General features: G+C 34.4%; 1 protein-coding gene across 1 annotated transcript; it reads left to right on the top strand.

Moving 5' to 3' along the window:
• Positions 1–45,939: 45,939 nt before the first annotated feature.
• LOC149076084 (uncharacterized) lies at positions 45,940–143,870 on the top strand. The gene is made up of 43 exons (XM_089243614.1): positions 45,940–45,957; positions 48,419–48,509; positions 50,749–50,788; positions 51,480–51,600; positions 53,759–53,861; positions 57,952–58,103; positions 61,476–61,534; positions 61,669–61,751; positions 62,399–62,493; positions 66,952–67,069; positions 67,864–68,005; positions 69,493–69,574; positions 73,488–73,521; positions 74,933–74,998; positions 77,755–77,817; positions 78,656–78,712; positions 78,819–78,899; positions 81,006–81,155; positions 81,483–81,563; positions 85,574–85,683; positions 86,017–86,143; positions 88,992–89,204; positions 90,816–90,908; positions 91,137–91,189; positions 91,650–91,912; positions 92,750–92,793; positions 105,984–106,105; positions 106,657–106,731; positions 110,478–110,633; positions 112,210–112,921; positions 114,162–114,386; positions 118,888–119,027; positions 119,601–119,669; positions 120,098–120,182; positions 120,293–120,396; positions 122,387–122,492; positions 126,261–126,494; positions 127,572–128,189; positions 132,569–132,685; positions 134,103–134,167; positions 135,491–135,629; positions 141,340–141,570; positions 143,619–143,870. The coding sequence occupies exons 2-43, from the start codon at positions 48,426–48,428 to the stop codon at positions 143,706–143,708; spliced, it is 5,802 nt and encodes a 1,933-aa protein (XP_089099740.1). The 5' UTR covers positions 45,940–45,957; positions 48,419–48,425; the 3' UTR covers positions 143,709–143,870.
• The last annotated feature ends 309 nt before the right edge of the window (positions 143,871–144,179 follow it).

The raw sequence follows: 144,179 nt of genomic DNA, 5'->3' as shown, positions 1-144,179 counted from the left end.
TTGTAGAGATATAGTCTGGAGAAACCATAATTTTATTTACTGAATTATCATTTGGTTATCATGTACTTTTATCCTCATTTAAATATTTATTGATTTAATATCGGCGCACGTGTATTATATGAATATGCGTTTGTATTTTTATATTGACTTCCAAAATTCAGCTGGGCTGAATTGGTTAAGCTTAAAGCTAACTTTCAATGATGTCTTAACGCAACTGATCATACGAAGCTCTCCCCTCCCTCCTTCCATCAAATTGTTCAAAAATTTTATTGATATGCATATACGTACAATATTCACAAAACCAGAACAATGAAAAAATATACAATATATACATCGAAAAATACGAAATTCCACATGCATTTCAGCACAATAAGAGTGCCGTCTTCAAAGGCATATATTTGTAAATATACTGTAACCACTATCCAAGGTTATGGGGATCCCACTTACGTTGAATAATCTAACCTCAACTCCCGATTACTCAACGGAAAAAGACGTCAGCTCAAATCAAATGTCGTGGTTAGAATGAAGGTGAGCGTTCGCGTATGTCTAATGCAACGTCCTGGTTGGTTGCTTGCGAAATGGATCTACATGATTATTCGAATCGCTTACACACAGGCATTAAGCTTCATTCTGAAAACGACGTTTGACTTGAACAGACGTGTTTTTCCGCTGAGCAACCGGGATTTAAGATTAGGTATCTAACCCTACTGTGGGATCCCCGGTAAGCGTGGATACTGGTTATAATATGTTTATCCTCTTAAGGCGGCATCCATAGGGTGTCGGAATGCATTTGGAATTTCTTACTTTTTCTGTGTATATGCCTGTTTTCGTAGTCCTAGTTTTGCGATTACATCATGCATTATTTACTCTCCTATGTACAATATTGTCGGTATATTTATTAGGCTCAAATTACCACAAGAACCACGTCAGTTGGTTCTATGCAGATGAAATGATTTTGCTCACTTTCCGTCTGTTGAAAACAATGAAGCAGGCAGTCTTCACTATTTGGGTAACAAAAGAGTCTTGTACTAAAATTTGATTTTTTTTCTTCTAGAAATTCAATTGATGGGAAAAAAGTTTTGTGCAGTATTTGAAAAGAATGCAGTTGCCTCAACCTTCGCCGAGTGGCATATTAACTTTGTCTTCAGCAATTACGAGATATCTCGCTTAACCTGATGCTTTGTATTTTGGCAATGTCGAGATGTCTCGCCTCTTTAAATGAGTTTATCTCGACAATAACGAGATCAGAGACTATTGTGTTTGTTTCTCAATTGAAAATGCTTTCCATTCTCTTCCCCCCACTTCAAAGCTGTCAGATCAACTGCCAGTGAGCTGAGCCAGCTCTTCATATTAAGAAAAGATTACATTAAGAGTCGATGTTTGAAATCTACCTTTTTTCCTTTCCTTTTGAATATCGTAGGAATATGCGTACAGTATAAATATCAGAAAAAATAAAGGATTTTTTTTTTCTTCTTACGAGTTTGTTTCTCTCCCTTGATTTCTTACTCTCGGATTTTGGGGGAATAGCACTATCACCTCACAAAATCGAAAAAAGTCTTCTTTTTTTACTTTTACTTTACTTCTACTTTCCCCCCAAAAATGTGTACATTCATGTGTATAAGGGTCATGGCATAAGGAAGGCGTTATAGCATCTCCTCTATACTCGTACCTAGTGCGTGGTTTCGTCTCAACTATCTAAATCTTATAGTGCAGACCTCGATCCTCTCGACAATCTATTTATCTATTGATTTCTAGCGCATATTCATGAATTTTGAAATATTAAAAAATGCTTCAATTTGAATAATTACTATAAATTTTCATAAATTTTATTGCACTCTTCGTATCAATAAAGAAATATAGGTATTTGAATCTTCAAATAAGTATATAATAATCAGAACTATCCATACTTAAGTTTGAAAAATATATTATCAGAAGCACACACACACACACACAAATGCATTTTTTAATTTGTATTTAAATGACCAACATTTATATTTTTAGTCATTTTTGTTTAATTTAAAAATATTAATTCATATCATTTCAATATAAAAAACAAATTCCATTCATAAGTTGAATATTTCTTTAAATTTATTTTTTTGAGAGAGAAAAAAATATCCCAATTTGAATTTCAAATTCATTCAGTCAAAGTACGAGGATTCAAATTTTACTTAAAAAGGGCTCAAAAGTTTTTTCATATTTTTAAATTTCGTATAATCATATGATGTTTAAATAAGAAAGACATATTTTTAAGATTTATTGCTAGGCGACTACACAATGAATAAATATATTTTTATTTATCGTATTTACCTATAAGCGTTGTGGGGTTTGAAAATATTTAACGCATTTTTGCATTGATAATTTCAAAAAGGACTGATATATATTTCTGAAAGATAAACAAATTTGCTAAAGGATTCTGCGTTAATTAATTAAATATACGAGATGTCCGAAGATAAATTTCTTTAAACATATATTTATTCATTCATATGCTTTTCAAATAAAAACAATCAGGAAAACAAAAATCAGCATAATTAATGAACTGAATTAATGAATTAATATTAAACACACATTGAATATAATTGGAAATAGAAAAACGTATATGTATTCGATTTGTTTTTAAATTAAGATCTTCAATGTAATATTTCTCAATCAATGAAATTATTTAAATAACAAAAATATTTTGTTTATAATATATGTATCTTATATCAAGATGTGTCTCATCTAAAATTATAGAGAAATGATTCTAAATAGACTGATCTCTATTCACATTCTGCCATGCAGTGGAAGCAGTGATATCTATTTGAATAAATTTGTTCGGAACTCCCTGATGTCGAGCGGCTTTTCAATGACTTGCCACTGAATGGATCTAAACATTTGGTTACGCCATCGATTGAAATTTCGAATGACGAGGTTAAATATATTGAGCTAAAGCTTTTCCCACATATACACACACGCGCGCGAACCCCCTACAGCAATTGAAACCTCCGAGGCAAATTCCTCGCATTCCCCCTCCTAAATATTAAATCTTCTCTATCCGCTAAGTGCTAATGCAGCTCATAATTTTAAACTCTAATCAAACTAATGGAATAATTTTCTCCAAACAATAGGTAGTGATTTATTATTACATGAACCTAGCTTTTTTTACCCTTGCTTCTTGAAGAGTTTTTTTTAATCGATAAAACAGTGAATAAATTGGGAGTGGTTCATTTTCAAAATTAAGCTACAGAACAAATAGTTCTTTTGTCTTCTTTATGTATCAAATGACTTTAATTTATTAATCATTCGATTTTAAAAAAATTTTATTCAAAAGCCACGAAATAAAAAAAAAGATCATTTGTCTACAATTCTAAGAGGTATGGATTTTTCATACATTTAATGTATTCATTTTCACGTAATTATCATTAGGATTCAGTAAATTAATTTCGTTTCTTATTTCTGCTTTATTTTTTTAGCTAACGCATTATATCATTTATATTTTCATTAATTACACTAGTCCACACGATTTCCCAGACATTGAAAAATTTAGGTGTTCTTAATTAATTTTTAGGCGATGATTCCAGATCGGACCTTAAAGCGCCAAAGTGGCGTGGTGGTTAGATGCTCGTCTACCACCTTTAAGGTTGCCGCCACTCTCCCAGGTTCAAACCAGGGAGCGGACATAGACAAGGTATTTTCCTAACGAGCTTGAGGTGACCACCAATAGATGGCTCCTTCATTTCCAACCCAACTCATTAATGACAGTAAATTGCAATGTAGTGATATGGCCAGAAGTGGAAAGTGGTGAAATAGTATAACAGATCTGACCTTAAAAAATTTCCATCACATCTAGTGGTTTGTTTTTATTATTTTTTTTTTTTTTTTTTTTTTGGTATTTAATTTTGAATAACTTTCAACATTTACCTATTTAGGCTATACATGTGATGTGAAATGTTACTAGAAATCATATTTCTATTTTTTGTCATCTGAAACGCCGGGGGTTGGCCTGATTTTATCTTTAATTGCAACCGGATTTGCAGTTTTTTTTAATTGACAGTTTTTAACGCTTGCTTCATGTTTATGTACAGGGTGATTATAAAAAAACTATCCCGACATATGGGCCCCTAATTATGGGTCAGATCAAAAAACTAAAAACACTTTTCCATATCAGTTTTTCACAAGGAATCACGGTCCCTTATCGACCGCTCACAATTATTGAGCGGTCGATAAATACCACCCTGTATAACGATGAATGAACATGATAAAATATCTATCGTAATAAATAAATCATAATTTGTTTAAAGAATATGCCAATTATCTCTATTTTCAAGATGTGTAAGTTTTTCATAGTGTATGTGCATTTATGACCATCATGCATACAGAAAAAACTATGTGATGGAGATTTTTTACAATCATATGTGAATTCAACACCACAAAATTAGCACGGAAAACCAGTTGCGTTTCCAAATGCAGTACTTTGATTAGAGTTTTGAGAGTTTTGAGAGTTTAGAGTTTTTGAGAGTTTTGTTCCAGTCCCAAATGGTATAAGGAAAGAATCTGTATTTAAATTAGTCAAGTAGAAGCAAAAATAGGTTGTATGCTATGTTGATGGTCGAGTCTATCGAAGATATAGGATGGTTTGGTTAGAATGCCAGATGTATCAAAGTTAAGATTACCATGAAGAATCTTATATAACAGAGTTAATAAAAAATAAGTTGAAGTAAGTCAGAAATAAGTCGAAGAGAAGAGAATTGGGTGGAGGTCAAGTTCGTTTTTAATTTCGGACACGGAAACAAAAGGTGGCCAACAGTCGTGAATGAAACGGGTAAATTTATTTTGGATAGATTCGAGTTTGTCTACATTACTGGAGGTGTAGGGGTCCCATATTTCAGCTGCGTAGGAAAGTACGAGAGAAATATATGTTTAGTAGCAGACTAGTCTGACATCCCGAGTGGAATGCTCAATGTTGCGGCTGAGGAAGAAAAGTTCCTCTATACATTTCTGGAAGGCACAATCAACACGTTAGTTTCAACGCAGGTCAGCGGACCCCAAGGTATTTAAATCGAGGAACTTGGTATACAGTGTTGGGTATAACGTTTCGGACACAAAAGAGATTGAAGAATGGTTCAGGTCCAATCACGTTCCATCCGTCTACAAAAAATATTTTCTGTACCAAAAAAATCCCCTTTCGTGAGAATAACTTTTCGCAAACCACATTCAATGTACCGATTCCTTCATTTTTTATGATTTTTCAAATTACTCACGGATTTATGGGACAACATGTATAATCCACAGATTAAACACGAGGAAAATACGGTAGTCTGCTGTTCAGTCACTTGACAACAAATTGCACTACGAATAAACAGAAAACCAGCAAGACACGGAAAAGACTCGAAAATCAAACCGTTAATACTGTAACAAGTCTTCTTCGAATCGCAAATCGTGTTTTCCGCCAAATTAATTATACCTAAGTCACACAGTTACCTTTCGTTCAGAAATGCGTATTTAAAATTCATTCATGTATAGCGTTCGACCACTCTTTATGCTGTAGGGCTTATACATACGACTGGCTGCTAGACTACGTTGTTGTGTTGATACATATTATACACGTTTATTTCGCCCTCTCTCTTCTATGCTATGTGTGCTCTTATGTGTGCACGACACTCTGCCCTCACACAATCTTCCACGCAAATCCTGGTGATCATAAGATTGACGTGACCTGTTCCCAACTACTCTATTGGCTAAGAGTAATTTATTCAGTACGAGGCCGTTAAATGCAAATTTAAAACGCCATTCGTAGTCGAATTCTGGAGGGAAGTGATTTGTTACTTGAATGGGATGTTTCGTGCTCCACGGCAGTCGGAGATGTATCCAGCAGACTAACCTTTGCTCTCTTTTGTCTATCTCTCCTTCTTTCTTTTGTTTCTTCTACTCTTTCCCTAGTCTTGCCTTTTATCGTATTCATAGAATGATCATCATTTCTCTGGAACTGTTCCGATGATTGCCAGCAGATTATTATGAATTTATTTCTTATTTGTACGTGTCTATTTGACTTGTATAAAATTTCTGTATAAAGCTTTATTTTCTGTAATAAAATAAAACATTTTTTGGCTGAACCCTTTAAGTTGCACATCAGAAATCACTAAACCCTCTGTAAAATGGTATATTTCTTTTAATTAAGCAGGTTTTATTCCGATTTTCAGCATGTGCAAACTAAGTGGTATAGAGAAAAGTGGTTCCATCGAGAAATAAATTTTACAAAATATATGGGCCTATCAGTGCTGAAATTAAAGGTGTCTAAGTAGGCGAGATATCTCGTCAATGCCCCTTAAAGATATAAATGCATTTTTAAATTTTGAATAACCTGTGTATAATTATTTTTTTCTTTTTTGTAAAATTTTGATAGAATCTCATCTTCATGTATAGGGTGGGCAAAAAGTTCATAAAAACCGGAAAACTAACCGAAATAAAAAACGGTTTGCATCGCTGGGCCACGAGAAGTTTTTTAAGATAGGAAAAAAAAATAACTCAAACAGCCGATAGGTAGCGATGACGTACAAGACTCAAAGAAAAGATACGCAAATAACGAACGGAATGCCTCCAAATCGTTATTACAGCGGTATGCGTTCCACATGACCACCACCACAACGGATAACACATTGTAAGTGAGTCACAAATCCAACAACATTAGAGTGCAGCAGGTCCACATACACGGTTTACAACGGTGAACTGATTGTGGATTAGGAGCGCAAGTTCTTATAAGCGTCTCATTTGCATATTTCCACCGAATTCTCTCATACCAGCGCCACCTATCGGCTGTTTTTTCCTGTATTAAAAAATTCCCGTAACCTAGCCATGCTAACCCTGCAAACCGTTTTTTATTTCGTTATTTTTCCGGTTTTTATTAATTTTTAAAGTTTCTACGGACTTTTTTCCCACCCTGTATATTCGATATTTCTAACCCTTTCACTACCGCATTATGAAGAAATGAAATTGTTGTCGTGTGAAATCTTTGGAGGGTCATTCAGTACTCAGTGAATTAACTAACCTGCTACTTTGAATAATGCATAATAAGGAATATTCACACACTTACTTTCACTTAATTATTTCCAATGATTTGCTTTCGTGGTGCACCCTTTATCGACAGAAATTTCAACTAAATATTTCTTCTGTACAAAAAAACAATCCCTCTTCGTGATAATAACGTTTTCGCAAACCATATTCAAATATACCAATTCCTTAATATTTTATAAACTTTTTAATTATTTACAAATTTACAGGACACCCTGTATAGAAAAGTTTAAATTTGTGAAGTTAAAATCAAGAACGTAACATGAGTATTTGGACTTATCTTTCTCAAAAATTTTTTATTCAAATTTAATATAAAATTTTATTACTCTTCCGAAAATATATTTGTCAGATAGCTTGAATGGCATTCAAAAATTCAGAGAATTTGTCTAAAAAGATAAAGGTGTAGCTCATCATCTTGCTATCCCTCGTTTCAAATTTAATTTTTCGTATTAACCTGACAATTTCCTACGTGCACTGTAGAATGAAGCGTTTAAATACGTCGCTAATTTCCTCCAAACCATAACCGGACATTCATTTCAGATTTCTATTTCTTGAAAATCAAAGAGCTGATCTGACAAAATATTAAGCATTATACGTATTTCTCAGGTTAAAGCACAAACAAGATAAAAATGCAAGTTGAATAAAAGATATGAAAATAAGAAAATCTGCCGTTTGGGAAAATAGATTTTCCTCTCCATCTTTTTTGAACTATTTTCTTCTCCCTTTTTTCTTTGATAAGATGCGAACCTAATCCAATTCAAAAATATTTTCTCGTAATAAACAGATATGAGCCGGAAATCAAGAAAAGGAAATTTGAAAAAAATAAAACTAGGTTTTCTTCCAAAAAAGAAGTGATATTCGTAGTTCAATATACATTTTTTTCCCCTTTCCTCCTTCCTGGTAGGGTAAAAGATAAAGTGTTTGCGGATGAGAGTGCGGCGTAAATTTCAATTTATTCCTCCAAGACTGAATTTGCAGTTTTTGTGGTTAGTCATGGAATAGAAAAGAGCGAGAGAAAAAAAAATGAAGAGAATCGCAAGCACAAAGGTATTATAATATGATATCGCTTTACTGCACCGCCGTTCCCTATTTTCCAGCCGGATTAGCATTTTAGAGTTTTCGGCAATAACCTCTCGTCATTCGAAAAATCCATCAATATATTTTTGTCGCAAGGGAATTTATTCGAAGATAAAAAAAGCTATGTTTATGGGTGTAATAAAAAAAATGTATCATGTTACGATTCATAATAACATGCATGTTTTATCATTACAATTTTGCATGAAACCTCCGATAATGGGGTATTCGTTGAGACATTTATATGTAATAATTATGTTACGGTTGGGTTGAGACAAATGACATGCGATTTTATTAAGTATGCAATGTCTCTTTGAATAAGTAAATTTACTAAATTTACATCCACAAAAGGCTGATTGCACTTACATTGCGGGAGGAAAGAAAAAAAAAGATTACATTCGAGCAAATGTAACCGATACTCTTATTGGTTGTTTTTTAAGTTTTATAAAATATCTTTTATCAAACTTTTATATTATAATCCCGACCTTAAGACAGAAAAATTACTATACTTAAAACACGCATTTCAAGATCCAAATAACAAACGTTTTTATGTGCAAGTTTGATCTATATATTCAACTATTATATAAGTAACTATTTACACGCACATTCCCGCATGTACCGATTCGTTGGGGGTTCCGCGGGGGGGGGGGTGTGTAGCAGTAGTAGGTAGGGCCTCCAAAAAATGGCTCGGGATCCATGATGTTCTTGGCATCAGCCACCTCGTTGGGCAATTTGCCTGTTGTGGCGTTGTATTTGTATTTGTATAAGTATCTATATATTCAACTATTATATAAGTAACTATATAAGTATCTATATAAGTAACTATTATGCAAAACTTAGGTTGATATGTCACTGCGTATTTTGGCTTCATCTGTTGAACTCAACTAGATTCAGCAATTACATGTATCAACACAATTATATCAGTTGAGTTAACATTTCAATTTTGCAAATTTTTGTTATCCAAGGAAAGAAATTTAGTGATGTCCCGATTAATCCCCTCACCAAAATAGTGCCGTTTCGTCCTCAGGTGAAAACTACCAGTTCAGCTTCATCAACTCCAACCCCCCCCCCCCCTTCGTATGATATCTAAGTCGGTTAAATAGCATTGACGACATATCTCGCCTTTTTCAAAGCTTCTCGTTATAGCATTGGCAAGCCAATACGATTTCTCAATGTAACACTTTTCCCCATATCCCCTCAGTTTATACTTGCTGGAAATCGGAGTAAAGACATGTATGACATTTTGGAGGGTTATAGTGATTTCTGCTATGTCGCTATAGTTGTAGAGGTATAGCTTTAGTTTAAAACATGCTCAAAATGTGTTTAGGAATCACTCTGTATCAGTTTTGAGAGTGAAAATACAGTTTGTCATAAAATTAAAAAAAAATCTAAATTTTTATATGGTCCACCCCCGGTCTTCCAACTTCTAAATAGAAATACATTGCGCTGTCTCTTCCGAGGCCGACAAAAAAAGTTCCATGTTTCCAAGTGCAATATTTGCAGAGATATTTTAATAGGAAAAATTGGGAAATAGGAAATTGGGAAAGAACAGGAAAAATTGGGACAGAACAGCATATAAACGACAGAAAGAAGCGTATCCCTTAGTTTATGCTACTCTCTCTCTCAATTTTTCACCGATTTTTTTGATTCAAGTCTTAGCGTAGAATTCCACTCTATTTCCACTTAGAAACGTTGAACTTTTCATGTTGGCTTCAAGAGAGACCGGGAAAAACTTTCTAATTTGGTTTTGTGTGTTCGTATAAAAAGTTTTCACTCTTAAAACTGATATAGAGTGATTCCTAAACACATTTTGGGCGTTTTTTAAAATTAGAACCATACCTCTACTACGAACGGTTGATGAGAGAAAGGGTGGACACCCTGTATATATCTATGATAATGTTAGAATCAAATCAAGTGATTCCAGCGAAATCAGATCAAGAAATACTATTAACAAAAGGATTAAATGACAAAAAATTCTTATTCTCCTGCGGTTTCAACAACGCTCTTTTGCACTTATCAATAATACAATAAATACTAAACAATTGTAAAACAACTATTCATTTCATACAACCCTCTTGATCTTGACTTTATATGATGCCTTTTTATGACATCATACCTGAATCATATAATAAATAATGAAGTGAATTCATATTCTCTGAAGGACACAAAAAAACAGGTATTTTCACGATATAAAAATTATTTCTTCATTATTAGAAGAATGAACTCATTTGGAATAGCAAAATAAAATCATAAAGTATACGCAATAATTGAATTAATGAACATTGTTCATTAATTCAATACTTTTGTGTATTGAATAAATACTTACAATTTACTGGGAATAAATATACAGTCAAACCTCGTTAGTCCCAATTGTCCTCGAGCAGGAATTGACACAGCTATGACTTACTCCGTTTAACGAGTCACTCCGCTTACTAAGTCATATTTTTGCTTCCCCAAGAGTGGCTCATTAACGAGGTTTGACTGTATATCATCATTGGTTACTACGATATAGTAAATAATGTTCAATTTTGTAACAAAAAATTTTATAACTAAGAAGATACACTATGTCTCACTCATTACTTGCGGATTGAAGTTAATTAATTTCAGAAAAGCTTAGTTGGGAAAAACATTTTGAAAATTTAAAATATCTTTTGGTTTAATGATGTTATTTATACTTTATGTATTATTAAATGACTGTTACCGATGAAGAAAACACATTTTTACAAGTCCGAGTATAAATATTCCAATGTTGGAAAATTATAACGTATTTTCTTTTAGAAAGAACTCTCGCACTCTGTGTAAAAGCCTTCGATTTGCTTATAAATTAATTAAATTTATTCACCGAGAGAAAATGTAGTTTTGATGTGATTAGAAAAGTTAACATTCAAAGACATTTTTCTTCTTTTTTTTTCAAATCACTTAACATCGTTGGAAATTGCTTTCAACCGATTTTAAACTATCGTATTTTAAAAAGTAAATTTTTTCCAAAATGAATCTTTCACCTTCTTTACTGCACTTGAAGTTAAAATTTGATAAAAATTTTCCAACACCATAGAAAAATTTTTATCACAGTTTCTTAAGAGAATTAGATGGAGAAAAAAAGACAACGAAATTTTAGTTGGTCTTTTAACATTCATCGTCATTTTAATTGCCTTTAAATAATGTCACCGGTAATTAACATGCATATTAACTCACCCGTAATTAAGGAAGTCGTCTTGTCCTTGTGAAGCTTGTCTTTGTGCTTCCCTAAAAATTATATTTTTTTTTTCTTTTTTATCCTTCGAATTTCATCAACCCCGAAAAGGCTTGACATTCTCATCAAGTTTACAGAAAATTCACAATTTCTGCTGCATTTGAATTAATCTCGGAACAAGAAAAAACTTTTTTAAAAAATTAATGTGTTATTGAACGGGAGCGTGTGCCTCTCAATGCTTTAGTCTAATAGATGATTACGTACTCGTATGTTTATGCATAAATTTGTCTTAAACATATGCATTAAATTGTGATCTTTGAACATCTTAATCTCCTCTTGGGCCTTTTTTCGTTACAAGAGTTTTTGGATGAAATGTTACTCATCACTCATTAAACTTTTTCATAATGGACGTTTCTCCTCGTATAAACGGGGAAAGAAACGTTTATTTTACATTTGTATTTTATTTAGTTTTGCTCCATCTAATTTTGAAATGAATAAGAAACAATGTTATTAATTTTTATAAAAACCGTTGTACGTGTCATCATTCAAGCATTGACATGATTTGATGCGGTTTTTTCATGTTTAGTCAGTCAATGCCAAAATTTAGAAAAATAATTATTACTCAAACAAGGATTTATAGCGATATTTTACAACAGATACAAAATCGTTTTCATGTATTTGGGAATCCAAATGAATATGAACTGGAACATACGGTATAGCTTAAGTAATTCTGAAATGTGTGCATTTTATTTTCAAATATTAGGTAATTTTACTTTTTTAATTCCTTGGATCGCATTTTGAATAATGTATCTACACTGCTTTGCAAAAAAAAAGGTTACATACACTAATACTTTATTGGATTTCTTTAGAACCAATTGATCGTGCTATTACTTTAATGAGGTCATACAATGTTTAAACACCTATTTCTAGCCTGAATTTGTATTATTATTTCACAAAAATCCTCGATGGATCAGAGGAGAAACGAATCGCTTTGTCCACGCTAGCAAATTTTTTCTGCGCTTATGACGCATTGCGCAATTGGTTCCACGAAGGTACCAAAAAAGGAGTGTGGACTCATCCTCCTCCATCTTTGAACAAAAAACTGGTTTTGCCGCTCCAAGTGACCTCTAATCATTCAAAAAAAAAGCAGGATCAGAAACATCGATTGGCTATAGCAATAATACTGACGTCACACTTGCACTCAAAGATGGTGAATGGCTCAGAATCGGTATTCAGTGAACCCCACGATCCACTGGCAGCAAATATTACTTGAATTTCTAGGCGTCTTCGTAGAAATTTTCGGGAAAAAAGAGAAAGAGAGAGAGATTTTCATTTTATATCAGCATAATGTGTGTAAAACGTGTTTTATTCCCATTTTTCCTATTTTTTTCCACCTTTTCTCCGAATTTTTATTCAAATATCTCGGTGATTATTAAACGTAGAAACGTGGAATTTTTGTTGGCCTCAGGAGAAACAGAGCAATAACTTTCTCATTGACTTTTTGAGCACAGGGTGCGCATATAAAAAGTTTTTTTTTTAATTTCAATAACTATATAACCATTTGCTATATGAATGCCGTATCTGAGTTCTACACGTTATTTGGATACGTTTTCCAATTGGAAGTATGCCTCTAGGAGCAACGGTTCACCAGTAAAATGTGGTATGTGCTGGTAGCTATGTGCACTCTGTATATATACAGGCATGCATATTAGACCTATACATAATCACACATGCGAAATCATTTAACAAAATGTTTATAAAATGAAAACAGTATCACAATATACATATCACAAGATGATTTCAAGAAACATAATAAATGTAATTAGTACAGTATATGCAAATGTATGTGCAAGAATTACTTACATACTTTCAAGATTTTATCCGGAATATCCACAAGTAATCGAATGAAAAAAGAAGTTTAAAAATATGCATTATTACAGAATTATTGCTATATATCCCCCATGAAAAATTGACAAAAGTATACAAAACGAAAAGAAAAATGTAATCCCCAAAGGCTTGAGTAGATAAATCAACAAATCAAAAATATTGACAGAAAATCAGGAATTAATAAGAACATGAACATCCAATAATAGGATGCATGTATCTTCATTTTAGCGAAATCAAAACGTAGTTCCTTACATTCAACGTTCTTGAGATTATATTATAAAATTCATAGATAAAAAAATAAATGAATCTGTAGCCATCTCAATATTCGCAATCTGTACATTGCAAGTATTGAATTTCAAAAAGAATTTCTCTGACTGGCATATTCATAAATCATGAAAAAAATGATGAGAGTACAGCATTTCTAAACACTCAAACTTTTCTGTTTTTTCTCTTTTTTTCTTTTTTTTACATCGTGACGAATATTCAGGAAATTATTCAAAATACATAGGGAGGGACATATGTATGAATGAACCACTCTAAACGTATGTAATTTGCATCTTTGCTTTTTAAATGTAGGAGAAATTTATAATTTCCGACTCGTATAATTACTTTTCTCTTGTTCTCTTGAATAATGCAAAAAAAGTTATGAAAAAACAAGTGAAATTTCTTGAACGTTGTGTATGAACAGAGGAGAAAAAAAAATTCAGTGTTTAATCTGTTGCATGGAATGAGCAATTGCAGAAAGAATTTTAAATGCCTTTTTGCTCAAAAACGGGCATTTTATTATTTTTTTTTTATTGCTTCAGATAGTAATGATGAATAAAAAATTATTCAAAGGCGAGAAAGTTATTAATGCATTTTTTTTTATCCTTTCCAATCCTCACTTTTCGCTTTCCACAAGCTTATCACGATTTTATTCTCTTTTGTTTGTTTCTTTTTTTTCTGATTCTCTTATTTCCATTTTCCTGTGTTATTCCGATTATACATATAAAGCTAATAAAGGCATCGAATACAATATTTTTTTTGTCGTAAAAATATTGTTAAAAAATGAGAGTATAATGACTTCAAATGAATTTTGAATAAATGAAAAAATTAATATTTCATCTCATATTTATATCTTTTAAAAAACCATTTAAAAATGTATGAGATGCTCAGACAAATCTTCATGCAGTGTTTTTCTAGTTTAAATAAGAAATTATTGATATGCTGTTATCTATCTATATAATGTATATACTAGGATACTTTTCTAAATTTTTATATTACAATCTTATTGCTTTTGATGTTTCTTTTAGAGCAAACTAATTTCGATAACAATCTTCATATTTATTCAAAGCCAATCGATTTCGCAAGAAGTGTTAGACCATTTCTGTATCATAATTTTCGTTGTCTTCGGAATATTCATTTTTTATACCTTGACATTAAGACAAAATACCAGTTTTTGTTTCCGCCTACAAGCAGTTACTTGCGTTTTTAAAAATTCAGTTTTAGAGGCTGTAGTACCTACGGTTATTTTTTTTAAACAAGCAATCACCAAGAACTTGACCATCAAAATTATCATATTACATTCAAATAAAGAATAATAAAATTCCATTCAACTTTCCGGAATTCGATCTGCATATTCAACAAGTATTTTCTAACTGATATTAAATTTACTCTGAAATAAATGTGGCGGGTACAATGATGGGACATTTCAGTTACATTGGAACACAGATATATATTCTTGTTTTCTTTCACACTGCGGCTATTATTTTGATCAATATTGTATTATATGAGAAACTACAAGCTCCAATTCAATGTTTGAATTTGATGTCGTGTATAAGTTTTATCACGCATCAATCGGATTTCTATGTATGAATCGGATAGATTCGGGGTAGCGGGTAAGGATAGATCACAGAATGTAGTTGGAAATGGTGAATTTTTTCACTGGATGGATGTCAAAAGCTCAATAGCTCAAGGAATTGTCTCGAGTTCCATGCGTTTTTAGATTTCATCGACAAACTTGCGTGCGTGCGTGCGCCGGGAACGCTAGTAATAGGTTTTTACTCCAGACCAACCTGCATCATAGGTATATGAATAGGACATGAGTTTAAGCGTTTTAGCATTGACAAGTGTCATTTGTGATTTCACAGAAAGTTTTTCCAGACATGGAATAGTTTTCTATTTGTTGTTCAAAATTCAAATGTAATTGACGCTTTAAAAAATATGTAGGCCTATATAATGTTTATGGATGAAAAAATAGAGAGGCTGTACATACTTTGACCGCTGGCAACCATATTTTATGGGCAGTGAATTTTTTTTTTCATAGAAGTTCTTTAGTTCAGTGTTAATATTTCTTCAATTTCGGGCTAATGTATTTAGTTTACAGTTGACATCCGTATTTATACTATGAGTACCATTTCACTTTTTATTTCTTATAAGACTACACTCTCCATTAGACTTTTTTTTAAATATTTCATGTGAGGTCAATTTTTAGAAACTTTATCTAAATCGCACATAAGAAAAGTCATTAAAACGGATGTAAGTTAATGTCAGGATAAGTATGAGTTTAATGTGTTTTTTAAGATTTCCTGTATGTTTTCACTTTTTTCTTATAAGCATTTCGAATACGTAATTGGGGATTAGTTTAAAAAACTAAATAATTTGTATTTATTTGCTATACTAAACGATCAAATTTGACATTACGTTGTCATTTTTCTTTCTGTTGTATCAAGGTAGAATAAACTAACTTCACTTTCTTCTATTCAATTCAAAACGAAAATGTGATCTCTTCACATAAGCTCAATTTGTCTGAAGAAAAAAGTAGCAGATTTAAATAAATTCATGTATGTATCTTGGTCATGTTCTTGGCAACCTTGTCATCGCAAAAAAAAAAGCATACACGAATAGATAAAAATAAAGACATACATACATTCGCATAATATAACAAGACGAAAAAAATCGTAAAGGAAAAGAAACGAAATAAATATCTCAGCACTTTTCCATAATATATTTTTCTCTCGCCATTTGCAGCTTGAGGGCGAGAGCAAAATATAATCCAATTCAAAAATAGTTCTCGTAGTAATCAGATGTGCAACATAGAAAAAATGAAACGAAAAATTGACAAAAAAAATGCGGAAACGAAAAGGAAGGAGGAACCGGAAAACATAATTTTTATAAACCGAACACCTTTGGTTTCTCGCAGATGCGAGATAAAAATCTTTGTGGATAAAACTGTAGAATAAAATCAATTTATTCTCAAAAAGAAAGAAGGAAGGAGAAAATTTTGAAGTGTTGTAGCAAAGTGCATCGTAAACGGGGTATGGAATAAGGAAAAGAAAAACTATGAGAGAAACCGGAGAACCCTTGGCATGAAACATGGTCTAGCAGGGTAGTGAATTATTTTACTCTTATTTCTCATTCCTCACGTTTTTTTTACACCACCAATAAAAATACCGAGTTTTCGAACTTTATTGTTAAGCTTCCGCTGAAAAAAAAATGTAAAAAAAATTACTGATTCTGTTTCTGTAAAAAAAATAGAATTTTTTGTTTTTGCTCTGGATGCCACCTTCCAGCTCCATAAATAGTGTTTTCAAATTCGGGGGAAAAATTCCGGATAGGGTATCATGGTGATCTTTTCTACTCCATCTTTTGCTCCAACAAAAAGACATTAAATCAAATTGAATAGAATTGAAAAATCATCGAAAATGAAGTTTAAAATACACGGACAGGGGATTAACATTACATGAACCTTGAAGTAATGCTGGATGTCATTCCAATTTTCAATCTGGTTTTTTTTCCTATTTTTTCTTTTATAACTCTGAACATTCTCGAAGTCTTTTCTGGATTACGATCTCTTAAAAATAGCATATTTATGGATATATTTACGAAGTCACTCTCCGAGTGATAGTAGAACAACTAAACGAGGGATTCTCTTTCCAAACAATATTCATAATGTTCGCATTATATTTCTTTGAAAGATGTCATTTATGGTTGATGTGGTCAATTGCAGAATTAATAAAGCTTTGGAATGTCAGAAAATAGTGTTGTTCTTCTTTTTATTTTACAAATTATTTAAATTTGAATAAAAAAAATTTTTATTTTATTTCATTACTTTAGCAGAATAATTACTTCATAGCACATATTTCTTTTATATTTTTATAAGATAAATAAATCGTATTTTTATTTGATAAAACTGCGTTATTAAATTCACCACATTCAGTGATTGTTTATAAATGAAAGAAATTAAAACAAATACATTAAAATATATATTAGTGAATATTCAAATAAGTTAAATGATCTATCTATTTTAATTTTTAGTTATGGATGTACCAGTATATTTTTAATTCAATCATTACCTTCATATATTTTGCGCTATACATTTTACAGCGTGGAATTTTTAGGATTAAAATCTAGAAGCTTTATACGAACCTATAAAGTAGGAAATTGTATTTACTTCGCACTTATATTTATTGTTATGTATATTTTCTTTCTTTCAGTTATAAGATCAAGTCACTTTTGTAATTATATTGGGTTAAGAACCAATAGTTAATCATAATTGAATAATCATATTATACAGTACACTGTATAGTATAATATATAGTATATTACAGTACACTGTATAGTATAATATATAGTATATTACAGTACACTGTATAGTATAATATATATAGTATATTACAGTACACTGTATAGTATAATATATAGTATATTACAGTACACTGTAATACAAAATTTCTTCTTCTTTAATTTCCTTCACGCAAATTGAAGTTCTTCAGTGCCAAAACAATATCATCAACTCCTTGTATCCAATGGTTTGAAAATTTATCTTAAATATAATTAAAAAACATTTTTGGGAACAAAAATTTATTTTCATTGAGGGTAAATATTATTTTTATGCAAAGTTCGGGGGAAAAAAATTGATTTCACTTGTTTCTTTCATTAATTCATCAATGTATGTAGCTTGTGAGGTTTTGAAATGAATTTCATACATATTCGAAAAAAAAAAATTCTTTTTGAGCCACTTGAAAAATTTATTACTTTCTTAAAAAGGGGAAAAAATGCAAAATACTTACTGCCCCTTGAAAATTCCTGTTGAAAAGAAAATTCGAAGTGATGGATTATATCGTAATCATTAGTATGAATGAGAAGGGAAATCTAAATTGGGTTGTTTTGGGAATGGTTCGTATTTCTGTCCCAAAATGAAAATTAAAGCTACCAAAAAAAATACTCAATTTTCAATTTCTCGCAATATTTTCAATTGCAAATCTTCAACGGTCTTTTCAAAACTTATGTATGACATTTCTAGGTATCGGTATCCGTGTCATAGTATAAAGATCTTGGTGCAACATCGCGATAGACATTAAATAATGAATGTTCATATAACCCTTTCAGACCCAAGCAGTTTTTGGAAGTTTCAAGATATTTTTATATTTTTGATACTCAAAAAAATACATTCAAAACATGAATGTCATCAAATCTTCATTTTTCCCCATTTTTTCAAATTTTCAATTTTTTTTATTTGCGAAGAAATAATTCATTTCATTGAAATTTTTTCAGCCAAAATGATATAGGATATATCATCTTCACATACAATTTTTTCCAGAATTCTATTGATAAATTGTATGTAATAAATCACATTTTTTCAAGAGGCGTCTTGTCCTGTGGAATCCATCTCAAAAACTTCCTGAAAGTTCAGCTTTAAATGATGCCTTCTGGTGAAAGCCCCCCAAAGTTCATATTCACCATATTTCTAACTCAAAACTTACACATTCCTTCCAATCATGGTTTAATGCCGGAAGGTCAAAAAAAACATTCTACAGTGAGAAAAAGCAACCCACACATTTGTATCACCAGGGTCTGAAAGGGTATATCTACATCGGAAAATACAAATACAAAGCCACAACAGGCAAAGTATGGATAGCTCCTCGAATTACCCAAACATGTTTATCGTATTTCATTTTAAACGTGTAAATTGTGTTACAATTTACTACCTCCGGGGGTAAGCTGTTTCATTTATTAACAACCCCTATTTATTAACAACACTTAAAAAGTTTATAAACGTGAGAAGTTTTTGTGATTCATTGGATTGATTTTAAATTACAATTCTAAACCATATCAGTTGATACGAACCAAATTCGAAAGCTTATAAAGTGTACCAACCTGTCCCAACTTAATAAATGAAATTCGATCACAATGCAGTTGATATTTGTGTGTCTACACACACAAACCATTTTCTTTTTTTTTAGATAAACCCTTTTAATATAAAAGATGCATCATCTGTATAACTACATTTACCGCCGAAATTTTGCAAACTATCGTAAGTTTTTACTGATATGAACTGAAATTCATTGCATAATCATTCTTTTATTTGAAATGCCCACCGTGTATACAGAATACCAAATTTTATTCTACAGATGCATTTCTGAAACGGAATTGAAATGCTTGTAAAAAAAAATGTTTATCAAACATATTGTTGAGTATAATTTAATTTCAGAATTATACTAAATTACTTCCCTTTTAAAAAATTTTTAAAATATCGAATTTAATTCAACAGTATATAAATGCATTTAATATAGTTTTCAGATTAATCTGAACTCCAAGTTCCTTAGATAAGATTTCCCCGTAGGGAAAAAACGTTATGTGAAAGAAAGGTTAATTTTAAAAAAACGCGTAGATAGTATTGCATTCCCTGTTTATCTACAACACTCTAATCAAAAATTGAATTATTTTTCTAATTTTCATCTACATGAATGCCGCTTTTGAAAATATCTATATAAAGAATCTAACGAATTCGATTCACAAATTTCTTTGCTCAAATGTTCGATGTATGTATCTAGACATGAACGTAGGTTCAAAAGATAATAATCGAATGACTATCTATGAATTAGTCGATTCGATAGAAGTAATAGAAGAACTCTTCTTCCCTGTAATCGAAATAACCTTTCAATTTCTATATATGTATTCGAGACAAGAAACACTCGAGACGTAATACGAAAATGCATTTTCCATTAAGTTTTGTTAAGCCAATAAAATGAAATATTCAAGATAAAGAGAAAAAGGACGGAATGGCTTTCCCTCAAATTTACAATTTTACCGATGTTAGAGGTTTAATGATAAAGCTTCGGTTCACTAGTTTTCTCAAGCACGGACTATGTTTATCACTTCCATAATACATCAGGACGCTTCGTTTTGTGACGCTTCTCCCTTTGTCTATTTTTCTCTCATTAAAATTTGAAACCGGGAACTCAAAAGTAAATTTCAGAAACAAAAATTCTTGAAATCACACAATATTACTCAGAATTTGAGTGCTTCCATGAGAGTAAGAAATTATCATTTATCATGGGATTGAAAGGGATTAGAACAGCAAATAATCTAAGAAGAAATTCATTTACTCGTGTCATCATTTTCAGAATTCAAAAAAGGCTTCAATAACTCCTTCCCCCTCTCTCTCTCTCTTTTCGTGAGTTTTACTTATATATACAATGTACATATAAACGCTGTATGTAATATTTTCTTCATATGCTATAAATGCGTATTCGTGCAAAGAAACACTGCGTACTTGATAAAACTCTATATCATTATTTAAATGCGGATTTAAAATGTCGTTATTCTCTCTGTACATCATATTTTAAATTACCATCCATGCATTACTTTGAAAATCTAAGAACTCGTGTACGTAATAAAAGTATGATAAGTCCTTGATTGCTGAACAAAAAAAATAAATACTCGAATAGGGATTTATATGTTATGGGAGTAATAATACAAGCATAGATATAATATAAGTTAATCTTATGTCTATGTAATGCAGGGTGGACGAGAAGTCGTGGACACACTTTAAAAATTAATATCAAATCAACCAACTGACATAAAAAAAAGGCAGAGTTTGCACTAGGATACTATCATAGCCTAGAGTTTTTCTGATAGATTTTTAACAAAAAAAAGTTCAAATTTCACTCCCTGGTGGAGCCATAAAACAAAAAACTCAACATCTATCTATCTTCTATATATATAAAATTGATTTTCTGTCTGTCTGTCTGTCTGTCTGTCTGTGTGTGTGTGTGTGTGTGTGTGTGTGTGTGTTCTCTATACAAATCTACAATTTTAGATCGATCGTCACCAAATTTTGCATATATACCAAATGGGAACCGACTTGAACGATAGGCTGCTTTAAAATTTTGTCAGAGTAGGGCGAATGCCCCAAATGGGCTACAAACCTTAGGGCAACAATGGTTTTTGGGCCTCAGCAATCACTTTCCGAACATTTACTTTGGTTACCGTGGTTCCCTAGCAATGCGTTTAAGATGTGTATATGCCTTTACAATGCTTTGTCATTTCTTCAACGCTGTCAGTATATGTATAATATATTTATGCCTTTATAATGGTTTGCCACATTTTCAATACTCTCAGTAATGAGGTTTTTTGAATGATGTCATAATCATCATCAGCATCGCTTTGAGGGTCAGGAAAAGGGTGAGCCTCATAGAAATCAGTGTTAAAATTGCCGATTTTAATGTGGAAAAGCGGAAATTTGTTGGTGTTTTCTGTCACATCAATAATTTAAAAAATTGTATAGAATTCTCGATTTTTGAAATATTGAGTTCGCTTTAGAGATAGATATACGATGCCCAGGAGATTAAATATGAAGTACTTAGCCGGACCTACTTTTGAGTGGGCCATTCATGCAATAACATTGATTTCAACTTTTTATTTATATCTCCTCAAGCATGAAAATTAATATCTATATATTGTTTTTTAATATTCAACTTCATAAATTCACATATAGTTTAGGTTGTTTTAAAATTAATTTTTGGGCCCGTAAAAAGTAAATCGAAAAAATTCCACAGCTTTAATTAAGCATTTTTTGAAGCAGAAACAGGCAGAGATGGATAACTTGAAGTTCAAAGGGAGGAATCGAAATACCCGCACCCTTTAAAAAAAGAAAAGAAAAAAAAAAAAATATATATATATATATATATATATATTTTTACGTTTCTTTAAATCTAGATTTGTTTCTTTCATGAGTCGCACCGGAAGTCACCATACTGGTGAACTTAGACACGGTTTGCATGTCCCTCAAAGAAAGAGGGAGGTATCACGTGATCCAAAAAAGCCTCTTTGAACAAAACCCGGGCAACGCCGGGTATATTATAGCTAGTAACACATAAAATTCAACACAAACAGTGCATAATTAATATTTATGACAATTCACGTTACATAAATCTATCACATTTCAATATGACTGCCCTTTTCAGCTCGGGCTACATTTACGGGTGAAAGGGTATTTCATGATGAAACATGGTGTTTTATGTAACGCAAATTATCACAAATGTTAGTTATGCACTGCTTGTGTTGCACTTTACGTGTTATGTCATTAGTTTTATAGCGTCACCCATGAGTGAAATTTGAACTTTTTTAATTTATCAAAAAACTCTAGGCCATGATAAGTAGTATTTAAGTGTAAACCGTGCCTTTTCATGTCAATTGGTTGATTTGTTATTAATTTTTAAAATGTGTCCAGGGCTACTCGTTCACCCTGCATATCTACGAAAATTTTAACATTAGGGGCTGGCTTCATGTTCATAATCAGTGTTATTATTATTCAATGTCCGATCGTGATTATCAAGCGCTCTTTCAATAAAAAGGTAGTGGCACAAAGTCTCTTTCTTTTGCAAAGCGTGAACTTTTAAATTCCTACGAAAACCGCAAGTGAACTCATATGAAGACCAATCATTAACGATACGATTCCATCTTTTTCGTCCGTGAAAACATGAATCTCTTAATCTCCAATAAACCTACAGAATAATTATCGATACAATCATTACTTCACGCTGTCATTAAAAATTAGCTTAGTCAACCCATTAAAAATTGTTTTCACTCTGCGACCAAATTTCTATTCTGAGTTTTAAGTAATCCTTTCTCCAAGTTCTAATAACAGTGTAAAGAGATATTTATGGTCGTTGCCATTCTCTACACCATCTCGCCTTTAATTTAATATTCGCCATTATAACATAATCTCCTTGGAACACAACTAATCCAGGATTTCAATGTAGTCACCTTCTTCTTCTTCTTTGGTGTGACAGAAAACAGGAAGCGTTGATATCTACCAAAATGTTCCTCTTTTCTTGGCCTCGTTTATTGGATTACGACTAATGTATATTGCAGCACGGCGAGGCCGTTTCAAGCAAACACAAATTCGCATTGAAAATTCCCTTATCGATTGAAATATATTAAATGACGAGGTTAAATGTAATGAGAGGAGAACTATGCACTTTTCTTACCTTTTGCTGGCCCAGAGCCAGGTGGGGAGAATCGAGGTGAGAGAGGACTGGCAATATTATCAATTCCACCGGCAAAACCTCTTGCCACCAGCTAAAGTGCTAATGCGGATCATAATTTTAAACTCTTATTAAACTAATGGTATAATTTTCCTCTCTCTCCAAAACAATCTGTGCTGATTTATTGCCGGCAGTTTCATTTTTTAAGCGCTAGTGAAAGGAAGCGCCAAATAAAACATAATTGTTCTCTAAATTTACATAATGTAACACTTGATTGATATTGCCATTCGTGCTCATGATTTTAATAATATTATAATATTTTTTTTAATTCAATTTGCTTTGCTTTAGCCAAAATAGTTCAGAAAGGTTGATATGCTAGCGCGGCATGCTAGAAGAATAATGCTACAGAATATGACTCATTTATGATGAAACCACTTTTTCCAAAATTGTTACAGTTTATGGTATTTTTTTTTTCTACGGTACTGTAACTAATGTCCGCATGCAATTTTTTATTTTTATAATTCCTGTGAACTACTTCCCAAACCGGCGTTTTTCAACCGGGTTTCGTAGAAGGTCTCTCGAGGCATCGCTAAGGGTTCCGTGAGAAATAGTGATGAATAACCTTGGCAAATAATTCTGATAATGTTCTAGAGAAATGTATCCTCAATCTTTCTGAAAAGAAGGACCAGTAAAATGTTCGAAATCATTTGACGGACCACTTGTGTCCCGTATTATGGGTCATTCCTGTAATTTTCGTTGTTTCGATCTCTTTTTATGCATTCGTTCCGTTTTTTTCAACGATGCTTACTTGAATTTGCAATACTTACTAAAATAGTGAATTCACATTCAGCGTTTTGATAGTATAAATTATTTTATGATAATTGTGGCAAAAATTATAAATATTCATCTTACATATTTGTCACGATTAACGTTTTGTCCTCAATTTTTTTATAATTTCAATCATGATTGGTGATTCATGCTTACTTCTGCAATTTTTTTTAATGACAATTTACGATGTCCCGTATTTTAAGAATTATTATTTAGGATCATGGTTCACCAAATTTTATTTTTCCTCAAAAAATATGGTCATCAGATCACGTTTAAACATTTTTTCGTAAAATATGTTTTTGTTTACTGTGATTTGTAGCAGCATTCTGGGAACCACAGAAAACCAACTTCAGCCGACCACTACTGTGGTGCCGGTGGGGTTCGAACCCGGGTAGTCACGATGAGAGTCCGTCACTATGACTACGCGACAGCACAGCGGCAATTTCAAACTACTAATGTTGTTAATAATAAAACTGAATATCACGGTTTTACTAGATCGTCACTGTAAAATCAAAGCACTGCACAAGAAAACGATTCGTTTCTGTGCTTTGAGTCATTGTTTCTTAATGCAAGCTATTGGAAACGATGCACCGTATTCCGCCGATGTGAATTTCACTACTTTAAGAAAAAAATTTTATTGTTTAGTCCGCAGCAACTCATGTGAAAATTCTGTCCGTCAATAATGAAAAGAAATGGAAAAGGAGTTACTTGCCACACTTTTGTAAAAAATATGTCGATTCTCCCATTGGCATTTATCCGTTATCTATAAGTCATTAAAAATTATGTTTTAGAAAATAATTTTTGAAATGTTTACTTCTATATTCAAAACTTTCAGAAAAAACAGGGCTTCAGATAAGATGCAGCGGTATATATATACATATATATAATTCGCTCTTAAAAGTTTCAATGTTTTTTAACGTATGATCCGCGAATCATACGCAGGTAAATGTTGTATAATTCAAAAAAATAATTTTTCTTCAATTAGAAAGTTTAAAAAAGCAATTATTTAAAAAAAAATAGTCTATGACCAAAGAGAGTTCATAAATATCCCTATCTCTAACATTGAATACGAACCCCAAATTCAAATCATCATTCATTCACAAATCACGTGTCCAAAAAAAACAATAAAAGAACGAGTCACAAAGATAATCGCTTAAGAATACGATTTGTTTTCCTATTCGCACAGTAAAATATCCAAAACAGATTAAAAAAAAGAACAAAGAATATACACTCTCTCTTTTCTCTCTCTCTCTCTCTTTCTCTCTCTGTTCCACACACACATGCAGAGTATATCAATAACAATTAATCAGCTGATGTCCTTCATAACCACTCAAGATGGGAAAAAAGCTAAAAGTTGCAAATCGATATCGTTCCGAGCAAATTTATCAGGCGTTAATATGATTAAAAGTGAGAAGTGGGTTGGGAGAAAAGAAGACGAAAAAAATATATATAATATGCCCCCCCCCCCTTTTCGTAATATTCTGTGTAATTATTATTCCGCTTGCGACGACTGAGACGGGAGAGATAATGGTTAAAAACAATTAATGGCGCAATTAATCTCGTGGATTGGGTTTTCCTAATGAGCTCAACGTTAATCGTTAAAACCTTGTCCTCGTACCGAGAGAGAGAGCGAGGAGAAAGGGGAAATGTGTAGCCCTTCTTTTCAGAATTTAAAAAATAAAAAAATCTCAACTTTCTTTCAGTAGCACGATCTATAGGTACTTTTAGAAGAGAGGTGGAGAAATTGATATAGATTAAGTACCTTACTTCGATGGTGCGGGGGGTTGCATGGGTGGAAAAAATAATTTGCTCTCCACCTTGATGAATTTCTTTTACTTTGTTTAACTTTTCAAGGTAATGAAATAAAGGTAAACTCAAAGGGTCCCGTTAACTACTTTCCACTTAAGGATACGCTATATAACCTATACCAGTACTTACTCATTAAAAAAGAGTTTCGAATCGAAGCTAATTATTCACGGTGAACATTCTGTTGATTGCGTCTATTGCTACCTGATGCAACCTTTTCATTTATTTCTTTTTTTCTCATTTATATTTTTCTTATTAGCTTAGCAGAATAATGATCTCTTTTGGTGAAAAACTCATTGCCATTGTGTAATACAGAATGTACCAAAGATAGATTTTGATGAATAAAATGAAAACTACCCCTTCTGTAATATCCAATTGCAAATTTTTGGAGCATTCTATTCAAAATGATACCAAGCTAATAACTAGGGATAGGATTTATATGACTTCGAATTTTTTTTCATGATTATGCATATTCACAATTTTTTTGATAGATCCTATACAAGCTCAACTTTAATTATTAAAACCTTGGTCCTCGTACTAAGAGAGAGGGAAGGAATGTGAAGCCCTTCTTTCCAAAATTAAAAAAAAGAAAGATAAAAATCCCAACTTTATTTCGGTGGTAGCACAATCTATAGATTCTTTTAGAGAAGAGATTTAGAGAAATTTATATTGATTAAGTATTTTGATGGTGAGGGAGTTGCGTGGGGAAAAAATAATTTGCTCTTCACCTTGATCGATTTCTTTTACTTTGTTTCAAAGTAATGAAATAAAGCTAAACTCATAGGGTCCCGTTAACTATTTTCCACTTAAGGATACCACCTATATAACCTACTAGCTATAATACCCGGCGCTGCCCGGGTTTTCTTCAATGAGGCTTTTTGGATCACGTGATTCCCCCCTTCTTTCTTTGAGGGACATACAAACCGTGTCTAAATTAACCAATATGGCGACTTCCTGCGCGACTCATGAAAGAAACAAATCTAGATTTAAAGAAACATAGAAAGTATTATTTTTTCCTTTTTTTAAGGGGGCACTAAGTGTATTTCTATTTCCCCCCACCCCCCTGAACTTCAAGTTATACATCTGTCTGTTTCAGCTTCCAAAAATGCTTAAGCATTTTGGAAGCTGTGGAATGTTTTCGATGTCCTTTTTACGGGCCCATAATTAATTTTAAAAAACATTTTAAACTATATGAATTTATGCAGTTAAATATTAAAAGACAATACGGAGACATTAATTTTCATGATTGAGAAGATATAAATAAAAAGTTGAAATCAATGTTATTGCATGAATATCCAACTCAAAAGTAGGTCCGGCTAATTACTTCATATTTTATCCCCTGGGCTTCGTATATCTCTCAATATTTCAAAAATTGAGAATTCTATGCAATTCTCAAAATTAAATTGTTTTTAAAATTTTTTTAAATTATTGATGTGACAGAAAATCCCACCAAATTTCCGCATTTCTACAGTAAAATCGGCAATTTTAACACTGATTTCTATGATAATCGCCCTTTTCCTGACCCTCAAAGCGATGTTGATGATGATGATCATGACGTCTATTCAAAAAGCCTCATTACTGAGAGGATTGAAAATGTGGCAAACCATTATAAAGGCGTAAACTATTACACATATACTGGCAGCGTTAAAGAAGTGACAAACCGTTATGTCATCGTATACACGGCATGTACCATATACACGTCTGAAACGCATTGCTAAGGAACCACGGTAGACAAAGTAAACGTTCCGAAAGTTATTGTTTGCCCTGCTCCGACGAAATTTTAAAGTAGCCTATCGTTCAAGTCGGGTACCATTTGGTATATATTCAAAATTTGGCGACGATCGATCTAAAATTGTAGATTTGTATAAGGAACATACACACACACACATACAGACATACAGAAAATCAATTTTATATACATAGATACCAGTACTCATTAAAAAGGAGTTTCAAATCAAAGCTAATTATTCACGGTGAACATTCTGTTGATTGTCCATTGCTTTCTGATGCAGCCTTTCATTTATTTCGTTTTCTTAGACTTTCTTCAACTAAATAGAATAATGATCTCTTTCGGCTTAAAAGTCACTGAAGTTGTGTAAGGCCGAAGTCACACTATAAAAGCTTTATTAGAGTTCTTTTATAAAACTTGAAAAATGCAACCAATAAGAGTATCGGTTACATAGTAGACTTATTGGGTTTTTTTTTCAAGTTTTGTTAAAGAACTTTTATCAAACTTTTATTCCGGCCTAATACAGATTGTACGAAAGATAGATTTCGATGAATAAAATGGAAACTGCTCCTCTTTATAATACGCAACTGCAAATTTTTTTGGAGCATTCTATTCAAAAAATAAGAATCTAATATCTATAGAGATAAGATTTTTCTATGACGATGAATTTTATTTTGTGATTTTGCGATTTTTAGGTGATACATCATTCTTTTCTATGATTTTCAATCCATGTTTTCCTATTTTTCGAGCAATATTTTTCATACTTTTGCATTTTCAATGAAAATGGGTTTTTCCTGCTAGCCTAGTACACATTTCATTTTCCTACTGAAAGACTACTACACGATTGAGGTATAAAGAGGTCAATCTTGGTATTCAGGAAATCTGTACGCTCATTCTAATAACATTACTGATCCCTTCTACCCCTTTTTTTCCAGCTGGAGATAAATTGTTTCGGAATAGACCTGTTGCACGCTAGTCTTGTACTCGAAGGTGCCTGGTGGACCTCAATGTCCACTATTCTCTTTCTCTCCAATGATAATGTGGCTGCAAATTAATTCATTAACCATTCGATTCTGAGCAGGTTACACACATAACAAGGCCTCAATATTTTCATATTCTCTACTGTTGTCGGACAAGGGCATAGACGGTGCTGAGTTCGCCTGTGTTACTGATTCTTGGATATGCATGTGGGAGTTGAAACTGAAGAGTTTCAATCCGAATAAAAACTTTTTTTTTTTTTAGAAATAGAATTGATTGTATTAATTTTTCTCATTCTGACATCAATTTACTAAAATTCTTGTCACGGAATATAGAAAAGAATAGTTTTAGGTTTTTTCCTACTTAATATGGCATATTTTTAGTTTTTTGGAGCACAAAAGCATTTTCGTAGAACATTTTCTATCAGTTTTTATGTCACAGAAATATCCTTACCCTACAAATAATATAGAATAGTCTCAGTAATCACTCTGTTGATTTCCCCCACCCAACAAATTTTAAATATTCTGAAATCTAAATCATTACAATGACCTTTCATAGTGCTGGAATTGAGCAAATCAAAAGTCGCAGTATCGCCGTATCTAAGTTCAAACCTTGTCGGCGGCACAGTGGTTGCTGACTGGTGTTAGTTCTCTGTAGTTTTCCAACTTCAAAGCGCGATTGCATTTGAAAGTCTCTCCACAGAGAGTAAAGGGCTTCAACGTCACACTCAAATAACACGTTCACAAGTTCAGACATCTGTCTTGTTTCACTTCAAAATATTGAAAACCAATTGCCGCACCAGAAAAACACGAAATACGCATAATTTTCACAATATGAATACGTTAGGCGCGCACGCACACACAAATTAAACCTAAACATATTACTAGAATATAGATATTATAGGGTAGTACCGCAAAATACTTAACCCGGCCCTAATCTTTAACTTCATACATGCTCCACTGATCGATAATGATTTCTTCGGGTAATCAAAATAGAATAATTTGATAGAAATTATGTGAAATACTGAATGGTAATAAATGGAAAATAATGAAAGTTTATGAATGGTAATAAATGGAAAATAATGAAAGTTTATGAATGGTAATAAATGGAAAATAATGAAAGTTTATGAATGGTAATAAATGGAAAATAATGAAAGTTTATGAATGGTAATAAATGGAAAATAATGAAAGTTTATGAATGGTAATAAATGGAAAATAATGAAAGTTTATGAATGGTAATAAATGGAAAATAATGAAAGTTTATGAATGGTAATAAATGGAAAATAATGAAAGTTTATGAATGGTAATAAATGGAAAATAATGAAAGTTTATGAATGGTAATAAATGGAAAATAATGAAAGTTTATGAATGGTAATAAATGGAAAATAATGAAAGTTTATGAATGGTAATAAATGGAAAATAATGAAAGTTTATGAATGGTAATAAATGGAAAATAATGAAAGTTTATGAATGGAAAATAATGAAAGTTTATGAATGGAAAATAATGAAAGTTTATGAATGGAAAACAATGAAAGTTTATGAATGGAAAACAATGAAAGTTTATGAATGGAAAACAATGAAAGATTATGAATGGACCTTATGTAAGTGCCTGTAAACGGTAAATTCGAAAATGAGCTGTGAATCGTACACCCTGCTTTTTATTGGACTTTGATTTGCATATTTCCAGTGATTTACTTTCTTGCTGCGCCTTCTGTCAACAAAAATTTCAATGTTTTTTCCTGTACAGAGAAAAAAATTCCCCTTTGCGAGAATAGCTTTTTTCACAAACCGCATTCAAATATACCAATTTCTTCAATTTTTATGAATTTCCAAACTACTCACGAATTTATGAACACCCTGTATATACGCAATATTTAGCTATTCAACAGACAATTGGCGACATTTTTTTCGGTGAGAATTACTGATGTCCCTATTTATGTGATCCACATTTCCCACATACTTTTCTCTATCAAATATAGACATCCACACACAATCATAATGACATCATAACTTCGTGCCCAGTAACATTTGAGCACATTTTTCGTCCCAAAGGGTATACAAAACGTTACCGGGTTACAGTATAACGACTAATGTTAATATTTGTTGTGATCTTTGATGTTGTTACAACCTAATTTGACTGTCTTGAAAAAAATATTTTTTTTCAAATTTCATTTCGGAAAGTAATGAAAAATTGAATTGACTGAAAATATTTTTGTGAAAATAGTTTGAGAATATTCCAATGATGTTCTGTCAATTCTCCGTTCGCGTTGATAATTTGCTCCCGCATGCATTCACACGCACATACGGTATGATCAAAATTCAAGAGATTCGGCTGGTCATTTGCATATTTTATCATTCATGCAAGTCTGTTCTGCCGATGAATCATTTCTCTTCCTCCTTCCGCTTTAGGACTTCGAATAAGCGTATTTCACTGTCCAACGAACTAATATTTCAGCTCGACTATTTCTACGTTGCAGACGGAAATTCCTGCGACTAATTTATACCCCAAGCAAAGCCGTTAAATGAGAATTTAAAACGTCATTCGTGTGTGGTCAGGCGCTGTGAGCGGTAAATTGATTTGGTACCTGATCGGCGGGAAAATCGTATTTCCCATTAAAGGCATCCTCACATGGGGATACTCAAATCGAACTCGAGTAGCCTCAACTTGAGAGTTGAGTTGACTTGGAAGAGTCGAGTTGCCCGTTCTCCCTCACACGGCGCTACTAAAAAATCTCAAAGCCAGGGAAAATGAGTAAAAAATGGCACGACACATTGTGAGTTTACCTTCTTATCTTCCTGTAGCTCGTAAACCGGAATAGGGAAAAAAACTGAAATTTCTATTGATTCTAGTACGATGATGGTATTATTATTATTATACACTGCTGGCCACCGTAAATGCAACACCCTGAAGGAAGCATGCAAATAATATGAAATTTACAACATGCATTAGCGGAGGTGAGATATGCAAATGATTAGAATTTCAGCGCAGACGCACATCACGCGCGCCTGTGGCGCCACTTCAAAGCGCTATTTAAGGCTTGGAGATTTCGACGATTTGAAGTACAGCAATTGTGTTTCTCTTGTGGTTTTTTCAAAAAAACGATCAATTATGCCTCGTAGAAAACAGCGATCATCTTTTGATCAAGTATCCGAGTTCGACAGAGGAAGGATAGTGGCCTACCGAGATTGTGGATTATCTTTCAGGGAAATCGGTAGTCGTGTTGGACGAAACCAAACAACTGTAATGCGGATATGTGATCGTTGGATGCAGGAGGGTACGACGGACCGACGTGTTCGATCGCATCCACCTCAGTGCACCACTTCACGTGATGACAGGCGTATTGTGCGTATGGCAGTGACGGATCGCTCAGCCACATCACGAACTATAGCACAGCACATTCAGTCTGTACCGCATCATCCAGTGTCTGCACGTACCATTCGACGCCCTTTACAGCAGAGTGGTCTGTCCGCAAGACGTCCATTGCTTCGTCTACCCTTGACGCAGAACCACAGACGTCTCCGCCGCCAATGGTGCGATGAAAGAAGGATGTGGACGGCACAATGGAATGAAATTGTCTTTACTGACGAGTCACGCTTCTGTCTGCAACACCACGATGGTCGGATTCGAGTCTGGAGACACCGTGGAGAGAGGATGCTGAACAGCTGCGTTATGCACCGCCACACTGGTCCTGCACCGGGTATTATGGTATGGGGCGGTATTGGATATCACTCTCGCACTCCTCTAGTACGCATTGCCGGTACTTTAAAAAGCCAGCGCTACATCTCCGAGGTGTTGGAGCCAGTTGTCCTTCCTTACCTTCAGGGCTTGCCCACAGCCATATTTCAACAGGATAATGCGCGACCACACGTGGCACGCATTGTCCAAAGGTTCTTCGTCAATCGCCAGATTGAATTGCTTCCCTGGCCAGCTCGCTCTCCGGATCTTTCGCCGATAGAAAACATATGGTCCATGGTTGCTCAACGATTGACCCAGATTACGTCCCCAGCTGCCACACCAGATTAACTTTGGCAACGCGTGGAAGCTGCTTGGTCTGCTGTACCCCAAGAACACATCCAAAGTCTCTTTGAATCAATGCCGAGGCGTGTGGCAGCGGTGATCTCCAACAATGGCGGCTACTCTGGCTACTGATTTTGGCAGGAACCACACTTCACAGAAGTCTATAAATTTAATCATTTGATGCTTGGTCAACATGTTATCTACAAAATAAATATTGTTGCGATATCTCTTGTCTTTCTTGGTGTTGCAATTTGGGTGGCCAGCAGTGTATTATAAATTATGTTATCCTACACCATTATCTCCGCTATAAAAGACGAATTGGAAGAAAATTGTAGGTACACATCCATACCTTGAAAAAATTATTCCTTGTAGATTATTCGATTCAGTACAGGACCGTCTTAAGTGTATCGTGAGCCTCAGGCAAATAGATTTTATTTGAGCCCCTCCCGCTAACGTCTCTAGAAACCTAAATACGAATTCACATGCTCACTCTCGTAAATTTGATCCAGATTTCATTTTCATGAGGCCCCACGGATCGTACCCGAGTGGACCCATGCGTTAAGAAGACACTGTTTCGTAAATTTCGCAAAAAAAAAAAATTTTTTTAGTTAAAAATTTCGCATTTATTCGCAAAAGAATTTTGCATTCGTTCGGTAAGAATGACAAAACTCGTTTTAGTATAATTACGTCCTATTTCTAATTATGACATGTTTTAATTTAAATTAATAGCTGCTGCTGTAAAAAAATTTATGGGGTTACGAAAATTTTTTTTTGTATTTGAAGTTTACTACTATACTGTGTGTGTGTGCGCGCGTGTGCGTGTGTAATATATTTGTTGCCAAAGTTATGCATGTTTCGGTAGTTTGGTTATACTGTTGACATTTGAAGTCTGCACGACATAGCCAAAAAGTCTTTTGGTTTACCATCAGAAGTAGCTGTCTGTTAAAATGATCGTTTCTTCCATCCTGTGTCACTTCTTTGAAAAATATTTTTCAGAATAGACTTCCAGTAATAAATATACAAATACAAATACAACGCCACAACAGGCAAATTGCCCAACGAGGTGGCTGACTTAAGAACATCATGGATCCCCGAGCCATTTTTTGGATACAACAATGATGTAGGTGTTGTTGTGGCTTCACATGGTCAAAATGCTTCATTCGTTGCATTTGATGTCATGTGTAGAGTCGATTTATTTGAAAAATTAACTGTTGCTGCGTTAGCATAATATTGTGAGCCCCGTCTGGCCCATTCTTTGGCCCAGAATGACCCATTTAGGCTCATTTTCGCCCCCCCCCCTCCTAAGTGGGTCTTGTGTGGATGCACCTGTTGCACCTGCCCGGTTACGACACTGTATGTAAGTATAGTGCTGAAGGTCTGCCTGCTCTCTGCGGAGACACTTTTTAGAATGGGAAACCGGCTACCCATCGCACTTCAAAGTTGAATATATAGTTCACGTCGGTGAATCCGATCATTACATTGGGATGTGGGGCTTCTTATAACAATAACCGAATGATAACTATATCCAAGAAAATTCCAAGTAGTTCCAAATTCCATTCCAAATTTGCAAGTAGGGTGACTATACATCACGTTAGCTCATACGGGACGAATAGTAAACGGGCATTAATAAAACCGGATAACGCTGTCTTTCTTCCACACATAATTGGTTGCAAAATGTTGACATTGACATATTTCTAGAGCAAGTGACAACCCTAAAAACATTTTCTCAGTCAGTCAGGCAAATAAGTAAGAGCTCTTCTAAATATTTCTTCTTGAATTTTATGATTGGTATTATAGTGCGAGTTTCCGCGTTTTTGGACATTGAGAAACAAATCTTTGAAACATGCAAATACAAGTCTTTTTTTTTTGCATCACAACTGAGTTGTGTTTTTTGTTTTTTGTTGTTTTTTTTTCAGAATTCCACTTCCGTCATCTCAGGTTCCGACCCACGCACGAAGTGAAATTCTCGTTGGAAAGAAAAATGCTTTGGATATATAAAAGAGGTGGGAATTCTACTTTATTCCTGTCAAAGAACAACGTTCACGTGTTTCTCTTGTATTTCATGAAACTTGAAGGGGAAAAGAATCAGCAAAATAACGCTGACAGCATTCGGCTCAGTTCTAGGAAAACCGCCTTGTCACTTCAAATGCAAAGCAAGTTCTAAGAAAGCAACGAGAAAAGTTTTTGTGCGGTATGTTTCGTTTTTGGTTTTTTTTTCGTCCAATGGAATTTTTACACATACGTATTCTTCGTAAGATTTGCATCGTATAGTGTGGTCTGTCAAAAGATTTCAAGAACTACATTTTTCGTCACGTTTTCATCACGTAGTTCTCTGGTTGAATCTGAAATAAACGTTTCATAATGTTATTACAGGAATTATTTTTAAATCGAAATTTTGAAAGTGGAATTCTGAGAAATTAGCATCATCTAATTGTTCTTATTTGACTTGAAGAAGTAGAAAAGGAGGTAAGGGCTTCCACACAATACTTGCTGAGGTTTATATGGCTGTGGTCTAACTGAAGGAGATGCTCTCAAGGTAAAACACCGTCGTCTGTACGAGTTCATTTCACTCAATGTTTCCCCAACACCAACGGTTGTCATCGTCAGGAGTTGTGAAAGAAAGAGAAGAAGGATGAAGCTTAGCAAGACGTGGATTGCAGCTCTAAAGTACATCTTTGTTCAGAGACAATCAAATAAATCAGTGAAACTGCAATCAGAATAAGAATGTTCGCGTCCATAGTCGTAATCGTGAAGATGTCATTCACGTGATACCAGCAGGTTGATATTCAATACGACGAATCAGAACTAAGAAGAATCAAGGCTGGAAAAGCATAGGCACGCATTGATCACTAGTCGATTTAGCTGTTGAAAAGTCGGTCTACCATCTGAAAAGTCACAAGGCACCAAATCCGAGCTGAAAGGGTCAAAAAAACATTGAAACCAAAAGAATTAAGGAAAATTATTTCTGTTCCCTCCTAGGAGAAGCTCCAAATCCGAGGTTAAAGGGAGGAAAAAAATAAAAAATAAACGTTCATTTTGTCAATAATTGTTGGGAGAAATTGGAAGGATTCGCCAAACATATGTCCCGCACATGAGGTGATCCCTACCTCGAAAGACCCATCTTATCCATCATTGGGGGAAATAGGTCGTCTGTATTGCAAAATACAAGATCACAGTGACCGATTCTATACAATAATAAGCCACTTCCAGACAAATCACACTGGATCCGCTCCTGGGTCCATGCACCATCCGAGATTCTGGGGAATATTTTAGGGGATTATTGAGACCTGGATGAGAAAGCAATCAATACATAATTTTTATATTACTGTATATATTGAATACGAAAATGGTCCACCAGACCGGAATCAAAAATTTTTACCCCAATGCTTAGCCCTAAGGCAGGAATGCAAGACCTCCACCCACGGGCCAGATGCTGCCCGGAAAGATGTTATAACCGGCTAACGAAAGGTGTATGGTTAGAAATGTATCAATGTGCACACAACACGATAAATACTCAGACTGACCATATTTCTTTCATAAAAATTCGGGAAATCGAAATGCGTACCCCAATTATCGCAAACAAAAATTATCAGAGGCAATTAAAGTGGCCAATTACAGCGAAACAAATTATCAAACGTAAGTAAAGTTCGAAACTACCTACCACTAGAATCGCCTATGGGGGAAAATAGAGGGCTGCTGCAAGCAGGGCCGCAACTAGGGAGGAGTAGGTGGGTCTCGTACCCCGGGCGCTGGACCAGAGAAAGCGCAAACTTTATTCTCAAACCTCTCCTTCAACATTACAAGGGAACGCCAAAATGCGCACTTGCCCCGGGTGACCAAACATCTAAAGATTAGTTGCGGCCCTGGCTGCAAGTCGCAATGGGTAAAAATTCACACAATTCAAATTATCATTTATAAAAAACGTAAAGGTTTCACAAATATATGAAATGATTATAATATGACTATAATTTATTATAGCAGAGTCATAATTATCATAGCAGAGTCATAATTATCATAGCAGAGTCATAATTATCGTAGCAGTGTCATAATAATCATTGCAGAGTCATAATTATCATAGCAGAGTCATAATTATCATAGCAGTGTCATAATAATCATTGCAGAGTCATAATTATCATAGCAGAGTCATAATTATCATAGCAGTGTCATAATAACCATTGCAGAGTCATAATTATCATAGCAGAGTCACAAGTATCATAGCAGAGTCATAATTATCATAGCAGAGTCATAAGTATCATAGCAGAGTCATAATTATCACAGCAGAGTCATAATTATCATAGCGTGATTCAGAAGTCACGTAAGTTTTCAAAATTTCTGATTTCAAATTAATAGTGCCTCGTTGAAAATAAATGGTGCCTCGTTGCCTAGGGAAAAAAGGGACATTTTTTGTTAGAAAGTATGGACAACTGAAACTATGGGATATTCCGTAAAATGCAAGTCACGTGTAGTCACCCTATATATATGTAGATATAAAAATTTCTACCCCTGCGATCGAAAGAAATGCCGCACATCTGAAACGGTCTGAAAATTGTGTGAACCCTTACCCTAAGCGCTGATGGGCGGATTACAAACGGGTTGGCAAACAACCTATGAGGGTGCATCCAATTTAAAAGGGGTCCATGGACTTCATCTCACTGGCACAAGGGGTCCGTGGGAGATGAAAGCATCAGGACCCCCTACTTCTGACGGAGGAAAGAAATTTCAATCGAACTAAATAGAAATCACTGCTTTTAATTGTAAATATTTTTGCTAGATGGCACTACTAATCCAACATTGAACTTCGGAATTTTCGTTGTTGCTGATGAAAAAAAAAACATTGCCCCACGTTATAGATTTGCCCATGGTCCCCATAAAGGGGGGGCTGACAGGGCTCTAGCCCTGAGGCCCGGGACAGTTCTCATCATTTTTTGCTTTTTCACACTATAAATTAACTACAGAAGGGGCCCGTGAAAAGTCTGACCAGGGGGCCCGCAAAAGATCTCAGCCCAGAAGCCCCGCTCCAGGATGTGGGGACCATGGATTTGCCGCAGCATATTTACCACACTTTCGATTACCGCGTCGTAACATTTGGCCATCCTAATAACTGCATGGCCTGAATATGAGAAAAACGAATAGTCTTTTATACAGGGTGTCCTGTGAGTGCTGCTTTATCTCATCAACCGTTCGTCGTAGAGGTATGATTCCAGTTTAAAAAATGCTCAAAACGTGTTCAAAAATCACCCTGTACCAGTTTTGAAAGTGGAAATACAGTGTGTCACAATATTAAAAATCTATAATTTTTATACGGTCACTCTGTCCTCTAACTTCCACAGTCAAAAAGTTGTTGCCCTATCTCTTCTGAGACCAACAAAGAAAAACCTGTTTTTAAGTGTAATATTCACTCAGACATTTGAGTTCAAAAAGCGGAAAAAAGTTGGGAAAGAACAGCATAAATGGGGGAAAGAATGGTTGCCCGTCAGTTTTGTGTTCTTTCCCAACTTTTTTTTCTCCGATTTTTTTTACTTAAATATTTCATCGAATATTTCAGTTAAAGACCTGTTTTCCAAAACCCGTTGTCAGGGGAAGAAAACTTACAACGGTATCTATGTTCGGGGTTGCCATTTCGAGTTTCAAGAACAGGCCATTTCGAGTTTCAAGAACAGGCCATTTCGAGTTTCAAGAACAGGCCATTTCGAGTTTCAAGAACAGGCCATTTCGAGTTGTTTGACACACGCACTCACTCTTAAGGGTTATAATGGTTGTTGCAGTTTTGTTCTTCCAGATCTGTTTTTTGGACTGTCTTTTTCATGTTATCCGGGGTAAAGCTGGCCATAGAATAGCATCTGCCCAGCTTGGAGGCAACTTGAATTCTTGTGTTCTGGGAATTTTGACAGTGATTGATCAAAGCGTGCAAAAATGTGTGGGTGAAAAAATAAGTGATATTTGTTTCCCAGAAAAGAAGAAAAAAATTCCTCAGAAAAAAAGAAAAATTATTTTCGGAAACCTGAAAAAAAAAACGAGGACAAGAAAAGGGAAAATTTTCTAAAATGGAAGGAAGACGCTTAAAATGATATCTGAAAGGAGGACGTCTGGCAGCCATAACTAGGGCCGGACTTAGGTAGGTGCGAGGGAGCACCCACGCCGGGCCGTCAACTTTTAGAGACCGCAAAACAGAATAAGAATACTTTGATTACATTGAGACACATTTTGACTTATTAACAAAGCAATAGCTTAAAATTCTGTTCAAGACAGGGAACCCACTGCTCTTTGGGGTTTTGAAAGACCCCCCTCCTCGAAGCCAGACTCAACCCTCCAACCGACCTCTATCGCATTTGTTCGGGCCCTGGGAAAAAATGTAATTTTTAGGGTGCCTTATAAATAATATTCTTTGAGGCAGATTCGGGGGGGGGGGGGGGTTGTGCCTATAATGCGAAAGGCACACAGAATTCTCCCTCTAACAATACGTAGTTATTTAAAACTACACGGGGGGGAAGGCTAAATGTGCTTTCCTCAGCTGAAAGAGTATTTAGTTGCAGCTCTGGATACGCCGTCTAGCCCTGATAGCCCTTCCATTACCGCTTTGGTGGTCGAGTGGTCATAGTGACGGACTCGCATCGAGAGGACGCGGGTTCGAATCCTACCGTCACCCCAGTGGTGGTCGGCTCAAGTTTGTTTCCTGTTATTCCCAACTTCGAGAGGCGAATGCGAGCTGGTCTCGCCACAGACAGCAACAGGCCTACAAACGGTATAAATATTCAGTCACTACACTACATTCACTTCATTTCTGAAATATTGACGGCAGCACTTAAAACTTAAACGCAACACTAGATACGTGCGCAGACTGTTAGGTACTTACTTACACTTCCGGCACAAACAACATACTAGGTAGTAAATTGTCATTGCGATAGACTAAACTAGTCTAGTTGCGCTCGGTTTGAAAGAAAGCCCTCACATTGTGGTGTGGTGTGCAAATGCCCCCCCCCCTCCATCTTGTCGGGTCCCTAAGCCACTTGCACACTCCCTAGGTCATTCTCGTGTTCATTCACGTGCTTGCTCACGCCTCAAGTCACTCTTTTGCCGACTCAAATGCTTACAAATTCTCTTAGGTCACTCTTTTGTTCACTCAGGTGCTTACAAATTCTCCTTTGTGGTCCAAGTGCCCAGCTGTCTGGGCAGAGGCGAATTTATTAAGGGCAAAACCAATTTTGTCGCCCTTCTCCCATTCTATTAATTTCCTCTGACCAAGGGCGTAGCGGGGGGGGGAACTTGGGGGTCTGCCCCCCCCCCCCGAAATGTGAGAAAATGACCGAAAAAAGGGAAAAAGATGGCCAAATCCATTGTTCTGTCACTTTGGTTCCACCCCCCCCCCGAACGAAATTTCTGGCTACGCCCCTGCCTCTGACACTCATTTTTCAAGTTTGCCGCCCCTCCGAACTTGCCACACTGGACAACTACTTCTACTAAACCAGATATGCACCTCATTCCTTCCAACGAATTGGTACATGTTGGAATGTGTGTGTGTGTATATATAGTGAACTTTCCGTGAAGTTTGTTTCTGTGTAATGCTTGTTATGTCTAGTGCTGCCATCTGCATTCAATTTTTTTAAACTATGCGTTTTTTCTCAACTCATAGTTAGTGAACAGTAATGAATGAATAATTGTAAGTTGTAGGCCTGTTGCTCTCTGCGGCGAGACTTCTTAACGGAGGGATTGGCTCCAATTTGTGCCTCGAAGTTGGGAACCGCATAAAGCCAACTTCAGCCGGTCACCACTGCGGCGACGATGGGGTTTCAACCCGGATCCTCGCGATGCTGACACCCTGGACTATAGCCCGCTAAGCCCCCTGTAAATACGCCACTGCTCATGGCGGCAGACAGGAGTTGTGCTCGATTTGAAAGAAAGTTAAAATTACAGATTGAAGTTTCGTTGAAAAACCGGTACAATTAAATATGGTCTTCGGAATAATGATGTGAATCGCGTCTTGACACAGGTAGACACTTTTACTCCTTGTCGGTTTGGCAACATAACAAATCATGTTTCAGGTGGCAACATGTGTTTTAGTTTCAGTTGAAATTTCTGCCAAATCTCTGTAGTTTTAGTTGTTCCTGAATCATCGTCAATTTCGTAACATTCGCCGCCGCGCATCCATTTCCCCGAATCCGTTATTTTAATTTTTTTCAGTTGATGATTGAGTTTGACGGCAACGACGCACACAAGGTTTCATTCGCCATCTAGCGTAACCCACCTCCCCTTTTTCTGTTTGCAGAGATAGTCTATGTTTCATATGACTTGTCAGTAGCTGTAAGGTAAGGTAAACATTACGTACTGGGGCTGTTGCGTTTGTTCCGTGATCTCTTAGAAAAATTTTCAATGAAATTCGAGGTGCTTTTTCAGGATTTAATGTAAAATTTTATCACGAGAAACTTATCAAATGGTTTTGTTTTTGTTTTTTTCATTTGTTGTGGTGAAGTTATACATTTGAACATATTGATCTAGTTCATGACGCCCCCTCCCACTAAATGGGAAAAGCTGGCATAGCTCATGCCCTGGGTTCCCAGGATGAATGTTCTCATTGGTTTTATTGTGCTTTTTTTTTGCATCATGGAAGGGGCGGGTATGATCTAGTTCCATCCCCTTTGTAAACAAGTCCTGTTTCTCATAAGATTAGGCCCTGGTGGCTTGGATGCTGGAGCACCCACTGTATAATTTTAGGCATTGGGGGTCAAAGTGCCCACCATCCACAAATTCAGAAATCAATTTCCTATGTAAAGATCGAGACGAGCACCTACAAGTTCTGAACAATTTCTGCACCCCCTGCCTGGTCGAATATGAATTCCCCCCCCCCCATTATGTATACAGTCGAACCCTGTTTTAACGAATACCGTTATAGCAAAAATCTTGTTTTAACGAACACTTTTCTAATCCCCCAAGTAAGTTTACATAGGAACAATGCTAGGTAACGTGGAATTCCTTTATTATGAAATTTCATTTTAACAAAGTGATTTCTCCGGTCTTTTGGCATTCATTATAACAGGATTTGACTGTATTATTCTATGAAACAGAGCTGTATGCAGGAAGGGGGGTCATGCAGGTTGTGCTTGAAACAAAAAGAACAGCTAATTTTGGGCCTTGGGCACGTACTCCATTTGCCCATGTAAGAAACAAGCCCTTTTTACAAATATAATGCTGCTCTGGGATTAGCAGTGTCATCTTAGCCACAGGTACAAGTAGCGACATGAAGAAATATTGGGTAATGGGAGGGCTGAAAGTCTCCAGTTGTCCCATTTGGAAGGGCTCAACCAGTCATCTGACTGATTCATTTTTTTTTTTAAATTCAAAGCTAATAAGATAGATCCTGATTGAAATTTTTTTATGAATACAATGAAACTGACTTCATTGTGTTCTTAACTGTGTTTTTAAATTGTCAACAAAAAATTATAATTGAAATAATTACCAATTAGTTTCTAAAAAATTGAAATATGGTCGAATCCCATTATAACAAACTCCAAGATACCAAAGAAATCACTTCGTTATAACATCCGGAACAGGTGCTGTATAATCCAGAGATTGGCGATTTCTGGTGACTTTTTTTTATCGGCGCCAAACATGTCCGATGACCCGATCAAAAGTCGCCAAGGCCGTTAGACACTGCGGACGTCGAAAAAAAAAAATCGCCAGCATGGAAAACAATAATTATAAGCCATTCGAATATGAAAAATATCATGAAACATAAAATATAATAGTATATTTAAATAAACAACGCTCCTGCATGTTGTATAAATAAGCATATTCTAAGTATAAAAAAATTAAAACCCAGACTTTTTCCGGGTATCCAGATTCTTTTAAATAAATAACGAATATTACTAAGAAAAATAAATAAAAAGGATACAGCCTTACCGGTCGAGGAAAATGTAATCCGGTTCGTGTAATCCTAACGCTCGGAATGAAAAAAACTAAATGGCTGTTCAAACGTTTGAAAAGACACGCTAAAAACAACTAGCGAAAGGTAATCAGGAATAATCCAAGACAACGACGCTACTGCACAAAGGGAAAAAAAATTATGTTATCCGTTTGAATCGCCTGCGCTTTAAGCGCCATCTATAATGGATGGGTAATGGAAGCTTCTAGAAAGAACAAGGACAACCCGGCAAAATAAGTGAGAGCACCATCATTGGCGACTTATAGCGCCCTTGGCGATCTGGATTATATTGGATTTGGCGGTCTGGATTATGCAGCACCTATGCCTAACATCCTTATAAATTAATTCCAATTCCAGGTTTTTCAAAAAAATTGTTATGTAAACTTATGTGGGGAATTAGAAAAGTGTTTCGTTAAAACAAGATTTTTTTTGGTATTTATTAAAATGGGATTCGACTGTAATTAGATTGGCCCTAGAATACTAACCTTACGTCTTAGCAACGTAAGACATTAGTGTACGCAAAAAGGGGGGTTTGGTTTTCTAACCCCCCTTGAACCAAGATTGTAGTGTTATTTTTCAGGAAAAAACTTAACCCCCCCCCCCCCCCCCAGAAAGAAAAAAAATCGGAAACTCCCGCTTGAGAAAAATCTGCGTATAGGTAGTTAACATGCAGATTTAATCAGTTTTTATTTTAGTTGGTATTCTAGGGTTAAAAATTGGTGTGCCGTCATAACCAGATGACTAGTTAAGCAGCCTGCCCCAGGTTCCGGTGTCTGTGATTGTGCCCAAATGGTGCAGTGATGAGATACTTGTCTTCCACCATGAAGGTTACTGTCAAGATCCACGACTTCGAACCCGGGGGAAAAACATGAAAAACAAGCTCTTATCGTCATTACCCACCCAACTTCTATGGTTGGAAACTGACGATATGACAGAAGTTTGTGTGCTGTAATAAAGTATTGTCTATGATTCCTGGAGCACTTAAAAGACCTGGGGCACATTCACAGACTGCTTGAGTGACTTATCAGTAGTCACTGGGGCAAATGATGTAATGCGGTGTTCCTCAAACTCGATGCTGTATGGTTCCCTTCTGATCCTATATTATTCTAATTTGGGTGGGGGGCATGTTTGGAAATACAATCTAAAGTGTGACAAATTTAATTGAATGGCTTGGGGCTAAGAGGGGCGTCAGCGAGTTTTGAAAAATTTCAGAAATGAAGAAGTAAAGCTTTTAAGAGAAATATGAGGGGAACATTGTGATTACTTTCACATTCAAGCAGTGATGGCCCCTAAAACTGGAGCCATCTATCTCAGTGCATGAGGCAGGAAAATAGGAAAATTATGTTATTATTATGTTATTTTTATTTTGAAGATTATTCACATAGATAAGATTATTCAGAAGATTATGTGAATAATCTTAACGATTAAAAAAATCATAATGAACACAAAAATTTTTTGGTAAATCATCTGAATCTGCCTTATCACTATTGTGACTATTGATACATTCAGCGCTCGTTATAACAACCGGTAGGGTAAGAGTCATTTGTAATTTTCCATGCTGTTGGTGTCTGAAAAGAAGTCTGTGAGTTACTGTTGATTTCACTCATGGAATCATGGCCGATTTATGTTCTAGGACCGGGCTTGGACAGATGCAAGAGATGAGAGCAGCACCAGGCTGCAAAATATTAAATAAAATAGATTAAAATGCATTGACTATAACAAAGTCTAGCTGGAAATTAAATAAGAATGTCTAGTAGTACTTAAATAACAATTATTTAGTAAGTGACGGTTAATAAACCTTATTATACAGTATGTTCAGAAAGTGCTTATTCAAGCCTTTTTCTTCTCAACCGGTTATTGATATATATCTTCAATATAGAAAGGATTGAAATAACGAGCTCATTTTACATGTGTCATATATCCCCCACCAGTAAACTTCTTGAGCACGCTCTATTTATATGCCATAAGAACCCTGTATTTTTGCCTTATGCACCCACACAGTAATTGTAATGAGTCATAAAAATGACTGACCTTGTATCATAACCGATAATCAAAACACCAAAAGTGTTTTAATTTTTGTTGCTTTTTTACACGTCCACATTGAGCATGTGAAAAGTTGTGATTTGTAAAAAATTATAGTTTTGGCATAGGTTGGGGGGGGGGGCATATCCTTTATCTGCTGATGACTGTGGGGGCCTACATGACGAACTATGCTTTGTGAGAGTAAGCACAGTCAAACCCCAAATTTAACAACTTCATTTTAATGAACTTGGCATTATATCAAATCATGGTTTAATGCATGTAGTTCCTAGAAATAGAAGATTTGTTCACTGAAAATTTCTGGTGCAAAATCGGAAATATGTACTGTAACAGAGTTCCACTCTTTGTTCATGTGTAGCCTAAGTTGTCACTTCCAGCTTATAACAAGACCCCCAAAAACATTACACTGCTCAAAGGCACATGATGTTGAGACGGGTCTGCTAAGAATCGGTATGAGAGGAGGATTCCCTAAATCCTAGTGTTGAGGACCGAAGATCGGGATAAAATTTTTGCTCACTATCAAGTTATTTTAAAAAATTAATTCTTTCAATTAATAGAAAGTTTCTTTCCTAAATGAGAGAAGCTGTGTGAGGCTGTGATTAGAAAGTGGGGGGGGGGGGCAAGAGAAATATATATGGCTCAAAGAGAGCCCCATGGATGAAAAAATGTCTATAATGCTAGTTTAATGTTTAAAATTTAGGCCACCTTTGTGCCTTTTTATATCCAGGTGTGCCAATATTAATAAAACATTGAAGGGTTGAAAGTTACCAGTCATTCTGTATATAGGACTTGAACCCGCAGGGAAGGGGAGGTCTGTATTGCATTGTGTATCCATTAATTATTGTGTGGGGCTCAAATAGCTTTGGCATCCCCCAAGTTCCAGCGCCTATAATCTTAAGAAGACCAAGTTTCTTGACCCTGGATAACCTTGTAAGATTCTGCCAGACTGGTAATTCTATCCAGATACTCTCCCCTCAAACATAAACTGACATAGACTTAAAGGGCTGTGGAGGGGGGGGGGCACGATGATGTCAATTCATATACAGTTTACGCCACTTAATTTGATCAAATCAGGACTGATAATCAAGATGACTGAGTTTCTGATAACAATAACAGAATGATAATTATATCCAAAAAATGTCCTGTTTGCAAGTACAGCGACCATACATCCTGTTTGTTTTAACGGGACATGGTAAGTAGATATTAGTAAAGCAGGACTACTGTTTTTTTTCTTTCATATAATTAGTAGCAAAATGTTCAATCATCAATTTTTTTTCTATTATGAAACAGGACCTTTTTTCCCCCTTTAAGCTAAAATTTTGCATTTTTGTAAATCAGCCACATGAGATGTTGGAGTGAAACTGTCTAATGTATATCACAAGTTACATTTTTTTTTCATGTAGGCCTACACAATGTGTTTCATTGATCTCTTGAGGGAAGTCCCTCGGGATATAATATATAAGAAATTTCAATCTGGTCAACTGAAAGAACTGATTAAGAACTGAAGGGGAGTGTTTGTTTTGTTTTTCCACCGTACATTTCCCTTCACTATAGGAAGACCATTGTAAAAGCTGTTCCACACATATATGGATCACAGTGACTACTATGAACTGATTGCGACATTGAGTACGGAAACGTTTGTCAACATGGGCGGGGAAAGGGGGGGGAGAGAACACCACAGAGTAAGAAGTTTGCCACCGTTGATGTAGGTGATTGTCATTATACAGTGATACCTCCACTTATGAATGTTTCAGCTAACTTTTTTTTTTTTGCAATATTTCTACCTCGCTAATTTGTGACCCTCACTTAATACTGTAAAGAGCCAGATTTTTGTTCAGTCATCAGAATTACTATCTTTTGAACCTGATGAATTTGCATCCACCTTCGAATTAGAGTCGCTTTTCAAACTCATCTTTCTCTTCCAGAAAGCTTTTAACTCTTTAATGTTAACGTTCAGATATTTCTTCTCAAAATAAACTTATCCAAGTTTTGATTTATTTTTTTTTTAATTTTTTTCCTCTTTGCTCTCCTGGGGGACTTGGACCAGTCTTCCTGGTTCAGCCTCTGTCAAGGGCTTTCATTTTCAAATTTTTCTGTGCTGTTCACAAAAAAACTCCAAAACATACCCATGCTCCCTGTTTGAGTATGTATATAACTTTTTTAGTATTTTATATTCTTTTTCTCTGTATCGCCCCGAGATGGCACCGCTTACACAATTATTATCGATGTTATTTTTCCGGCCTTTTGAGGCAGATGTTATTTTGTATCAGCTCAAGTCAGTCATACCTTAGCTTCATCTCATTAATAAAAGTTTTTTGTTATAATTGAAACCTTTGCGTTCTCCGTATATAACGGCACGTTCGTCGTTTGTATACACTCCCTATATAAACCGTCTTGGACATTGAAGAGATAAGCCACTTGTTGTGTAAAATGAATGATGGAGCAATGCGAGAAATGCATCATTAATAAAGGTCTGTACTTAGATGTGGGGCTTTTTTTTTTTTTTGTGTGAGATTCTCATGGAATGGTCTGGACATTCTAGATTCCCATTATGTTTTCCATCTGTGTAACTGTAAGGCATAAAAATGAGCTGACTATATCACATAGGCCTACGGGAACATCCAGGATCTTGACGAGGTTGTGTACATGGTACAAAACAAAGATCTTCATGTCATCTTTCTTTAAATTAATTTTATCTAATTGTGAAGCTGTTTATTTAAGCCTTAAGTCAGTTTGTCTTTTTCTTTAGTACTTATTAGTAATATGAAACTTTTCTTCAAATTTTGAGCGGGGTTATAATAAATAATTTTGTATAGAAACCTATGGGGGAAATAACGTTTCAGTTAACAAATGTGACTGGAACAAATTTTCTTTGTTAATTAATGTATGTCTGTACAGTAAGGATTTTTGTTCTGTAACGAACCATGTTCAGCTTTTGCTGCAATCGTTTGTAATGGAAGGATTTTGGGCTGTTTGGCCGTTACGAATGAGCAATAACCACTAAGGATCTTTCAACAGCTTAAAGAAGGGAATTAGATAAGCAATAAAACATAGATCAAATCTAGGCCTGTATTTATGCAGTTGTCTGGTTGGACTTCCGTTACTTTACTGTAATTGTTTGTTAACGTGATTGATTCACTTGGACTTTGATTGTTCCGAGTCTTACTCCAAGCCGAATGTAATTTTTATACCTTGTAGTGCTGGAAACCAAATGCTGTTGACTCATCCCAGACCCAGAACTATAAGGGAGTTAGTTGATGCAGAGATTTGTCCCAGACACAGCAATCTCGAGGGGTCTGCAAGTCATACGAGAAACAAACAAAATTTAGACCTTTTCCAAATGGTTTGGGGGGGGGGGGGCAAGTAAAATTATATCCCCCACAGAAAAAATTCATTTACATCCTTTTTAATCTGCTTTTCTTTTGAAAAAGTACTGGTAAATTTTCATTTTATCTCTGACTATTTGAGGGTTACATTTTTTTATCTGGGTATAAAATATGTGTATAAAATCTGGGTATCGCTGAATAATATAACTGTGGCTCTCAAACTTTGAGAATCGATACTAAATGTTAATTATGCTTGTATACCATTACACGTATATGAATTTTGCCAATGTAGTTTTAGAAAAATAACAAAAGAGATATTTCTTTCAGTGAAAAGATGTGGCTTGGTGAAGATACCGAAACGAGCTTCAACAAAGCGAAAACTGTGATATGTGATCAACACTTGAAACAAATTGGTGATGTATGTATAAATTTATTTTTAAAAATAAGTTGTTGAAAATAGTATTGAAAATTTTCTTTATTTGAGATACTCGTTAGAATTTCCTTCATGCGTGTTATACTTTCGATAATTTAATTTTTAATTTTTTACGCACATTTGAGTTTTGATGGTTTTTTCTAAAAACAAATGTCAGTAGTCATAATGCAGTCATACTTTTATACCTCTAATTTTTAGATTTCTCAAAATAATTTTAATCTCATATAATACAGTGAAACCTTGATATAACAATATTCTGTAAACCAAGAAAAAATATCATTGTAGAAAGGTTATTGTTATACCGTCGACACTCGATTTTACAAACGTCCAATTCACGAGCACGCTCTTTTTTTACAAACAGGTCCTCTGTCTCGTACATCATGCCATAAAGCTAATATTAAAATCCACTCTATTTTACTAACTTTAATTTCTATCAATCTATATTTTATCAACTTTGTTTTTCTTTCACTTTCTTCCCCCCCCCCCCGTTTTTCTATTCTTCCAACAGCCCCCCTCCATTGTAATCAAAAGTGAACTTCAATTTGGATGTTTTGTGTGTGTCTTAAGAGGCAATCACCAACATGTGATTGACAAGTGTTTTGCGAGCACGTGCCAGGAAGTAGGGTTAGATTTTTGGTGGAGGCGACGATGAAGATGTGTTGACAATGTAATTCACTCTTTGTGCATTATGATTGGATAAACTGGTGATTTCAGAAATGATACATTAAGTTATAGTTTCCCAAACTTCTTGTTCCATCGCCCCCTTCTTCAGAAATGTTTCAACGCATCTTCTACTCAAGCCAAACCATAGAATCCTATGTTATATCTGTAACTCCCTGGACTATTCCATCATTCCTCCCACCCTAGGGGGCGATATTGTCCACTTTGGGAAACACTGCATCAGGTTATTGATAGTGCATTTCTAAGTCAAGAGTTGAACTTTTTTTCCATAACTGCTGTTTTTCTATTTCCCTATTTGCGATGTCAACAAAACAGAAGAGATTGGCTTGAGAGTGGATGAAAAAAAAAATTTTTGAAAGAGGCTAAGACACAAATTGCCAAAAAATGTGGGATTCAAAAAATTACATTGAGTTCTCTAATCAAAGATCAGCAAAAGATTGTTTCTACTGCAAGGAGTTCCAGTGGCATTTCATTACCCTGAAAATATTTTGGAGAAGCGAGATTCACATGAAATTTTATCCTGCATCGATTCCATGGAATTTATATTTATCAAAATGTTATCATGAAGCGAACAAAAATGTGGTTTTTATGGAAGCCATCAATAAAAGCATATGACTAATTCATTTTTCTATTTCCCATATTTTTTGCATTGTCTCGTGTATTTACAAACTTTTGGTTGTACAAACTAATTATCAAGTTTGTACAAATTCATAAAAACGAGCATCAATTGTATAGAGAGGTAATTGTATCATCAATCACCACCAAATTTATGTTGTTATTAGCATCTATTTTGAATATTGGTGATGTTAGCACCGCTATAAAATTTATTGTGAAGGATCTAATTTTGCAACAAAAAAAAGTTGATTAGTTTATTGTTTGAAATCTAGTAGTTCTTATGCATATGATCAAGGACTACAAATACTTTTGCAGTCTACATACATATTTTTCCATTTAATTAATCTGATCTATGCAAACGAATATGCTTAGTATCCAACATTTTTAATAAATTGTGATGTGTAGTAGCAAAAGCAAACATAACGTCAGTGCCAGATCTTAAATCCTGTGAACTACGGGCCTGCAGGAAGCTCCAACTGAAAGGAACCAAGTTTTTAGAGCACCAACTGTAAAGGGGGTGATTTTTTGGCACACCAACTGAAGGGGAAGGGTAATTTTTTTATCACCAAACATATTATTCGCTTACACTTGAAAAATGTCCAGAACCGTCCCTGCATAAAGCTATAACTATCTGAATGTGATTCATAAAACAGAAAGGATCCTAAAATATAAAGAATGGACAAAGTTCAAATAAGACAATTCAATTGAGTCTTGAAAACCCAGTTCTCAGTGAGTCCAGATGTTTTCAGTGGATATTTCTTGGAATCTGTGACTCTAATTTCCCTGGCTGGAGTCCATGTTTTCCTCATGCTGGTCTCTCTCACTGTTTCCCTGGTATACCAACCAGCTAATGTAGGGGTATTCAGTGTATATCTGGTCTTTATTTGAATGTTCATAATTGAAATTATGGTTCTTTTTTATGTTTCAGAAACCACCTGATAAACAAAAATATGCGAGTCTTGTGAAAGGTGAGTACTATGAACAGTGAATCCTGCTTCCCACTTTGTACGATTTATTTTCATGACCTCTACTATAGTTATTGAGATTTCTGGTTTGAAGCATTTTCCTGCTTACAATGTTTTTTCATAAACACAATTGGCTGCAATACGAACAATCCTTTCTTAGTTTCTTTCAATTGCGGAAATCCAGATTTGTGCAAAAGAAAAGGAATTCCAGTGTTTTATTGGTTTGGCTATCAAGATCGTTAGTTTTTTAATGAAAATTACTTAAAGACAGAGATGAAAATACATTGATTTTGTACAGTAAATGCTAGGATTTTTTTTTTTTTTTTTTTTTTTTTTTTTTTTGCGAAATAGAGTTTTTTCTGAAAGAGAAGTGTGACTGTACCATGGGTGCTAGAAAATAAAAGCTGAAAGATAAAAGAAATAGGGTGTCACTGTATTTTGGGTTATTCAGAAAAGCAATTGAGCAAAACAATTGCTTTTCGTAGTAATTTCTATGACATTTATTATATTGGAATTGTTCAATGTCTTTTTTATACTAAATTTATGTGTTCACCCAAAAAAATATGTTCTTTAAAATTAGTATTACATTGAGTTGATTTACTGTTGATGTTGCATGTAAGGATGTGTGGTAAAACAATGGTATTTAAACTATTATAGTGTTATATTTAAAAAAATTTTTGCTCCCTAATTATAGAAAAAATGGTAATTTTTTGGATAATGAAAGTGCGCATCATGGAACCATTGTTATTTCAAACACCTTATGTTGAACCATATGATCAATGGCTAAGTGAAGTAGTGAAGTTGAAAGATTCTGGGTAAGTACAGTAATATCAATTTTGGTGAAAATCATGAGATTCAGAATTGTTTTTTTTATCAAGATACTAGTCTAAAGATCTGTATACTGATATAGTACACGGCTGGACAAATCCCACGTGCCAGGTCACTGTGGCGACTTAAAAACTGGTATTTTATACGCCTAAAATTTTTTTTGTGTAGTTACTAAATTGTAGGCTAAGAGCAGCACAAGATGTTTGAATTTTATATCAGCATATTTGCCGACATTAAAGTGGATCACTATACCGTGAAAAAGTCAAAAGAATCATTATTTTGGACCTTTTTCTTCAAGTAATAATTTTTTTAGTGCCTAAAAAATTGTTCTGATTGCCTAGATTTTTTCAATTTGTCCAACCCTGTGAAGTCACATGGTTAGCAAAATTGCTTCCTCAATCAAGTGCTTTCTCATTTTCATTCACTTGGAAGTCCCCAATTTTCGCTACCTTTTTATGATAAGTGTATTGCTCATATTGTCTAATGATTGCTTTATACTTATAGCTTAAACACCCACATTTGTAAGCAATTTAGAGTTCTTCACATGCTGTTCTGTACAAATTTTATCTATACAGTAGAACAATATATATTTGCTGGGATGGAAGAGCTATGCCAAAGTACCAAATCCCTGCCCATTTACGTCAATTCTGGTTTATGATACAGGTAGTTTTGAAATTGCAGGAAAGTTTTCTGATTCTGACAGCAAGCGCGTATCACGGTGTGATCGCCTTGCGATGAGCTGAATAATGTGGGAAAAATTGGTCTGACTTGTAAAATATGGGCGATCGAACAAACCTACACAAAATAGACTGCCCCTCCCAACCCATTGCCCAAATCTGCACCTGTGAGATAGTCAGTGCCAGTGGCAGAGTGAAAATTAGTACTTCCAAAAATCTCCTTGCAGTGTACTCACCATCTACTACTGGGTTCCCCTCCCTGATCATATAAACTGTAAGCTGGCTGTCTGAATCTAAAAATCTTCCTCCACTATGTTTGTACTCTCACACGATGGTTTCGGCTCTTGTAAACAATGTTGCCTCTATGTTTTTATTTTGTTTTTATTTTTTTATTTTTTTTGTCTGTTCGCAGTATAAAAAATAATGCAGTTTGTAAAGATTTGGCTCATTCATATGCATTCTATTTGGATGACGCAACGTTTTCTTCTAACATGGATCTGTTTGGTACGATGATTGGTAGGTGATGCGAAAATGTACTTATTTCGCATTATAACCCTTTCAAGGAGGGCTCCAAGGAAAAATTTGCCCCAGGATGAGAAGGCATGCTACAGTCCCAGATCTGGGGTTGCCAGACAGCTGAAAATATGACCCAAAAAAGTGCATGCAGGGATGGATTAACTAAATGTTCATGAATTATGTGAGAGTCTCAGCTTTCTCTCACAGTTGCTTGGGGGGGGGGGCTTGTGTGGCCTGAGCTGCTAGTTTCCAGTGCCGATGAGTATGTTTTTGTTTAAATGAACTTCAATTTTTTTTGGAAATTGAACAAAAATCAAAAATTAATTTTTTTATTTTACTGTATGTTGTGGGGGGGGGGGGTTGCTGTGTCAAAATTCTAGCTTTGGCTTTCAGCATGCATGGTCTGTTTTGAAAAAGGTCATAATTGGTTTTGTCATTTCAGTATTACATGCTTTAGCAGTGACAGATTCTTCAGAGAAATTGAAATGGAATTTGTGAAGGAAATTTATTTAAATTATCTGTTCTAACTATTTTTGGTAAAACTTCCAGCATTTTAAGAAAAAATCACAGCTTGCTGCTCCAAAATGGATAAGTGGCACTTGCATCCCTGTATTTATTAATTTAATTGAGGTTGCAGTAGTCATAAGAACCGAGATTTATTTCTTCTCAGGGTAAGCGTGACAAGTTCAAGTTGAAAATAGAATGAAACCATCCTTTGTAGCTAAAAAAGTCACTTTTATGTAAGGAGATGGAAATTTCATACATCTGGAACTTTTGAAAGGAGAAAATTAACATGGTGTAAAAAAAGTATTGTGGACCAGGGAAAAAAATTGCCTAATTTTTACTGAAGTAGTTTTATTTTAAAGTATGAATTCAAACATTGTGCAATATGCATTTGATCAAAAATTGCAAATGTTCATAAGGTTTATGAATAATATTCAATTGCTCACAGTATTTTAGATCTGTTTGAAGACAAATCCTTGAAATCAGAGATAAAAGAAATGGTGCAACTTTTTGACTCTGTTTCAACATCTGTTCTGTCAAAGCTGATGAAGGTAATCATCTCTGACATGTATTTCTCCTCTCTTTGTCTATGGAGATTTTTTTCCATTATTAAAATTAAAAGCAAGTTTTGATTTTCACTGAACTTGAAAAAATGACATTTTATTACAGATTGATAAAGTGTTAGCTTCAATTATTTTTACTTAAAAATATGTGAGTGAATTTTTATCTGATTTTTTTTTGTTCCTTGTGCTGGAGAAATTCATTAAGAAAGAGTGACTTTATTTGTGTGAAAGAAAAAAAAAATAATCTTCATTAATTAGTTGGTATAAGCAATATTGAACCAACTAATCTTCTAACCAATCTATAGTTGAATCATGAATGCAATTAATGTGAATTTTTTACTATGTGTGGATTCAGACATATTGTTTAAGTCATATGCAGTATAGAACCTCTATCTTGAGCCGATGAAATGGAAAAAATGTATATTTTAAAGTTTTTATACATACTTTCTCTTGAAGTCACAGCAAAGTTCAGAATTTCCCACAGTATCATTTTAGTAAGCATGAAAACATCATCAAGAAAGTGATAACTATCCTAAACCAATTAATCCCGATTTGGTGGATGAGTTCAATGATTTATTTTATGGAGGGGAAAAAAATATAGTTCCTGTCAGATGATCATGATTTTGAATAAAGCTCAAATGTTTCGCTGAGCATATACCTGAGTGAAGTAAATTCAGTATACATGTAGCAAAATACATTATTTTAGTACAGTCGGATCCAGTTATAATGAATACTGTTATAGTGTAAATCTCGTTGTAATGAAAACTTTTCTAATCCTTCAAATCAATTTACACAGCAACAACGTATTGCGCAATACCGGTATAACGAAATGAAAAAGATGTTATAATGAAGTCAAAAACAAGTGTCCAAAAAAAAACAGAGTCGATCTCCATCTACTCTTTCAACGTTTTTGAAAAAAATGGACGAAATTGAAAATTCAAGCAGTATTTATATGGATATCCTAGGAAAAAGATCTAACTTTCGAATTTACAAGATGTGGATGCAGCTGTCTTTACCTGGTTTAAGGACCTTTGTTTCTGAAATGTGCCAGTTACTGGTCCACTCATAGGAGAAAAGGTTTTGGAATTCGCATGTGCTTTTTGATGCGAAAACTTTCAAGCAACTGTCCAAAGAACAGTATATGGTGTGGTAGCAAAACAGATTTGTGGGGAAGAAAATTCAGTTGATATGAAAGATGTGAATGAACAGAAAGCTGGTGAAATAGCAAAAGCGATATAGTCATATGATCCTTCCGATGTATTCAACGCAAACAAAGCCGGAATCTATTTCCAACTGTTGTCTAACAAAACTTTTACATTTAAAAAAGACAAGTGCATTGGTGGCAAAAACTCCTAACGACCCTTGACTGCTTTGTTTTACTGCAACATGAACGAAACCGAAAAAAAGAAAAGTTATGGTGATTGGAAAATTTGTGAATCCATGCTGCCTGAAGAACGTGAAATCACTGCCTTGTAATTATAAATCAAGTCAAAGGTCTTTTAGTTAGGGGCTATTTAAGTTTTATGGGAAAATGAAGTGAAAAAATAAGAAAGATATCCTGCTTCTTATCTGCAATTGCACGCCACGCATTGACTCTTCAAAATTAGAGTGCATTCGCATCAAATACATGCCTCCTAACTGCACGTCTGTTTTGCAACCATTTGACAGATGCATAATCAAGGTGATGAAAGGAAAGTACCGTATGCAACTGCTGAGATGTATTCACCAGTTTGATAATAAAGAAATCATAATGAGACCTGACATTGAGCAAGCTATGGATATAATAGCTGGAGCCTGGAAGGATATCACTCAAAAAGTCTTTTGTAATGGGTAGAACAAAGCAAATTTAATCACAGCAGAATTCTGCAAAACACTGAATAAAGCTGGTGAAAGTGCATCCATTAATTCACAGCGTTTGTGGGAACATATTGCAAAAGAAACGTCCATTCCGAATGAACGCTAGCCAATTTCTTTTCTCTGACAATAATGTCTTCACTTCAGAACTGTTAACAGACAACGATATCATTCGTATGATACAAGAAAACAATGAACAATCACTTGTGAACAGCATTAATGAAGGAAAGCTTTCAAAAAATACTACACCACAACGGACAAAATGCCCGACGAGTAGAATATGCTTTAGTACCTACAGCATCTGGAGGACGCTAGACGATTTATTTTCTCTGACAATAATGTCTTCACTTTGGAACCGTTAACGAACAATGATATAATTCGTATGATACAAGAAAACAATGAACAATCACTTGCAGACAGCAGTGATGAAGAAGAGCTTTCAAAAAATACAAAAACAACGCCACAACAGGCAAAGTGCCTGACAAGTTGAGTATGCTTTGGTACCTACAGCATCTGAAGCCTTAGCTAGTTTGGAACTCTAAAATGATATTTATCAGATCAAGACATCCTTCCACACCATTTATTTGAGCATGTGCATACTTTAAGAGGAATTTGTTGTTTCTTCAGCTTCCGTAATACTTGTGCATAAAAAATTGAAAAAATTACGGGTTGTTTGTCTCTAAAATGTTAATTAAGTAAAACTTATGTAAAAAACTTCAATGCCTAATTGATTTGAGTTACTTTGTGTTATTTTTTAATTTCACAACTTCATTTTTTTGTTATTATCTAGAACGTAAATAAGTTTTTTTCCCCTTGGAATCAAATTATGCTACCACAAATTTTTTTTGTGCATGTTAAAAATCAAACTCCTTCACAACGAAATTGCGTTATAACGAAGTGGTTTCTTCTGTCTCTTGGAGTTCTTTATAACGGGATTCGACTTTATTTCTCAACTTAAATTTTTATTCCACCCTCATTTCTTTTTCTGTGAAAACTGTTTCTCAAACTTCCCTTTAGACGCAAATAAGATATTGGTGTTGCCATGCACTAACTTTGCTTTGATCGGATGGGGTTAGACGTGAATTATTTTGTTTCAGATGAACATAGCCGTGTTAGAAAAGCAGTGGAAAATTATAAACTTTTGTTTTTTCACAGGCTTCATATAATGTCTTGCTCAGGCACTAGGCTACGTACATTTTATGGGTATAGCTGAGCGATGAATGTCCCAAGAGTTCATGAATTGACATTATGGCTCACACAAAGTGGGGTAGATAGAAGCAGACAGTGCTCTGGAGCACATGTTGTTTTGATTTAATTTGATTTTTTGCACCATAAATGCACTGCAAACAACCATGGATATTTATTAAACATACATATTTAGTATTGGATTAAATTGACCAGAGTGGCCCTCGAGGGGGATATGTGACAAATACGGCCACACAGGGCCCTGTGCTTGAAGGAGCCTCACATACATGGTAATATTTAAAAAAGTTAATTTTTTTCTTTTACAAAAATAGAACAAGATAAACATGTATAAACAATAGAAATAATGATTATTCCAAATAAAAATACAACAAATCAACGAGAATTTTCAACCTGAGCCCCACAGAGCATTTTCTCCATCGGTTCCGCATGTGATAATGGTAGTCTTAGAAATGTGGCCTAGTCCTTAGGGTCTACTAATATTTTATTTTGGGCTTGAAATCAATTTAATTTTTATTATAATGCAGTTATTTTAAACAATAATTAAAACAATAGACAGATTAAGTGAAACCAATTTTTCAGCTTGTTTTTGAACCCTTAATGCATTAGTTTTTAGTTATTTTTTCTTTCTTCCAAAAATTATGTCTTTTTCAGTGCCTATTTTAAGCATTTTTAATGCCTTTTTCATGTGTCATAAAATTTGATCAAAATATTTTTAAATACAGTTACTCATCTAAAATTTTATATCTAAAAAAGATAATTTAAGACATCTAATTGGTTTCATCAGACAAATAAAAATAGATTATGAATTTTTATTCAAAATTTTAATCAGATGGATCAAGTTGATTTAATTCAACTAAAATTTTTAACTGTAATTAACAATTGATCAATTAATCAGATCAGCTCTACCCTATATATGTATAAATGTGTCTTAGGCACCAATAAATACAGTGTACATATATTCATTTTATTGGAAGAAAATTGTAGCTGAGAATTTGTCTTTTTCCTTTTTTTCCATTAGTTCTGTTGTGTATGTTCTGGTGTATACGATGAACATGCCATGTTTTATATGTTATCTGCTGATTATGTAAAAAATGGCATATCGATAAGAAATCTGTCTCTGACTGAAGTGATTCAACATTTTAGCTCTAAAGAGGTTTACAAAGATGTATGGTAAGTTTATGACAATCATTATATTTATCAATAGGTAGCTATATTTTTATATTGCAGTCAAATACTGTATCATCCTGGTAGCAGAATATTTTTTCCAAGTCAGAAAAACAGCTCTTTGTTACATAGTATTATATCTACTGTAGTGAAGTGTGTTCAAATACACTGCCAGAAAAAATAAAGTTGCACGCTCACACTTTATTGTCTTTAAAAAAAATTAAATATTTATTGTGACAAAATGATTTTATATATCAATGAGAGCTGGAAATAAAGGGAAGTGGCAAAATCAAGTTTGCCCCCCCCCCCCTTTTTCCCTGACAAAATCTGTACTTACGCCCTGATATCAGTATTCATGTTTGGCATAATTACATCATTGTTTCATCAAGATCTTTGTAGATCCAGAAAAACTTCTCTCTAATAAACTCCATAGGCTCTCAGTTTGATTTAGGGGCAGACTTGGTTGATGACCAAGGCCATAACTAGGATTTATGCTTTCTAAGCCAAAATGATTTTGTCGCCCCCTACAACTTTAAAATTTAGTAATTCTATAAGTGTTCTCTATTCCCACCTAAAACCGTTGCCCCCTAAATCTTGCCGCCTGTGGATGATGCTTAAAGCGTCTTAATGATAACTAGCTTCTGTCCTTTCAGCGAATTTTTCACCGTTTGGGACAAATACTGTACATTCTGATGAAAAGCTGAAAACTTTTGTTCAGAAATTCATACCTATTTTGGAAGAGTGTCAGCTCATTTATGAGTCAGTTTTTGAGATGAAATATTCAATGTTAGTTATATTGACTAGCATTTTTTTTTTCAAACCAAGCACAACTCAGGTCTATCGCCATATGCAATTTACTAACTAGTGAGTTGTGCCGGAAGTGTAAATGTGTGTGTACATAATAGTCTGAGTGCGTATCTAGTGTTGTGTATGGTTTTTCAGTGCTGCCATCTATATCTGAGAAGTGAAGTGAGTGATGTGTAGTGACTGAATATTTGTACTGTTTGTAGGACTGTTGCTCTCTGTGGCGAGAATTGACAAGCATTATACGACTACATAACTACATATTCCTCTGTAGATTTCCTAACAAATTGGTGCATGCAGGAACATGTTTGAGTGTATATATGTATGGCCCTAACATATTCATTTTGTCAAATCTTGTATTTATCTGAGTATCTTGTACTTGTTTGTGTTCTACTGGTGCTGCCATCTGTCTACTATATTCTGGAGTGAAGGTGGTGAATACTTTAATTTTTGTTATGTAGTATCATATTGATGGTCTGCCTGATCTCTTCCGAGAGATTTTTCAAATGAATGACTGCCTCACATTCCTCCTTGAAGTTGAAAAACCACAGAAAACTAATTTCTGCCTACTACCACTGCGCCACCAACAGGGTTTCAACTTACCTGATAGATTTTGAGGGGGGTGCATCCCTGTCCTAATTTTTTAATTTTTTCAGTGGGAGCCTTGCCTAAATTAATTGGACACAATTGATATTAATTCACATGCAAAGTAATCTGAGACCTTTCGTGGACACAAAGAAGCCTGTGGGCAGTGCTGTCTTAACGCATGGGGCCCATCCGGACACGGCTTGGAAGCCTCAAGAGAAAAGGGGCCTCTCAAAAATAGAACCTGTTGAAATTTTCGACAATTGGCCAGGGGGTCTCAGAAAAATTACTTTGCCTGAGGGCCCATGATGCTTTAAAGAAAGCCCTGCCTGTGGATAGTGCTAGATGAGCCTGCCTATTTGGGTGAGTAAAGCTCTGAGTACGTGAAAGATGTTCTTAAAAAATTGTATCAATCCACATAATTAGGCAGACAATCAGTTTAAGGCCCCGCTAATGGTAGCTATCTCTCATATCTGGCCCATAGACTGAAAAAGTTTTATACCCCCTGGGCTTCTTGACCTGTGTGATTTACTAGAAATTTAGTGAAGCCGTCTCACATTAAAAATGGGAAAGTGGGGGAAGGGATTTTGAAGGTTTTGTTATTTTTTATTATTTTTACAACTCAGAAATACTTAGGGATACAATAAATTTTTTCAATAACTACCAATTTTTTGGGGATTGCCTTATAACAGCGATACCTCAACTAACAAATATAATTTGTTCCAGAACCATGTTTGTTAGCTGAAACAGTATTTCCGATATCTTTCTATGGAAAATTATTTAATTAGTTCCAAGTACTGCCCAAAATTTAAAAATAAGTTTTTTTTAACACAAAGGAGCACTATAAAAAAGACAACTGATAGAAGGCTAACATGAACAGCTTCAAAATTTTATAAATTACAATTTACAGAAAGATGAATGTACTGAAAATATTTTTATATAATATTAAATAATGTGCTCGACCAACATTAGCTTTAGTCTACTTAGAGATGTAAAGTGAGCAAATTCTCCGGTGAACAAGAATGTTCTGAGAATATTCTATGGATGTAAAAATTGGAGAATAATCGAGAATATTCATTTTTCTTTTAAATAATTTAAATTTTTTTATATAATTTTGTTTATATCGTGAAATATAAATCAGTTTTCATTACCTGAAACATTTACAACAAAACAATTTTTGTTCACATTTCTTTAAAAGTTGTGCAATTCAGCCCTGTTGGTTTAAATTTCTTGCTTTCAAACATTAATATTGTGGTCTACAAACTAGAGATGTAAAATTCTCGAGAATAATCTTTCGGAGAATATTCTCTATTAGGACTACTATTATAAATAACTTGAGAATATTCTTATAAGTTTTCGATGAGAATATTCTCCTGTTATTTATAATGTAGCTACATATAATATTCTTGAGAATATTCTCTGGAATGTCTACTTTCATAAATTACTGGGGAATATTCTTATCGAAAATAATAAAAATTATTCTGAAGTTACTAAAATAATAGTCCTCCCAGAGAATATTCTCGAATATTGTCCTCGATGAGAATATTCTTCAGTTACGGAAATCTTTCCAGAGTGTATTGTCAAGAATAGATGTAATAACATGTTTTATAATAAATCTCGATAAATAACTTGAGAATAATTATTATTTTCAATAAGAATATATTCTCTAGTAATTTATAATAGTAGTCCTTTGAGAGAATATTCTCTGTCCCCGTCTCTCTTCCCGTCAAGAAGATGGAATATTAAAGTTTGTAGACCACAATATGTAAGTTTGAAAGCAAGAAAATTAAATCTTCTAAAAAGAAAATTAACTGTTATTATTCAATAAATTGTTTTTTAAGTGGTGAGATATAATTTCACATCAATCACAAAAATTTCAGAACTCGATGAACAATTTTATTGATTGCTTAATTACTAGTCTTATTTCAGTATGCATTTAGCTTTTTTTGTGTTTGTCTTTCATTTATATATTTTTTCCTTTAATATTAGGCAAGTTTTCAGAAATTATGACCAGAAGATAATATGTGCTGCGATCGTTATTTCATACTGTAAGTCTCAATACATCAACCAAATCTTCTACCGTTTTCATAATCAAACAGGGTGTAAAACAAATAATTAACAAAGTATCTTGCTTGAATAAAAATTTCCTCACTGGCTTATTAATTGCTGTAAAAATTTATAGGTTTCTTTATTGATATCAGTCACAGTCATGAATTGGAAAAAATCCAGTTTGAAAAAGAGATAAATGAAATGCAGGATAAAATGGTAAGTTCCCAAATTTTTTACAAATACACAAATCAATATTTTTGTTTTATTGCAATTTTATCATCAATTTAAAAGTGTATTATTGTAATTTTGGGGATTTCCGAAATTACAATACTTCTAAGGTTCATGGCTTTTTTTTGTACAAACTGATTTCCGTAAAAAAAAAATTATCCCAAAGTACCAGTGTTTCACACGGAAGCTTATGGAAATAACTCTTATTTTTCCATCTTTTTTTCTTTTAAACACGAGTGTTAATCCAAAATCATATATATGGGAAGTATCATCTTTCCTTCCCTTAGAAAAAGAAACAAACAGGTTCATAGATATACGTCGCAAGCTAATTCATACATTTTGCTGTTTTTTCTTTTTCTCAGTCAGTTCAAAATTTTAGTTCTGGTTTATCAATCTATGGCTTTAATGAAGTATCCTGTTGAAAGTCATTGTGTTAATTGTTATGTTAATAAATTTTTATATCTCTGAGTATGACGTAAGTCTTTAGAAGAAATGCACGCAATCTTATATTCAGTGAAAAGAAGAAAAAAATTAATTTTTTTTAACAGGCTTTTGATATGATGTTACATATACTAAAATTTTTCTTCGTAATCTTCATGTATATTTTCCTAAAGTACTGTTTACATTATATCTAGCCTGAAAGCAATCTAAGAGCCATGGCAAAACATATATATGAAACAGGTCGGTATGGAGAAGCCATCGATGTTTACACTCATGCTTTAAAAGAAAGGTAGTGTTTGTTTTTTTTCCAGTTTTTCTGTATCTATTTTTTCTATGCTGTAAACATCATTATACAGGGTGCTTATGCATTGTCAAGATTTCATTGTGCACCATAATTTTTGAAATAAATAACACCACGAAGAAAAAAAGATAGCCTAATCGTAAATTACAACTGAAAAAGTTTCACTGACCATATAATTGAAGTTAAAATAATTTCCACATTGATACCTTTTCATGACATATAACATTGAGATGAAATTCAATTCTCTTCCAAGTATTTTCCAGTATTTTTAATATAACAGAATAACACACAATCCTGCATTTCATTTCATCATGGACCATATAGGGCCATTCAAATAGTTCTTACAAAAAACTCTGCTGTTGATACTAAACTTGTGGGTAGTACTGTCTTGTGAAAGTGCAATGTTTTTATCCTTTGGAGGAAATAAGAGGGAGAGCAGATTTCTAGGCTGCCGGCTATGCAATAGTTCCACAGGAGACTTATCACAACTAGGTTTCGGTGTTGGCCTGTATGTTATCAGAAGCTTTTGGAGTGCTTCTGACTTGTGGTCTCCTCCCCACACAGCTTTTTTCTTAGCTTCTTTGTATGTCCTAACGAAATGTTCTGCTTCGCCATTAGAGGCAGGATGAAATGGAGCAATAGTAAGATGCTCATTACCATTGAATTTGCAAAAGTCCTCAACAACTTAAGTAATAAATTGTTTGCCATTGTCTGATACGAGTGATTGGCAATCTTTCAATAATGAATAGCTTTAGAGCTTCAATAGTAGCTTCTGAAGTAGATTTCATCTCGATCACATAAGGAAATTTTGAATATGCATCAACAATGATAAGCCGTATAGAATTTTGGAAGGGACCCGCAAATTCTATATGAATTCTGTTCCAAGGATCATCTGGTTTTGGCCAATCTTGGAACATCACTTTCAAACAAGCTTTCTCACGTTGGCATTGGTTTGCAGCGTTTTCAATCTGCTGCTCAATACGTGGGAACCAGTAATAGCTTCGAACCAATGGCCATTGTGAAGAGTCTTGAGAACTGAACTTTGCAAAGTCTTTGCAAAGTTCAAGATACCTCGGTTGACAGAGTGAATTTTTTCTTAGAAAGTATGATTTATACATCCTCACATTGTTCTTAGGCGAGTCTTTGGGCCAACCATTCTAAATATGATGGAGAAAGTTTTTCAGAGTTTTTGTCCCTAGCAGTTGCTGCTTGTATTGTAATCAACTGTATAATGAGAGATGTATTATTACTCACCTGTACATCAATACTGTGGCATGCATTCTTTGATTTTTCAAATTCTACATCTGAACCAATTGGAAGTCTTGAAAGAGCATCAGCATTTCCATGCTGCATTGTTGGTCTGTATTTGATATTGTACATGTATCCCATGAGGATAATTGCCCAATGTTGAAGTCTCTGAGCAGTCATCACGGGAAGTTGCTTTTTGGGATGGAATATGGGTACCAGAGGTTTTGGATCCATGAGGAGTTTGAATTTTATGCCATACAAATACTGATGAAATTTCTTCACACCATAAATGATGGATAAAGCTTCTTTTTCAATCTGACTAGGCTTTTTGTGTATCAGTCAGTCTTGGAAGCAAAGGCAATCAATTTTTCTGAACCATCAAAATATCTGTAAGAAATCACAGCACCTATTCCATAAGATGATGCATCAGCGGCAATTCTGAGTTGTAATGCACTAGTCTGGTAGCTTTAACAATATGTTCATTCAATTTCTGGAACGCTTCATCTTGTTCTTGCTTCCACTCAAATTTGACATTTTTTTCTTCGCAGTTTGTTCAAAGGACCTGCGAGCTGAGAAAAACTAGGTTTGAACTTGTTGTAGTAGTTGATTTTTCCAATGAGTGAATGCAGTTCCTGGATAATTTTAAGTTTGGGTGTCTTTCACCGGTGCAATATTAGAATCTGATGGTCAAACCCCATCTGCGTTGATTATGCACCCCAAGTACTCAACTTCGGACTGGAATAATTTGCATTTTGGCTTGCTACAGGAAAGACCATTTCTTTCTACATGATGGAAGAGTTCATCAAGGGCTTTGCAGTGCTCCTCATCATTAAGAGCTGTGACAATGTCATCTAAGTGATTAACACAACCAGGAATACCAGCTATGAGCTGTTCAAGGAAGCACTGGCATATGGCTGGTGCACTAGCCACTCCAAAAGGAAATCTTTGGCACTCGAACAATCCATAGGGTGTGTTAACAACTAACAGTCTCTTTGAATCCTCATCCAACTCAAGTTAAAAATAAGCATCGGAAAGATCTATCTTGGAAAATCTTTGCCCATTTTTGAGTTCCTGGGATAATTCTTCGGGTCTTGGAATAGGGTACTGATTAACATCAATTTGAGAGTTACCTACAACTTTGTAGTCACCACAAATGCAAATAGAACCATTCGGTTTATTTACAACAACTATAGGAGCTGCCCATTGACTTGTAGTACATGGCTTCCAGATGCCTGCAGAACTGATTTCAATTTCTGCTTTGACAGCAATCTCCTGAGAAAATGGAATAGGACATGTTTTGCAGAACTTCGAGCATTTGGCTTCAGAGAACACTAGCCTTGTAAGAATTACACTTCCCAAGCTCATCTCAAAATACATTTTCATGCCTCTGGAAAATTTGTGCAGCCAATTTTTTATGAAGAGTAATTGTTGCCAAAGTAATCACTCGCTAAGCAGTCATCAATGTGAAAATCAAATGCTTTGAACCAGTCTAGTCCAAAAATTTTACATCCTTCCGCAGTATCTGTAAGAAGACAGGGAAGGTCTATGGTTTTACCCTTATATTTTACTGTGACCAGAATTTTTCCTTGTATCGGAACTTCAACACAGCCATATCCTTTCAGCTTTGTAGTTGATGGACTGCAAATTTGTGACCCAAGAGCTTTCTGTCCACTGGTCCCAACTGAGGAATATGAAGCACCAGTACCTACTTGAAAAAGTATCTTTTGGTTATTAACCATCAGTGAAGTGAGTAATTTGTTATCTTGTACAGTCCACAATCCAGCATTCAGTTTCTGTAATCTGAAAAGAGGTATTAGCACGCTGATGTTTCTGATTTGGAGAATTTTTCTTTGGATTAGATTTTTTTCTTGAATAGCAAATGGAAGAAGTATAGCCTACTTTCGTGCAAAAATTACAAGTGGCCTCGCAAAATTTGCACTCTGACCTTAGATGTCTGCCGCCAAAGCCGTACCAGGTACATCACCAGATTTTTTTGAAGACTGAATTTTGCTTCTCTTGGAATTTTTCAACCGTGACTTTGAGTATGAATTTTTCATTTGCAGAACTTTGCACAGCGGAGAATTATTGAAAGTTGATAGACAATTAGAATTCACTTTCAGAGTCTGCGCGGTGTAGCTTCAAAAGCTTTCACAATTTTGAGGACATCTTCAAGGCCAGGGTTCGTATGCTGGAGAGCCGCAGAGCAAACTTGCTCATGAGGAGTATGAAGAACTATGGCATCACGAATTAGAGAGTCCATGAAAGATTTTGAACATTCATCTTGACTACATATGAATCTAGTCCCTGGCAATTCTTCGTAAGTCAGTGACCCATTCCACGTACGTCTGGTCCGATTGCATATGATATCGGAGAAATTCACATCTAGCAGCGAGCACATGGGTTTTAGATTCAAAATTAGAAGTAAGTTTCTGTACAATATCCGCATACAAACAAGTTGTGTCATCGGCTTACGCGAATAGTTTTTGAAGTAATTCAAAAGTTTCAACTCTGGCCCATGACAAGAAATATGCATGTTTCTGCTTGTCTTCTGTAATGCCGTGGGCTTTGAAATGTTGATTCAGGCAGCACAGGTACATGCTCCACTGGTCGTGGATCCTATCGAAATGACTAAATGCAGAGACGCTTACCTTCGGTGATCCGGCTCGTCATCCAAGAACTTGCTCCAGCAGTGCCTGTGGGTTTTGCTGCTGAGTTTCCAACAAATTTTCCATCCATTTGCTTCTGTTTAAGTAGAACCTGATGAGTATCTGCAGCACTAGGATTAGTTTCATCATTGTTCAGAAAAGAATATTGACATTCAAACTTTACGCGTCGCCATATATGTTGTATTTTTACGAACCGGTGGAGCCTTAGGCTTAATTATATTGATCAGGCATATTGTAGAAAAATAACATGCTTTAATGTGACAAAAATTATTATATAAAATGAATTAAATGTAGTCATCGTCAGAGCGGCAAAACATTATGGCCCGGGAAGTCAAAATATAAGCATTCACAAGCGGACGGCATTGACCACGGTTTTTAGTTCTAGTTTTCATGATGTACTATTCATTACTTTACTATTCTGTATTTTTTTTTTTTTCATGTTTTTTATTTGGTTGAAATTTATGGAGCAATGAAACACGCACCCAATAATTTATAAACACTCAGCACATTAAGCCATATATGTCTATTTCAGTGCTTTCAACTACTACTATTATGGGAACCGGGCACAAGCTCTAATAAAAGTGGGACAGTATGAACTGGCTGCAATGGATTGTAGAGCTGCCATCTTATTAAATCCACATTGGGCTAAGGTGATGTTTCTTTAATTATGTTTTTCCTTGCTACTAAAGTCATTATTTTTAAACTTTGTTATCATTATATCATAATGTTGACAGAGCACATGATTTTATGCTTTATCCCCATATACCATCTTTTTTGTTTGGGAAATCATTCTTTTCTCCTTCTGACTCATTTAACAATCTTGTTGGTCCCAAATACTTTGTTTTAATGCTCAGGAGAGCAAGCCAAGTTTTTGTTATCCATTGTGAAACTGAATGAAAATTTGGCTCTTCTCACTTATTTGAAAATATTTCTATTACTTTTTTAATTTTGAATCATAGTATTCGCTTTAATTTTTTTGTGAAAAAAAATTAAATAAAATATATGCCTCTTATCTACTCATTACAGTTCCACCTTTGTAAAGCAGAATTCTCTCCGTAGTTTTTCTATAGCCTCCGGTAGATTAGATTACACAAAAAAGAAAATATATATGTTCCAAAGTGATTCAGTAATTGGTTTTCATGTTAATTTTTAATATCTGAAATATATATGTGTGTGTATGTATGTGTGTGTGTATATATATATGTGTATATATAATTTTTTTTTTTTTTTTTTTGGTGGAAATTCTCATGTTTATCATTTCAATTATAATTTATTCTTGATTATTTGATTAAATTACTTTTCGTTTTGTTTCTTTCTTATAATTTTTCCTGAATAATCCTTGTGTAGTTATTTGTGTGTTTTTTCATTCATACTTAGAAAAGATTTGTGTAGTTCAAAAGTTTCCTTAATTTTTTTTTTTTTTTTTTTTTTTTTGCCAATACAGGCATATTATAGACTTGCAACAGCATTTGAAGGCCAAAAATCTATTGAGCGTGCACGCAATGTTTTAATTTTTGGAATAAGCTATTGTGATGACGCTGATAAACAGAGTTTGGTGGAATTTTATAACAAGCTCACTGCCCAATGTAAGTTTTTCAGTCCTTTTGTGTGGTACGTATGGATAAGTGTCACAGTAAGAAAAAATATTAAATTACTTGTGGGGGGGCTTTTTCGCATACTAAAAATTCAGTATTCCCTCCTCCCTCTTTTTTCCCCTTTTATACTGTGGTAGTTGAAATACAAGATTCCGTTTTTCAATTTTATCTTAAAACTTACTTCATATCATAAAAAAACTTGTATTTCATAGCAAACCGACTCATTAAAATGATATGTCTTTTGATTTATTTCAAAGCCCCACAATATCAATACGTATATAATAATCAATTAGTGTGATGTATTCTATGCTAAATGAAAATAGTTTTTTGCATAAAACACAAATGCAATACAAAAATCGCTGTTGCCTTGTTCAAGATGCTCAAGCTTTTGCATGTGGGAATGAGTTTTTCCTTAAGAGATTTCAACCATTTACGTCAAATATGTACTTTCCAAGTTAATGAATGTTTTGATTTACTTCTTATTGGATTGCTTACAATTAGAGACACTATTAACTCTATAATGCCCAGATCGGTCGAGTAGGTTAATGCCCATAACCGCCTCAAGTCTGCCCAGCTAGGGGGTATGGGTATGTTTTGGTGGGCTTTTGTCACCAACGGGGAAGAAGATGAAAGCTCTTGTCAGAGGCGGGAACGGAAAAGACAACTGCAACGCCCTATGGGATTTTAAAAGCTGATGTACTAGAATGTTCCTTGAGAATTGACTAAGGGTACTCAATGCATTTTACGAAGAGATAATACTGTGAAAAAAGGGATGTTTTCAGTATATAGACAAATTATCTCCCGAAAATCCATTGAAATGAAAGGGTAAACGTCAATGCAAAAGGTGGCATGAATAGAAACTCATGGAGAAAGGGTGGGGAGAGGGAAAGTGGCCGAAATTTGGACGAGTCTACTTCGAACACAAAAAACTTGGTATTTTCACGACCCTCCCAGGTTTTCTAGCTGGGTGTTAAAGAGTTAACTCACTTTATTCTTGAAACAAAAAAATTTACATTCAACTTCAAATCAATATAATAACGGTCAAGGATATTTCCAAGTTCTTTCCCTTTTTTTATTTTTTCTAATAAAATTTTAACTATGTATATTGTACGTATACGAGTCATGAGTGCTGATGCATATTATAATCACATTGTTTGGTGAAATGTATCTCCTGCTTTTCCTTTTCCATGTGTTAGTGAGTTGTCTGTTCTATCAAAAACTAAATATATTTAAATAAAGTGTAAAAAAAACTTTTTTTCATTGCTACACAACCTTTATTTTAAGCGTTCTTATGGTTTCTCCCCAAACAAGGGAGGGGGGCCCCCATTCATGTCTGCTTTGAAAATTTTGTCTTGCTGTCTAAATTTGTTATTTATGTATTCAAAACTTCAGATGAGTGGATAGAAATTTTAGTTTGATCTAATTTTTTTTTTAAATATATCAAAAAAATTTAATATTTCTCCATTTATATGATTTAGATAAACAAATGAAATTAAAATCTAAGGAGCCTTCTAGAAATGGAGATTCTAATGATCATTTGAAAGATTTTCCAGAGGATATGTGAGTACGCATTTTCCTTTTTTTCTTACACCTTGAAATTGCAATATTTGTGATTAGGTGGTTATTTGTGTGGAAAAAAAAATTGTTTTTTTTTTCTTTTGCGAAGGGTGAATTCAGTTCATTTAAACATTAAATGTCAAACTCGTTCAATTCAGATTTCAAGAGGAAAGCAAACAAAAATTTCCAATTCATCAGTATAGGATAAGTTTACATTCACAAAAAATCAAACTAAGAAATTATAGAAATGTATTAAATTCTATCGATTTACTATACCAGTTTCCTCATTGTTGCAACCAGTGTTTACATAAATCATAAAGGATCACGGAAACTGGTATTTCATTTTTAATTTTTTATTTTCCATTTGTTATTTTCCTTTTGGATATTCTTAAACATTATACAAAATCTCCAAGATCATTTAAAAAATGAAAGATGTGATTTTCGAGCTTCAACAGCCTCAGTTTTTCTAATGTATCCATAGTTTCTACAAGTTTTGAAATAAATTCCATATTTCCTCTTTCAAAGTGAGTGAAGCTTGAAAAGAAACAGTTTTCGATTAATGAAAAACTTAAGATCATTTCTGAAGTTTATGCTGGTGTAAATAAAAACAATGTGGCATTAAAATACAGCAAAGTCTATCTACTAGTTCAACATTTTTGTAAAATTGGACGAAGTTGGAATTTCATATTCAAACAAGAGTTATAGGATCCCATAGAAAAAAATACTATTCTTTTTTTTTCTATGAGAAACAGATTTTCAAGATTCGGATGTAGCCGTCTTTACAGGATATTCGTTCAAGACATTTTGCAGAATTATACTTGGTTTCAGGACATTCAGTTCCGAAATGTGCCAATTACCAGCCCACTCATATGAGAAAAAACTTCAGAATTTTCGAGTGCTTTTGGATGTGAAATCTTTCAAGCATTACATGCGTTTGATCAAGCATTACATGCGTTTGATCAAGCATATACTTTGAAACAATTGTTGTTTCCTCGGTTTCCACAATACTTGTGCAAAAAAAATATTACAGATTATTTGATTCAAACATGTTAAGTAACTTATCCACAAAAAATTTAATGCCTAATTGTTTTGAGTTATTTCTGAAATTTAACTTTACTTTTATTATCTAGAACAAAAATAAGTTTGTTTTTTTTTCCTCTGAATCAAATTCCACTAAAACAAAATTTTTTTAACTGAATGTAAAAAAATTCGTAGAAATTAAAACTCCCTTATAACAAAATTTTGTTATAACAAAGTAATTTCTTCATTGCCGTGGAATTCATTATGACTGTATTTGACTGTAATAAAATACTTTTTTCTTTTCCAATATGCATTCAAATTGTTTTAAATTATCTAGTTAAAAAAACTGTTTTCTTCTTTTTATTTGGTAAAATAACATTATGCCCTTCTCAGTTATTCTCAAATAGTTTCCTAATACGCCTGTTAAATATTTTGGGAAAAAGTTATACCGAACTCATATAGGCCTACACATAATAACAATACTGATTCCTAATACGTGTGTCACAGCAAGTTAGGGTGCTGTCAAAGTGGCTTGAGGTTGGGTGGGAACACAAAAATCATAAAAGGTTTGGGAATCCCTGCATTAGCATATTTAGCATCACATCTAACTTCGAAACTGACAAAAATATTTCATTCTAGACTCATTAAAAATTTAATTTTACTTTAAGAAAATATAAATTAGTGAAAAAAATATGGTCTCCTATCTGACATTGGCATATACACTGAAGCCAAAGGGCCCCCGCAGAAGTGCCGCAACACAACGTGACATGGACTCGACTAGTGTCTGAAGTAGTGCTGGAGGTAATTGACACCATGCACAGTAATACTGCGGCTATTTATTCTTGTCATTGAGCAGGTTTTACTTTAAATTACTTCTTAAAGAAATGTTTTTGGTAAACAGTCATTTGAAGCTGTAGTTCCTTTTAAAAGAGTTAATATTATTACTAATAATTTCACGCCCCCAGGGCTGTCCATAAATCCGTAGGAGTAAGACGGGTGGAGATCTCTTCTGAACAGCACGTTGCAAGGCATCCCAGATATGTTCAATAATGTTCATGTCTGGGGATTTTGGTGGCCAGCGGAAGTGTCTAAAGTCAGAAGAGTGTTCCTGGAGCCACTTTGTAGCAATTCTGGATATGTGGGGTGTCTCATTGTCCTGCTGAAATTGTCCAAGTCCGTCGGAATGCACGATGGACATGAATGGGTGCAGGTGATCAGACAAGATGCTTACGTACCTGTCACCTGTCAGAGTCGTATCTAGACGTATCAGGGGTCCCATATCACACCAACTGCACACGCCCCCATACCATCACAGCCTCCACCAGCTTGAACAGTCCCCTGTTGACATGTAGGGTCCATGGATTCATGAGGTTGTCTCCATACCCGTACACGTCCATCAGCTCGAAGCAATTGGAACCGAGACTCGTCAGACCAGGCAACGTGTTTCCAGTCCTCAACAGTCCAATGTCGGGGCGAGGCATAAAGTTTTGTGTCGTGCAGTCATCAAGGGTACACGAATGGGCCTTCGGCTCCGAAAGCCCATATCCATGATGTTTCGTTGAATGGTTTGCACGCTGGCACTTGTTGACGGCCCAGCATTGAAATCTGCAGCAATTTGCGGAAGGGTTGCACGTCTATCACGTTTAATGATTCTCGTCAGTCCCGTTCTTGCATGATCTTTTTCCGGCCGCAGCAATGTCGTAGATTTAATTTTTTACCGGATTCCCGATATTCACGGTACACTCGTGAAATGGTCGTACGTGAAAATCCAAATTTCATCACTACCTCAGAGATGCTATGTCCCATCTCTCGTGCGCTGACTATAACACCACGTTCAAACTCACTTAAATCTCGATAACCTGCCATTGTAGCAGCAGTAACCGATCTAACAATTGTGCCAGACACTTGTTGTGTTATATAGGCTTTGCCGACCGCAGCGCCGTACTCTGATTGGTTCCATATCTCTTTATTTGCATACGCATGCCTGTACCAGTTTTTTTGGCTCTTCAGTTTATATGTGGCCATATATATGTAATATATATGTAAAAACATGCATGCAACAAGATGTTGGTTATAAATCAAATTCACCATTTTTATTTTATTAAACAATATTAGCATATTTGTATCTTATTGACTGAATTTAGGTTTTTTGTATAGTGAAGCCTTTCTTTAAAGTGTGCAAAAAAAATTCATCTTAGTTTTTTTTTAGTCCCATTGTAAAACATATTTTATTAATACAATTGAATAGTCGACGTTAGATTTACCAAAAATTCTAAAAAGAACACGGCTATACGTGTTTCGGAACTGTAAGTTTCTTCATCAGTAGCAGAAACAAAGAAAATATTGAAAAACTCCTTATAGTGGCAGTTACTCGCTGTTGTAGAAGCTCCCGCTATCAGGAGTTTTTCAATATTTTCTGTTTTTGCTACTGATGAAGGAACTTCATATAGTTCCGAAATGTGTATAGCCGTGTTCTTTTTGGAATTTTGGGTAAATCTAACGTCGATTATTCAATTGTATTATCAAACTCAAAAGGTAATTAATTTCCATATTTTATTATTAAAGGAGAAATATAGTTCAAACATATTTATTGGGGAATCATTATCTCAAGGCAAGTTACAGTACTTTATTTACCTAGATGGTCCTTGCACCAATAAAATCAATATCCAATCTAATGTTGCAGTATTTTTCAAGAAGTTACATTGTGTTTTTGAAAAATTAATTTTCATCAAGGTCTAAACATCTTTTTGATCACTCATAGATTATTAAGAGTTATTCTTTAATTTAAAAAAAAAAAAAATGTTTTGTGTGAATTTTTTTAAACATCTCATATTATACATATTGTAGACACATTATATTATTATGCATAAGTTTATATAACTGAAACTTATTTCAGGCCAGAATTAGCTTCTTCAGATAGTTCTTGTGAAGTAAGTCATTGTTCCTATTGAATTCAATTTTTAGTAATTGATTGATCTCTAATCAATAGTATCCCTTATATTTGCTATTAATTTTTTTTCCCCTTTTTATATTATTATAGCTCTTAATACATCATTTAATATGAGAAAATCATGTTTACATTATTTATCAGGCTTCATTAAAGAGTTTCTCAAAGGAGCAAAAATGAAAACTACACTTCATAGTTCTCTTCATTCATTAAAATGTTCAGAAATATTTTCCTTTCAGGAATCTTATGTTTGAATAAATTGATTTTTAATTTACTGATGACTTATATAGTGGTTAGCTTTTGTGTGTGTGTGTTGCTCTGTCCTGATATGTATTTCTTCCACACTTAAATATCTGTATAAAACACTTAAATATCTATCACAAAATAATCTGTAAACAATAGGGGCTATTAGATCAATCATCACCACAAGTATAAAGAATGACTGTGAATGCATTTTGGAAGAAAATATTTTTACTGACCTTGGTATGTCAGAAAATTTGTACCTTGCCCAAAATCTGAGAATATTAATTACTATTATTTTTAATATCTAGTTTATTTTCTATTCAAACTGCAAATGAATGCATTGATTTTTTTTACCAAAAGTTGATAGAGACAGCACATTTCTTGAACGTAGAAGTAACAGAATGTGAAGTTAATATATCAAATGAAATAACTATAATGAGCTGCAGTAAAATATGGTTTGTATGGTTATGCGCTATGCTTTACATTTTTTTTAGATTCCTTTGATTTTGTATTGTTACAAAATCTGTATTTCAGTGAATTTAAAATCTGCTTATCTGAAGCAATTTAGTCACCTCTGTCATTTTAATTTATTCATTGCGATATACTATATGTTATGGTAAATATAATAAATCTATTTTTATGCATAATGGCTAAATGTTTATCAGTGATCATGCATAATTACATTGTCTAATTGAATATATATATGTTAGTGTTCTTTTTTTTGCCCCCCCCCCTCTCCCCCGTAATCAATGTCAGGGTTTCTAGCACCCTAGAAGTCTGAAAAAATCAGTGTAAATGTAAAATATGTGGCAGAAGTCAGGGAAAAATTTTGTGGAAGGGAAAAACCTGAGATATGAAAACATTTGAAAGGTTAGAATTTCAAATTATATTTCCTTTTTTTTAGGAGTGTTTGTCAGGAAAATATTTTTGAGTTTTGGGCAGAGAAATAGTCAAGTAGATTTTGCTGGGAGTCCTGTATATGTTATTTAATGAAATGCTATCCAAGGAGTTGGAGTGCTTAACTTTTTTTTTTGTATTTGTATCTTTAGTATTATCAATTCAAATCAACATGTAACTGCTCTTAGATTGTATTTGAAGTTCATGTGATTATATTGTATAAATAACTTGTGTATCTTCATTTCTTACTGAAGGATATACCTGATCTAGTAGATTCAAGTAATAGTGAAGTTGAGGATTCTAAAGATTCGAAACAGAAGGTATTAATTATAAATACAATTTAACACTAGAACTATTGGAGCGATCTTTTTTAACTGATTACAAAAATTCACGATACTTGTGTAAATGGTGATATATTTTTAGATTAAACCAAATGCCATAAGGACTAGGAGTTGCCTGTTTTGAAATATTGTCGAATGAAGCTTTTTAGAAAAGTGGGGACCCCTATGGGGCTCCAATCCCGTAATTTTTTTTTTTTTAAATTTACATTGCGTAAATATTTATTGATTTAAAAATTTAGAAATGTAAGTTGCTCCATGATAATCAAGATACATCCTCCCCAACTCAAGGGTTCCAATAAGGCAAAACAACGAAGGGTTACTAGGGATGCCTGACTTTTCATACATAAGGAATTCTGTAAAACATTTGGGTTGGGGAGAGGGTACGTACATTGCTTTGTATGTTTATGAATTATTGAATTATTAGGGGATCAAGTGACCTGAATCCTTAGCCTGACTGCACACTATGGTTCAGCAGCTCTGATTGATCTTATCAGCAACTGCAGAATTTTGTGTGGAACACATGCTACACTGTTAGCAACCAGGGTTTTTTACGTCATGTGACATCTCGGGATTGGCTAAATCATTTTGCGCCAAGCTGAAGTTAGCTATGGTTAGCATGCAAATTTGTGCTCATAAATTGCATTACAGTAAAATGTCTCTTAATGGACACCCCCTCAGATGCGGTCGCCTTTTTCATGGTCAAATAATAATTTCCAGTTGTATAATAAAAGTATGTATTTCAAATCTCTGATTAATGGTCACCTTTTCCCCCCCCCCCTCCTCTTTTATGGAGGAATTTGTCCCATCAGTGTCCACGCAAAAGAGGTTTTTGTCGAGGATCGACCACTTTCATGGTTCGTAACTATCAGTGAAAACAACTACAAAAACCGATCCAGAGTCAAAAAAATGAATGGAAGCAATGTATATTTATTCAGTCTAAAAACAGGTATATATACACAAGGCTTGTGGGAAGAAAATAACGCCACTCTTGTGACGTAAAACTAAATTTTCATGAATCGACGAAAAAACACCAACAGTTTTACTGTATGCAATAATAAAAATGTTCGGGTAATGAAATTAAATAACTTCATTACCCAACTTAGGCTACAAGTCAAAAAGGAAACCTCATGAAAACACATTGTGCACTTATAAATTAAAAACTGCTAAAAAACAGCGATAGGTGTGAAAATTGTCTTGGTGCGCTCTTTGATATTACCCACATACAATGTTTTGTTGAGACGGTTTTTTTTCATTACAAAAACAACACACAGACAGGCACATTAATGTGCGATACAAAAATAAATATCAAAAAGACAGAATAATGACAATAAAACACACACAATGCAGCTCTTAGGGACAAATTTCCTCCCTGATTTATACTTATAATGAATGATTCAAAAATTTTATATGGAATTTGCGAATATAAAAACTTTCTTCAGATGTCTATTTTTACTTTTGATAATTTTTTATGAATTCATTACAAATAGCTGAGCCCCTGGTAATTTTTACTTTTTTAATTGGGTACTTATTGGTTTTCTTGCTAAAACATTATAAAAGCAGGATCCAATTCATTTCATTTAAGTGTTTTAAAATATATATCTCTGTTTTAACGGCATAATCATGTTACTTTGTGAATGTCATTATAACCGAGTTTTATTGTAAGCTCAGGTAGGAGAGCAAAAAAAAATTATTAGCTGGAAAATTTTGATTTTTTTTTTTTCTTCATTTTTTTTATTGTTATCAGTTCAAGAATACCAATCAAAAAATTATTTTCTGTAAAATAGAACTTCACCATTCAGGTTATCAAATTTGTCTCTCCCCATTTTTCTGGTAACCTGAGAAAAAGAGCAATTCCTTTGTCCAGTGCGTACGAAATCTGATCACTCTACTTGTTAAACAACTTAATAGACAGTGGAAGACAGCAACCGTGAATTTAGCGGTGATCAGGGTGCTCAAACCTTTTTCAATATATGATGGAAGTTTTGCAATTACCCCAACTGCCACAAAAAATGTGGATTTTCTCTGTTGCTAAAACTGCCACCAGCAGTTGCAGTTGGGTCTGTGCGCTTACAGAATAAAACTATAAATTGCTGAGATTTCCCCTCACAGTCGCAACAGCGCCAGTCGGTTCTAGGGCTTAGAGTTCTATCCCATCCTCCTAGAGTACATTTTACACTGAATTTTACATTTCAAGCTAATACTCAATTTGTAGCAGAATGAACGTGAGTTGTCATTGCAATTCTGTTGTTTTTGTTTTCAAGTTTTGTTTCAAAGCAACAGGCAAACAATTTTATCATTTCTCATATAATTGTATAATATCCAATTAGTTCTGTTACATACATGTAAAGAATTATTTGAATGCATTCTACCACTTTTTAGAAATTAACCCATCTTTTTTTTTCGAAACATCCTGCATGTTTGCTTATATCTGAAATGTAATGAAGCATTCTGTACTCTATTTTTAGAAGAGAAAAATTGATACTTTTATTTTCCTAAAAAGTACATTTTCATAGTGTATTTAAAATGTGGATAAAAAACAAAATTTCTGAGTGCTGTCAAAATGGCTGCTCAGTAGTTCTAGTGTTAAGTTGCTTGTCAACTGGTCAAATTTTCATTTTACGCTCAGTTAGATTCAAATTAGTATCTTTGGTTAACATTTAAATTTATTGATTTTCACAAAAGTAGAAAATATTTTTTGTGCGTATTTTTCTCCATTGATAATCAATATTTTTCAGGAAATTGTTATGAAGTCATCAAATGTTCAGAAGCGTGTTTCACAAAAAGATAATGTTGAAGCTGTAAGTTATTTATTCGGATGTGGTTTTCAAATATATCATCTTTCAACCCTTTGAAATTGCTTTAAAAAACACTGGAATTCTTATATAACCAAACTTTTTTTTATAAACTAAATCGAGGCTGTAGCAAATGGAAGCAATGTAGTGGTTTGGTTCCCCCCCCCCTACTCTCGAGACTTCTTTACATGTCTCGCTAATTGAATCTTGGGCTACATTGTTTGTACTTGATAATTTTTCTTCCAATACACTGATCATTACATAAGGGTTTGATGGAAATACTGACGTGTCATGTACATTAATAAACATACATTGAAATTATTTTTCTTTTCTAATTCTTTTGTATATATTCATTTTGGTGTCAATAAGATTAATAGTTGAAAATATATATTGTTTTTATGAATTATGAAAGAAAAAGTTCTATCATTAAAAATTGGTATCTTCAAAATGAGGATTTAATTTTCTTATTGATTTGAGTAGCATCCATCAAATTTTGCATGAAGCTTGGCAAGTATCAAGACTAAATATCGTTAAGATATACCTTTCTTGAGTTGGTGTAGGTGTCTACTTTCAATAATCAGCAAATCAAAATTTTCTTCCACATGTTTAAAAATGTAAAGTAAATTTGTAAGTTATAGGTTTGGTTGTTTGAACAGCATGGTTCAGATAGTTGCTCTTGGTTTTGTTTCTTTCTCTCGTGTATCTTTTTCTTTAACCATGAGTATTCCATCACATGGCTTCATAAAAACTGGTCCTTTACCTCTAGAAATGCTGTAAATATAATTTATGAAATTTGTTACATTTTTAAAACATTTCATTTTAATACATAAGTATTCGTTTGCAGGTTTCAAAGCCAGTTAATAAAAGTAAAAAGCAAAGAAAGAACTCCACTAATACTGTGGTATGCACTTTTTCCCTTTGTCATTTATTGTATACCTTTTTTAATAAAAAGTAATCATAATTTTGTGTATGCAAATAACTTAACAGTGACTCAATTTCATTTTCAGAGCTCAGCCAGGACAGAAAAATCTGAAACAGTGAATGAGGTTAAAAACTTAGGCTTACATAATAAAGATAATACAATAAAGGCAAGTTACTGAGATTTTTTTCATTTTAATACAGTGAAACCTGGATGATTGGACACCCCAAGAGTATCGATAAACGTGTTGACTTGACCAGTTGAGTTAGAAAGATTCCGTTTGATCTGACCCTCACAACTTTTAAACATCATTTGTGTATGTACATGTACTCATATATTGTTGAACAATTCCATTCCATCACCTAAAATTAACAGGGAAAAAATCGAAATTTTGTAAGAAAAATTTCTGAAGTGTCTCCGATTACAGTTGAAAAAGCATAAGTGTATCATAATACATTATTTGCAAATGAGCAGTGCATTGCAGAAAATCAGGAAACCCTTTTTTAACTAAAAAATTTCAATCTAGCTTATTTAACAATCTCTTGTTAAAAATTTCAGATATCTCATCTGTATTTGTCTGATTTTTTTTAGTCACAGGTCAAGTTTTTAGTCCTTAAAGAAGTGGAGAATGACCTTTCCCCCCCCCCCCTCTCCACGGTTGAAGAAATCATTTTTAACCCAAAAAACAAAAAATTGTTGAAATGTTTGAAAAAATTTATCAACTGCCAATCCGTGGGTGATTTTGAAAAATCAGTTGTGATAACGTAGTATGAATCGTAGTTGACTTTAATAGGATTTAGTCATCTTTTTCAAATCAGGGAGCTTTCTCCTCATTGAATTTTCAGTATTAGGTCAACCAGGAGAATAAAAAATGTAGGTTATCTAGGTAGTGGAGCTATGAACGCAGGTGTCGAGGAGATATGATCGAAGTGTTCAAAATTTTCAATGGGATGGATAGGATGGACCATGAACTTTTAGTACACCGCCAATCGACTGCTTTTACAAGGGGACACCAGTATCGATTGGTGAGGGACAGTGCAAGGTTATGGTGTCGCAGGGAATTTTTCTCTAATAGGGTTGTTAATAAATGTAATAGCTTACCCCCGGAGGTAGTAAATTGTAACACAATTGACACGTTTAAAAAGAAATATGATAAACATGTTGGGGTAAATCGAGAAACTATCCATACTTACAATAAGACAACCATAAGTATTCTTTATGGGCATTGTATAATATTTTATCATGTGTATATATTGTTTATAATTTTTGTTAATTGCATTTTCAATTGGGTTGCTGTATTTTTGAAATATATGACATCCATATTTTTATGTACATCTTTTTCTCAGCCACCTCGTTGGGCATTTTGCCTGTTGTGGCGTTGTATTTGTATTAAAGTTCTACTGTAGTTTATTTTTGTGTTCACATGTATTTTTCTTTTTTGTGTATAGTATAAGATTTTCATGGGTGAAGTATATTAATTTGTAACAAAACTCAACATTTTTTGGACCATGAATTATTAATACGCCTTCAATCGACTGCTTTCACTGAAACACAAATTATTTCTTTCTACAATATCTGAACAATTTAGATTTTTCTCAAGTTATGGAACACCAGTATCGATTGGTAAGGGATAGTTCTAGGTTGTGGTATCATTGAGAATTTTTCTCTAATAGGGTTGTTAATAAATGGTATAACTTACCAACTTACCCCCAGGGGTAGTAAATTCTAACACAGTTGGCACGTTTAAAAAGAAATATAATAAACATGATAGGGTAAATCGAGAAGCTACCCATACTTAGAATAAGGCAACCATAAATATTCTTTATGGGCATTGAATAATATTTTATCATGCATACATATTGTTTCTAGTTTTTGTAATTACATTTTAATTGGGTTGCTGTATTTTAGAAATATATGGCATCTGTATTTGTTATGGGCATCTTTTTCTCATCCTCTTCGTTGGGCATTGTGCCAGTTGTGGCTGTATATTTAAATTGAATGTTTATCTATTTGGTAAAAGACTTTGATAAAGAACTCTTTTGAGTGAAATATTTTTTTTTTTTTTCTACAATTAGATTTTTCTCAAGTTAAACAAAAAATATATATATTTATTTTTTTTTTCCTAATGATTGAAAGCAACTGCATGCTCATCAATATCATTGCTGTAGAGTACAGATACAGAAACATGACCTAAAAGCTCTTAATGTTATTAAAAGCATTCTGAAAATTTAGTTGTTTTTTTCCTCTGTTTTAATGTTTTTATTTCTTATGACAGCTTAATCATGGTGTAGAGCATGAACTGAAACAGTTTATGGAGTCATTAAAAAGGGGCTCCTTAGCAATGGAAAACAAATTGGAGGGTGAAGCAGTACAACATTTTCATCAAGCTCTCCAGCATACAAAGGCATCACGGCAGTTCATTCAGGTGTGTGTAGTTTAAGGGACATTTTTTTTAATTCCATATTTAGACCATTGTAATGATTTTAAAGAATTTGATCTCAAGTTTTGCTTTCATTAAGTTGCCTTAACAGAAATCTTCTGTAGCTTTGAATAGAAAGCTTCTTTTTATAGTTTTATATTTCACATTATAATTGAAGATATAAAAATTGACGTTAAGAATTCAAACTTTGTTGGATGCAGTTTATTTTAGCATGCACTATGTTGCTTAGATGTTTATAGTTTTGTACAAATATTATTTGTATGTCTATGAAAGGATTTAGAAGTGATACTTCTGCTTCATTTTCATTTTCAGAAGTATAACTTTGGAGAGCTCAGTTTAGTTTGTTTGAAATATGCTTATGGTACAGCAAGCAGCAGATGTAATTCCATGGAGGTACATGTTTATCTGTTTGTTTATAAATATGTATATTTTACAGAAATATACAGTAAAACTTTGTTAAGTCGTCACTCCGGTCAAGTCGTCAGTTTTCTTCAGGCCCTTCCAGCTTTCATAGACAACAATGTTATTAAACCCTTGTTTACTCGTTGCTAATTTCGGTTAACTTGTCACTATGCAAAAGTTTTAGGGAGAAGAACAGATTTTTTTATGACTTTTATTTAAAAAATAGATGGTAATGCTTAAAAGTCAGCAAAAAAGCCTATGTACCAAACCGGAGCAGTTCAAGTAACGAAAGTTACGCTGGGGAAGTTCATTTGCCAGCTAAGGTTTTTGATACGTTAGGGACTATTCAAGCTAGACTTGATTTCTGCATAGACCCCACTAATTTAGGACTTCAAATTTTAAAAAAATATCTTTGTAGAAAAACCGAGACAGCTTTCCAAAGTTGAGGTCTTCTAATGTGTGCTTTTTCCTATCCAGGGCCCCCTCATATCAAAAGTGGACTCTGTTCGAGATTACCTTGTAATTAGTATGTGAAAGATTATCTCGATAAATTTTACCAAGATGACCTTATAGTTGTATCATGAACTACTGATGAAGGATTAAAACACTAAAATTAAATTTCATGACACGTAAAATAATGTGCAATAGTTCCTGAAGAAGAGCTAACTATTCTAACATTTGCTCTGGTTAGTCTAAATTAAAAAATTACTAGTATAAATCAAAGTGTACTAGTGTATTTCACCGCAATAAGTGATAAGAGATCAAAAAAGGTAGAAAAAATTTCTATTATTTTTTCTTTTGCAATCTATAAATTTCAGTAATATCGTAATTTTGATCCATATTTTAGTAAATATATCACTTTGATTTCATACGATTTTCACAATATTACACATTGAAATTGATGGCGCTTCACTTTAAGTCGTCACTCCGCTTAAGCCGTCATAATTTTTCAATAACATGAGGTGACGACTTATCGAGATTTTACTGTATATGATAGTTTATAAATATACAGTAAAACCTGTCTAAGGCCAAGATTACACTATAAAAATTTCATAAAATTTCTTTTGTAAAACTGGACAAATGCAACTAATAAGCATACTCGTTACATTCAAGCAAATGTAACTGACACACTTATTGATTGTTTTTTTCTTCACGTTTTGTTAAAGATTTTTTATCAAACTTCCATAGAGTAATTCCGGCTTAAGTTAGGCAGTTATGATTCCATCAAAATCTGTCCAAGTTATAGAGGTGTCCAAAATATAGATATACAGTAATTTTTGTGAACATCCAATATTATATGGGATTATGGTTGGTTTTATTCACAACTGTCCAATGTAGGCAGGTGTCCAGGACACAAATGTCCGAAGTGACAGATTTTATTGTAGATCTGAAGTGCCAAAAATCATGTGATACTTCTTAATATTGCTGCACTTTTTGCTGGGTAAAAGAAGATCCCACATGATATCAAGAAGTGTCCCATGACTTTTGGCACTGAAGTCATGGGATACCTTTTAATATAGTGTGGGACCTCCTTTTACCCATCGAAGTACAGCAATATTAAGTGGTATCCCATGACTTTTGACACTTCAGTGTATGTGTATGAATGCATGTTGAACTATCCAAGTACCATATTTTTTTAGATTGAAACCTCACTACAGCGATTTTTTGATGGAATCATTCTGTACAATAATAGTTCCGTCAACCTCTTTATTGTGTAAAAAAAAATCAGTCTCATAGTTCTGATTCTAATTTTTTGTTAAAATGAAAAATGTAGCTTAAGACGATTTATGAGAAATCATTATCTCTAGCTGTGTGAGAGAGTTGCAGTCCATAATTTTCCAAGTTTTACTAATTTTTATCAAAACTTACTATACTGTCATAGGATTGGAGTCATTTTAAAAGTGTCTGTGTATTGCAACTTCTGAGAGCATCACCAAAGTTTGTCAGTGTTGCACTGAGCCAAAGATATTCGTGAAGAAATTATATCTGAGAAGAAACATATAGTTTGTTTTACTAACGGCATTGGTTTTTAGAAAAATGCAAAAAAAAAATATATATATATATATATATATACAAGATATACAGAAGACTGGATGTTTTGAAGATATTTATTATTTGAGATGTTAATTTTTTAAGGAAGGAAAAAACTCATCTCTGCCTCTACCGGGAGTCGAACCCGGGTCCCTCGATTGCCGGACAAGTGCTCTGACCACTAAGCTACAGAGGAGATAGAGATTTTCCTTCGCTAGAGCGTATATATGCCGAACGGAACCGTGCAATGGACAGTGAAACCGATCAGCTAATAGCTCATGGACGACGAGCCAACAGAGGGCTATATATATGACATGAATGTCGCTCTCCACTTGTTAATACAAAATATACAGAAGACTGGATGTTGTGAAGATATTTATTATTTGAGATGTTTGAGTTGTTTTCCTTCCTTAAAAAATTAACATCTCAAATAATAAATATCTTCACAACATCCAGTCTTCTGTATATCTTGTATTAACAAGTGGAGAGCGACATTCATGTCATATATATATATATATATATATATATATATATATTCTGTTTATTTTTTTTCATTCCATCAATAAAAAGATTAGAGAATTGTTATTTTGTAAAAATGAGCAATTTTAAATGAGAAACTAGTATTTTAAATTATATAGTCATTTTATTTATGTAATGAACAGGGCATGGATGTTAATGACATTTGCATTTTTCAATGTTTTTCCCTTTTTAAGGTATTTTTCTGATTTTAGGGTAGTTTTGGCATTTTAAGGATATTTTTTCACTTTCAATTTTTTTTTTTTCAAAATAAAAATAGGCTAAATTAAAAAAAAAATTGCCTTTCATTATTTGAACTTGTTTCTTCCTTTATAGATGACAAAGTTTAGAATCAATTTCAGGTAAATTTTAGTATTTAGTTAAAATTTCAACAGCTGGCCACACAACCAAACAATAAATGAAAGTGAGAGAGAATTCAAGAAATTCTGATCCTATATGGGATGTTGAGAGAGAGGAATTTTCATTATATATAAAGGAACTGGTATAGTACTTGCTACAGAGGGAATTTTGAAATCTGCAAATACATTTTAAATCATTTTGATCTTAAGAATGCTGCATGCAGTAAGATTTTGTTAGTTTTGTTTTGCCTTGGGAATACTGAAGAATTGATGACATGTGCATTAGATAATCTTTAGCACTCCAGTATCCACCATTCAGTCCTTGCAGAAAAGTATGGAGCTTATTGGTGCTATCAATAAAGTCATTGTGCTAAAAGTGGGGTAGGCCAGTATTCCATCATGAAATTCGAAAAATAATCGGGGAAAGCAGACTTATTTCTTCTGTGTGTGCAAAAAAACTTTTGATGTTTTTATGGGAAGGTCTAGAAATTTCGAAATTGACATTGAGTATATTGACTCCTCTCACCACTCCTCCAAATATTCCCAATAACAACTGTTAATGTTGAGAGTTTACCTTGTCGTTTCAAAAATTTCTATTTTGTCTCAGATTTCCCAACTCACTCATAAATTATGAATTGCTTATTTGAAAAATTCTGTTGGCAATTTTTCTGATGAAATCTAATGTTGAGAATGAATGTGATTTTCAATAAGTACTAAAAGACTTTTTTTCTTTTACCTCCAATCAGGCTGGTTCAGTTTCTAAAGAAATTTGTTTTATTTTAATAACATTTTTTTGGAGAATTTTTCTTTTAATTTTTAGGGTTATTTTTATGGTCTTTTCAAGATTTTTATGTTAACAAGATCCTTACTTTTTAATGACTATTAAATTAACAACTATATAACAACACATTTGAGATTGTAAAAAAGTAATAGATACTAATTTTTGGTTGAGTCGATTGATCATGAAAAAAAAAACCCTAATTTTTTCCTCACTCCACCAACTCTGAGAAGACAGGTAACTTGTTAATCATAATATGTATTTTTCATGTACTTTTCCTAATATTATTTATTCTTTACTTTTTTCTTTTTTTCTAGAACTTACAAAAAGCTATTGATACTTTCAAAGAAATCATTGAACATCATCAAAATATTCAATTCCCTGGAACATATTTTGGACTGGGTTATTGTTACTATAGGTTAAATGAGTGAGTGTGCACAATTTAATCATGGTTTATTCTTAGTAAGTTCAGATGAAGATTGTTTCACATAACCCAAAATTTTCATTAAATTTATAATCGCTTTAATTTTGTTACAAATAATTTATATAGTTTGTGAGATGGAATGTTTTTGTAACTCATATGAGTATGAGTTACTAACTAAAGAGTAAAAATGATTTTCTTTTGTTTGTTATTTTCTTTGTGTTCAGCAAGAAAAAATTGAATTTCCCTTATAAAAAGGTCTTTATCAAAAACTTTGTTCATTTATTATTCCCAAAGTTCTACTCTTGTATAATGACGTTTCATAATTTTTTCCTCAAGTTTTAAGACTGCACTCGCATATCTTCAAGAAGTGCCTTCAGTAATAAGCAAAGACAAAAGATGTGGTATATATACTTGGCCAGGAACAGAAAAGATTATAGAAGAATTAAGATCAGATAACTTAACTGTAAGTACAGTTGAATATACAAGGAATTTTTATAATAAATTGAACTTTCAAACTAACAAATTCAAATTTTTTCTATTAATTGTCCGATTTTGTTAATTTTTCAGCTTTTGTTTTTATTTATCTGCTTATTCTTTCTACTTGTAGATCTCGTATTATTCACAGGCAATAAAAAAATTTTGGCAATTTTTTTCATTTTGCAATAATTTTCAATAGTGGTTTATCTATTGAGAATTTATTAGAGTTTGTCTGTAGTTGTAATATATAATCATATATTTTACTGTTTGGTTGTTCTATCGTGTAAAACAACTGAACCAAAATTTGCAACTATATTTTAAGTTCAAACACCTTGTTAAAAGTGGCAGTTTTGTAAACTAAATGTGAAGATTTTTACTTATTGGATCAGAATGTCTTGCATATCACACTCTGTTAAAAAAAGCAGTTGCCAGTAGAAATTTATTTTGTATTTCCTCTACTTAAATCAGTTGTAATCATCCCTCATTCAAAGCTTGTTGACTCTTGTTTTGTTTTCTTTTTTTCACACTGTACCCATTTTGCTGCAAGCAATAAACTTTTCACTCTAATATCATTGGTTTGCATCAGGGGAGTTGTGACTTATTTGCATGAAAATTTTTGTGTGTGTGATATATCAATCAGTCAGTGCAAATAAATATACAAATTATAGTCACTGTCCACATAGTTCAGGGGTTTCCGACTGGGGTTATGCGTACCCCGAGGGGTACAAGAGAGACTGTTATGGGGTATGCGAAAAGAAAATGGCAATGGGGCAGCCTCCCAGCTAAAAAGAAAAAATAATTAAAAAAGATGAAAGAATTTTAAAAAGTAGGTAGAGGTTGTTACTAATATTGTCAGCGGTTTTGATATTGACCTCCCTATCAATAAAATCTTCAATGAAAGAGGGGTTGCATACTCTCTGGAAGGATCGATCTGCCCTCCTCTCGTCCGCGCCCAACCGCCAATGAGGATTGGCACTCTTTCTTGCAGCTCACTCTTCCTCTGTATTTTAGATTTGATTTCTGATGCATGATGGGCTGTCCATAAGAACAAAGAATAAATTAATTTGTGTTGAGTTTAACTTTTGTTGTGGGTGTTTGCATTGAGACGTGTGCATGTTATTCTTACAATCCTTCTCTATTACAATTTTCCTACCTACTTCCTACTATTCACATGATTTATGCTATGGATAAATAGCTAAAAACTACATCTGTGCAGAAGCGGAAGTTGACTGAATTTTGAATGGCTACAGAGTCTTGTGGGCATGGTAGCCCAGGTCGATCAGATATTCACCTAAAGTTCCAAAGGATGTTTAGAGGTGTCTTGAGTTTGATACCCGGTTCGTCCTTGTCAGAAAACTTTCCTGACAAGGATACAACAAAAAACGACGACTTGACTGCAGTGAAAAATTGCTACCGCAGGGAGTCCCCCATCAAGGGGTTAGTGCACCAACCTCTCAATGAGTATAAAAAACAAGCATGCCGTTCGGAATCGGCAATAAATTGTAGGTGCCGGTCAGCAGAAAATGTGCAGCCGAAAAAAAATCAGCCCTCATGTGCAGAAAATGACCATGGTGCGACAAAAATGATCAAATGATACAGAGTCTTGCATACAGAGTCATATTTTTTACCAGATTAATAAATTCAATCTTTCACTTCAAAAAAAAATTGTAGCATTTTTCAAGTTGTAGACAAAGTGGAATCCATGAAAAAAAATGATTTTTGTGCAAAGTGCAATAAAAAAAGACCACCTAAAGTGTTTCGAACACTTTTAAACTGGCTTCATTGTCGATTTCAGAAAAGAAGAAATTTCTAGAGCTCGCATCAGATACCTCTCTGAAGAATCTCTTTAATGGCAGAATAATGAACCTACGAATGTTTTTAACTGGCTGTTGCGATGATAAATTTTTGGAAAGAGAAAGTTCAACTGCCTTTGCGCAAAACCAACGTTCTTTCACTTTCCGGGTGAACGCCCTAGACCGCTAGACTACAAAGGCAACGAATCTCTCAATCTTTCCTTGGAGCTCGTATGCACTGAACAGGACCATACATGGATGGCCCGACCCGACTCAGGCCAAACTCACAAATGCTGACACTGCCACCAGATGGCGACTTATGCAAGGATGAATTCGATGATTCCTCGCAAAGGCAGTTGTCTTCACAACAGCCAGTTGTTAAAAACCTTTGTATCGCAGTAGAGAATAATGTCATCCTTGTATAATGAACCTAGTCATTTTTTGGGCTGGTCACGGTGATGAATACAGTGAAATTTCTAGAAAGCCATAATGTTTATGTTGCGGTTTACTAGCACAGAGGTTGTTGAACATGCTTTTTCTTCGTATACTTATATAAAAATAAATATGGAAGCAAATTGAATGCAGATCCGGATTTGAGATTGTATTTATTCTTTTTTGAACCTAATTTTTCAAAACTTCATAATTCAATAGAGTCCCAAATATCACATTAATTTTTATTTTTTCCAATCTTTGTGCTAATTTGCCTGCTTTCTTCAAAAATAGAAAAACTACAAAATGAAAAAATAGATATAGAATATTTAATTTAATTCAACATGTACCTTTTTTAGGGAAGTTTTCAGAATCTGTAATGGGTGAACCAGATTGGGGGTAAATCCGTGGAGGATTCGGGGGTGGGGGTACACGGAAAGGAACCAAGCCATCTTGGGGTATGCAGACTGAAAAGGGTTGGGAACCACTGACATAGTTTAAATGCTAGGTCAATAAACATTTGTTCTGCCTTACAGAGAATAAAAATATGCAATTGCACTCGTTTTTTTTTTCTTTTTTTTCTAATCCTGCTTATTTTTATTCTCTTCATAGAGTGAAACTGAAGATTTGATCAAAAAATGCGAGTGTCCATTACCAGCGGATGCCATTTGCCGTTATGGGGATTGCCCATACATACGCATTGTATATTTTACAGATTTAGAATTCAAAGGTTTTGCATCAATTTCTTGTGGCGAAAACTGCAAACTTCAATATCATAGCTCTTGCTGGAAGACATTAAAAGATAGTGAAAATAAAACAGACAAGGTATCAATCTAGACTATTTTTGTCCTGTATTTCCCACGCACGTTAGTAGCAATTGATAAATATTTAACCTTGCAATGAAAGTATGTTCATTAATCTTCTTTGAATTTATTTGTTTAAAATATTTTCTGAAAATTTGATTTCAATTTCCAATTTCAATGCAAAATAGTCAAACTTTGTCATCATGTCACTTCAGAATAATTAGATAAGACTAGTCCGATTTTGAAAATCTTACAAATGTTTATTTTATTATGCAGTGGATCACTTATACACTGAAGAGCCAAAAAAACTGAATCACCTGCCTAATATCGTGTAGAGCCCCCGCGAGCACGCAGAAGTGCCGCAACACGACGTGGCATGGACTTGACTAACGTCTGAAGTAGTGCTGGAGGTAATTGACGCCATGAATCCTGCAGAGCTGTCCATAAAACCGTAGGAGTAAGAGGGGGTGGAGATCTCTTCTGAACAGCACGTTGCAAGGCATCCCAGATATGTTCAATAATGTTCATGTCTGGGGATTTTGGTGGCCAGCGGAAGTGTCTAAAGTCAGAAGAGTGTTCCTGGAGCCACTTTGTAGCAATTCTGGATATGTGGGGTGTCGCATTGTCTTGCTGAAATTGTCCAAATCTGTCGGAATGCACAATGGACATGAATGGGTGCAGGTGATCATACAGGATGCTTACGCACCTGTCAGAGTCGTATCTAGACGTATCAGGGGTCCCATATCATGCCAACTGCACACGCCCCATACCATCACAGAGCCTCCACCAGCTTGAACAGTCCCCTGTTGACATGTAGGGTCCATGGATTCATGAGGTTGTCTCCATACCCGTTCACGTTCACCAGCTCGAAGCAATTGGAACCGAGACTCGAGGACTGGAAACACGTTGCCTGGTCTGACAACAGTCCAATGTCAGTGTTGTCGGGCCCAGGTGAGGCGTAAAGCTTTGTGTCGTGCAGTCATCAAGGGTATACGAGTGGATCTTCGGCTCCAAGAGCCCATATTGATGATGTTTCGTTGAATGGTTTGCACGCTGACACTTGTTGATGGCCCAGCATTGAAATCTACAGCAATTTGCGGAAGGGTTGCGCATCTGTCACGTTTCTGTTCACGTACGTGAAAATCCAAATTTCATCGCTACCTCGGAGATGTTATGTCCCATTTCTCGTGCGCCGACTGTAACACCACGTTCAAACTCACTTAAATCTCGATAACCTGCCATTGTAGCAGCAGTAACCGATCTAACCACTATGCCAGACACTTGTTGTGTTATGTAGGCGTTGCCGACCGCAGCGCTGTACTCTAATTGGTTCCATAGCTCTTTATTTGCATACACATGCCTGTACCAGTTTTTTTTTGGCTCTTCAGTTTATAACAATACTCAAGGAACCAGAAAAACATACCACTATAGTTAATGTTATAGATGGAATATACATTAACACTATGGAAAGTGCATCCTAACCAGAGTAATATTGTTATATAGAAATAGGCGAAATATAGGCAATTATTGTTATACATTTTGAACATTCCCCCCTTCGAATAGTCTGACAGTTTTTCTAAATATAGAAAGCCATATTATATCTCCTAATTATAGTGATTTACAATTTTTATAGGAATTCCTTGATACTCCTTGTCTTACTCCAGATTGCTCCGGATTTATTGTTCGTGTTGAAATAATCAACAAAGAAAAGCTTATGGAAAAATGTGCAAGTATTTTATTTTTTCCTTAATGTGGTTCTTGTTTGGTTGCTAAAGATAAACCTCCCTTTCGAAAATATGAATTTTTTATTAGTTGAACTAACAATAGCTTTTTGTCAGCCCCTACATATATGTAATTACTACTAAGTATGTAATAATGTTTTGGACTAAACATTTTTTTTTTTTTTTTTTTTTTTTTTTTTTTGCTGGCTTTCTTTTTTTTCCCCCCCCCCCAGTTTGAATCAGATGATGTGAAACAGAAGAAAAATCTCAAGCAAAAGAAATCAAAGTGAGTTTAAAGGTCTAATCTAAATGGTTATCACAGGGTTTATTTAAACTTTTAGCTGTTGTTTCATCGATCAGTATGAAAAATTGGCATCCACTGTCCTTCAGCATCCGTAATTTATTTGCACCTCCCATTTTCTATTTCTATCTAGGTCTTAAAAAATGTTTTTGTTATCATTGAGTTGTTTCAGAAATTCTTAGTTTCTTGCACCAAAAAACTTGAATGCCCCACAACTTAAAAACTTTTCTTTCATTATACTCGTTTTAAATGGATAATGTAAATCTACCCTATGTCCGTGCAGTATTTCAAGAACTGACACTGCCTGGAAATTTTAAATGCCTGTTTCGTCATAATGAGACACCATCTAACATAAATCTTGATTCTGCTGTACCTTTCAATTACTGATATTTGACACTTAAAAAACATCCTCCTTCCCCCCCCCCCCCCCGATATATTTGAAAAGGTTGGAGAAAAAACTGGATAATAAGGAGCGAAAGAGGCAGAGACACAGAAGTCGGTCAATTTCAGAAAGTAAAGATATTTTGCCTGAAGAAAATGAAAATCTTACAGCTTCTAGCGGTATTGAGCCATTAACAACATCATCTGAAAATAAAGTTGATTTCAAAATGGCAGTTACTGAGGGAGAAAAAAGATCTGAAGCTCTACACAATGTATATGAAGATTTGAAACAGAAAGAAAATTCTCTTACAACTGAACCTCATTCTCGTAAGTACATTATGTGTATATGCATCATTACTCTTATACAATATAGATTATTTTTAAAATTGAATTATCAGAAGGATGTAATTTGGAGGGCTCAGAAGCCAATTAGTGTGAATCAATTTTCTAAAAATGACTCTCATATTGCAAAGTTCCTCTTCATTGTTAGAACTTTCAATTCCCAAAGCATTCAAGTCACAATTTGCATATTGCAATAGCAGATAACGCCACTTACACTGACCACAGAATTAAAAGATCCATTTATCTCATGTTTAATATTTAGAATGGAGAGCTTCTGAGCCCTCCATTTATTGCAGGGATTATTCATGCTTTAAACTGGAAAAAGATTAAGTGTTATACTAGAAAAATCGTAATACTATAGCACCTTTTTGTAACATGAATTTGAGTATTTTGCGCTTTTATTCAAATTGCTATTGAAAACTTTACGTACATTATAACTTACAAAAAATTTTTGGTTATATCTAGCTTTCAGCATAAATACGGTGAAACCTCTCTAAGATGGAAACTGTATCAGACAGAAACCTGTCTTAAACAAAGTCAAAAAAGTCTGTTCAATGATTATTGCTTTTGTTTGCACCTTTATAAAACAGAATATTATTTAAATTTCTTGACGTTCCGTTTCGTGAAGGTTTCACTGTGTGTGTGTATATATATAATTTTTTTTTTGTCTCACGGCATGTGCTATTGTTTATTATTTGGTTAGAGTGTTATCAGTTTTTCTATTTATCTCTTCTTTCTGTAATGATTAATACTAATTATTTAAAACTTTCATAAAAATGGCTTCAGTCTCATGTATCATGTTTTTTTGTTTTTCTTATACAGAAGAAAAACCTGTTTATATAATTAAAAAGGATGTGGATAATAAGGTAAATATTTTACACCCCAGATTGTTTCACTTCAATACAATTTTTCAACTTTATATTTTATCTTATAAAAATTTAAAAATTTTGTGAAGACAACTCTGTACCTAAAGACTGTTCAGTTCCAAACTTTTAATACCTGCATATTCCATTATTTCCATGAAAATAACAAACACACAACCAACTACTTCAATGTTGATTGCATAGAAAGGTGCAATATGGTAACAATATAGGATTTGATTTTTTTCAAAACAATTTAAGTTCAAATTGAATTATGTTTTTAATATTTTTTTATTCATTGAAGTTAAAGAATTTAGAAGGAAAAAAACATGGTATGTATGTAAATCTGAAGATACTTGTACATTCTCAAGATGTGCAACATTTTTGTTATGATCTGCTTACCCCATTTGCAATATAGTGGAATTATCTGGGAATCATAAGTATTCCTTTTCACAGAGCACAGAAAAATCCACTTGTACATGCAGAAACCCATCTTTTTGTTGATCGGCAGTGATTCAGGACAGTAAGTAAATTTGAAGGGAGATGCAAATGGATTAACTTTTTCTGGTTAAAAATAAAGTCTTAAACTTCATAAAACTGTAAGATGTGTCAAAGGTGTGTGTGAAATTGTCTGACTCGACACCCCCAAGGGGATAGAAAACGTGTCGACTGATGACAAGTTAGCTATACTCTGTTCATTCTAACTTGGGTCCTGATGTAAATAAAAGCATGTGTGCAATACCCAAAATGATTGGTGGAAGAACATTTCACCTTTTCTTATTGTGCAACACCGCCAAAAATATAGTCCTTTGTTGTTTGCCCCTCATACCATAAAATACCTCATAATTATTATTTTTTTTTAATATTTATTCCATATTATTTCAAAGTTATCTGGAAGACGGGAAAAAATATTTCGGTCACAAAGCGTTTTTGGTGCTATGTCTTCAGGGTGGGCGTTGACAGAATACGCCTTTCTCACTCAAACATTACCCTTTCTCACTCAAACATTACCGTCCCCTTTTATTATTATTCCTATTCACAAACAGATTTGATATACACTTGTATACGCAGCTGCTCTGGACTCCTATAAACAAAGTTTCTGTCAACAAGATTTTTTTCTCACCCACACGCTTTGATGTACACTGAACGGGAAGGGGGGGGGGAGGTCACTTTTCGTTCGTGGTGAATATACGCATTTCAAAAGAATTCTCACTTCTGCTTGAGCAGCTTGTTGGGAGGAAGTAATATTGGTTTCGTCGAAGGCAGCGAGCCGAAGAAGTCAGGATTATCACGTAGACGTGAAGGTAACGTTTTGAAACTCTGGTTAGAATGAGTAATGCTCATTTTTGATTGTGTTAGCCTCATTATGACAGACACTATAGATCCGGTGAGAAAGCCTGGCCTGGGGGCCCATTAAAATCACAGTCCAGGGGCTCCTGTTGCTGGATGGCTCGCAACCTACGCACGGATAAAAAACCGAAATTGTCTTGACAAAAAACAGGATATCAACAACAAGTTGAAGTAAAGAAACGAAATAATGTGGATGACCCTCTCATCAAATTGGAACTTTTACAGCCCGTGGATTATTATGAAATATTTAATTATACAGACCCGCAAGAAAAATAAAAAGCGGCAACACAACGGTAAGTTGCTCATAATTTGTTTCACGTTATAATTGGTAGCATATCCAGCCCAGGAAAATCATACACGTAAATTAGCTCAGAAATAAAATTGTAAAATTCTGAAGAAAAAAATGAGGATTTTTTTTCTTAGTATCTGCTGTAAAATAATAAACAACTCACACAAACTTTTGTAATGACCATGGCCCCACATCCTGCCGCAAGACCCCCCCCCCCCCCGGCTGTGATCTTTGGCGGGCCCTCAGACCAACCTTTCAACAGCCCTTCTATATAGCATAGCTGCCAAGTCTCCCGAATTTTAGCTTCATCGCTCGACCTCCCGAAAAGTTCTTAAATCTCCCGAATTTTTAAGAAAATCACACAAAATCCCTAATTGTCCCTAAACATTCCCTACTTCATTAAAAAAAAATCGCCGCTTATGAAAACGATCCCTAAGGAATTTCTTTCGGGGCATGAAGACTCTTTTTTTCCCCTTTTGAAATGACGCCACACGTCGTAAATGGGGAAATTCCCTTTTTAAGGAAGTTTTACAAAACCCTCTGATGGTAAGAAAGTTGTCTTATCGCGCAGGGAAATGGCTTAGCAGCCAATAGTCCTGGATAATAATTGAAGATTATAGTGACGTGCATATGGCAGGGGTGCAAGAGCTGCGCCAATTGCGCCAAACTGCGCCGAAACGGTTCTCTTGCTACACGGTGCGCCAAGGCGCTGAATCCCTGCGCATTTGCGCCAATTCTTGTTTGTGGTTCGCGGAGGTACCGCTAATGCACTGTAGTACGTCAAATACCCTTAATTTAGGAAGAAGGCGCATGAAATTGTTGTTCACGGGGCGCGTTCTTTCCGAGACACGGAAAAACATACGGGGGGGGGGGGGGAGAGAGAAACTTCAATTTTTTTTTTCACTTCCCACCATCTACCACGATCGCATTATCTTGTGACCTTGGAAAGTAGTTATACTACCTTGAAGTATAAAGTCCTGTACTGTTATTGGTATAACCGGCGTTCTATCAAAGTCCCTGAATAAATATGCCAAATTTTCCGATTTCGGAGACCGTTTTTTCTCCTGTTGGTTATAGGTTATATACTGAAAATAACGGTAATTTCGCGGCTGCCAACCTGCGTTCAAAGACGGCATACATCGAAAAGGTGATTGGTTTACTCGTTTAAATTACCGAAATTTTTCGGAGATCGTTGGGAAAAAATAGAATCTGTAAAAACACTCCAGCTAAAATATTCCTAGTTTTGTCATCTAGCCACTATGCGGTCGTGTGGTTATCGTCGGCGGTTGCCGATTGTAACAATTTCACATCGCGAAAATCCGGATTTGGCGAACGGGGCCGGCTCGAGGGAAAAAAATCTCTACCCATGTAGAACCTTTTTTTGGTGCTACTGACCACGTGTTTTTGGTCCACAAACCTTTTTTCAACTCCATTTGGCACCCCTCCTTGAGCGGCGCCCAATATGGCCGCACGGTCCGCCACTGCATTGGTGGGGGAGGAGCATGCTCTTAACAATGGTCAGAGGAAGGAGTTTGTATTAGGAGCATGCTCATTTTACATAACTTCTGTGAGATACTTCTAATATATATTAATGTCCTACCTTTCCAAAACATGTTGTTGGAGAGAATGAAATATTTGCACCCTTTCTTGTTTTTCGTACTCCATCTCGTGCATTGCTGGGATGGTAGATTACTCCCTCACGTATTGCTGAGAGGATGTTTAACATTGTATCACCAACAGAACTATTGATTATGTGTGATGAATGGGTTGCACTACAATCCAAACAATTACAAGAAGTGAAATCAGTTCAGAGAATAGATAGATAGATACTGGGCAGACGTATTCAAACTTTGTAACTTTGAAAGCTGCTCAAAGCTGCTTTTGAAAGTTCAAAATTTTGCCAGTTTTGGTGAAGACTTTTTTATCTTCAGCATATGGTAACACAGATAGTGAAAAAGAGTTCATTGTTAACAAATAAATAAAAGTCTGTTCAAATATTGAAAAATCTGTCCATGCAATGCTTTAATGTTTAATGGAATGACATACAAAATCTTATGTTTAAGGGCATAAAAAATTTGAAAAAAATTGTCATTGAGATTCTGAACTTTCTGAAAGCGACTCATGATTTGTAATCTATTAACATGCTATTAGGTTGAGAAATTCTTTAAGTAAATAAGGTATTTATATTTTTCTCGTTTTTTGCATTTTGCTTTTAAATTTAATAATTCCTTTAAATTCTGTGAGAAGCCAATTTTTTTTTTCACGGAAACTCTTATTATATTCTGCACGCACTTTTTTTGCTATATCAGGAGGAATAAGATTTTGGTGTTCAAGCAGCAGAAATTCTTGCCGCCTAGGTTTTCAGTATGCATGTTGCTTAATTTGAAAAGAGTAATAATTTTTATTCGTCATTCGTCGGTTTATTAATGACAGAAAAGATAATTCAGAAAAAATTTAAATGGATTTTAATTTGTGAAGGAAATTTATTTAGAATTATTTGTTCCAACCATTTTTGGCAAAACTTTTGGCATTTCACAGAAAAATTACTCCTTATATTGCAGATATAGTTCGTGTTTAGTTCTGCTCCATTTTCAAAATTTCTGCTCCAAAAATGAAATTTGCTGCTCCGAAAAGGATGAGGGGCACTTGCACCCCTGATATGGTCAAAATTTCTTTTGTTGAAGTTACGTACGTGCGATATAACAAAACATGAATACTGATAAGCAAAAACATATTTAATCAATTTTAAAGACACTTATTCCGATGAATTTCCTCTCATCAAACGTTACAGAAGAGGGCCGACTTTTCCTTTTTGTACAAGTTGTGTTACGGACATGATCATCGGTCATGGAAAGACTGTAATCATTACTCGTGAAATGAAAAAAAAAAAGAAAAAAATCAAGCAAGCGTCTTAGTCAGTGTTCTTCAAAAATTGACGCTTTTTTTCTTCATCTTCCGATGATTTTGGGGTCATTCGCGGAGAATGTTTTTTCACAGCGTTTCTGATTGAACACAATATTTATTTTTACATCACTGAAGTTTTGGCCTCAAATTTCACTTGTTTTTCGCGTAGGAATTTTATTCCCAAGGGTTTAACTTCCATGTTTGTACAATCCTTATTTTAATTTGACTTCAGTTTTTGAGTAGGGATTTTATTCCGCTTTAACTTTTATGTTTGGAAAATCCCTATTTTATTTGGAAAAATCCCTATTGTATTTATTAGGGAGTGGTTTAAGCATGAAATACGGGTTTGCGCGGAAAATCTCCCGAATTTTCATTTTCAAAAGTTGGCAGCTATGATATAGTAAACTTTTAGCTTGAAAAAATAAAAAAAATGACAAGAATTGTCGCAGGAAATGTCTGGGCTGGATCCCTGTCATCCCAGCTCTTGAGGAGTGTGCCATGATAACGACAGAATACCTTATCAAATTTTTTTTTTTTTTGAGATATATACCTCTTTCTATTTTAATTAGTGTTATCAACAGTTTTTATTTCAACAAAATTTGGAGAACAGTGAAAAAAAAATTTCCAGGAAAATTCTTCATAACGAATTTACAATCTCGCGTTTGAGGAAAAAACGCACGTGTTCAGAACACGTAATGAAGGGGCGGGTAAAATTATAACCAATAGAGATAAAGGATGCGGAGTGATATCAAAAATTGGTACAGCGGTTTATTTACATCAGGACCCAAGTTAGAACGAACAGAGTATAGGTTTTGTTTCATTTCACCTTTCACAAGTTTTTAAATTGTTTATGTATGCATATGTGCCTGTACAGTGTATATTGTTAAAGAATTCTATATTCCGTCACTCACAAATTCATAATATACTTTGTGTAATTTTTTATGAAGAGTTTTCTTGCTAAAAATAATCCTGCTGAACGAGTAATCCAGAATTGTCTCCTCTCACACTTAAAACTTTTAGATCAAGCTTTCTTTACATATCTCTCATAAAAAATTTCAGAAATCATTCACATCTATCTGTGGCTATCGTAGTCCAAATTTTGAGTTTTCAGGTGCCAAACAGAAGAGCAACGAAAAGTAACCCTACCCAAAGGTGTGGGGGAGAAAAAAACTTCACATATCAATCAAATAGCAGAAATGATGAAATGCAGAATTTTCGAAACACAAAAATAAGAGTAATCGCATAAAATTTTTCGAAATGATGAACACGTGGACAATTTCAGAAAATGAGTTGTGTTAACGCAATATATATAGTAGTCTACTTAATTGGGATGTGGTCATCATATGCCGAATTAGTGGTTTTTCTCCATTGAATGTGGTATTGCGTCAATTATGCGAATAATAAATGTCGAGTTTATCGAGATTGCACGCGTAAATGTAAGGTTTCACACCCGCGACACCGCAGCGCGCAAAAACTGATAGCAGCTCAAAAATAGCAGAAGAGTACCGAACAACTTTGAACAGAGCGAGAACTGAGTATTCGGACAGCTTGTTCCATGTGGAACGCGCTCTAGTACCGATCGTTGCATCAGACAGCGATGAGCGTCAAAAGAAAACGCTGTTGAAATAGAATGAGCACGTATGAGCCAGTTTCGTTGATGTACCGACTCCCTGGGGATCAAAGTCGCTTGAAAGGTTTACTCTTAATGCAGTTTTTTTGCTGATCGGGTGCCGACGAAAGCAAGAATATACGATTCAGTGCTGTTCACCTCATCGACCGTACTATACGCCCTCCACCCCAAAAAGTGATTTTCCGTGGCGCAGCACCCGTGTGAAACCCAATTTTTGTGTTGGCTAAGCATAGCGTGGTCAATTTGTGGAGGGAGCAGTGCGACATTTCAGTGGATTGACGAGCTCAAGAATATGCAGAGTTGTTACATCAACAGAGTTGCCAACTGCTACGGATTGTCTGTAGTTTCTACGGACGGCCGCAGTAAACTACGGAGCTACGGGAAACTATCAATCATGGAGGTTATATCCCCATAATATTTCCATGCTTTCAATACTACGGAAAGCGGTTAAAAAAAATCGAGTCATTGAGTTTTGCGGTGTTTTACTTATTGCAAAGCCGGTTTCAAACTTCAAACCCATCGCTCTACTCGAAGCCCATGCTCGCAAAAACCTGTTTTCCGTCAAAACTGCCTCACGCTGTGGGCTGAAAACGGGTTTTGTGTGGTTCAGCCAATACCGTCTAGAGTAGACGGTATTGGTTCAGCTGGGTGGGTCTGGACCAAAGCTGCATTAAGAGTCACTTTCAAGCGGCTTTGGTCTGGACCCGGCTTCATTTGCATAGTGCATGGTCAAGTTCGCGGAACTTGTATCGGAAAGAATGTTTCGTCGTAGGTGCCCTGATACGAAGAAAATAATGAGGGGGTCTAGGATTGTTGGACGTCCGTATATACGGCCTGCAAGGGCGTATGCAGGTTTGGATTGAATTGAATATTCATGAATTAAGGGACTCATCGACCTCGGAAAGTTGCTTTGGGGTGGGGGTCGGCTGATGTGGCCTAAGCCTTCTAGGTTCCAGTGGCAATGAGGTGCTATATTTAATGAACTTTAAATTAAATATTTTTTTAATTAAATTTGAGTTATTTTTTTCTATATTACTATGATTAGAGCCCGGATTATATGCACTAAAAAGTGGCAAAATATGCTCTAAAAATATGCACTTAAAAGAACAAAATATGCATTAAACAACGCAGAATATGCACTAGAAATCTTGAAAAAGTGAAAAATTCAAAAATACTGTATGTGCAAAAAATGAGAAAATATGCATTAAAAAAATCACCGTGAAAAGAAAAGCAGATATGTTTTTAAAATGCATCTTTTCTATTTCTTAGTTGCATATATATTTACAAAAAATATCCCCTCATATATATTTATATACCGCATATGCAAATAACTTCTATATATTTTTTATTCAGGCATTTTTTAATTTTCAGTTTGATGTAGCTGCTCAATAACGAAAATAGCTGTAAGGGGCTGTTCAAGTATTACGTCATTATCGATGGGGGAGGGGGGTTCAGATTTGCTGACTTTTGATGACGGGGGGGGGGGGTTTCGATAATGCTTACGTCATCAACTACCCTTTATGAAAATATGAGTTTGGACACATAGGGGCAGAGCTGATGACGAAATTTTGCTGACAAGGGAGAGAGGGGGTGGTCAGCGTTTTGCTGACAAGGGGGGGGGGGTCAAAAATGGCTAAAAATTTGCTTACGTAATACTTGAACGGCCCCTAACGAAAGAATTTCGACAGTATTTCTAAAAAAAAATTTAACACTTTGACATATCTCTAGGCATAGCCTTAGATTAAAACGGTTAATATTCTTAAAATACTTTATAAATATGTATTAATTCACTAAATTTCACCTGCGCAAAAAACACCAATGTTATGAAAATATGAACAATATTTATTTGAAAAATTATAAAAAAAATTGAGTGAGCTTGAAAATAAACCTTCCAAAATGTGCACTTATTCTGAAAATTCTTTGATTTTATGCATCTATATGCATTAATGCTAAAAAATGCCAAAATATGCAAATGCATATGCACATATGGAATATTGAAAAGACACCAACGAATAAGGCAAATACACAAAAAATAATAAAAGTCCTAATGCATTTCAACACCAATGGGTGCCGTCTTCAGAGGAAAATTTTTTTTTTTTAACCACTAGTCTCGCTGACCGAGTTTCCCACTTGGGTTGAATACCAAATCTTCACGCTCTGTTGCTCAGCGGAAGAAGTACTTCTTCTAGTGGTTAAAAAAAAAAAAAAAAAAAATTTCCCTCTGAAGACGGCACCCATTGGTGTTGAAATGCATTAGGACTTTTATTATTTTTTGTGTATTTGCCTTATTCGTTGGTGTCTTCTCAATATTCTTGGGCAAAGTGGATCAACTCTTCTACATATGCAGTTGCATATAATCCGGGCTCTAACTATGATTATGTTGTCCTGGGGGGTACCCCCATGGCTGGTTGAACATTCATCACTACTGACAACTTTAAGCCAATGTTGTGTTTACAGTGTCTGCATCAAAGAAATTGGTTCATTCGTGCACATGTCTATGTGGACTACACTTTATTCTTACGCGCATCGCTGTCTAGTGTGATGATCGGTATTAGCGCGCGCTTTTAGAAAACCTTGGCACCCATCATTGTAATGCTGCCAATGACCTAAGTCTTACTACTTCGCGCATTGGTGGCCATGGCATCAAAGGCGTACCCAGGACTGACCTTTCAAAGGGGCACAGTGGAGTTCTTCCAGGGAAAATTTTGAGTAATTAACTTTCAGAAAGGATTTTGTATCAATAGAAATTGATTAAAATAGCATACAAAGGCGTTTTCTTCCGAAATTTTGATTCTTTCACAGATTTTTTAATTTTCAATTTTTTGTGGCGATATGCCGCCTTCCTGAGTATGCATCTGCATTACATATGCATGTTGCGTTTCACTATATTGCCAAACCGCACATGGAAACGAGATTCGCGCAGGTAGGAAAATGTTGGTGTTTTATCAGCACTTGAATGAAAATGAAGTGCGACGTTTTGGAAGCTGCTTGTAAAATGTCGCGATGTTATTAAGAAAGCTTTTTACTTCTCTCCCGCAAATTTTCTAGATATGGCTTAATACTGCATCGACGACATTACCAGGGCTAGATAAATCCCAGTCACCAGTGAAAGAAATATTTTGATCCTGTTTTTCCTTGAAAAGAAATTTTGGGCTCCTAAAGATTTTCTCTGATGCTTAAATTTTTTTGTGATTTGTCAAGCCCCGGACATTACCGATGCGGCGTAGTTTAACCTACGATATTTACAATAAATATTACTATTTACTTTTAAACAATTTTTTTTACGGGCTTCTCTATTCTATAAGGACGAGTTTTTTTTGGTTTTTTTTTTTTCCTTCGTTCTGCCTGTATCCGCAAAAGAGTATTTTCACCGTATTTTTGAGAAGTAGGACCTGAAATTTGAATTGAAATATCGTGTAACAAGTGATTATCAATCCATTAAAGGCAAAATGGGGGGGGGGGAGGGGGGGGCAAGAATTGAACGAGAATTTTCAGAAAATAAAACATTTTATAAGAAATTTATTTTGATCTTTCGCAAAAAAAAGAATAAAATGCACACTGGGATGATTGCGCGCGTTTTTACGAAATGAAGTTGATTACAGTGGAAAGGATTCTTCTATAAAAGTTGTGTCGAATAGGTGATGGGAAGTATCGCGCTTAAAGAAAAGGTCGGGAACCATGGGTGGAGATAGACTTGGAAGTCTTTTGGGGGGGGGGCGCATGATGATGATGACAATGTCAACTCATCTATACATATATGCATTATATCAGTCGATTCCACTTTTGGTATTGCCCCCTCCCGTATCTCCACCCATGTCGGGAACAGTGCCGCTGCCGATACGGATCTAAGATGCGTGATTAACGCATCAAAATTAAAGTTAGTCTAAATTTCGTTGTGGAGTGAAAAAATATTTCTTCAAGTTCTAGGTAATTTTTTTTAATAATGTTATTTCTGTTTTTCCTCATTGAAAAATAAAAAGCAAAATCTCCTTTTACAAAAATACGCCTTAATATTTTTGAGAGGAGTGAAATTACTCTTCAAAATTATTTTTTGGAACAGCACTTGGGAAGGAATGGGAAATCGCGACATTTAATTTTCTTTCATATATTTTTCGTTAGATGGCGCCATTTGATGTTGCAGCATTGGTTTTAGTTTTGGTGAAGCGGATGACTTTCCTCCCTCTAACCAAAATATGTTTCTTGTTTAAAGCTCGCAATTCGGCAAAATGTTGCTTATGTTATGGCTGTTGATTCAAGATAAGTGTTTATAAGGTATTAGTGGGAGGTATCTTAGTTTATAGCCCTTTCACCCCAAACAACCTGGTATGCTCAAATCATCTGTTTCGCTTCAAGCACGTGCGCCCGAGCAAAAGTGTCATGTTTTTGTAAGCTTTTGGATTTTCGTACGGATTTGCATTTCTTGGTGTGCGGGGTTCCTGAATAATATTTACACTAAAGTTCGAGAATTTCTCTGGACTTCGAACGCGGTAGGTCTGGCATAGACTTCATTTCAAGTGTGGATAGATTGTTTGTTTGGAAATATTTTCCCCATTGGAGCCTTTTAAATGTGACGTTATCTTGAAAAATTATTTTTGTCGGTAGAAATATTGAAAATCCCGTGAATCAATTCCCTTTAATATGATTATTCATACATCAATGAGTGCTATTTGATGTGAAATAAGTTGTGTTCAGGTCAAATAAGCAGGTGTCTTTGTTCAGTTACTGAAACTAACACTGCTTTCAAACTTGATGAGTTTGAATGTTGTGACCATGCCACATGATTTTGGTCGAATTTTTTGATAAAATAAAATATTATTTTTAAAGTGAATTTTTTTTTTTTTAACCCTTAACTGGCGTGAGAATTCCGTTCGTAACTGGCATTGGGTTTTACTACTCAATATTTAATTAGCATGATGAAAAACTTACTGTTTTGCATACATCACAATAATTCAAACAAAATATCAATTGTAATTTTCAATTTTTTGACACAGCATTTAGAACAGATAGTTTATAATTTTATGGTTTATTTTATCTAAAATACTGATTACTTGTGTTTAATTTTATAAGTGAAATGGAGCAGTTTATTTAAAATATGTGTGATAGGGAATCAGGATTAGGTTTTTGATCTCTGAAACCTACTCGGTATTAAAAAGTCAAAAACATTGTCAGTGCTTTCAAATTTTTCAATCTGATTGATATGTTTAATAACAAAACACTTTTATGTAGATTAAAGTTTTATAAATTTCAGTATCACTGAGAAAAAAAATCTCTTGCTTGAATATTTTAAATTTTTTGTTCTGCCAAAAATTTTATTCCATATAAAAATTCTTGTGTATCTGTTAATGCACTAATTAAACTCATTTATTTTTACTTGAAAATTTCTTAGCTTAGGTTGTATAAATCCTGAGTTTTAAAGCATATTTTTCAATCATAGCAGAGCTGGCAGGACTTGGTACCTAAAGCACTTTAAGATACAGCTTCTACTAGAAAACAATTGTATTATAAATGCTAGTAAATATACCATATCAGTCAAATCTGGTCATTCTTACTTTTACAACAGTAATAAGTTAAAGGAAATGAATTACCTTTTTGGGTTTGATAATAAGATTGAATAATCGACGTTTGGGTGTATCTAAAACTAACATGGCTATACGCGTTTCGGAACTATATGAAGTTCCTTCATCAGTAGCAGAAACAAAGAAGAAAGAAAAATATTGAAAAAACTCCTTATAGCGAGAGTTACTCACTGTTGTAGACAAGAGTCAAATTCAAAATGAACCGTCAACAAAAGAGTAGAGTAAGAGGACGGAAAAAGTAAAATGGCGGAGCCAATAGCAACCGTGAATGTGATAGTGATGGAGAAGAATAATTATTGTAGAAACTGTTGCCAGATTTTTGAGAAGGGTGGTGTGCTAGATAGGTCGTTCACCAACTGGTTTGCGTTTTTGTTGATGTGGAATGATTCGAAGAAATCCAAGTCAGATGGTGAGGGACATTTTTGGATGATTTTGGCAGAAGAGAAGTCAAATTTATGGTCAAAGGACCAGCAGTGTTGGGCTATGGATGAGCGGTTAAAGTCTTAGTTGCTTACGTATCTTCTATGTTCATTTAAAGGGTATTTTATAGCACGTTTAGTTTGGCCTATATACGATAATCCGCATTGGCATAAAATGTTGTAGATGCCCCAGTTGTTGAGTGTGTCAATGGGATCTTTTAGTTGAGAGAAACGAAGTTTATTGACGGGGATGGAAACCACAGAAAAATTGTATTTTCAAAGGATTTTAGCGATGCGTTGGGAAGTTTTCCCAACCCTGGTTTTTGGGAAGAAATGCAAAATGATAAAGTTTTTGTGTCAGGTTTAGGCTTGGTTTTGGAAGTGTTTTTAATCAGTTTGCTGTGTAGATTATCAATGAGAGAGCTACGGTAGCCACCATCGACTGCTATTTCTCTAAGGATATTCAGTTCAGCATCGAGTAACGTCTGCGAAGAACAGATATTAATGGCTCGCTTCACGTATGTGTAGAACGAGGCATACTTTTGTTCCAGAGGATACGCAGTGAGGTTGTGACAGTCCTTGCAAACAACACCAGGACTTGATCACACAGATCTTACGCAATGATTCACAAACAGCACTGTCCTTTTTCTCAACCTCGGTTATCTGATGTTTTGCGATTAATTTGAAACCATTATCAAGAAAACTGACTCTTTTGAGATGCCATTTTGATCTGAACGCTCTGGCTATCAAACAAAAAAAACTTCAAGTGGTGTGGGGAAGTCACCCCAAAGAAACTTTGATCAATGATATAGAGGGGGCAAAAGTTGAATATCATAAATTTGTATAAACAACTAGCTTGAAAGGTACTGAAAATAGGATGGTTCAGATGCATATCTTTCTCAAGGGGTAGCAAGATGAGGAAAATGCATGGGATCGAGATGATCCCACCACACCAGTTAAGGTTTAATTATAGATTTTTATCCATGTTTCATTGAATATGAATTAATTTTTTTTTTTTTTTACTGCAGCAAAATTTGGACAGTAAGCTCTCCAACTCAAAACACAAGGAGAAGAAAAAGACTAAGAAAGTGCTCACCCTAGGCCAGTTTTGTGATTCCTACCAAGCATCAGAGAATATTACATCTTTCGAGTGAGTTTCATTTAAAAAAATTATCATCTGAAATTCTTTTTTAATGAATATTTGTATCTTGTATAATAATGGTTTTAATACTGGTGGGTGTTTTAATCTGAATTGGAATTTCTTTTGGAAGTTGTCTGCAAAAGGTGTTTCGCAACCAGTGTATTTATGATAGATCAAAAAATATGTATGTACCCATTTTGAAGTGATATATTTTGTACCTCGTATACCATTTATATTGGCTTCCTCAGGTTTAATGTGAATCTGTTCTCTCATATAAATCGTGCATATGCCGGTATTGGCTTCGCAAAGGGTGGATGAATATTTTACTGAGAATTTCCGATTGCTACCCTTGAAGAAAGCAATTAAAATGTACAGAAATCAATTAAAATAGCTTATAAAAAAATTTTATTCCAAATTTTAAATAACTTTACAAATATCTTAGTACATGCATCTTTGTGTAAAGATAATTACAATCTTTTTTTTTAATGCACTTAGAAAATATTTTTTTTTCTTTTAATTTTAATTAGGCTGCAGTTTATTTTCAACATTTATTTTTATAGTGAGGATGCTCTTCGCATGCATCGTTTGAGAGAAAGCAAAAGGATCACAGAAGAGGCATATTATGGTCAAGAGAGGTAATTAAGTTGTCTTTTTCTTCTTCCTTGCTCTCATAACAGCTGCCACCTTTCTGGATTTGACCCAATAATACTGGATTTCAAGACATTCACTGGGCTTCCCATATATGAATTTATATTGCTGGTTTTCAGTTATTCATAATAAAGTTGAAACCCTAAAAATTAAAGAAAAGTAACTAAGTTTGCAGTTTTTTTGCTGTGTTACTGTTTCTTTTTTAGAAAGTGACCCTAATTCATTACATAGGATGGCTAGGTGTCCCAGTTTTCAAATTAATTCATTGTTCCCAGTCAATCTCTTTGAATAACAAATGATTTCGGGACACCTGTTTTTTCTAGTGTTTTTTTTCACAAAGATTTAATGAAATCAAATTATTTTTGAATGTTGGTTATTTTATTGTGGACTTTCAAGCTACCCACATTATTTGTAGTTCCAAATCAAGATCATGCCATTGACACAACCTCGAGTTCAGCATCTTGCACATGATGTTGGTACAGAAAGGCTAGTTTGGTATTCAAACTTGGCCACCCTTACTAGCCTCTGGGACTGATGCAAAATAATTGTAGAGTTCTTCATGGGACGAATCATTTTTGCTTATTAATTACATTATTTAGATTATTCATAAAAATTCCATGGTTTTGCATCCACCTGATTTTATTGTACAAAATTAGTTTGACACTGTAAAATATATCCTTTTACAAAGGGAAGGACCCAGACTTTTTCCGTCAGCCGAGTTAGTGTAGGTGATAGTGTATCGGACTGGGAACTTGAAGACCAAGGTTCGAATCCAGTTTGTGAAAGTAATTTTTTTTAACTCCTCATCAGAAAAATGATTTAAACATTTTAATTTTTTTCGCTGATGCAATACATTTTGCAATATATTTTTGCGAACTCTTAAAATATACAAGTATTGTAAATCAGTTAAATATTATAACAAAGCATGCAGAAGAAATTTAAGACCAATAATGTTATAAAAAAACATGGTTGTCTTTTTTTTTTTTCCTAAGTTCCTATTTTTAAATATTTTATAGCTGTTTACGACTAATTAACATGCATAATATGTATATATATTTATCCAATAATTTTTGTTTATTTTTGTCGATTTGCTATTCAAAAATGCATTGATAAATTAGTGAAATATTTTACTAAAATTTGAAAAGATTTTCATGATCTGCCCCTTTAGCTGTTCGAATATTTCAGTTTGTACTGAATTTATAATGCATTTATATTTTGCCGAATCTTAAAACTTTGGTATATAATAAATCAATTACATATCATAACAAAAAATATGTAAAAAAAATTATCAAGACCAATAATCTAAAAAACTTAATTCCTTTTAGCATATCTTTACTCTTCTGAAGTTCTGATATTAAATAGATGTTTAAATATTTCATAGTTGTTTGCGATTATTAACATGCACGATATATTTTTTCGTAATATAATTTATAGGTTTATTTTTAGTCGATTTACTATCGAAAAATGAATTGATAAATTGGAGAAATTTTTCACTAAAATTTGGATTTTCTATCAGATTTTCAGAAATTTGAAGTCATTATCCTCCATTAACTGTTTCAATATTTAAGTTTGCTTTCAATACATAAATTTGTTGGTTTAAAAAATAATTTTTTTTTTTTATAACATTGAAAATAGCGCAATATCACATTTGAAATGCCCCGTGGAACATCAGTGGAAATGTCTACCTTGTTCGCACCACTGTTCCGCGATCAGATACGAAAATGAAGATATCGTGGAGTTATGCAAATTATCGTAGAGGTTGAAGCAACGCAATTGGCTGTGTAGAAAAAATTACGAAAAAAATCGTGCAATCGCAGAATAGCGGTGCATTTGCGAAATGTGCAATCGGTCCGTGGGCTTCCAAAGGTTGAAAACCACTGATCAATGGCAACATTTTTGACAATAAATTTGCTGTGTCCCGTATTTCTGTAAAAAATATGCGCAGCTCACACCACACAGACTTGGAGCGCTGTAGCTTGTATGGAAGGTAGGTCAACGCCGTCCACTTCTATAAACGTAAACAAACATGGTTGGCAGTGTATGTTACGAATGTTTTCTTTACATGTGTACGATCGAAAACAGCTGGTAGATGATTCAATCACCATATTTCACAGATGAAATTACAGAAAATCGTTATCTTATATCAGTTGTAGGGAGAAATTCCCATTCTATTGCTGATAGGCGGAAAATTGAGGGCTTCTATAAATTTCGGTCAGTTTTAAAAATTTCTTGAATAAGGCGTTTAACCAACGAAAATCGCCAGTAAATATCAGAAATTCGTGGAAGCATCTTTGAAAAACTGGACATTTCTTTAAAATGGTGGAACATCAAATGATATCGAGAAATATGGCTATGTTTCCAGAATATAGGTAATGTGATCACCTTATGTATCACTTATTTTTGTTGTTATGCTATAAAAAATTTTAATGTGTTCTGAAGTACGTTCATCAGATTTTTAAGTGAATCGCAAGGTTTTTATGAGAATGTTACAGAATTTTTACTTTCTGAAGGTTGGCAGGTCTGTTCTAATATCAAAAAGCTCTTTAAAAAATCCGTCACATTTGTTGAATTTCAATTATTTTTTCCAAATTATCGTTTTCTCATTTAGTAAATATTTATTCAATGCAAAAAATGTTTTTGAAATTGAACTTTTTTTTTCTAGTCTTGCAACTTGGAAAATTTACTGGTTTTACACATAATCGGTTATCTTCATTTTGATTCACGAATTCATATTTATTTCAGCTTTGGTAATTTGTTTTAGGTAGAATGAATATGAATGTCAAACTTCTTTTGCATTGATTTAAACCATGCTCGTTACCTTAAATTCCCCCATCTTATTTTATTGCCTAATTATTTTTCTGAACTTTTCAAATTCAAATATCTCAGCAAATATTGTACTTGGAAACATTTATTTTTTCCCCATGCCTCAGGAGAGAGCAACAGCCTCATCCTCATAAAATTGGTCAAAAAAACATTTTTTTAAGTTGTCAAAAAAAGGCAGCCAAAATGGGCAAAAGAATTGCTAGGGGCACTTCTTTACCCGTTAATAAATAAAATATAGTCAGTGAATGAGTTTTTTTAAAAATTCATGGTGAAAAAAATTACATTTAATCATGTTACAAGATAGGCAAAGCCTATACAACACATGTTCCGTCTATTTCGGTAGATCCTTTTAAACATAGTCAAGCGCTAATCATTCGAAACAATTTTTTTTTTCCGTGGTTTTTTTTTTTTCATAAATTTTATAGGAACAACAGATTTCTAATTTATCTTTGTCTTGCTAGAGCATGAGTTGCATTCTCAAAGCAAACTCTTTAGATGAAACATTATTGCAGCTTGAATGTTGCAACCAAGAAGTTTGGATTTTTTTTAATTTCCCCCCACCCCCTTAACTGAAAAAATGTGTTACTGTGGTGAGATGCTTCTATATAGACAGGCGTTGCTATTGGTCTGGGGGCTTTACAACTTGTGTTAATGAATGCGTTCTAAGTAGGTTGCTGCTACGCTTGTTGATTTTATATGTTAGAAGCAGGGGGAAAAAAATCTCTAGCACCTGTGTGAAAAAGTGTAATTTTGTAATTTAGACTCTGTGCAGTTAAATCAAAGTATAAATCAAGCTTGTTGCTTTCAAAACTTGAAAAAAAAATTAAAGAATTTTTTTTAAAATTGTATTTCAGTTTCATACCCGGTGTATTCATATAGTTTTATTCATTTGCAAATTTTGATCTTGTAGTGCAATTGAATTGAACACAATTGAACCAATTTCTGATTCATTTTTCTCTGATGTAAACTCAAGAGTCACTGATCAGCGGTTGCATGATGTTTCAAACTCATATGGAGCATCTATAGAAAATGAAGAACTTTCAAAACAAAAAGAAGAAATATACAGGTATGGACTTTTCATCCTCCACAGGCCAAAAGCATGAATGTGCAAATTTTCTTTTTTTATCACCTGGTTGGATACCTTACTTTGTTACCAATGTGAATGTGTATCCCTATTAAGACACATGTTATGAAACATTTTAGGAAAATGAGTTCCTTAAAGTATCATGGCTAGAGAGTAAATATGCAAAGGTCATTTCCCCACATTCTGTGTTTTTTTTTTGAAGGTCATTGCACATTCAGGCTTCTGGCATGAGGGGGACGATTTCTAAGTTCAATGTAGCTTCTGTAACTAGAATTTTTAGCATCGTTAAGCAATTTCATTCTCCATCAGGTGTATATGATGTGATATGTGTAATGTATATGTTATGGTGAATGCAATAAATTGGTAGTTACTCATAATACCAATTGTCTATAAATTTGGTAAATTTCATTGCATTCAATCACTTATACCAGTGATTATGCTTGATTACCGAATAGAGTTGCTAGGTTTAATAAATATGGAAATATCACTTTAATTGTTTTGTGTTAAATTATTAATTAATTAAATGTCGTCATTTAACAGTTTTGTCATACATGATCTTCACATTTAATTTAATTTTTTTACCGGCCTTGTTAATGTTTTCATTTTTCATATTTATCAGCATGTGCAAACATAACCAACACATTGCCAATCAAATTCATCATTCTGGACTGAAGTTTATGTATAATGTCCGGAAAATTGAAATAGTTAAATGATAATTTATCATTCTTTACCAATACAAGCTAGGGATTTTACATAATCACCTGTGAGTATTGTAAATCCATAATGCATATTTAATATGCATATTAACCAGAGATTATAGATATAATCACTAGAATTATTACATGTATCATAACACATACATATAGTGTGATGTGAAAGGTTGCATCTGACTGTCATGTCTCATGATGCAGAATGCTTCTATTTCTCAGTTTTAGGTAGAAATTATTTGTAAGAAGTAGTCAAAGTTGTCACAAATAGCAATTCTACACTTGTGTGTAAAATTAAGAGAATTATCACCTGTCGAATTTCTGAGAAACTAGTGGACAAAGTTTATTCAGTGGACAGTTATTCACTAACAAAATGAAATTTGGTACAAATACACAGTTTAGAGAAAGATGTACCATACAAAAGTCATAGTACGCACGCATGATTGTCAGTAAAGCTCATCATTGTGGGAATGTCCAAAATCCATGTTGCGAAATTGAACCGAAAATGAGTTATATGAGGTATGGTCCCCTCTCAGTCAGGCAGGTCGCACAGTGCAATGGTATACTGGACACGAGGCAGTTGAGGAGGCCCTGTGGCAATCGGTCCCACTCGGTTTTTTGCATTTTTGCTCCTTAGACAATAAATTCTATTTCTTTTAGTGATTTCTGTTAATAAAGGAATGTAATCACCCAACATCACATGGTATGACATTTGGAGTCATTTGTTTTTGATGGTGACATCATAAGTGTCGTAAGTTCGCTACCCATCCTGTGGTTACACCAAGATTTTGTTTGAAAAAAAAGCATGTATTTATAGGAAAATTATTTAATGATTAATGTGTTTTTCATAGGCAAATTGAGGATTTATTATCGGAAAAGGGAGCCTTGAGTTTGAATGATCCTCTTCTTATCAAAAAGATAAAAAGTTTGCCAGTGGAATCAAAGAAGATCATTGATGACTGTGGAGGATTTGAGAAGTTCATCCAGCTATGTGTCCGTTTTGCTATTGTTGGGGAGACTTTGTGCCTTTTTTCTGAAATGTGTCGTGTCTATAATTCAAGGCAACAACTTGATCAACTTGATACGTTTGAAGAGAAAAGGAATGATACAAGCAGGGATTTGTCAGATTTAAATCCAAATGCAGAAGAGTATAGTCCACCTGAAAACATAGGTGATATTAGTCGTAGAGAGAGCTGCAATGAAGACTTGGGCCTAAATTGTTCTTCAGTAACTTCACTGTGTGCAATCACTAAATTGAGACAACCTCTCTCATCACTTAGTTTGGCTGATGATAACTTGGATCATAGCAGCATAGAGTCTTTTCAAAGTGATGATTTCCTGGATCATTTTAATGATAAGAAATCAGTTGATGATAAGAAAATAGTGGAGAGTCTTCAGATGTTGTTAACTTGCAATTTGCCTACAGATGTCATTGAATGCTTGCATGTTGCTCTGAAGAAAGTTCAGAAAAATGCTGATCAAGCTCAAAAAATCATGCACTCTGTGGAATTTACATCCTCATCTTATATGTCAGATAAAAGTTCTCAAGCTGGATGTTCTGAAGTAAGTTTTGTCATTCTGTTACGCATTACAACTATGTTTTCTAAAATTTTGTTTTCACTTAACAAAGTGATATTTTTTCCTGATCTTTTCAAACGAAGCTGTGAAGTGAAAAATCATAAAAATACGCAATAGTGTTTATTACGTTGGTACATTTATTTTATTCTATTGAGCAAACTAGTTTTTGATATGATTGTTTTTGTTTTAATTATGAGGTGAAATTTCAAATATATTTTTATAATTCTGAGTCGACAAAGATATTTTCACAAGCTTGGCATTTTCTTTAAAGTTTTGCAATTCATTTTTTACATTCTGGTTAAACCAGAACTGCTCTTGTTAAAATGGTTCATCAACCATTTTCAACCCACTGCTGGATGTAGGACTCCTAAATTTTTCCATTGTACTCTGTGTGATGCTTTTTCCATCCAGTTGACTCTAAACACTTTTTGGATCTCATTGCTCCATCTTGTTTGGGGGACACCTTCCTAGATGTTTAACACCATGGGGGTACCAATCCTTGTGGTCCATCTGTTGTCCTTTCTTCCTGCAATTCAAATAGGTAAATGGAAATTTATCATTCTTTACCACTGCAAGCTGGGGATTTTAAATAATCTGCCCATTTTTCCATTTTAGACGTTTAATTTTTTCCATGATATCACATACTTTTGTTCACCCCCCTTATCAATGTGTTTTCTATATCTCCTTGTGATGTCTATACATCTTCCCATGCTCCTTTGTGGTGTCTGTAGTCTTAATATCATTTTGCTTGTTAGTGTCAATGTTTCAGCCCCATAAGTCATTGCTGATAGCACATACTGGTTGAATACTTTTCACTTTTCTTTTCATTAGGTTTCATTTTTAATTGACATCCATATATTTAAGGCAGGGTTCCCAGTGACCTGGAAAGTCGGAAAAAATAAAATATTTTGCAAAAATTAGGGAAATATGTAAATATTTGATAAAAGTCAGGCAAAAGAACAAAAATTTCAAATTTTGGAAGGTTGAGATTTTGAATTACAGTTCTTTCTTCTGAAGTTTTGGTCAAGAAAATGATCAAGCAGATTTTCATGGTAACTCTGTAAGTGTGGTGTTGGGTGATTTGCTGTTGTAGCATTCAAGTTTGTGTTTGCTTAAACATTTAATTTTTTGAAAAATAGTTTATAACAATCTGATAATATCAGTGTCTATATTCAACTTCTTCAGTGGAAATTCTATCACAGTTTAAACCTGATCACATTTTCAGGCAGAAATGGAGTCTAAATGTGTGATGACTGAAGAAAACTTCATGGAAACAGAAAAAGCCATTAACTTGCTTCACAAGCAAGTTTCTGAAATGAAAGAAAAAAATCAAATGCTTGAAGAGAATCTTGCTAATGCATTGGACAATAACAGGAAGTTGCATAATAAGTTGAATGTAGATATACCAGATCTCTCTAAAAGACTGGAAGAGACTGAAGAGGAGAAAGAGGTAATTATGTGAATTGTAGATAATGGGAGATACTAAATTAACAATTTAATTCATTGAAATATTACAATCTATTATAAATTTACTTGTATGCCAGTTTTTTGTATTGCTGAAGAAGTGTTATAAGAATAGGTGAAAGGTGAAGGTTTATCAAATGGAAATTTATATTCAGTCCCAGTGTGTGTAAATTGCTGTATCTTAGTGTAAACCTGTGTGCCCATAACATAGCTGCCAAGTCTTCCGAATTTTAGCTTCATCGCTCAACCTCCCAAAAAGTTCTTAAATCTCCAGAATTTTTACGAAAATCAGAAAAAATCCCTAAGTGTCCTTAAAAATTCCCTACTTCATTAAAAAAAATCTCCGCTTATGAAAACAATCCCTAAGGAATTTCTTGTGGGGCATGAAGCCTCTTTCTTTTCTGATAGAACACAATATTTATTTTTACATCATTGAAGTTTTGGCCTCCAATTTCACTTGTTTTTCGCATAGGAATTTTATTCCCAAGGGTTTAACGTTCCATGTGTGTAAGATCCCTATTTTAATTTGACTTCAGTTTTTGAGTAGGGATTTTATTCCCTATGCTTTAACTTTTTGTTTGGAAAATCCCTGTTTATTGGGAAATATCCATATTGTATTTATTAGGGAGTGGTTTTAGCATAAAATACGGGTTTGCGCGAAAATCTCCAGAATTTTCATTTTCTCAAGTTGGCAGCTATGCCATAACAGTCACCTCTGAACAACTGTCACGCTTTCTTGGAACAGAAAAGAATTCGTTCCAATTGATTAAAATCAAGGTTAGCCTCTGAATACAGATTTCTTAATAAGTCACTTTTGTCTGTGAAAATATTTTTATATCTTAAAAAAAAATATGTTCTATATTCCTCAATATTTGCACTGGAATAGTTCTTCTTTGAAACCTATAAACGTAAAAATTGGTATGAATTCTTTCTTGCATCAGTGGTTTCCAAAATTTGGTCTGCTCCGGGATTTCACAAATATATACTTGTTAGTAACTATATAGTTACTAATGAGTTTGCAAGATCTTCATGCAAAATTTGCACTTTTTCAGTTAAAATTAAATGTTTTGTTACAAAACAGCTTTTATTTACAATTACTCAGAAGGCATGAAATGCGCTTACTCTGAAAATAATAATAAAGATAAAAATAATTAGAAATTATAGTCGGAATGGAAAGTACTTTGTATACGGAGCCTGGTCGAAATCCTCAATAGCAGAAAAAAATTTTCCATAGGACATGCATACAAGTTCTAATGGCAGGCTGTTATTATACCACATGGCATCTGAATCCATGGAAAAAGCAATCTCTTGCCGTTGTTGTTCTTATTTGGAAGTGATGCCTCCATAAGTTAACTTATCTATGATCTCGTAGAAAGGTTCTCCTGATGAAAGATAAACCATTTGGTGGACTAGTTTGTAACACATCTTCAGATCTCCAGTGATTCTAAGCCATTCCAGTAAGCGCAAACCCAGAAATAGAAGCCTCTCACAATAAGACAAGGCACTCAGCTATTCATTTGGGTAAAGGGCCTCTGTAGCTTTTCAAGCTTTATGTTGTTAATTTTATAAGAGCTCCATACTTGAGAACAGAACTGTAGAGTCAGGTGAATGCACACAGAAAGCATATGACAACGTATGAGCATCATACTGTACTTGTGGTATGCCGTACATAACATGTATGGAATTCTGTTAGCTTCGCAGACTATGCCATGATAATGATCAGCAAAATCCAGGAGAGATGTGGCTCATTGCAACACTTAAATCCACACGTATCTAATTGCTGTAATGTTTCAGCACCTAGTTGATAATATTCAGTATCAGTGCGCCTACCTAAATGCATTGATTCGCTTTTTGATGTCGAAATAAGGAGTTTGTACTGACAACTCCACTAGAAAAGTTGTTGGCATGCAATTTTTTTACCCCTATTGCTTTCTACTGGAGAGAATAACTTCTCGTCATCAGCGAATTGCATTAAAAAAATGGTTTACACAGCCTTAGTGATATCGTAAGTGTACAAAGTAAATAAGATCAGGCTTAACACTGACCTTTGGACGACTCCGCTTGGCACCTGACATTCTCTGGACATGATGCTACTTGAACCTGCTGAACTCTGTCTGATAGCAGTACTTAAATTATCCTCACAGTTTTGTTAGGAACACCCATGCCAGCTAGCTTTTTCAGTAGTAGCAATCTGTCTTCTTTATCAAATTCCTTTTGAAAATTGACATAAAAACATCAATCTCTCATCCTGAATTGATAGTATATATCATGATAAATCAACTGCTGCACTGACAACAAGCGACCAAGAATGAAGCCAAACTGGGGGGATTAGGTCCATTTCGACAGCAAATGGAAGTAGCTGATTGATATTGTATCTTGAAATGCATCTCAAAAATTTTGCAAGATATATCGGTTAACAATATCAGTTGATAATTATACGTATATGCCCTGGAGCCTTTATTCTTATAAATTGGACTACTAATAAAACCAGACATGCACACGTCCATATTCCTCTGCGTAACGTCTAACCAATTAGTACATATTGGAATGTATGTGTATGTATAGTGAACCGTCCATGAAGTTTGTTTCTGTGTAGTGCTGTCATCTGCAATCAATTTTTTTAAACTATGAGTTTTTCTCCACTCATAGTGAGTGAAGTGTAATGAATGAATAATTATACCATTGTAGGCCCGTTGCTCTCTGCGGCGAGACTTTTAATGGGGAGATCATTTGATGATCATGGTTTGATTATGTCTAGATCTATAGTGACTCCAAACATGCAATTTCCTATTGTTTAGATTATGCAAAACCTTGTCTTTTTACTAAATCTCATTCAACGGGGAACATGTTAGAGACCACAGAAATAGAGCTGGCAGAGCATCTGTGGCCGAGATAGTTCCAGCTAGTATTTTGTTTTGCAGATCTTTTACAATAGTTGATAATCGTGAATAATCCGCACTGTAATAGTTTATTTTTGATTGGCAAACTAATCCTGTTGTAATATGCAATGAGAAGTGTATTGGCAAGTGCGGTGGATTATCGCGGTTGCAGAAGGATGAAAGTTTGTATACATCATGGACTACTGAAGGATTGGTAGCAAACAAAAGATCTAAGAAGTTTTCCCCTTTCATAAGAAAATCGACTAACTGAACAAGGCCTAGTTCTGCTGAAATTGACATGAACTGTTACTCCAGTTCAGACAAGAATCTCCTGTTTATCCAATCAATTCCTTGCATGTTAAAATCCCGGACCAAAATCACTAGAAAGCACACGGAGGTAATGCCTGAGTTCTCTCTAAAATTCAGACCAATTATCTAAATTGCATGTTTTATTTTGTGGAATGTATGCTATAATAAGCCTGCACTTCCTATTTCCGCTTTTTATATCCACAGATATCTCCTCATCTTGATTTTCATTATGCACATTCACCAGCTTAGGTTTCAGGCTGTTACGAATGATAATGCATACACCTCCCACAATAGTTTCTCTGTCATATTGAAAAATATTGTATCCTGGTAGACATATCAAGGAAGGCGAAACTGACTAATGTAACCACGTCTCTGCCATGCACAAAATGTCGACTTCGTATGACTGAATGCAGCAATGCAAATCGTCAATTTTATTCACAATACTTCTAGGGTTCATGAATATACATGTAACTCTTGATTAAGAATCAAATGTGTGTTCATTTGTAAAAAAAATGTATTACTTTTGGCCGTGTAGTCATTGCTGATCAGAGGTGACCCTCTGACTAGCAGATGCTTCCATTAAAATACAATCTTCAGCTGAATCCTCCAGAAGATATCTAGGAATACGAAAAAATTCTCTGATGTTTATGCGCGATGACCAGTGGAACGGATCACTCAATGAATTCCAATTACTATCGACAGTGGTTAGTGCAAAAGATGCATAATTGTTTGAAATTAATTCTTGAATTTCTTGTATTTAGCTTAACACATTTGTACTTGAGTTGCATAATTTATTAATCATTTGCATTTTAATTAATCATGATATGTATTATTATAATTTTACATGAAATCAAAACTTTTAATATTTTTCTCATCAGAAATACTGAGCTTCTAAACAACAGCAACCTCCCAATAACAGCCACATTTTCTCTGTCCTGATAATGGTCATTGTTAGGAAGTTTCGCTGTATTATGTATCTCCATATAAGCTTATGTTCATGAATATTATATGAATTTAGTTTTTGTGAAGCTGTTAATGGTAGGTTCTGTTGGTGAATATAAGAAAATTTAACTGGCAGATTTTATTGGATTGTCTTGCTGAGAGAGAAAGAAGTATGCATTATTTAAAGTTGATGCACTTCTTATGAAGTAAAATGTAATCTTTGAGACTACTTTCTCGTAATGAACTTGTTATATCATGGTTAATTTCATGGATAATTATTCTTATCAGTTTCATTATTTTAAGAATTTATATGAAAACCTCATGAAATCATTTATAATATACTTTTTTCATATTTAGAGAGAGACAAATCTATTGAAAAATAAGATAGCCCAGTTAGAGAAAGATGTCAAGCAGTGGAGGCAAAAACATGATCAAGTTGTTGATAGCCATAAAGATACTGAAAAAGATATCACTCGACTTCAAGCCAAGTTCAACAGGTGAAATTTATTTATTGTATCTTGCTGCTGTCCATTATGCCTGTTTCAAAACTCTCCTGTGCTGTTTCTGTGGATCAAAAATAATACAACCAGTTGCTTACTCAGATATCTTCAGTGAATGGTTCTAACAGGAGTCTGTCCAGACTTTTTTGTAAGATCCTGTTTTTGTAAAAATTTCTCTCGTTTTTATGAAGGGGGGTCATTAATTTTGTGAGAAATCAGTAATTTTGTGGGAAGTGAAACAATCTAGTGGGAAGATCAGGTCATTTCCATTCCTCCATTTCACTTTTAGCGGATCTGTAAATTCACTACCATACCTAAAGCATTTTCACTTTAAAAGTCTTTTCATATAAATAAGTCGAAAGTGCCCTGCACCCTCAGCAACAATGTAACCATTGAATAATTCGGGCAAATGATTTTGTTGACTGGCGGAAAATTTCCATGTACTGGCACTATTTGGCAGTTCAGCAGTTGAACACTGAGTTAGGTTGCTTTAAAGATATTGATATATTTCTTTTTACTTGTACATTGTTTTATTCTAGAATTATAAATGTTTTATGTAATTTTTTTTAGCACATCAACAAGAATTAAATCATTAGAGGATGATGCCTATGATAAAGAACAAAAAATAGAACAGCTAAGGTAGAAGCTTTATTTGAAACTTCTTGAAGTATGTATTATCACACCATGAGTTGCTGCTCTTATTTCTAGCAAAATTTCCTTATATTTCCCCTGGGGGGGGAGATCCATAAAATTTCCATTTTTGGGTTTCAAGTACAGTGATCCCCCCCCCCCTCATTGTTATATCACATTTTCTTCATCCCCTGACGTGTGTAATGTAACCAATTTTATTTAGAATCCAATGATATTAAATCTTTGAGGGAGGGGGGGGGGGTGTTAATGAGAAGTGCAAGATATCCTTGTGTGAATTGTAAGAGGTAATTTTATTTGAATATTTTTATCTGCAAAAAAAGGTATTGATTATGGTAATGAAACTTCAAACAGTAACTATGAAAATTTACTCCTATTGACTAAAAAAAATTTCCTTAAATTTTTTTTTTCCCCCTCAGTGACTTGAACAGCAAGCAAGAAAAATTGATCCATGAGAAAGAGAAATTAGTGAATGATGCCAATAATAGAGCAAAGAAGGCTGAGGTATATAGTTTTTTATTTCCTTTAGTTTTCCATATTTTTTAGTTTTTTTTTTAAGAAAGTTGTATTTTTAAGAAAACCTTCAAAGATGTTTCTGATATTGTTTTGTATAGATGGACATTCTGAATGTGAAGAAGACTGAATTCTTAGAACGATTAGACATAAGTATCAAAACAGCAAAGCAGAAACTTTCTGAGCTTCAGGATGGATTTTTGCAGTAAGTTTTGTGGGTGGGTGAAGTTCAGGTGTGTTTATTGACTGTTGTTGAGTTTTATTGTAAAATTCTGTAATCTCTTTTGTCCCTCTTTCCTTGAAAATTATTATTATAGTGTAGTGTTTATTAAAAGCGTGTGATTATCATAAATATGTTTCTTGCATGACTTACAGTTTTGTTGATAAAGCTTTATTTACTCTATAAAAGCTATTTATTTGTTAGATATTTTATGTTGCATTTTCTTTGTATATTTTCGGCTAATTTCATTCATTATCACAATCAGTAATGTTAATTGAATTTGCAAAGTGAAAATTTACTTTTAATATAATCAGACCTCCTTTGTAATGATAATCTTTCATGCTTTCTTTTTCACTTCTTGGGAAGATTTTTTTTTATCAAGTGTTAATTGTTATACACTCATGTCCATAAATTAGGATAATTCAGAATCACACGGAAATCGAAATCTAAAGTAAAAATTTCACCTGTAGAATTATCACACACATCTGCAAGAATGATATGCAAATTTCAGGAAGCCATCAGATGATGCCGATAGTACGTCACAATGACGAGAGTGTAAGAGGGAGGTGTATAAGGAATGGTGACAAAGAAGTAAAATTGTTCACAAGAGTTCGGTAAGGCGCTCAGTGCCATAAGCGAATAGTTATGACACAGAGGACGCATGTGGATGATTTTTTACGTGGTGGAATTATCGGCTGCCTGGAATGTGGGCGTACTCAGATGGAAGTATCCGAGGAACTTGGAATTGCCCAAAGTGTCATCTCTAAGCTTTGGCAACGATTCCAATATAACGGAAATGTCAGTAGAGGTTACAGTACAGGTCATCCCCGAGTTACAACGCCGAATGAAGACTGGTATTTAGCAGTAACTGCCAAAAGAAGCAGACGGAGCACAGCATCCAACCTGTCTCGTCAGCTATCTGCAGCCACGGGTACCACAGTTTCAAGGCAAACCGTGTACAGACGTTTGGGAGATATTGGTCTATATGCTCGCAGGCCTGTCAGATGTATTCCGCTCACGGCAACTCACTGTCGGCAGCGATTAGCCTGGAGTAGAGAACATGCAATGTGGACATCGTCACAGTGGGCTTGTGTGATGTTTTCCGATGAGTCCAGGTTTAGTTTGCAGTCTGATTCACGTCAGACTTTCATATGGAGAATGCCAGGTACCCGTTACCACCAAGACAACATCATTGAACGACACCGTTACGGTGGTGCAGCATTGCTCGTTTGGGGTGGAATTATACTGGGTTCCAGAACAGATCTGCATGTTCAAACCGGAACCATGAAAGCCCAAATTTATCGGGACATCATTCTGGAACAACATGTACTTTTGTTTAGGGGTGCCATGGGCGCAGAATTTGTGTTTATGGATAACAACGCCCGTCCTCACCGAGCAAGCATCGTAAACGAATGCCTTGAATCTGAGGGTATAACCCATATGGAATGACCAGCATTCTCACCTGACTTGAATCCAATAGAGCATGTGTGGGACATGCTTGACCGACAAGTTGCAGCCCGTCAACCACCTCCTACGTGTGTACCGGAACTGCTTGCTGAGTGGAGTGATCTTCCCCAAGATCAGATCGATAATTTGATACTCAGCATGCCCAGGCGTTGTACGGACTGTATTTCATCGCATGGGAGACATACAATGTATTAACCATCATGCCAACCATGTAATAGTAAGTTTTTGTAAAGGAGTTATTTTTTACAATTGCTCCAGGGAGCAAAAATCGTAGTTTTTATGAATGGTATCGTACATACAACATCGTTTTTGTTCTTTATCTTTTGTTTAATAAATGGGCTTTATGAATAAGTTATGTTTGTTTTGTTTCTGAAACTTTATTTGCCGGAGCTGACATTATCCTTAATGTATGGACATGAGTGAATAGTGATTCATTGAATAGTTGAAATGTGTAAATGTAATGTCAGTTATTGTTGTATTTTATTTATTTTTGTTGTATCCCACTTAGGTCAAAGGATAATCTGCCATTGATTTTCTCTAACAGCATAGAAAGTTTTATTAAGAAATTGAATGATCATCTAAAATCTCTGTATGAAATGCGTATAGTCATTGTGGTGAGTCTTTTAATCATCTGTTTATTTTTTTTCCTCTAACATTTAGTGTTTGAATTGAGTAGATTTTTCAAAATTTTTTAATTGTCAAAAAGTTGTTGTTCAGATTATTTTGAATTAAATTAGCTTATTTTAACCAATAATATGGTTAAAACATGAATCTTATCTTAAATAAAGCTTATCTCATCTTGGATAAATTGAAGGTATAGTCGCCTACTCAATTTGTTTAAAACTATGTCTAATATTTATAAATATTTCACAGAGGGTTGTATTTTTTTCCCCCCTAATTTTGTTTTTTATATATGGAGGTTTACTTAATAATATATTAGGTTTGGCTCAGGGTTGGCAGTGGAAAATCTCCATAGTGAAAAAACCCTGATAAAAACCACCCCAGCAAAAATAGTTTTTACTACATTTTTTCCAGTGGCAAAAATGAAAAGAATTCAAAATTTGAACATTTATTTCCGTGAAGCAAGCTCTGATCATCTTGACTTACTTTACAAAGGTAAAATATTTAAAACTACTTTTTTTACCTATGAATGAATGAATGCCAGAACTTTGCCACTGGACTTATTCGTTGCCAAGATCTCTTCCAGCCCAGCTTCGTGGCAGTCGGGAACACTTTATTTTGTGTAATAAACAAAAAAAACACACACAAAATTTTTACAACGTATTTTCCCTGGACAATTGGGTAGTGTCGCGACTAACAAATTTTGTGGTGATTACAGACGAGATGGGCTGGGAGTTGGGGGAAGAGGGTTTCGTTAAGACAGATGAATGTACACATATTAGGATTAGATCACCTCTAGAATCAGCTGTTTTCATTTTAATTAGACAAAAGGCTTAGAGATAAATACGAACAAAAACTATTTTTATGGAGCAAAAATAAGTTGTAAAGAAATTCATAATAAAGCGTGTCTTGTCTTAATGAAACCCAACAACACGAATTTATATGAGTGTATTGTATCATAGAAGTGAGAGTAAGGGTCAGTGAAGTTAGTGTCGCAAAGTTGCATTCCAAAGTATTACAGAATCAATGATAGTGTAAGATTCATTGAGAGACTGGTTATTTGTGGAGATGAAGATTACAAGGAAGAAAATTCATCACTGCCCCCCCCCCCCCCCACGGGGACTTGAACCCCGGTCCCTCGCTTGCCGGACGAGTGCTCTACCATCTAAGCTATTGATCACAATACACATATGCCTCTCAACACATATATGTACGCTCCAAGGTTGAAATATTCTATCTGCTTCCATAGCTTAGATGGTGGAGCACTTGGTCTGGCAAGCGAGAGACTGGGGTTCTAGTCCCCATGGGGGGGGCAGTGATGAATTTTCTTCCTTGTAATCTTCATCTCCACAAATAACCAGTCTCTCAATGAATCTTGTATTGACAAATGGAGAAGACATTTCTATATGCAATGATTGTGATCTATTTACATAGTGCCTAAGCCCACAATATTTCAGTTTTCAACCATTATGTTAAGATTTTTGTGAATTTTTTTTTTTTTTTTGACATCTCTTAAATTACACTGCTGGCCACCGTAAATGCAACACCCTGAAGGAAGCATGCAAATAATATGAAATTTACAACATGCATTAGCGGAGGTGAGATATGCAAATGATTAGAATTTCAGCGCAGACGCACATCACGCGCGCCTGTGGCGCCACTTCAAAGCGCTATTTAAGGCTTGGAGATTTTGACGATTTGAAGTACGGCGATTGTGTTTTTCTTGTGGTTTTTTCAAAAAAACGATCAATTATGCCTCATAGAAAACAGCGATCATCTTTTGATCAAGTATCCGAGTTCGACAGAGGAAGGATAGTGGCCTACAGAGATTGTGGATTATCTTTCAGGGAAATCGGTAGTCGTGTTGGACGAAACCAAACAACTGTAATGCGGATATGTGATCGTTGGATGCAGGAGGGTACGACGGACCGACGTGTTCGATCGCATCCACCTCAGTGCACCACTTCACGTGATGACAGGCGTATTGTGTGTATGGCAGTGACGGATTGCTCAGCCACATCACGAACCATAGCACAGCACATTCAGTCTGTACCGCATCATCCAGTGTCTGCTCGTACCATTCGACGCCGTTTACAGCAGAATGGTCTGTCCGCAAGACGTCCATTGCTTCGTCTACCCTTGACGCAGAACCACAGACGTCTCCGCCGCCAATGGTGCGATGAAAGAAGGATGTGGACGGCACAATGGAATGAAATTGTCTTTACTGACGAGTCACGCTTCTGTCTGCAACACCACGATGGTCGGATTCGAGTCTGGAGACACCGTGGAGAGAGGATGCTGAACAGCTGCGTTATACACCGCCACACTGGTCCTGCACCGGGTATTATGGTATGGGGCGGTATTGGATATCACTCTCGCACTCCTCTAGTACGCATTGCCGGTACTTTAAAAAGCCAGCGTTACATCTCCGAGGTGTTGGAGCCAGTTGTCCTTCCTTACCTTCAGGGCTTGCCCACAGCCATATTTCAACAGGATAATGCGCGACCACACGTGGCACGCATTGTCCGAAGGTTCTTTGTCAATCGCCAGATTGAATTGCTTCCCTGGCCAGCTCGCTCTCCAGATCTTTCGCCGATAGAAAACATGTGGTCCATGGTTGCTCAAGGATTGACCCAGATTACATCCCCAGCTGCCACACCAGATCAACTTTGGCAACGCGTGGAAGCTGCTTGGTCTGCTGTACCCCAAGAACACATCCAAAGTCTCTTTGAATCAATGCCGAGGCGTGTGGCAGCGGTGATCTCCAACAATGGCGGCTACTCTGGCTACTGATTTTGGCAGGAACCACACTTCACAGAAGTCTATAAATTTAATCATTTGATGCTTGGTCAACATGTTATCTACAAAATAAATATTGTTGCGATATCTCTTGTCTTTCTTGGTGTTGCAATTTGGGTGGCCAGCAGTGTAAAAGCAAACATTCCAATAGATTACTATTTTAACATAAAATGATATAAGGACTATTTCCAAGGAGTATAAAAAGTGATGGCAAAATGTGTGAAATTTTTCCGTATGCAAGGTAACAAAGTTATTAGTCAGGATGAAAGCAGGTAAAAGAGTAACACAATTATAAGCCTTGTATTCTAAGTTTTTTTCCTGTAGTATTATAAATCTTTTCCCTACTCCTCAAGTTGATAATCGCAACAAACAAAATTTAAATTTGCTACTTCATATAAAAACTGTTTAACAAACTTTGAATCTGTTCATGCATTAAAAGGACAACTTAGAATGAAAAGCAAAGGATTTTTTTCCTTGCCACGTATCATTTTTCTGTTGTTAAGGGAAATGAGCTTGTTGGAAACCATACTCGCACTATTTTGCTCGAAATATGCACCACTTACATGAAAAGCTCCCACAATTGATACTATTAATATTTTTGACTTCAATAATATTAATAGAAATATAGAAAAAAATATATAGTGGAAAACTTCACCCATCAAAATTATAGTTCTAATAATTGATAACTACATAACATCCACAATGTTTATGGTTTAAACTTTTGTTTGAGTATTGTTTTCATTTTTGTCTTTTCCATTTTTACCAATTTTTTGCCACTTATTTTGGCCGCCAAAAGCTCAACTTTTGGTTTGACTACATTATTTCAAAATGTTTTTAAGTGGCTGATTTAGCAGGTATTTTTTCTGCTGTATATAAATCATTGTGCTTTTTTCTTAACCCTTTTGTTCACAGGTGCAATATATTTTCCTGTGATATTATATATATCTTTACTTTCTACTTAGCGCAAAATCGAGGATCAAATCTTGCAACTAGAAGTAGGGCATCACATGTCTGATTTGAAAGTTCTAGATCTACCATCGATTCCAGATCTTCCCAACATGGATGAATTGACACAGAAATTACCGGGATTGCCAGGATTATCTGGGTCATGTGCTACTGGTCTGATGCAGCAACCTAGAAATGTTTTCCCGCAATTTCCAAATACCATCAATTATCCTTATCAAGTTCCTAATGTGGTAATGATTACTTTATACAGTATTACCCCCCCCCCCCAAGTTACACAATAGAGGGAGTCTGACAAAACTTTACAGGTCAAGACACAATTTCACATAATAGTTATTTATATAATAGGTGCTTTTTAACCATCTGTTTTTTGGTAAACATTGTAAAACTAATTATTATGGCACAATTTATTAATTAAGCAATTAATGATTAAAAATAGTTTTTCCTGATACTGATGACTTCATAAATATGAACTTGTCATGTGACTGCAATCCTTGCCTTAAAAAGAATGTTTTCTAAGATCTTGTGCAAACACATATCATTTGTCACTTTTTGAACGTTTTGACTACATCATAATCTATAGAAAGAAATACGCTGCTTATGTATAGGCAGGAAAACAACTTTCATCAGTGGGTCAAAATTAATTGGAAGTTACTGATAGAACACATTGTCAATAACTAAATTAGAATTTTTTTTTTTCTAAGACTGGGAATGATGGTATATTTCAAATATGGAGTTGTGACCAGTCTACAAAAATGGCAAATGCCATGTGAGAGAGAGAGAGAGACCAGAGGTTTTTCCTCTATTTCTAAACCATGGTGAAGTTTTCATCTCAAAAATCAGTAGTTTTGTTTACACATGGTATTGGGATTGATTTAACAATTCTTATGAGATTATCGCTTACTAAACAGCTTTGTCTGGGTAGTAAGCCAGTGATTATGCTTACATTAGAGCAATATGTATTTTTCATGGAAAATTCTCATAACTCTTGAAGGTCAGGTGTTACTACATAAAGTTTTTTTTTTATTTATTTAGTTAAAGTTTTTAAAAAGAAGCTTGCGATATTTATTATTTACCTGTATTCTCATTCACATTATTAAACAGTATATGTCTAAGATGTCAATGAGTATTAGTAGCTGCAAAGTCATGAATTTCGCTGTGTATAATTTACTTTTTACCTAGTTCCCTATTTTAAAATTTATTGCATTACTAGAAATGAAGGATGTTGTCTGTTCAGTATATATTACATTACAAAGACTTTCACAATGTGAATAAGAATTCTATTTTCTTAATTTACGAATTTGTTTCAGAACCCACCAACTCTAGCACAAAGATTTCCTTTGAATCCCAATGGTTATCCTTCTAGTCAGAACCAATTCTGTAATGCACCAGTGCAGGGAGGCTATGCTGCTTATAATAGTACTAGGACAAATTATTACAATCAAAATTTTGTGAATCCTACCTCAAATGGGAACCCTCTGTTAAGCCATCTTGCAGGACCAGCATCACTGTTCTCATCACAATCATCAATAGCACAACCACCTTGTGCCATGCCTGCTGTATTTCCACCAGGCCTTCCAAATAATGGATTACAACCGACCACAGTATCATCAACACGGCCAAATACAGCTTCTTCAATTGAAAAAGATTGCAGTGATGTTTTCCAAGATGCATCTAAAGCAGGTGATGCCAAGGAAAGTGTACCGGTTAAACGTTTCTCTGAAGAAAATTCAAGCACAAGATCAGCATCTCCTTTATATGCAGCAGGCGGAGATGATGACGACAACAATGGGAAACTGTCACCATTAGTTGCCAATAAGATCACCCCAGCTACCAGTACTTATTTCCAGTCTGATGAAATCACTGAGAGAGATGTGGATTCTGCTACTACAAAACCTGCAAGGAAGTTTTCTAGTCATGAGTCTGAGGTAAAAATGTTTTATTCAAACTAAATCATGTTGACACAATCTATTAAATGCAATTGAAGAGCTTGCAGCAAGAAGGGGTCATATTTGGTACTTTTGAGTTAAGACCACATTCTTGTGTTTAAAAAGAAATATGTCTTTCGTTTGGTACTAGGCAAAGGTAAATCCAGCGGTTAGTTCCTGTGTTTCTTGATAGAGATGTTTTAATTAGGGCAAGAGAAGCACAAAAAAAAGTAACTACTTCTTGGTCCTATAGAAGTAAAATTGTGCTAACCCCTTCAATTTAGAAATAACAGAATTTGAAGTATGTATATACAGAATGCATAGCTAACACCTGGCAACGTAAATTACTTTGAACCATTGATCCCAGAAGCAAACTCCCAATTAGAAAAAGTATCCAAATGCCATGTGGCCCTCGGATACGTCATTCATATCAAAAGGGGTTGTATAGTAATGTAATGTAAAATAGTTAACTTCTTATTTCATCATCTTCAAAAACCCAAAAAAAAACATTATTTCCCAGTCTTGCCTATGGCCATGGGCAAAATTCAATGTTTTCAATTCATTGAAATATTTGAATTAAAAAATCCGAAAAGTTTGATAAAACAGTAAAAACTGATGGAGAAAAGTTGGGGAAAATAGTTACCCAATTTTTGAATTCAAATATTTTAGCAAATATATTGTACTAGCTGTAATACCCAGCATTGCCCGAGTTTTCTTTAATTGCTGGGAGGATTGAAAAAGTGTCAAACCATTGTAAAGGCATATGCATATCTTAAACACATTGCTAGGAAACCAAAATAAACATTCCGAAAGTGTCCTTGAGGAGACAGGACAGCAACCTTCCTAATTGGGTTTTCGAGGACAATATGTATTTATAAAAAGTTAATTTTACCATTTTTATAACTATATCCCATGTAATAAATACTTATCTATTTATGTAATATTGCTTGGCTGAGGCCTATACAAGGGATGGTGGTGAAGTTTGACAGACGATTGATGTTACAAAGGAAATCAGAAACTGTTGTACAATCAGTGTTTGACGGGAGGTTGTTCCAATGGGTTATTGTTTGAGGAAAGAAACTAAATTTGAAACGATCTGTGGAAGCAAACATGGGTTTCAATTTTTGTGAATGGTTAATTCTTTTTGAAAGTATGAAGCTGGAGTTAGAGAATGGGAAGTATCGATACCCATGAAGGATATTGAAAAGGGGCCGTTCAAGTATTACGTCATCATCGATGGGGGGGGGGGGTTCCGATTTGCTGACTTTTGATGACAAGGGGGGGAGGGGGTTTGGATAATGCTTACGTCATCAACCACCTTTTATGAAAATATGAAATATTTTTAATGGCATCTTACTCGGTGCGCCAAAAACTAGAAAAACTTGGTGCCACTTGAAGTAATGTGGTCCCCCCCCCCATTGATAAGTACCCTACAGAGCCACTTTAGTGATCTCAATGTTTCGCGGATCCAAGTGATCTGGAAATGTGTCCGGGCCGCTTAAGTGTTCTGGAACTGTGCCACGCATCACTTAAATAATCTGAGAATGTGCCGCGGGTAATTTGAGTGATGTAGAACCGCACTGGGGACCAGTTAGAGATAGTCTCCCCCCCCCCCCCACGTGTACGTCTCTGATCCCACCAATATGCGTTTGGTTTCGGAGGGGCAGAGCTGATGACGAAATTTTGCTAACGGGGGGGGGGGGTTAGCGTTTTGCTTACTTTTGCTGACAAGGGGGGGGGGTCAAAAATTGCTAAAAATTTGCTTACATAATACTTGAACGGCCCCAAAGGAAAGTTAATCGAGAAATATGTCTATCAGTGACAAGCAGTTGTATATTGACTTGGCGCTTGAGTTAAGTGCCGGAGGTAGAGGATAACCAACAATTAAGAATGAAATAGACAGATTTATTGTGAATAGATTGTAATTTCTGTCTATGTTTGAGAGAGGATGGGGGGTCCCAAGATTTCACAGGCATATGAGTACAGGAAGAATGCAGGTTTGAAGTGACAGGTGGAGTTTTCGACGAAGAAAAGAGTTTTTGGAGACATTTATGAAAGATTTAATCAACATGGAGATTCCAACGGTGGTCAGCAAAAATAATTACACCCAAATATTTATAATTAGAAACTTTGGTGATTAAAGTTGATAGTGTAAGAAGAATCGAGGGGAATTCTTTTTGCAAGTAATTTTCATAAAAACAGTTTTTGTAGAATTAAGGGGTAATTGCCAGAACAAGCACCATTCCGATACAATGTTGGTTATTTTGGAGAGATGCTTGGTCGAATCTGTTGTGCACTGATTGGTAGATGACGCAATCATGTGCAAAGAGTCTGATATGGCAATTGGAATTAGGAAGATTGCTAATATATATCAAATATCACATATGAATGACATATCCGAATACTACATGTTATTTGGATGGTTTTTCTAATTTGAAGTATGCCTCTAGGATCAACAGTTTGCCAGTAACTTACAATGCCAGTTATGCAGCCTGTGTATTGACAAGGAAAGGAATAGAGAATATATATTTTTTTAATTTTCATAGAGAGTTTGCCGTAATTTTAATTTCAATAAATAGTTTTACAAGTACTACATATTTTATATAAGGTTGAGAGGAAAATGTGAAGGCCACACACCTCACACAGGGATACTTAAATCGATCTCGAGTACCTGCAACTTGAGAATAGAGTTGATTTGAACACGTCAAGTTGCTTATTTCCTCACACGATGCCCCGAAAAAAAATCTCAAAACCCAGGAAACAGTGAAAATGACAATGTTCAGCTCGGCTCGACTCCTTATCTCCCTGTACCTTATGAACCTTTTGAAAAATTCATTTTTTTTGAAATTCTAGCAGTGATGAAGATATTGTTAGTAATATTTATAAGTAATTGTTATATCCTACACTATTAACTCCATTAAAGGAGAAATAGAAAAAAAATTATTTGTACATATACACACATAGAAAAGAACATCCATTGTATACCATTTGTTACGACCAGGGAATTCCATAATTGGAAGATAATTCCATATTTATCGCAATCTATGCAATAAAGAAAGAGGCTTATCTGGAAGTGTAAGCCCTGACGAAGCACTGCTAATAATAATAATTGAGGTAACTCAACTAACGTAGTAAATCTCCATTATTGAGTAGGTCAGAGTTGCTGCCACACACATCGCCATTTGCAACACAAAAATAAAATGTGTTCATCTTAAGTACAAGGTTTCCCCCTACACGTGTATATAACCTTTATTTACTTTAAACGTATATTCCAGTCAAACAGGAAACTGGGGGGTGCCATCAAGGAACATTTCAATAAAACAGGGATGGCCATGGTATGAGTGGCATGCAAACACTTTTCATAAATTAAAGAAATTATATTTTTTCAAAAAGATTTTCTTTAACTTTTAAACAATATTTTTCTTATTACTGATAGTCTTGTGAGCTGCCAAACCTATATTTTTGTATGGTAGGGCGCTATTAAAATAATGACTTTCTATTCAATTCGTTTCTGTTTGGTTTTTCATCTTTGGGCGTAGTTGCTAGACCTCACATGTCTAAGATTCACGATCATCCGCATGGGAGACATGCATTCTATTACAATATAATTACATTCTATATCCATGAATTCTTAGCGGGCTAAGACCTCTTACAAAGTTTATTTGAGGGGGACCTTGAACACTCTGAACCTTCAGGTTCTGTTGTAGGTAAGATGAACTTCTACCGATATAGGTACGTACACAATCTGTATTGAGATAATCAAATTAATGTCTCAAAAGTAAAAACAATTTAAAACTCAAAAGAGAGATATTGTAATTCTGTAATTTTTACAGAAATAAGATGACAGCCGAAAATATTTTTCAAGAACGGGGACAATGCTTGTTTCCTGTAAAAATTACAGGTAAAGTTTTTATAATAGCACATGAATGGAAAACTATCTTGATTATGGCATGGCTCTGAAAAATGTTGGCCACCCGCTACTATTCAATACGCAAGTTAAATTCAGTGTGTGTGGCCACCTATCGTTTGACCTAGCCTGACAAAAATATGATGAAGTATTTCAAAGTTGGGCTACACGCACACACTGATGTGATGGGTGACTACCACACGATGTTGCCAGCTACTCTGTGGGATAGGATATCTTGTCACCAACATCCTTGCGTGTGAAGCATCATAACAATATGTGTATTGGATCCCTTGGATAAAGTCTCCTATCGATCATCAGACTTCAGTATCCCTGTGTGTGGAGGCCATAAAATACTTAGTAGAACATGAAACTGTTACCGAGATTATATCATTTGTTGAGTCTTTTCACTCATTATAATTTTCATCTATTGAACTTCTTTTTTTGTTGGTAATCCTCTTTTTTTTCCCACCAGCAGCAGTCAACAAGCAATTTGGTAATGGACAAATCTCGACCTATATCACCTGCAACGTCTATAGGAGCTTCATCAATTGCTTCTTTGGGAACAAAATCTCAATCAAATAAATCTGGGGTTAGTAATATATGATGTATTTTTTTCGCTTAATGAAAACAGGTAACTGATCTTCTGGCTCTGTTTGTGGTGAAGAGACCTGACACCCAAGTGGTGTAGTGGTAAGATGCTAATCTTCCACTGAGAAGGTTTTCGTCAGGTCCACTTCTGTGTAAAGAACCTAGATAGCAAGTTCTTTTCTGACTAACTTATAGCAACCACTGATAGATGTCACTTCATTTCGACTCATCTGTATGGGTAGTAAAATTGCTATATGGCGATGTGACTGGAGTTGATGTGCGATGAGTGCTTTTGGTGTAGTCTGTTTGTGGTCAATGTTGCAGTGAAGAGATGTACTATATAGTGTAGTTTCCTTTTCCCTCTCAATCAGAAGTAGATTACACTTCTGCACAATATACATAAAATCTGTTATCTGTGAATTCAGTCTATAACCATTAGTGAGTGCTACTTCCTGTCACGTTACCTCCATGCTATAATTTACATGCAATAGGGTCTCTAAATCTTTGTTTCCAGATTCTGTATTGTGCGCCAATTTTGTTAATTTATAGTATATGTAGTCTGGGTTTTTGCTGCTCTTTAATGATGCAGCAAAATTTTTATAATGGATGGTCATTTTATCCCTGGATATTTTGCAGCACTTCCCGACTTCTGAATCATTTTAGTGTTTCAATGCAATCATCAGACAGAAATTTTAACAATTAAATATGTACCTTACAAACATATTTAATCACTATCTGGATGACAGCCAGGTTTTTTTAACATTATTATAATAAACTTATTAAAACGGTCAACATTTATTTAGAATGTTATTCAACACTTTTTTCCCACTCTTTCTGAGATATCTCGTCTCTTATTTTGACAGTGAAAAGCTCATGATTTTCTGAAGCACACTTTTTCAATCCTGTTTTATTTTAATATGATCTCAATCTTCAATATGTTTTCAGTTCTTCTCCCCCATTTCCCAACCTGCTAGATCACCTGACAGTGGGCGAAGCCATCTTTTGTTTGCATTTTGATAATAAGGAAAAGAGGCCCTTTTTTAATTCAGGGTAGTGGAGAATATGCATGTCATGTATGTAATGGAAAAGGGAAGAATATTCCTCCTCTGGGTTTATCCTTCTTGGAATGGGAGGGGAACAAGTGCACAAAACCAGAAAAGAGCCTTCTTGAAGTGATTTGTATAAAGTGAAAATAGTTTTACTTAGCTTTTTTGCCTCTTGAACTTATTTATTACTATGTTTTGTTATTAAATCAGGTGTCTGTAGAATTGAGGTATGTTTGAGAATTTCTTGATGCTTTTCTATCAAGGATGTCAAAGATGATAAATATATTGAGATTTTTTAAAGTAATAAATGTGTGTGTGTGTATGTGTGCGTGTGCGCATTCAATCTTTATTAGTCATTTTTCTTATTCTTAGAAGCCAAAGAAGAGTTACAATAAGCTGTTGGACAAATTGAAAGATAAATTTCCCGAGATTCCTGAGTAAGAAGATCATTTATTTTGTTCAATAGCATTAAAATTTTACATGTGATATTTTATAAATTGTATGAGTTATTTTGAGATCATTTATATCCACTACACACATTCAGGTGTACTTGCACTGATATAGCTGTACAGGCATGCCTTAATGTGTAGCAGCCTTTACTGTGCCCCCCCCCCTTTATGGCATTAGATTGTTTTTAAAAAATCAAGGGACTATTATTGAAATAAGTTAAATTTTGTATTAACTGTGAACTTAACTTTTTTTAGAGTAAAATTCTTATCTTTCTGTTTAGCTGCATTGCATAATAAAAGAGGAGCAATTCATTCAAGGCCTCCATTAAATTTGGCAGTACTTCTTCAAAGTGGCTTTATAGTATTCTGTTTACATTTCACTGTCTTCAAATAATATTGAAACTTTCACACAGCGAACAAGAATTTAGCAGAATATATTTTTGCATACATTTTTTAAAATAAAAGGCTAGCTTTTTCCTCATTGTCAGTTAACCATGTGATTATGCCACAGTTTCATATACACAAAAGCCAAGGTTTTAACTTGAGGAACCGCATAGAGTTGTGTGTGTTATTTAATCTTTTTTATTTATTTAGGTGTAAATACAAGCTGGCTGGCTTCGTACAAGAAAAAAAATTAACATGTATTATCATTCTACACTAATTTTTTGTACACACTGTTGGTGTATGCTATTGCTAATTTATTTCTAACTCATTAAATGTGAAAAACCTCCCAATTCATTGCATGATCATTAGAGATACGTAAATTTTGCAAATAAAAAAAATCTAAATTTTGCAAGAAAAACTTCCAAGTCATCAAACTTTTCACATTTATTCATAAAAATAAAATAATAAATATGCTCAAGTCAAAAATTTTGCATTTATTCACAAAACAGATTTTTTTTATAAAAATTTAACATTCACATATTGAATTACTTCAATACTTGGTTGAAAGTCCTAGAATTCAAGTGCCAGCAAAATCACTACACATTTTCGCTTTAAAAGTTAAAAGAAAATCAAATTTTTTTCATTTATTCATCAAAAATGGTAAATTTCACATTTATCACATCTATTTCCTAAATTAGAAAATTATGTATTGATGATGAGAATTTTGTTTTTTTACTGTTCTTTTTTTTTCAATTTTTTATCATGCGTAAAAAAGTGTAATTTTATTGCTTATTTACTTTATTTTCTATGATATAGTTTTTAAGTTTGCTATTCTTCTATCCTTTTTTTTTAATGATATTTTTTGGTATCAAATTATGTATGATATTTTTATTTGTAAAAAATCAATTTTTTTTCTTAAACTCTTAGAGATGAGCTTAAAAAATATATGATGGAATATAGAAGCCAGAAGACAAAATTTTCTGGAATGTCTATGGATGTCATTGTAGCTGGTGTAACAGAGCTGATCAATAAGTCTATAATTGCCAAGATTATTTGTAAACCAAAGGTTGAGTAAATCATTTTTTAAAAATTATGAGTGTAAAAGTGTGTTGAAGTACGAAATTGTAATCTGAAACATAATTTTCCCCTTCAAGTAGCTTGCTACTTTGATTTCACTTTTTGAAAGTTATTTCTAATATTGCATTTTTTAATATCTACCACATTTTAATGATTATAACGAATCACTTTTTGCAAAAAATTCGATCCTGAAAACAGGAGTTTCTTATATATGGATATTATAAATAACAAATTCAATTTCTTGCAATTTATGATGAGAGTGACTCCGATAATGAACTAGGTGATGTAGCTGATTATGATGTATCAGATGAGTGATGAGGAATTTTACGGGTCAGATGAATAAAAAATCTTTTTTCCCCTTAAAATAAAAATATCTTTGAAAACTTTTTCTAAATTTTTAGCCCAAAAAGTCAGGGTTCCTTATATATGTTGAAACACTAATTTGTTGTATTTTTTGTTAACTCTTTGACTACTGGTTTTACTTTGAAGTATAGCTTTCTTTTTAACTTCGGAAACATTACCTTATATACGTTGTTGGGTGTTGGTATCTTGAATTATAAAATGCTGTGTAACTACTTAATGATTAACAGATGACAGCACAAGTGTGAGACAACTAGTTTTTAATAGGTAATTAAGTTTTATCAATCAACTAGTTAATAAAATTGAGATGTTTTGCCCCAGTAAAAGTTTTTACACTGAAGCCTCACTTCAACAATACTCGATATAATGATAAATCCCTCTGAAACAATGTTTTCTTTCTTGTTTGAAAATGTCAATACTCTAATGTTAAACCTCTGCCTCTCGATATGAGGGTAATCCCTCCACAAAAATTTTTTTTTTGGTGCTCAGAGTATTGGCCCACAGCCACCTGCTGTAGCAGTTCTTACTGCCACTGGTCAACCAGATCACAGTGCAGCCTGGGCTAAATACTAATCATTCATTAGGGATGTTTCGCGAAACTGAGATGATTGAGAATCAAGCTAGATCCCAACTTACTGGTATCATGGGTGTCCTGCAGGTATGTTAATATTTGTATATAAAATTCTTGTCTGACAATGTTTTAGTTCTTTGCTGCAGTCAGGCTGTCTAGGGTATGAAAATTTGATTTAAATATTACAGAAAAAAAAAATTGTATTGGATTATCTGTAGTTCCAAAAATTTCACTACTCCAGTTAAAATTTGATGCATCATTCATATGGTAAGCTTAATTAGATACAGTTCACCCGAGACAAAAATCTAAGGGGGATTTTTCAAGATCTGTCTTTGTTAATTTGTTTTAGGTTTCCAGAAATTTCCTCCATATTGTATTTCTAGGATATTTATTTTAAGCTATATTTTCTTTAGAGATAAACTTATTCATATCTTTTAACTGTTCCACTATTTAATAGTTGGTTTATACAGGGTGTCCTGTAAGTGCTAGCACTTTGTTTATCTCATCCACTGTCAGTCTTAGAGGTATAATTTTAATTTTTTCAAAAAAAAGCTTAACAGGTGTTCAAAAAATTTGAGAGCGAAAATATGGCGTATGACAAAATAAGAAATGTTAATTTTTATACGGTCCCTCCCTGTGCTCCAGCTGCCAATTAGAAAGTTGTTGCCCTGTCTCTCATGATGCAAAAAAAATCCTTGTTTCTAAGTGTAATATTTAGAGATATTCTAATTGAAAAATTGAGGAAATTTGAGAAAGAATGGGATGTTAAACGTTAACCACATTGTGGTTAAAAATTGGTTTTTTTTCACATTTAACGCTGTTTTTCTGTGAATATTATACGTAGAAACATTTTTTTTTCATCAGGAGGGACAGGGCAACAACTTTCTAATTGGGAGTTAAAGCACAGGAGCCATATAATAATTTATATTTTATTGTTACACACTGTATTATCACTCTCAAAACTGGCGCAGGGTAATTTTTGAATGCCGTTGAGCATTTTTTAAATTAGAATCGTGCATTTCTGACAGATGGTTGATGAGATAAAGACTGTATTGACACTCACAGGACACCCTCTATAAGCTGGCCTTGTTTGCTCAAAGCTTGTTTATTTGCATGTAATATGATCGATAAGAAACATTGGCATTTTGTGTGTTGTGTGTGTGAGAGAGTGCCAGCAGGGTTGGCAGTTTTTGGCGGTTTAAACTGTCACGTCAAAAACCTCAACTATTGCTTTTCAATTTAAAAATTCCTATTGGAAATACACACATTAGTTGCATGTAATGTTTAAAGTGACTATGTTATACGAAGAATAAATCTATATATATAAAATTGATTTTCTGTCTGTGTGTGTGTATGTTCTCTATACAAATCTACAATTTTAGATCGATCGTCACCAAATTTTGCATATATATCAAATGGGATCCGACTTGAACGATAGGCTACTTTTGTAACATAGCCTTGTTGACGCTCGCCTGACCTTTGCCCCTGATGTTACGGTAGTGCATGTGTTATGTTTTATCATTGAGTTTGTGTTATGTCTATTATATACTTTATGTTTATAATTATTTCCTGTCGACTAAACAAACTTGTTACTTACGGACGGTTTTGGTGCCGATGTGTCGCAAACTGTTTTAGGATGAAAGGGAAACTAGTTTCCGAACTTGCCGCTTGGAACACCGATATCGATGGGGGCGCATGTGCGTTACTCCTCATTTGCATGCTTAGTGATTTGGGAGCTATATATAATCACGTCCGTGCTTCAAATCGCCCTTCAGTCTCATAACGCTAGAATCACTAATCATCTGAACAACTCGGCTGGTCCGATGTTCCCGTCACGCAAGTTCCCGTCAGTTGCTCTCTAAGAATGCCGTTCAGGGATGTCTGCTGGTGTCCATTCTCGATCTTAATGCCTTTGTAGATCTTGCAGACTGCGATCTGGCGTTGGCTGGCATGGTCAATAGCAGTGATCTGATAGTTTCCTCATATGACGCTGCAATCCGATGCTACCCTTTCGTCACGACGTCCACCATCGGACTCCACCGCTTGAACGCCGAAATCCACGTGTAGCACGCCGATGTCCGTGATCTAATAACGCCTCTTCATCAACGCCCTGGGTTCGTCGAGATATCTGTTAACTGGACTACATCACTTGATCGCTGAATACCTTGTGTGGTTCTACCGGTGTTTGTGATATAATATCACCTCATCTACTACGCCCTGGGTTCGTCACGATATCCGTCATTTGACTTCTACTGCTTGATCGGTGAAGACAAAGTGTGGTTCTGTCGACGTCCGTGATCCGATTCCGCCGCCTCGTCGACGCCTTGGGTTCGTCGCCGAAGTCTGTGTGATTCTACTGACATCTGTGGTCAAGCATCGTTTCTTGAAGACCATAGCTGAATGTCACTTCTGCCCTATTCGTTTCACTATAAGTATACTTTGCGATTTTCCTACTAGTGAAGGGTTGCCCTTGAATTGATGTCTTAACTAATGTTTTAATTTGTAATAATAGAAATAAATAGTTGTTCGAAACTGTTTTGTTCATTGGCAGATAAAGACATACGTTGCACTTTAAAATTTCGTCAGAGCAGGGCAAATGCCCCAAATGGGCAAAAAACTGTCTGGCAACAATGGTTTTTGGGCCTCAACAATCACTTTCCGAACATTTACTTTGGTTACCATGGTTCCATAGCAATGCGTTTCAGACGTGTATATGCCTTTACAACGGTTTGTAACTTCTTTAATCCTGTTAGTATATGTATAATAGTTTATGCCTTTATAATGGTTTACCACTTTTTCAATCCTCCCAGTAATGAGGCTTTTCGAATAGACGTCATAATCAGCATTAGTTTGAGGGTCAAGCAAAGGATGATTCCCATAGAAATCAGTGTTAAAATTGGCGATTTTACTGTAGAAATATGGAAATTTGGTGGGGTTTCCCGCCCCATCAATAATTTTGAAAATTGTATTGAATCTTCGATTTTTGAAATATTCAGTTCGCTTAGAGATATACAAAGCCCAGGAGATTAAATATGAAGTAATTAGCCGGACCTACTTTTGAGTTGGATATCCATGCAATAACAATGATTTCAACTTTTATTTTTATCTTCTCAAGCATGAAAATTGATGTCTCCGTATTGTCTTTTGATATTTATTTGCATGAATTCATGTAGGTTAGGATATTTTAAAATTAGCTATGAGCCCGTAAAAAGTGGATCGAAAAAACTCCACAGCTTTAACTAAGCATTTCTACGTTTCTGTAAATTTAGATTTAATTATTTCATAAATTGCAAAGTCGCTATATTGGTTAACTTGCACACGGTTTGTATGTCCCTCAAGAAAAAAAGAGGGAGATATCACGTGATCCAAAACAGCCTCATTGAAGAAAACATGGGCAGCGCCGGGTATTATAGCTAGTGATTAATATGATTGTAAAATAATTTTCTATTCTCTACAGAGTTATTTTGGACAAAATATATGGTTTTTTTTTCTTATGAAATATACAATTTGAATAAAGCATAGCATAAACGCTGAAGGGAAAACTATGGAATGATTTGACATTCTGATTCAAGATGATTCTTGACCTTACAAAATTTCTTTAACTGCTTATATATGTGTGCATTAATATAAACCATCTGCTGTACCTTTTTAACAACAGATAAGTGTTTAAAAACAGGTTTATTGCATCATATATGTAATGGTGATTTCTGTTATTAAATTATCTAGATAATCGCTGTGTGTGATACTTAAAACAATACTCTTATTCTGTGTAACATTGAAATATATCTAGCGAACAAAATACTAAATTATAGGAATAAAATGTCATTTCATTTGGCAATGCTAGCTTGTACATGAAGCTTAAAAAACTCCTGTAACTTATTCTTAGTCAAACTTAGTTATTCTTACTTTTGCAATATGGTATATTTACTAGCATTTATAATGCAATGGTTTTCCCAATTGAAGCTATATTCAAGCATACAAAAAATGCTTTGGGTATAAAGTCCTATCAGCTCTGCTTTGGTCGAAAATACTCTAAAACTCTGTGACTTTATACACACTGAGCTAAGAAATTTTTAGGGGAAAATAAATGAGTTTAATTAGTGTATCAACAGATGCTTCATGAGAATTTTTATATGGAATGAAATTTTGGACTGATCAGAAAATTTAAAATATCAATAAATATTTTTCCTCAGTAATTATAATTCTGATAAAACCCTTTAATCTACATAAAAGTAAGCGTTTTGTTATTTAACATATTTATCAGGTTAACAAAAACTATTTGACATCATTGATACTAAATTTTTGACTGTTTTAATACAAAGTTTCTTGGATCAAAAACCTAACCCTGATGCCTTATCATACATATTTTGAATAAACGGCTCTATTCTGCTTAGCAAATTTAACACAAGTTAAGATAAGCTTAGATAAAAAATGAACCACAAAACTATATATATGTTCTAAACTCTTATGTTGAAAAATTCAAAATTATAAATTGTAATTAACATTGTTTTAATTATTGTAATTGTCAAAAAAACATGAAGTATTCTTTTTCCTTATTTTCTTAAAATTCTTCCTAACAGTTCTGCAGCAGCAGTAATTGTTCTGCGATGTGTGTTAGTTTTTGGTACATTCTGCTTTGAGGATTTGCAGTGTGATTTTGTTCTTGAAATTCAGAAAATGAAATGCACCAGGCATATCTTCACTAGTATAACTTTTTTAATGGAAACTAACCTATCTAAAATATTTTTCCTTTCATCTGTCTCTCTAGCAACCGTTGCCAAAAGTTCTGACAAACAAGCCACTGTGTTCATCAAGACCAGCTCAAGAAATGGGATCTGAAACTAAAGCAAGTGAGTGTCCTTGGGGTAAACCCCAGTCTCCTGGAATACCTGCCTCTTGGGATGGTGAAAACGCAGATAATATATGTGTAATATGTTTGCACCAAATGACTCCAGAAACCACAAAAAAGATTCAATGCGGGCATTCCTATCACATCGAGGTTTGTTGTACTAATATCTCTGCTATTTTGAGAAACAAAAAGCTTTTGCAAGATGTGTCTCGAGTCTGTGAGAAAATTCTTTATTTTTTTTTTTTGAATATATTTTTAGGACAAAAAAAATGCAACTTGAGTGATGTACATGATGGTTATAATTAAAGTTCCGATTTCAAAATGCTGTAAAACAAGAACCACTGGTCAGAATGATTTGAAAATTCACGTTAATCCTCCTGATGCAATTGAATTTTGTTTCGTAAGAGAAAAAAAAACCATGAAGTTACTGATGATCACTGTACTCATGAAACACATGGAAAATTCGCTCACAGAATGGGAACAATTGTCAGGCAGAACAAAATGACAATTTAATTTATATCATATTTCATAATCCATGGAAATGTCCCTATAATGAAATTACAAAACAAACACCAGCACAACAAATGTTCCCGATGCTATGAGTTTGAAGCTCAAAACTGTATGATCTACAACAAATCGGAGTGTGTTCCATAAAGATTGGGTGGTAATGCTGTGGAAGTACATCAACAATGTTGTGTACAGTGGTCGGATTACAAACTTGGCTGAGTTGAAGGCCTGCATTAGACATCACATCTACAAAATCAAATTTAGGGTGAAAAAAATTATAAAATTATGCAGTGTCAATTTTTTATATTGTCATTTTGTCTAGGTTGACAATTATTCCCATTTTCAGAGAGCAAATTTCTAGTGTCGTGAGTACAGAGCCATGTATTGGTAACTTTTCAAGTATTTTTGCCTTTGCCAAATAAAATTTTATTGCTTCAGGAGTATTCATGTAAATTTTCAAATCATTCTGGCCAGCGGTTTTTATTTTACAGTTGAATTACTGAATTGGAATTATAATCACCCTGCACTTCAATGTCTACAGACTAAGTTCAAGCATGCTAAAGTTGTTTTTTTTTTTTTTTTTACTACATATTCACGTTAACATAGTCAATGAGGTGTCTTTTGTCAAATGTTGGCAGGAAATGTTCTTTCAGAATATACTTTTAATGCTTCTCGGAAAGATATTGAAGTGTTCCCAAAGGAAAGGTGTATCTTAAAATGTCATTAAAAACAAAGGAAACATCAGTAATCATAATATAACATCAAGCTATAAGCAAACTATGCCAGTGGGTAATAATTTATAAATATGAATCCAAGGTGATAGCATACAGCTGTCCATCATATAGAAATTTAGTAATTGTCAATTAATCATAAGATCTTCATTAATAAGATTCTGAGGTCAATGTAAATAGTGTCAGCTAATCAGTTGTCATATCGTCCAACTTCCACATATCAGCTTGATTGTCTACACTGGGTTGTAGGTCCTCATCTATAATCACGTCCAATTATCACTGCAGTGATGATTGATCATTAAATGAAGGCACGTGCCACTTTATTTAGTGAACCGAAGCCCTGCCATTGGTCACTGAAGCGATTTGGAAACATGCTTGGGGTCAATTAAGTGATCTGTATTACTGTTGGCAGCTTAAATCCCCCAAAACTGAATGTATTGCATTGTTCTGCAACAAGCCCTCAGCCGACTGGAAATGTTCTATGGTAAAAATCCCCATAAATAGCGTTTTCTGCACTCTCTTAAAATTCAAGATCATTCTGCAACCAGTGCCGTCTTAATGCATGGGTTCTCCCGGGCACCTCACAAAAGTAAGATCTAGTTGAAATTTTTGAGAGAGCGATCATGTATATTTGCAAAGCAGGGCCTCAGAAAAAAGACCTGGGGGGGGGGGGCATGATCTTTAGACGACCCTGACTGCAACACATCACTGAGAATATAAAATATTGAGTGGCGGTTTGCCTGAAAAAATGGCACCCAGTTTTAACACCTACTTTAATCACAATGAATGGTATTTGAATGTACAGTACACAATCCGAGGTCAGTTATATATAAAGTATATGATTATGTATCTGGTACCTTTTATGATATTTTATGGAGCCAACTCTGTATGAATCACCCTGTATATTACTTGTATTATTGTTACCAAATTATTCAATGGATATTGTATTTTTTGTTTCAGTGCATTCGGGAATGGATAAGTAGGAGCAGCACTTGCTCGATATGTAGGAGCTACATTGTCCTTGATGAAGATTTTCCTGCTCTCAAATGATGGATCATTATTTCTGTTACAGTGTTGATAAATATCTATACAAGATGGTTTTTTTACTTGAATGTGTATGTTGATGTATTATTTCATGAACTTTTTTTTCCGTATCATTGTTTTTTTGTTGAAAAAGTGACGAGTCAGAATAAAAATATTTTTGCGACATTTAATTGAAGCTTGAAAAAATTCTGTGAATTCCGCTGTCATTCTACCCATCAGAATATGCTTCATCATGGAATAAGACATATCAAAAGAGTATCTGTGCATATAAACTAAAATTAGAAGCAAAGTTTTTCTCCAGAATAGACTGCTTTACAAAAGTGGAAAATAGCCCATAAATATAGGAATGGTGGATCTATATTTAAATATTACATTTCTTGATCAACATTCAAATTTTAGAAATGTTCCATTTTGAAAGAAAATGTTATCTTTTGATCAAAATTGGAGTTGATCAGTCTGAAAAATTGGAAATTTCTA

The sequence above is a fragment of the Pholcus phalangioides genome, unplaced genomic scaffold, assembly GCF_987345545.1.
Source record: "Pholcus phalangioides strain wild (caught in Gottingen) unplaced genomic scaffold, Ppha-v1.0 ptg000015l_1, whole genome shotgun sequence".
Classification (NCBI taxonomy): Eukaryota; Metazoa; Arthropoda; class Arachnida; order Araneae; family Pholcidae; genus Pholcus; species Pholcus phalangioides.
The sequence above is the reverse complement of the archived record's forward strand: the minus strand, read 5'-3'. Positions and strand labels throughout refer to the sequence as shown.

Bases quoted from the DNA above. Each gene is read 5' to 3' on its own strand.
- LOC149076084 (XM_089243614.1), top strand. From the start codon at position 48,426: ATGTGGCTTGGTGAAGATACCGAAACGAGCTTCAACAAAGCGAAAACT. The intron at 62,494-66,951 runs GTAGTGTTTGTT...TGTCTATTTCAG, and splicing joins ACTCATGCTTTAAAAGAAAG to TGCTTTCAACTACTACTATT. The intron at 77,818-78,655 runs GTAAGTTATTTA...ATTCGTTTGCAG, and splicing joins AAAAAGATAATGTTGAAGCT to GTTTCAAAGCCAGTTAATAA.